Source organism: Urocitellus parryii, chromosome 9 (genome assembly GCF_045843805.1).
Source record: "Urocitellus parryii isolate mUroPar1 chromosome 9, mUroPar1.hap1, whole genome shotgun sequence".
NCBI lineage: Eukaryota > Metazoa > Chordata > Mammalia > Rodentia > Sciuridae > Urocitellus > Urocitellus parryii.
In genome coordinates, this window is record NC_135539.1 from 113162997 (window position 1) to 113307175 (window position 144179).

The following is a 144179-nucleotide window of genomic DNA, read 5'->3' on the forward strand; positions in this document are numbered from 1 at the left end:
CATCACAGGTGGCAATTGTAATGAGTGACAAAATCCTAGAGGAAAGAGAGACTGGAGAGATCCGGTATCAAGTAATTTACCAGCAGCTCAAAACCAGATGGGGTCAAAAAATACAGAGAATCATAGAAATCCCCGGGGTGGGGACAGGGGAGGACACTTGAGCCCACCCAGGCAGATCCCTTCCGGGGAAGGTGGATTGGCCTGGTGTCCAAGTACCCCCAGCAGAGAGGTGCATTCCTACCCCAGGGACCCGGCTCCCTGGATGGGGAGCTGAGGTGGCTGCAGCCACCTGGGCTGGAAGCCAGATTGACTCATGGGCGGCCGGGGGTGAGTGTCTAGGGTGAAGCTTGTTTGTTCTCCCAGCAAACGCTGTTGCAATAACAGCACCAAGGTGTCCTGGCGCTTTGACTGTTCTCTCCCCAGGTTCCTAATGGAGATTGACAGAATCTAGCGTCCCAGGTAATTCTATTGTCAGTTTCTGCCGCCTCCTGCACCTCGTTAGACAAAAGCAGAGAGAAATGAGCAAAGAAGTAATGTCAGCCCCAGAGCCAAGGAGGCCGGTTAGAGCAGGCAGCTTTCCGGAGATGACAAGGTAGGAGGAGATGGTCTGGGCTTTCCAGCCGACCCCACGGGCCCTGGGTAGGAGACGGGGACATCCGTGTGACAACTCTGCTGAACAGAGCGGGGTGAAATGTTTAAGTTCAGCCCCGGGAGGAGACGATGACCGTCTTTGGGGTTGTCCAGCCCTTGGGTTGGGAGCTCTTCCTGGTGGCGGAGAGTGTCTCTGGGTGACTTGGGCAGGAACAGTGGGTGAGCCTAAGCACCCTAGTTTCATGGTCCCCTGTGTAATAGTATTGAAAGATGGTGGTGTCCTACGGCAGCGGCCGGCCCTGAAACTGAGGCAGCCGTGAGGCCCCCTTCAGCCCCAATTCTTGCCATCAGGCCAGAAAGACTTCAGACCTGTGGCTCAGAGTGACAGGCAGGAGTTTATAAGGGACGGAGAAAGGGAGAAGGGGAGACTCTCAGGGGAGAGAATGGGTCCTCTCAGAGACAAGGACCGTGGGCCCCTCCTACCCTCCCGTTGCACTGAGGTCCCAGGGAAGTTTCCAGAGAGCCCTGCTCAGGTCCACCTTTTGACTTCTGATTGACAGCTTAGGGACTGCACTGACCTCCTGGACCACCTTGAAGAGATGGCCTGATGCTTGGAGTTGGAGGTTTTAAGGATGTGATCACGGCTGGGGGAGGTCTTGACACACAGGGCCTTCATCTCCCACGTGCTTGACGGTCAGAGAAGGTTCCCTGGGGTTCAGTGGCCCTTCCCTGTCCTGTCCAGGATCATTCATGACTGACTAGTTTCCTAACAGTTGGACCTTTAGGAGGTGGAGCCCAGTGGGTGGGGATTGGTCAGGGCCTCCCTGGTAAAGCAGGCTAGCTCTTGCAGCAGTGGATTAGTTCCTAGGGGAGTGAATCTGGACACTTCCTGGTCATTTGTTTCCCCTCTTGTGATGGGACCACTCTATCTTGCACATGTGCTCTCCGTGTAATACCATCAGCATGTTGTATTGCAGTCAGAAGGCCCTCACCAGAGGCCAACCAGGTAGAGTCACCACCTGGTTAATGTTCAGCCTTGAAAATTATGAGCTTAATAAATCTCTTTGCTTTTTAAAGTACTCAGCCTCAAGTATTTTGTAATAGCAACACAAATGGACTGAGATCATGGTCAAAGCTTTATTGGATTTAGAAACCTTTAGGATTTCATTCTAGATGAACACATTGTAACAATTGAAAGAAAAGAGAATCCTGGGCCTGCAGGACAATAGGAATCCATCATTGTCCTACAATAGTATCCTGTCCCCAATCCTGACCAGACCTGCAGATAGATTCACATAAGCACACAGAGCACACTTGTCTTAGTTCATTTTCTGCTGTAACAAACACCCTTGGTCTGGAGACTGGGAAGTCCAAGATGAAGGTACCAGCAGGTTCAGGGTCTGTTCTATGCTTAAAAATGGCACCTTCTTGCTGCATCCACACAGGACAGAAGGGGCAAAGCAGCTTCCTTCAACCTTTTATAAGGGCACTGATCTAATCCCAGAAGGCCCCTTCTCTTAATAGAACACACTGGGGGTTAGATTCCAAAGTATGAATTTGGGGGTTGGAGGGTACCAACATTTAGACATAGCAACACCCAACACTTCTGTACGAGCTCATGCCCAGCTCAAGTGCCCCCTTACCTACTTAAACAGGGGACACTGGCCGGGGCTGTCTGCCAGTCATGCACACAAGCCACGCACACAGGATCTGCAAGTATTTGTCTGTGCATCTTCCGCCTGCGGCTCATGACTCCAGCCTGTTTGCTTTCTGTTTACATCGAGGATGTATACAGCTCACACACACATTCACACCCACCCACCACTCTCCAAACACACGGCACGCGCTCAGACACCCAAGCTACAAACACGCTCACACAAACCCACCCGAAGGCACTTCCCGGAACATCCCGCTTCTCCCACTTGCCCAGGCATGAGGTTCCAGACCGGACACGGTCATCGGATGTCCACCCCTGCTCCATCCGTGTCCTCCTGTGTCCTCACACTGTCTCTCTGGCAGGCTCGCAGCAGGCCGCGCCGGTGTCCGCCTGGACTAGCCGGGCAGAGTGACTTCCACCCCCGTCCTGGGGGTGATGTGCAGCATCTGTCCCGTCTTCCATCCATGGCACTTTGGCTTTGGCGGGGTGACTGCCAGCGTCTGTCTGGCACAGAGCCCAGAGCAGCAGCCCGGAAGCCACTGTCCTGCTGGAACCAGCCTCCAGGAGCCCAGTACGGGTATGTGCCAAGGCCGGAGGGGACAGCAAGAAGGGAGCCTCCGTAGTGACCGAGCCCCTCCCCGGTGCTCCCGAGAGCCATGGGATGAGGCGGACCCAGCATCCCCTTTACCTCCTTTCTTCTCAAAACTCTGGACGGTTTGGGGCTTGCGGGTCTTTCCCAGACTCTAAGAACAAACGAGGCCTAGAAGACGGACCAGCTCAGGGGACCCAGAGGCAGAGTCTAACTTTTAGTTCTATGGTTTGGATGTGGCTTGTCCCCCAGGGTTCGTGTGCTGGAGGCGGGGTCTCTAGTGTGGCTCTGGTGGGAGGTGGAAGCCCCTTTAAGACGTGGGTCCCTACTGAGAGGTCCTTAGGTCACCAGGGGCACTGCCCTCAGATGGTCTTAGGAGCCATCCTGCCCTGGATTGGTCTCTGCTTCCTGATGTGACCTCCTCCTCTTGCATGCATTCTTGTTGCCGTGATGCCATCCACCAGCAGGTCCTCAGCAGACCCTGTGCCCCGAGTCTCCAGAACTGTGAGCTAACTAAACCTCTTTTCTTTATTAAGTTAGCCTGCCTCAGGTATTTTGTTATATTAAATCAAAACAAACTAATACAATCAGTATAGGCTCATAAGCTAGAATATGTCGGGAACAGTAAATCTTAACTAAATAAATACGAGTGCATGTTAGCCTATGAAACAGAACTAACATTGCTCTGTCTCTCAGGAAGGTCTATGAATTATAAAGAACAATGTAAATATGAGGATTTTTTTTCCATTATCATGACCAACAGCAAGTAGAGAAGTCATTATATTCCATTATATTGCTTTCTGTTTATATCTAGGGGAATTATATTCCCCTAATTCACATGTTTCTGGCCCTACCTACCCCCTATATCTTGCTCTGTCTCTCACCAAGAGACAGTTAAGCATTTGTGGTGGACCAGGTGCTCCTACGGACTCTACAGACATCTCTTTAATCCTCACATCTATCTGTGACTAATGAATATCACCATCTGCAATTTATAGTCATTTGAGATGTTGAGAAGCTGAGCAGCTTGTCCAAGGTCATACAGCCAATTAATAGTAGAGGCAGGATTTGAACCCAGGTCTTTGTTTCTCAAGACCATGCCTTCCTCAACATGCTCTGCTCACAGGTAGCATCACCAGTCGCAAATTCCATCCATCTACCCATCTGTCCACTGTCTCAGCCTAGCCCTGTCCTCTGCCCATCTCTCAGTTTTAAATTGTAAGTCAGACTAGAGACTGAATCAACTCTGCTTATTGCATTCATTTCATAATGTTCAGCACAATTCCAGGAATATATATAATAGATTACTTTTTTAAAGGAGTCATGGTTCCATAAACTTCAAATTGTACCTGAAGTCAAGAGACCAAATTCTATTTCTGCTCTTAGAAAAGAACAAACTTCCAGGAGATCTGGTCTGAATAAAAAAAAGTTACTGGCCTGGTGTGGTGGCACTCGCCTATAACGCCAGGGGCTCCAGAGGCTGAGGCAGGAGGATTGAGAGTTCAAAGCCAGCCTCAGCAACAGCACGGGGCTAAGCCACTCAGTGAGACCCTGTCTCTAAACAAAATTCAAACTAGGGCTGGGGATGTGGCTCAGTGGTCGAGTGCCCCTGAGTTCAATCCCCAGTACCCCCTCAAAATTTTTTCTTTAAAAATTACTTCTGGGCTGGGGATGTGGCTCAAGTGGTAGCGCGCTCGCCTGGCATGCGCAGGGCGCTGGGTTCGATCCTCAGCACCACATAAAATAAAATAAAGATGTTGTGTCCACCGAAAACTAAAAAATAAATATTAAAAAATTCTCTCTCTCTCTCTCTTAAAAAAAAAAAATTACTTCTTATCACTGCATCTTCTGTGACCAGATGTGTGGGGTTTTCTCCCCCACCCCATACCGACTAATTCTCCAAAAGAAATATTGGGGTGTCCTGTAACTCCATTCCATTCTGACACTGAGAGCGTCAGATCCCACAGTCTGCCCTCACTTCAGATGCCAGTCTCAAGGCCCACACTGTGACCTGTGCTCTGACCTACCAGCTCTAAGATTGGGGCTCCCACTATCTGTTTGGGGGTTTGATTAATTTACTATTGTGACTCCCAGAACTCAGGGATACACCTTACATATATTTGCTGATTTAAAAAAAAAAAATGTTTATTTTTCAGTTGTGGTTGGACACAATACCTTTATTTTACTTAATCATTTTTATGTGGTGCTGAGGATGGAACCCAGGGCCTTGTATATGCAAGGCAAGCGCTCTGCCATTGAGCTACATACAATCCCAGCCCTGGTTTTTTTTTTTCCTTTAAGTAAGGAATATTACCAAGGATGTGGGTAGAGAGAGGCAAAGGGTGAGGTAAGTGGGAAGGAGCGTCCGTGCCCTCCCTCTCTGGGCACCCCCTCCAGCTCACCCACATGTCCAGTCATTCAGAGGTTGTCTGAACCCAGTCCTCGGGGGGTTATGAAGGCTTCACTAATCGCCATGATTGATGATTGCATTGACCGTGGAGATCAACTTCACCTTCAATCTACTCTTCTTCCTAGAAGATGCGGCTGAAAGTCCCAACACTCTAATCATGACTCGGTCTTTCTGGTGACCAGCCTCCATGTGGAAGCTCTCTAGGGGACTCCAGCCACTAGTCATCTCATTAGCACACAGAAATCAATCTCATCATTTAGTGATACAGGGTTTGGGGAGCTGTGTGCCAGGAAGTGGGGCCAGAGACCAAATGCATATATATTTCTTTTTTCTTTAATGTTTTGGTTGTAGATGGACACCTTTATTTATTTATCTTTATGTGGTGCTGAGGACCAAACCCAGTGCCTCACCCATGCTAGGTGAGTGCTCTCCCACTGAGCCACAACCCCAGCTGCCAAATACGTCTTTCTTACTCTATTAAATAGCGCACTAAATCTGAACCCAACACCGTCACTTTCTAGCAAGGTTACTCTTTTCTCATTATTTCCTCCTGGCCTCAGTTTCCTCATTGGTACAATGAAGTTCTGGGTGTGAGGGTCTCTTAGGTTTCTTCCAGACATGACTTTCCAAGAGTCCACTGTTTTACAGAGTCCCAAGTGGGAGCCATGGCCTCAAGCCATTCCCTGAGCTTAGCGGGTGGACCTCCTCCAGAAGGCCACCTCCTGCTTCCTGGCACGAGCCTTCTCTGAAGCACTGTGCCTGAAGGAGCCCACAAAGTCAAGCTGCAAAGTCCCCTCTTTGAAGAACAAAGACACTTTGACAGCTTGTCTCCAAGACAGCCATCTGGAGCTTCCCAGAGCTGTGCTCAGTCACTCCACAAATGTGCCAAACACTTTATGTGCTGAACACTCCCTAGGCACTTAAAGAGCCTGTTTTTAGAAAAAGAAAAGTCCAGAGAGATTATTGAAGGGCTGGAGAAAGAGGGACGATGAGCAACCGGGGGTGGGGGGTCAGACTCTCCTGGATGGCGAAGTCTGCAGACACCTGCTCACAGGAGGGAGGGGGACAGGTGCCCACTGCTGGGAAGACAGCAGCAATGCAGGTCCACCTCCTCTCCTTGGCAGGTGCTTGGCAACACAGCATCACTGTCCTGGACAGAGCCAGTCTGGGAGAAGCAGTCAGGACACTGGCCCTGGCACTGAGATGCTGCTTGACTCCAGGCAAGTCCTTCACCTCCCCCAGCCTTGTGTCCCCAACTCTATGCCACCTTGGTATTTGGCTGTCATAGTTTTTTCCCTTTCGGTGCTGGGGATGGAACCCAGGGCCTCATGCATGCTAGGCACGCGCTCTACCATGAAGCTACAGTCCCAGCAGACCTCCGCTTTTGGGAGGTGTGACCAAAAGCTGTGACTGTGGAAATGGTGGCAGACACTTAGGCCCTTGGTTTCCCCAGGAAAACTACGGGGTCTTTAGTCCCCAAATACTCCTCTCTAAAGTCTTCTTGGTACCAAAGTGCCCTTGACCCTTCTGAATCTCCTGGAAATGGAATCCCTGGTCCTGGCATGGTGCTGCTATATGTTTATCAACCAGCTCTGAGGTGGGAGGGATACCTGATTTGCAGGGTTTGCCCATTGCCCAGGTGTAAACACTCCCACCATGAGGAATTGCAAGATACCAACTATGACATCATTGAGCAGAGCCGGGAGGAGGCTTACAGTCACACAGCACTGCATGGTATTTTCACCACACAGATACAACAGACATCAATGACCTCAAGAACACAGAGAGTAGAGGCAAAGAATCAGGAAACCATGGAATTTTAGTATTTATTACCTTTGCTTTTAATATATTGAATAATAAGTTTATGTCATTTACTTTTTTTTTTGTACTAGGGTTTGAACTCAGGGGTGCTTCACTACTGAGCCACACCTCCAGATCCTTTTATTTTTTGAGACTGGGTCTGGCTAAGTTGCGTAGGTCTCACTAAGTTACTGGTGCTGGCCTCAAAATTGTGATCCTCCTGACTCAGCCTCCCGTGTTGCTGGGAGAACGGGTGTCCACCACCACACCTGGCTTCTTTACTTCTTAATAATCGTGTGTTTTAACAATGGGCTCACTAGATTACTAAAATTAAAAAAAAAATGCTTGGTTCTCCCCTCTCCTGCTTTCCAGAGCTGTCCTTCCCAACATTTGCCAAGTGTGTGGTTAAGGCCTTTGCCATGGGGAAGCCTTGGGGGTATAATAGGGGCATCTATTTCTGCATACCCAATTCGCCTCCCTTTGTTAATTTTCTCTGTCCTATGACAATCCTCCCAGGTTCTGTCTCCTTTGGGACTGAGAGAATTCTGATCCGGCAGGAGAGACACCTTGCAGTTCACGAAGCCCCGTTCTCATATTATTCTTGCAGCAGTCGTGAGGAGAGCCCATCCCACGGCGTCCACACCCACCCTCCCTTGCACACCTCCCAGCTCCAGGGAGCCAGGCGGAGCAGTGAAGTTGTGGTTGAACCTTGTCACAGCAAGTTGGCCAACATTTTCCAGAAAGGGCTGGAGAGTAAATATTTTGGACTTTGCAGGCCACGGGGCTGTCGCCATCCCAGGTCTGCACTGGGGAGGGTTGGACGCTGCCACCAACAACAGATAAGAAAGGAACGTGGTTACGTTCCCACAGACTTTACTGATGGACACCGAAGTTGGAATTATATATGATTTTCATGTGTCACCAAGTGTTAATCTTTAATCTTTTTCAACCTTTTAAAAATATAAAAACCATGCTTAACTCATAGGCTATATAAAACAAGCCCCAGGGGATGTGGGGTGGTGGCTCAGTGTAGAGCACTTGCCTAGCAAGTGTGAGGTACTGGGTTCGATTCTCAGCACCGCATTTAAATAAATAAAAATAAAGGTCCATTGACAACTAATATATAGATATAGATATATAGATATAAACAAGCCCCAGATATATATTTATATAGATATATAGAGATATATAGATATACAAGCCCCAGGTAGAATTCAGCTTGCAGATGATAGTTCAGCAACCTTAACAGAGAGGAGGTTGAGTTTCTAAGAAAACAGTGACTTGTTCAAGCTGACCTAGACTGGCAGAGTTGAGACTGACCTGATTCCTAGTACGCTGACCCCAACCCACCCCGAAGGAGTCAGATCTGTTCTTCAACCCCCCTTCAGGGACCTGCAGGTGACTGTCCACTACCGGATCTCCAGTCACCTGCCAGGTGCAGCCTCCCCTACTCCCCACTTCTGTCTCTTTCCTGTAATGGGCCTTTCTACCTCATCAAAGTCATGCAGAAGAGGTTTGGGGACAATATATAGTCACAGGAATTCACACCCCTCCTTCTCATCCATTAGACCAGAAAATAAATAGCTGGCTTTACTGACATTAATTTGATGATCCCGTCCTATTTTCTCCCAATATCCTAAATTCCCCCAAAGCGGGGACTGCCTACCTGCTTGTTAATTCTGTGTCGTCGAGTGTCTGGTCGAGAGCTCTTCCGAAAGGGGCTTGGGAAAGAACTCAGTGACGGATGATGAAACTCCCTCAAGCCAGGATGGCGTGCAACATGAGATGGGTGTGACTCCCTGGGTGATTTATTTCCCTCAATATGTTATTATGAAAAATAGAAACATTCAGAAGAGTTTTTAAAAATGACACAGCAAACACCCATATGCCCATAACCCAGATTCTACAACTCCCATTTTGCTGTATTTGTCTTACCACGAATCTATCTTACCTCCACCAGTCTTTTCTTCTGTTTTTGACACATTCCAGAGTAAGTTGCAGATATCAGTACACTTAACCTCTAAATACGGGATGCAGCAAACCCTCTTCCAGGGTCTGGGTTGCCACAGGTAAGTTGGCATGGAAGATTCATGCTGCGAGCAGCCCTGACCGCCCCACAGCAACCCCATCAGTTCCCCAAGCTTTCTCAATCTGGTGGCCATCCCTGTTAAAGAAAAAGAAAGAAGAAAACACTTGTTAAAGATGGAAAGGCAGACTTCACTTAATGGGGTCTTGCAGTGGGAGAGAGAGATTGGGTTCCGCTCTGACTCCAACAAGAAGTGGGAATTTATAACTAAGGAGCAGGACAGGGGGTTAGTGAGTGGAAAATTATTGATAAAGAAACATCAAGGGCAAAGGTTTTAGCTGGGTATGATGGTGCACACCTGCTACATGGGAGGCTGAGGCAGGAGGATCACAAGTTCAAGGCCAGCTTCAACAACTTAGTGAGACCTCATCTCACAATAAAAAAAAAAAAAATCAATGCAGCTAGGAATAAAGCTCAGTGGTGGAGCTCTTGCCTAGCATGCACCAGGTCATGAGTTCTATCCCCAATATCACAAGGAAAAAAGAAGAGGATAAAGATTTTCTAGCTAAGCTGACTTGGTCATTGCTGAAGGCAGGCCAGGGTGATAAGCTCTTCAGAGTGGTAAGATACCAAGAGTAAGGGGTTTCCCCATAAAGTGAGCAAGCAGGATTCTTGCTCCAACTGGATTCTCCAGGGCCAGAGAGGGAAATCCAAGTTCAGGCCTCATCAAGCAAAGGACTCAGAGGAGGCTGGCTACAATTTTGGTCACAGAAAACAGTCTGTCGTTCTGAACGTTCAAACACCTTGAGGAACGTGTCTCCTCAGCTAGGAGGGCGGGTCTCAGAGGCATACCTCATTTACAAAATTCAGAGTCTCCTTAAAATATGCACATCTTCATTTTTCTTCCAAAATGTCAGTGGCTTGACAATAGGAAATAGTCACATGGTGGAAAGACAGAGTCAGGATGCTGGAAGTCCTGCCCCCTATTGGTAGATTTCAGGCCAGAGACAGACCGGAGAGCCCCTGTCCGACCTGGCCCCCAAGCTCTCACCTCCCACCCTGGGGAGGAAGAGACCAAGGAAGAGCCAATGGAGATGGACAAGGGGTGGGGAAAGCATACCAGGGGTCCCCCCAGCTTCTGCCCCGGAATCACATACAGCTTCTCTGGCTTCCACTTATCTCCCAAGCTACTTTTTCCTGGAGCCTGTCTGCCAGAGAGGAGAACACAAATGAAGCGTGAAAAAAAAATTCAGCAAAATAATTACAGGTTACAACAAATCAATTGGAACTGTGTAAACAGCCTGAGGCAGGTAGTCGGAGTTGGGGTTCTTCAGCTGCACTGAGTCCCAGGGACATGAAACTTGGAGAGAGAGCCCTGACCGTGGAGTCCAAGACCCCGGAGGTGAACCCCAACCCTGTGCTAACCAGCTGTGTGAATTTGGGCAACCAGCCCCCCTCCCCTGGCCTGTTTCATCTCCTCTAACACTGAGATAATAATTATGCTACTTAGTCTGTCTCAAGGGTGGTTGAGGGTCAAAGGAGGTCGTAGATGGGAACGTGCTATGGAAACTATATAGGGCTAGACAAATGGATCAGCATCTTCCTTCCTATTGTGTCTTGAATCCACTCACTTCTCTCCATCTCTGTCACCACTCCTCAGGCCAGTACCTGCCACCTCTCACCTGGTTTGCTGCAGTGGCCTCCTCTGAGTTGGCCCACATTCACTATAGTCCTTTCTGGAGAACTGCCTGCAGCCAGCCTGATCTCTAAAATCCCAAGTCTGATCTCCACCTTGGCTTGTCTAATGCCTGGGACAGGAGGGAGAGTAATTGAGGGCGGAGAGGCTGGAGGAGGCTGGGATGAAGGGAAAGAGGAAGAGCGGGAAAGCAGGCGGGAGCCAGGCTGCACGGATTCCAGAGTCTTCATGGTATGTGCTGAGCTAGTATCTGAGAGGACCCCAGGAGTCCATCAGTGTCCTGCCCTTGTGTTGCTTAACAACTCTGTGGGAAGGCAGCGTCTGCAAACGGAGTGCAATTAAAAGCAAAATTGTGTGCTTCTAATTCTAAAACACTTCCGACTGCTGCAGAAGCCCAGGGACACTCAGGGTGAAGTCCAAGTTCAAAAATGAGATCTTGAAGGGCAAGTTGGATTAGGATGAAGGGAGAAGGCTGGGCTTCAGGTGGGGGATCAGACGGGGCTCAAACTTGGAGGCAGCAGGTCACAGTGAGGGGAGCGTGGGGTGGGGAGAAGGGGCCTGGCATGAAAGCAAGAGGCTGGAGTCGGGTGGAAAGTTGGCGGGGTTGGGGAGTCAGGTAAGGCAGGACTTCAAAGCCTCGCCAGAGGTGATACAGTCTAATTTAGACTCCATGTGAATAATCTGAATAATTGATTGGCTCAGTGAATAATTTCATAGTTCACAAGTGGAGGAGGCAAGGAAGAACCGTACCACTCTGGACTTCACTCTGATCGGCCCCAGAGAATACCTGTTGTCCATAGAGTGACCGGGTCCTTGGAGAAGGTGGCTGTGTCGGCCTGGAGTGGATCACAGCCAATAAGGGCACCTGGGCATGGCGGGCATGAGCACTGAGCTTGAGGAGGGGGCATCATCATGATTAAAAGGTCCTGAGTAAACTGCTGAAAGAAGAATCCTGTGTCGTTTTTTCCCTTGCCTGCGAGGGGTGGCGACAATTGGTGGCCAGAACGGGGAGGAATATTCCTCGAACCCAGGATCCAGAACTTTCAGCAGTCAGGGTGGTGCACCGGTAAGTTCCCAGGGAAAGTGGGAATCCGCAAGCAAATAGTGGGACGCTCCTCTGTAAATAAAGAGAGAGCGGGGAAAAAATAATAAAATAGGACGCTCCTCTGTAAATAAAGAGAGAGCGGGGAAAATAATAAAATACGATGCTCCTCTGTAAATAAAGAGAGAGCGGGGAAAAAAAATAGAATAGGATGCTCCTCTGTAGATAAAGAGAGAGCGGGGCTTTTGTACTTTCATTTTCTTCATAGTTTTGAAAATATTATGGGTGTTACCTCTTCAAGCCCAATTTTTTTGGCCCTGGATGGGCTGCTGCGTTCAAAAGGAGTTAAGGTGGAGCAGAGTACTTTGCGGATGTTTTTAAGAGAAGCTGATATAGCGGCTCCTTGGTTTGTTTTTTCAGGGAGTCTTACGATTCCCATATGGGACAAATTATGGAGAGATCTGGATTTCGCTTATGAGCAAGGTACTTTGGAGAATGGCGTTAAACCACTTTGGAAATTGGTTAGAGAATGTATAGCAGACGGTAAATGCCAGGAAGCTGTGGGTGAGGGTCAGGCCGTTCTTGAACAACTACATGAGGAAAAATCTGAGGGGTCACATAGCGAAGTGGCAGAGAGTATTAAGAGTAAGAGTAGTGAAAGGGCAAAAGAGCCTGAAAACAAAAATAGGAGAAGGCTCTATCTAGACTTGACCGAACTAAAAACACCTGAGGACACAAGCGGCTCAGAGAGTTCAAAAGACCTTTGCCACCTGGCACTGTGGGTTTGTTAATTGGGCGTGCTTCCTCTATTTTACAAGGCCTTCATGTTTTCCCTGGGATTATTAATCCGGATACGGTGGGAACAGTGAAGGTTATGGTGGAAGCTCCAAAAGGCATTGTGTCCATCTCCCCAGGAGACAGGATTGCTCAATTGCTAATTTTACCCAGTTTACATACCCGCTTTCCTGCTGATTCCTTTTTAAGGACAGGTGATGAGATTGGAACCATCGGAGGGAATTGTGTTTACTTGTCCTTAGATATGAATGACCGTCCTACTTTAAAGTTAACTATAGAAGGCAAATCAATTTTAGGATTACTGGATACTGGAGCAGATCGTAGTATAATTGCATTAAAGGACTGGTCAAAGGGGTGGCCGGTGCAACTCTCAGATCAGTCATTAAGAGGTTTAGGATATGCTCAAGCTCCACAAGTCAGCTGTAGGCATTTATCATGGAAAGATTCTGAAGGACATTCTGGCACTTTTCAACCATATGTGCTTGATCTCCCAATCTCCCTATGGGGACGTGATCTTATGAAGGACATGGGGTTTCAACTTAGTAATAAATATTCAGCAGTTGCCCAAAAGATAATGCAAGACATGGGATATAGACCAGGTCTTGGATTAGGAAAAAATTTGCAAGGACGTAGACATCCCTTAGAATCTCAACAAAAACTTGATAAATATGGGCTGGGTTTTTCTTAGGGGCCACTGAGGATCAGATGCCCATTGCTTGGAAATCAGGGGAGCCGGTATGGGTGCCTCAGTGGCCGCTCTCCTCTGAAAAATTGATTGCGGCTCATGCTTTAGCACAAGAACAATTAAAGTTGGGACATGTGAAACCCTCCACTTCTCCATGGAATACACCCATATTTATTGTTAAGAAAAAGTCTGGAAAATGGCGGTTATTGCATGATCTACGGTCCATTAATGCTCAAATGCAGCTCATGGGACCCATTCAGAGAGGTTTGCCTTTGATTTCAACAATCCCTAAAAATTGGCCAGTGATATGTATAGACATTAAAGATTGTTTCTTTTCTATTCCGTTACATTCTCAGGACTCTGAACGTTTTGCTTTTACTCTGCCTTCATGTAATCATGAGGAGCCTGATCAGAGGTTTGAATGGGTGGTTTTGCCTCAAGGCATGGCCAACAGTCCTACAATGTGCCAAATGTTTGTAGGAGCGACCATTGCTCCACTCAGACAAAAGTATCCATTGATAAAATGTATACATTATATGGATGATATATTGCTGGCAGCCAAAACCAAATGTATGTTGGAGGCAGCTTACATTGATTTAGTACATTTACTACAGTCAAAGGGCTTGCTTATTTCACCTGATAAAGTACAGACAGGAGACTCTATTGATTATCTTGGTGCTAGTATCTCTTGTGAAACTATTACACCCCAAAAGGTAACTCTCAGGACTGATAATTTATATACGTTAAATGATTTTCAGAAATTATTGGGTGACATAAATTGGATTAGGGGTTACTTACATATTCCCAATGTTGAATTAAAACCCTTGTATGAAATTCTTAAAGGTGATTCAGATCTTACTTCCCCTCGACATCTTACTGAGGAAGCCAGGTCAGTGTTGCTTAAAGTGGAAAAGGCTATACAACATGCTAGCCTTTGCAGGCTTCAAGAGGATAAGCCTCTTCAATTATGTGTGCTCGCCACTGTACGACAACCTACTGGAGTTTTGTGGCAAGATGGTCCTTTGTTGTGGATACATCCACGTATATCCCCTGGAAAATCCCTTGAGTATTATCCTGATGCAGTTGTTTCTTTAGCTATGTTAGGGATACAACAAAATATACAATTTTTTGGTTTTTCTCCAACGTCTGTAATTGTTCCTTATACATGTCAACAAATTCAAGTTTTGTGTGCTAACCTGGATAATTGGGCTATATTACGATGCTCTTTTTCCAGGAGAGATAGATAATCACTATCTTTCACATCCTCTTATTACATTTGTTAAGGAACATCCTATCATTTTCCCTAAAATCACTTCTTCTAAGCCTATCCCAGGAGCTGCAAATATCTTTACAGATGGATCTAAAACTGGTATTGGAGCCTATGTGGTAAATGATCAACCTCCTATCCAACATCAGTTTGCTCCTGGCAATCCACAATGGGTGGAGCTGCAAATTGTCATAAAAGTATTTGAACAATGTCCGTTTCCTTTTAATTTAATCTCAGATTCTGTTTATGTAGTTCAAGCTTTAAAGGTGTTGGAAGCAGTGGGTCCCATACACACATCAGGAGTAATGTCTTCCCTTTTTCTCCATCTTCAAACATTGATTTGGAATCGCTCTGCCTGTTTTTACCCCTTGCATATTCGAGCCCACACAGGTTTACCGGGTGCTCTTTCTGCTGGCAATGCCCAAGCTGATCTTGCTACTCGTTCTTCTTGGGTGTTCCCTGTTTCCTCCTTGGATCAAGCTAGAAACTTTTATGGTAAGTTTCATGTTAATGCACGAGCACTCCAGAAGCGCTTTACTATCTCCCGTGCTGATGCTCGGCAGATTGTATTGGATTGTCCTAATTGTACCATTTTATATCATCCCTTTTCTGTGGGCGTAAATCCTCGTGGTTTGCGGCCTTTAACTATATGGCAGGTGGATGTCACTCATGTTCCCGACTTTGGCAAGCTTGGATATGTCCATGTGTCTGTGGATGCTTGTTCTGGCATTATCCATGCTTCAGCTTTGTCTGGTGAGAAGGCTGGAAATGTTATCGCGAGTTGCTTGGAAGCCTGGGCAGCCTGGGGATTACCACAGACCATTAAGATGGACAATGGTCCAGCGTATACTGGACAACAATTTTCTTCCTTTTGCAGCCAGATGGGTATCCAGCTTGTCCATGGTTTACCCTACAATCCACAAGGTCAGGGTATTGTAGAGCGCGCTCATAAGACTCTAAAAGAGATGTTAATAAAACAAAAAGGGGGAATTGGCTTAGGCCACACCCCGAAAGAGCGCCTCTCCCTGGCTCTATTCACTATTAATTTTTTGAATCTGGACATCCAAGGGCGCTCTGCTGCGACTAGGCACTGTTCGCCCTCTGCCCCGAACTTTGGGCACGTTAAGTGGAAAGATGTACTTTCTGGACAATGGTATGGGCCTGATCCTGTGCTGGCATGGGCACGAGGTTCTGTCTGTGTTTTCCCACAGGACCGAACGGAACCGTTGTGGGTGCCAGAGCGCCTCATGCAGAAAGTCCCTCAGGCTCTGTCAGGAAGGAAGAATGAAGATGAACAAGATGAGGTGCTTGATGCTTCTCCTGATGGTGATCGGACATGAGGTCATCTGGACTGCAGAACGACTCCTCTGGGCAGTGGTGGAGACGTGGCCATATCCATTGCCCGTTACTTCTCAGGCTGGTGTACTTCCATTTTTCTTCACTACTAATGGCTCTGCTACCATGGATTGGCCGACCTTGCCTATGGATACTGTAGCAGCTATTGATAACTTTTCTACTGTTTCATTATTTGACACATTGTGTTTCTCTGTACATGTTAATTACTCTGATTCCATACCTTGTATTGTGTTAACCAATCAATCTTTGGGCTGGTTTGATAGTGATGGTTCCCGGGGCTCAAATGGTAATGCTACTGTAATCAATGGTGTTCAATTATTCATCTCCTTTACTCAATTGTTCTAACCAGACGTGTAGACTTATACAATGCTGGAATGCCTCTTTGGAGGACTCTGTTATGGTAGTTCGTGTGCCCTCCTACTTGCCTTTACCTGTGTCTATTGATGATGATAATTTGCCTGTGTTATTGCGAAGAAACAAAAGAGACTTTGGTATAACTGCAGCCATTGTGGCAGCCGTTGCAGCTTCTGCTGTTGCGGCGGCCACTGCCGCCCCGGCTCTCGCTACTGCTGTGCTTACTGCTGATGCTGTGAACAAGCTTGCGGGTACTGCTGCAACAGCCATGGAGACTCAGACTATGATGAATTAACATCTACATCGTGGCATTGTGCTTCTAAACCAGCGGGTAGATCTGCTGCAAGACCAAGTGGACATTTTGGGTCGGGTGCTCACTCATGGGTGTTTATTGCCCATGGATGGACTACAAGAAATTGTTAGAGTGAATAAGACGCGAGTCCATATTGCTCCCGTGAAAGATGTAATATCATGGTTGTTTAAGTCTTTTAGTTTCTTGAAGCAATGGGCAGGCATTGGGTGCGCTGGCTGTGGTCCTGGTACTTGCCATTGGATTACGCCTGTGGTGTCTGGTTCGTATGCGCAAGCGGCAGCGGGTGCAGAATCTTATGCTCATACAAGCCTTTGCCGCTTTAGAGGTAGGACAGTCCTCTCAAGCATGGCTCGCCATGCTCAAGTGATCGACACAGCACAGGGTGCGAGGCAAGGCACTGCACTTGGGAGCTCTAGGTTTGAGTCCCAAGAAAAGCATGTCCTATTGCATGTGGGTTTGATGTCGACGCCCCACCTCCATGAAAAAGGCATCGGTCGGAATGGTGACTCGCCTGGGGAGGCGCCCCTCAGGAGTGTGCCATTATTTACGGCCACTTTTGCACAATGGAGATAGGACCTCTACTTTTACCTGTTGCTTGTAAAACAGAAAGGGGGAACTGTTGGGAGCCGGTGACCGCACCCTGAAAATGGCGCTGGCTTCCTGCTTCTGATGGTTGGGCTGTGGGCTGGGCTCTGGCCTGCTTCCGCTGCGCTGTACCTATTAGACTCCTCCACGTAGTGCTGGTTCATTGGCAAGGCTGGGTACTTAAGCTAGGGCAGACCGACCGCTCGCGCGCGCGCGCGCGCTTTCTTCTCTTGTTCCTGTTTTCTCATCATGATTCAAAGGTCCTGAGTAAACTGCTGAAAGAAGAATCCTGTGTCGTTTTTTTCCCTTGCGGGCGAGGGGTAGCGACACAATAAATATGATAAACAAGTAAATTAGAGAAACATGCGGTGAAGGCTGGCGTGGCAAGTGCGGGCTGAGCGGGGGAGGCCGGCAGGAGGAGAGCAGGATCCTGCGCTCCATCCCCAAAGAAGCCCTGCCCAGCGCCCTCTGCTCCCCTTCTCTCTCTCATCGTCTTCGTTACTCTCACCCCCTCCGGCCTGTTATGTATGCAGTGTTGCTGTCCAAGCTTCAGGAAGGCAGGCCCTTTGCCTTGGCCCACCGCTCTGTCCCCATCCTGCATGCAGTAGGGCTCCCTCAGTCTGTGCCCAATCAAAACAGCCAGTACAAAGGCAAAGAGGCAGGGTGCCCTCCGAGCTGGAAGCTGCTGGATCCCTGGGCTGCAGAAGCCCCTTTGGACCCATGATGATTCCTGTCACCTGAGGGGTGACATGTCACAGGGTGTTTTCATTGGCTTTGATTCGAGGGCAGGGATGCGCTGTGCAGGCAGAGTTCTCTGGAAGGGAACTTGGATCTTTCTCTCAGGCACGCAGCTATTTAGCTCTCACGTGTTTGACTTACATGCTTGGCAAGTATGAGGCACCCAGTACAGAGCGTTTCCAACTTGGGTTGGGTACAGGAGGCAGGGGGAGTTGGGATGATGCCACCCTGGCCCGATCCAGGAACCCCGGGGCCAGGCTTCATAGTGCAAATGGGTAGCATCTGCAGGTGGATGCTGGGCCCTGGGCATGCAAAGATGAAGGGCCTGGTACCTGCACTCAGTCACGCTGCTGGCCTTGCAGTAGGTGTGAGAGCATGAAGACGGATATCTGACAATCCACTGTGCCAAGCACAATGACCATGTGTGCGCAGGGGGGACACGGGGAGTGGGGAGGAGAGGTCTCACAAGCCCTGGAAGGGGTAAGCTCTGTTCCATCCAGCCACCAGCTGACCACCGGCTGGACTTCAAGCTCCAACTAGGTAAGCCTGTGCACACAGGAGCCTGAGCACAGACTAACCCTGGGAACATATGGCCACCACCAGACTTCCACCCAAGCTCAGGCTAGGCCAAGGAATGACTCCACCCACAGACAAGACACCCTCCACAACTCCACACAAAGGACCACACTGCCCCCCTGTCCTGGCCCTCCTGCCCTGGCCTCACTGCACCTGTGAGGGCACCCCTGAGGCAGGGCCTAGGGCAACAGGGTCCACCCCACACATTGTGGCAAGCCCTCGGCAGCCCCACCCCCTCATGGTCCTGCTCTCCTGGGCTCAGAAGCCCACATGCTCTGATGATCCACGTGCTCCAGTGGGATGGTGGTTGATCTGTATTGTCGGCCAACTGCCCAGCGTGTGGCGGCGCTGAGCAGGCTGAACTGTGACTTGGAACTCCCTTCGGCTTGGACATGGTATAGTCCTGGTCTGAGATTCCCAGTTCAGAAGCTGGGCCTTGTGTTAGGTACCATTGTCTGCCCTGGGTCTCTACTGACCACCTGTCTGTGGTGCAGCAGTGCAGCCCTCCTCTCCATGCCTTTGGGGACATTTGGGGACTCAGCGCTAGACCACCAGGGCCATGCTGCAGGACACGGTACCTGCAGAGGCTTCAGAATCCCCACACTGAGTTCCAGGTAGGAAAGGTGCCCATGTGGGCAAGGTGGGGTGAGGTTGGCCCTGGAGGTCAGGCCTGGGGAACCAGGAAGGGTGCTGTGTGGCTAGCTGGCCCCCACTCATTGTGATCAGAGCTTGTGCAGAGGTGAAGGGCATATGGAGAAGTAGGGCCACCTCTCCAGTGCAACCCAGCACAGGGCAGAACCTCTACAGCTCCAGGCATCCCTAGCCAAGTCACCAAGGGAGTCACAGGTGGGCTGAGCCCAGGGCAGCTTGAACAGTACCTGATCATGTAATCTGGTTAAAGTCTCTGGTTACTTTGTCACATCATCTGTCCAGTGTTTGACACTGTACCTGGTCAGAAATATATGGCTAATGTCTGTGTTTACTGTACCTGGCCATGGTATCTAATTATTGTCTCTGTTTACTCTACCTTGTCATAGCAATTGCCTAATGTGAAATTTGGTTACTGTACCTGGTCACAGTATCTGGGTAATGTCTCTTATTATAATAGATCCCAGTATATAGGCACTATCTTTGTTTATTGTACCTGGTCATGATATCTGGCTAATGTCTCTGATTACTATATCTGATCACAGTATCTGGATATTGTTCCTTTTACATGGTCACAGTATCAAGTGTCTCTTGTTAGTGAATCTGGTCACAATATGTGGCCAATGCCAATTGTAACAATATCTGGTCATTTCTCTGGGTATTGTCTCTAGTACTCTATTTGGTTATGACATCTGGCTGGTGTTTCAGTTTGCTGTACCTGGTCCAGTATCTGCAAACAAGACTCTGGTTATAGTATCTAGTCACAGTATATGGGTAGTATTTTGTTCATTTTATTTGGTCACAGTATTTGACTAGTGTCTCAGGTCATTGTACCTTGTCCCTGTGTCTAAATATTGTCTCTGTTTACTGTATATGGCTACAGTATCTGGTTTTTTAATTGGTCATAATATTTGACTAAACATTTCTGATTACCTACTGTTCCTCGTCATGGTATCTGGGTATTTTCTCTGTTTACTGTGTCTGGTCAGAGTACCTGGCTGTTTCTGGTTATTGTACCTGGACCTTAAGTGGCTAAGGTCTGTAGTTATTGTACTGGGTTATGGTATGTGACTCATGACTCTGGTTACTGTACCTGCTCAGGTATCAGGGTCTCTGCCTGATGTACCTGTCATGGGATCTGGCCAATGTCTCAGGTTTCTGGACCTCATGACCATACTTGGGTATTGTCTCAGTTTACTGTACCTGGTCACAATATCTGGCTTAATTCTCTGGTTATTGTATCTTGTCATAGTAGTTGGTAATGTCTCTGATTTCTCTGTTTGGTCACGGTATCTGGGTAATGACACTTTTTACTGGTCTGGTCTTGGTATCTGGCCAATGTCCTGGTTACTGTACTGTATCATGGTATCTTGGTATTATCTCGGTATACTCTACTTAGCCTTGGTATCTGGTTAATGTATCTAGTTACTGGTCACAGTATCTGGCTAATGTCTGTGGTTCATGTACCTGGTCACAGCGGTTTATATACTTGGTCATTGAATCTGGCTAAATAGTTTCTGGTTACCATACCTCTCACAGGAGTTGCTAATGGCTCTGATTTCTATACTTTTGCTGTATCTGGCTAATGTCTTTGGTTCCTGTATCTGGTCATCTTATATGTGGTATGACTCTGGTTACTATACCTAGTCATGGTATTTGCCTAATGACTCTGCTTATTGTGACTGGTCACAATATCTATTTTTTTCTCCCTCTGTTTATTGAACCTGGTCATGGTTTTTGGCTCATATCTTTTGTTATTGAACCTGGTTATGGTAACTAGCTAATTTTTCTGCTTCCTGTACCTGGTCATGGTAAGTTTCTAATTTCTCTGGTTATAGTACCTGGGCCACTGTATCTAACTAATGTCTCTGGTTACTATAACTGATCACAATGTCTGAGAAATGTCTCTTGATTACTGTACCCAAGTCATAGTATTTGAATATTTTCTCTGGTTACTGTATCTGACCACAGTGTCTGGCTTATATCTCCTGTTATTCTTCTACCCAGTCATGGCTCTGGGTAATGTCTCTAGTTAGTATATCTTGTCAAAGTATATGATTAATGTCTGGTGTGTGTGTCTAATCATAGTAACTAGATATTTTTCCATATGCTGTACTTATTCAAGATGTCTGACCCATTTCTCTGCATACTATACCTGGTTATGGTATCTGGCCAACATCTCTGGTGACAGTAGCTGTACATTGTATCTGTATACTGTATCTGTCTGTGTTTACTGTGCCTGGTCAAAGGTTCTAGCTAATGTTTCTGGTTAATGACTCTGCTTATTGTAACAGGTTGAGGTACGAGGTATTGTCTCTACTTACTGTTCCTACTGACAGAATCTGTTTACTGTACCCAGTAACAGTTTCTGTCTCTAGTTACTATATCTGGTCACCATACCTTGCTAATGTTTCAGATTACTATACCTGGTCATGATATCCGGCTAATGTCTCTGTCGGCTGGACCTTTTCATGGTGTCTGGCTAATGACACTGGTTACTCTACTTGGATACACTGTCTGGGTAATTACTGTTTACTGGTTCTTCATGTCTTCCTAAAGTCTCAGTTATTGAACCTGGTCACAGTATTTTGCTAATGTCTCTGGATAATATATCTATTCATGGCATCTTATTAAATTTCTGCCTATTGTAACTCTACATGTAATCTAGTTATCATCACTAGTTACTGTACCTGGCCATGGTATCTGGCGAATGCCTCTTCTTATTGTAACAGGTGGAGGTGTGAGTTATTGTCTCTTCTTACTGTTCCTGGCCACAGAATCTTCATCTACTTTACCATGTTAGAGCATCAGGTTGTCGTGTCTATTTAGAGCACCTGTATCTGGTATTAGGGTGAAGTGTCTGTTTACAGTATCTGGTCACAATATTAGGCTTATGCCTTTGGTTATTGTGCTGGGCCATGGTATCTGAATATTATCTCTGGTTACTCAACCTGGTCATAGTATCTGGCTGATGTATCTGGTTACAATGCCTGGACAAGATACTTGGCTAGTGTCTCTGGATGGGGGGCATGGTATCTGGGTATTGTCTCTGTTTAGTGTACCTGGGCAATGTGTCTCCATATTATCTCTGTCATGGTTATTGAATCTGGTTAATGTTTCTAGTTGTGATGCTTGGTCATGTTATCTAAGTAATGTCTCTGATTATTGTATCTTGTCACAGTATATGGCTAATGACTCATCATGGTATTGTTCTGTGTACTATACTTGACCAAAATGTCTGAATTCTGTTTCTGTACCTGGTCACTGTACCTAGCTAATGACTCTGATTACTGTCCTTAATCATGGTATTTGCTTAATGTCTATGGTTATTGTCCCTGGTCACAATCTCTGGTTAATGCCTTTGATTATTGTAACTCATTGAGGTATTTTATACTTTCTTTTAATTCTATTTCTGCAGAAGTTGATGTTAAGAAGTTTATATTAATAATAGAGAAGAAAAAAAGTATTTTAAAATTTTGGTAGAATTAAGTTAGTGAAATAATTTCCTTGGATATCACTATGTTTTGCATCCATCCTCAACACCCATTTGAAGCTACAAGTGACTACTTATTGGAAAGTGCTGTTACCAATCTTAAGTAGAAATTTATATTATTATACTCTAAACTCCCCAATCCAAGTCTTATTACATGTAGACGTATTTTCAGAGTTGAAAGTGCAAGATTCTCAGGTATTACTAATATATATCTAAATACAGAAAGTGGATATATGAGAGTGGTTAAATGAACACAAACTTTTTAAATAAATTCTAAGTAACTTGAAAACCTACATTTCAATTTTTTATGAGTTGATCAAAAGGAAAGGATCCTGTTTTTATATAAAATATGAATGTCAAATATTGGTAACTACTGAAAAACAGTAATCATCATTATATTTTTCTCTGAATTTTTTGAATTGCATTGTATATATTTAAAGGGTCTTTGGCACCAATATCTACGTCAGTTGCTAATTTTATTGCTTTATTCACAAAAATCGATTTAGTATAACTGACAGTGTTAAATGCACACAATTATCTAGATTATTTTTAGAAAAATAAATGTTAAATCATTTTTACAGATATTGCATATGTGAGGGTAATTCCATTATACAACTAAATAGTAAAAAAGGGAAAAAAAGTTTATTCATTTTAATGGCACTCAAAATATCTTAAAAGCATATTTATTAACCTGAACTTGCAAACTTAGAAAAAATAATCCATGATAAATGGCTACTATGCAAAACAATATATAATTTATTTTGAGAGATAAAGTTTGTCCCATATGCCAATGGAAAACCCCTTCCCTTAATTTTACTGCATACAGTAATATATTTTGCAGCCTATAATAAGTAAAATTGCACATACTTCAAAAGCTATTCAAATATTTTCCCTATTTTACAAATACCTCTTAAGTTGTTAATTGACTTGTACTCTTTGTTCAAATCCTTTTATGGTTTAATCCTAATGGACTTACTTGCATTACTTTTAAATGCTGCCTATAAAACCTGAGAGATATACTTAAAATTACTGAAGTTGAAACCATTGACCTGACTTTCAAAAATGAGAATGGTCTTAATTAAATAAATGGCCTACTCTTTTAAAAGTACAGGTGAGAATCATCCATTAACAGTAATTGGAATTGCACTTCATGTGAATAAACTTTCACAATTCCAATTACTGTTAACCCTAACTAAGAAAAATACTAGAGGAGTTGAATCAATAGACAACTCTCAACATTGATAAGAGAGTCCATCAAGATTATTTGGCCAAGGTAAACTTACAAAATCAATAGCTTTTCTGAACAAAGGACACCCAGTTAAAGTTAACAGATCAATGACACATTGAGAAAAGCTGATATTTACAATATCTAAAATCAACAAGGGACTAATTTAGAATGTATAAGCAATATACCCCATGATAAATTTCTGAATATCAACCACACTAACAGTCAAAAGTTATGATTTCTCACAAAAAAAAAACCAGAAAAGAATATGAATAGAAATTTGGCAGAAAAGGAAACAAAAATGGCTAACAAATATATGAAGTATAGAAAAATACTTATACACATTAGTAACTAGAGATATAAAAATTAAAACATTAGTGATATATAAGGATATACACACAATATCCTTTCTTTAGAAACTGTATTCTAATATATATTATATTCTTATAGATTATAAAAAATTTTGCCTAATATGTAGGAATATAGACAGATTTAGCCACTTTGGAGAAAAATCTATTAGTATAAAATCATATTTGCTGTATATAAACTATTTGGGCCAGGAATACAGCTCCAAAAATGTACCTAGAAATATCTTAATAGTCATCCATTAAGACACATGTGAAAAGGAATGTATTGCATCATTTTGAGGTAACAAGAAGTTGGAACAATTTCAATGACTATCCATTAGGGGATAGACAAGTTACCTAAGACATGTACATTTTGGAAATATATTACAGAGAAAAAGGAAATCTCTACACTATTAAGAAAGTTCCCAGGTAGTTAAAAGTTTGCTCCTTTAGTTTATTGAAACTATGGTGTGGGTTTATTCTCAAACAACAACATTTCTATAAAATTAAATTTTTGCAAAATATTTTAAAATTGTTTTTGAGAATGAATATGTGAATAATTTTAATTCCCTTAGACTATCTAATATAGTTTCAGAAGACTTTTTGTTGAATTGCTTGTATATTTAATAGGGATATTATTACTAGCATGATGTGCTGGATTTCTGTTCTCATGATTAAAAGGCTCAGGGGTTACTCCAGTTGAACTGGGCTAACTGGGCTGCACAAAATAACCATGCAAGAGACACAAATACCTTTTTCATTGGGGTCACTGTGACTGCTCCTCTGACCTTAAGGGTACGCAGGAAGAGAGAGAGCAAGAGCATGGGCTGACCCTTTTTATTGAGGAGAAGCTATTCCAATGAGGCAAGGGGTCAGGTTTCAGGGAGCTGAGTCTATCTTCATGATGTCCACTGTCAGCAGGTTGACTGACATCTGCGTAGGCCACACCCAAGGGCACAGTAAGAGAAGGGGACACACACAAGGCACTTCCAAGGAAGATTCTATCCTAAACAGGGCAAGGGGTAATATTACAAAGGAACAGGTGAGCATAGCTTCACCTATGGGGCTGTAGCAAGACACACCCATGAACTAGACACTGACCCTCGAACCCAAGAAGGGTAGGGAAAGCTCTGTCACATTTTTGTGACTGAATGCCTCAGCACCAGCCTAGGAGTGTGACTCAGTCACGTGCAAGGTTGGTCTCCCACAGTGATGCTTAACTATTAATAAATAAATAGGATCCTTAATAGAATGAATACTGTAACAATGGAACTAAAAGTAACCATTTCAATGCCATATTGATACAATTTACATCTAATCTCCTGGTCATGTACCCAGTGTGACATGTACCTGTATTTTTTGCTTATTGATTTAAAAATTAATTAGAGAAAGATGGATAGATTTTTCTTTATTCATAGGAGAAAATACAACTAAAAGAATACATGTTAAAATTTAAATGGATGGGAATTAAAAAAAAATTAGTTGTAGATGGACAATGCTTGGAGTCTGAAAGGTGGTAGATGGACACAATATCTTTGTTTTATTTATTTATTTTTTAATGTGGAGGCTGAGGATTGAACCCAGTGCCTCACACATGCGAGGCAAGTACTCAACCAGTAAGCTACAACCCCAGCCCAAATGGATGTGAATTTTAAGGAATTATTTTGAATTTCAATTTCATTTGAACAATGACATATAAACTAACATAAGTGGTTACCAAAACTCAATAGTCAACAATTTTACTTTCAGTCACTATGTAATTACACATCATGGAAAGGCATTTGGTTTTTCCCATTAAATGTTTACTTCTATCAGATATGTTGCTGTACACAATTCATTAAATAATGTGTATTCTTGTGAATAACATACAGTATGTAATTATATTCTAATAAAATAGTATCATTACACAAGTACAAAATTGTGTCTCAATGAGTTTTCATTAGAGAATGGAAAAGACCAGCTTTAAGAGTGTCTTCTTATTTGAGAATAATACATGCTTGGAGTCTGAAAGGTGGTAAGCCTAATGTTTAAATGTTCAACTGTGGAATCAGAGAGCCTGGTTAAGATCTCAAGTTCCCTGCTGATTTAAGCAATCACTTAAACCTCTCTGCATATCAGCTTCTCTGTGCAGAGAAGGGGAATTATAAAACTATCTTACAAGGTTTTAAAGATTGAAAACTGTGCCATTCTGCAGAATGTTGTGCACTGGGATAAATGCCTCACTCAGCCAGGGAAGAGGTACTAGAAGCAGAACCTAGTATAGGGAAAGGTAGGGGACCAATTTTCTCTGAAGTTTTGTGAAACTTTTTGCATAAAATCCAGCACAACGGGGAAAGTTATTAGGAAAATAATATTTTTTTCCTTCAGATGGTCAAATTATTTGAAGAGCTACCAATCTAGTCTTAGAAATGGAGCTGATTAAATAAGTGCAATAAATATGACTGGAGACATTGTATGTTTTCATTTCTTAACAAGAATGAAAGAAAATCCAAAGTCATTATTCTTCACCTCTGTGCAATTGGATGGTGTTTGTAGTGTGTCCACTTGGAAATAAGTAAAAACATAGTCTTCTAATGAGCAGAAAAGAGAATTCAAGAATGTTCAATGAATGAAAGAGTTACCCTAAAATAAATCAGAAAGATGACCTCTATCTTAGGCCATGCTGATATTGTGTGTGTATTGGATATTATTTTTCTTGTGATCAAAAAAGGAGAACTAGGGAGTAGTTATCCTACTACTAAGAGGAAGGCAACAAAGAAATTGATGATATTATAAGCTCTTTTTATCATAAGGGGAAGATGATCATCTGAGTCAGTAAGTGGAAGAATATTTGGCCTAAAATCAGAAAATGACAAGTTGTTCACTGAATTACAGAAAGGATAATGAGCTTAAAGGATAATGGACATGATTCTTTTGCTTTTGCAGCTTTAATTCATACTGTGCATTAATTTGTATGAACATTGTTCCCAAAGTTGGCTGTGTCCAGGTATAGACAGAAAGCCCAAAGCATGGCAACTAGAAAACAAATTGAATAATAAATGACAGAATCTTTATATGTAAATAATACCACTTATATCTTTGATGCTCAAGAAGTGAGTCAAATTGGTTTACCCATCAGAGGTAACTACTAGTTTTATTATTAATAATTTATGATGTTTAATATCCTACACTTTTGAATATATATTAGGATCAGCATATAGAATATGATGCTCTATTTTCTATCCCTTTCTGGGCACAAGGGCCACTGATTTTAGACCATCATATCAGTTAGCTCATCATATCAAACTTGAGGAATGATGGGCATGCTCTATATTTGTGCTGTTTATTATAATAATCCCTATCTATTTTTATACATAGGGTCCTTGATGTGACTGGTGAAACAGAAGAATTGATTTTAAGACATTTAAAATTTTTTATTGATGTCTCATTAGCATACAGTAAGCAATGTAGCAACAATTTCCATTTTCAATGCTCTGTGTTGCTTGGAGTAGTTCTATATTTTTGAGTAGTATCATTTTTCTTCTGCCTGAATTCTTTCTGTATCAGTTTTTATAGTGTGGATCTAGTGCTCAAATGAATTCCTTCAGCTTTTGTATATCTAAAAAGTCTTTAAAGTTTATTTTTATACACTATTTTTTAACTGAATATAGAATTCTAAGTTGACAGTGCTTTGTTTTCTGCACTTTGAAAGAGCTTGAGAGAGAAATAACTTTCTGAGGAAAACAAAAGCTAGGAAATTTCATCATCATGAGTCTTGTCATGCAGGAATTATTAAGCAAGATTTTGAAGTTTAAACAAAAGGCTGATAATTATTAACTTAAAACATATGAAGTACAAAGCTGGATGGTATTCTTATATTTATTATTTAATGTGTATCCATGTTCATAACCCTCCAGTAATGTAATGGTGTTGTGTAGAGCTAATTTCATCTCTAACATAAATGTTAAAAGTCAAAACTATTGAGAGCAACCATCACTACAATAAATGTTAAAGTATACAAACAGGTGTAACTTCTGACATCAAAACCATATAATGTGTTCGGGGAGGGAGGTGAGGTATGGACAAAAATATAGTGTTCTTGCATGTGATTAAAGTGAAGTTCTTACAAGCTTAAAATAGCCTGTGTAAGTATGTTTTATGTAATTGTTGTGTTACCCAATAGTTTCAAAAACCTGGAAGGAAAGAATTCAAAACATACTACTATCATCAACCTACAAAAGAGGACACCAAGAGAAGAAGGCAAAAACAAATGATCTACAAAACAACCAGAAAACAAAGTTAGAATGGTAGCAGCAAGTCCTCATCAATTAATAATTACCTCGAATGTAAGAGGATTAAATTCTACAATCACAAACATAGAGTGGCTTAATGGATAAGAAAAGGGACACAACTGTATGCCTTATACAAGACACTTCACATTTAAGAGTACATATAGATTGAAAGTAAAGGAATGAAAATAGGTATTCCATACCAATGAAAACCAAAGGATACAGGGAGTATTCATATGGTATAAAATAGACTGTCAAAAAGATGAAGAACATTATTTATGGTTAAGGGGTCAATTCATCAAGAGGATATAACAATTGTAAGCATACACCCACCTAAGATCTGAGCACCTAAGTATATAATGCAATTATTGAATGACCAGAATGGAGAGATAAACTGTAAGAATGTAATAGTAGAGAATATCAAGATCCCACTCTCAATAATGAATGTGTTATCTGGACAGAAAACAAATAAGGAGAAAATTGGACTTGAATTCCTTTGCAGCTCAAATAGGTCTAACTGCCAAGTGCCAAAAATTACATCCAAAGCAACAGAATTCACTTTATTCTCAAGTACATTAAAAACATTCTCTAGGATAGATCATATTTTAGGTCACAAAACAAATATTAAGAGGATTTAAAATATAACAGTTATCTTTTAAAAAGAAAATGGCATGAGGCTAGACATCAATAACAAGAAAAATCATTGAAAATTCACATATATGTGGAAATAAAACATTCTCAGAAATAATTATGAGTTAGAGAAATTTTAAAAAAATACTTTGGCATATTACCTTTTTGTGTTTCTTTTTTGTCTCAACTTTTGTTGTATAGCAAAAGTGGTTCTAAGAGGGAAGATCATGGCAAAATATGCCTGTATTTTTTTAAAGAGCTCAGAATCTTATATTTCACCTCAAGAAACTAGGGGGAAAAAAGACAGAGTCCAAACTTAGTATAAGGAAGGAGACAAATGCAGAGAAACATTTGATAAAATACAGTATCCCTTTATGTTCAAAACACTAGAAAAACTAGGGATATCAGGAACATACCTCACCATTGTAAAGGCTATCTATATTAAGCTCCAGGCCAACATCATGCTAAATGGAGAAAAATTGAAAGCATTCCCTCTAAAAACTGGAACAAGACAGGAATCCTCTCTGTCACGACGTCTACTTAACTTATTTCTCGAAACTCTAGCCAGAGCAATCAGACAGATAAAAGAAGTTAAAGGGATATATAGGAAAAAAAGAACTCAAATTATGACTATTTGCAGACAATATGATTCTATAACTAGAAGACCCAAAACATTACACAAGAAATCTCCTAGAACTAATAAATGAATTCAGCAAAGTAGCTGGATATAAAATCAACACCCATAAATCAAAGGCATTTCTGTACATCAGTGACAAATCCTCTGAAACAGAAACTAGGAAAAACATCCATTTGAAATAGCCTCAATAAAATAAAATACTTCGGAATATACTTAACAAAAGAGGTGAAAGACTTTTACAATGTAAACTACAAAATGCTAAAGAAAGAAATTAAAGAAGACCTTAGAAGATGGAAAGACCTACTTTGTTCTTGCATAGGCAAAATTAATATTGTCAAAATAACCATACTATCAAAAGCACACTACATAGATTCAATGCAATCCCAATCAAAATCCCAACGACATTCCTCATAGAAATAGAAAAAGCAATCATGAAATTCATCTGGAAAAATAAGAGACCCAGAACAGCCAAAGCAATCCTTAGCAAGAAGAGTGAAGCTGGTGGCATTACAATTCCAGTCCTTAAGTGTACTACAGAGCAATAGTAACAAAAACAGCATGGTATTGGCATCAAAAACAACCTGTAGACCAATGGTACAGAATAGAGGAAACAGAGACTAACCCACATAACTACAGTAAATTTTTATTAGACAAAGGTGTCAAAAATTACATTGGAGAAAAGATAGCCTCTTCAACAAATGGTGTGGGGAAAACTGTAAATCCATATGCAACAAAATGAAATTAAACCTCTTTCTCTCACCATGCACAAAACTCAACTCAAAGTGGATCAAGGAACTAGAAATAAACCAGAGACTTTGTGCCTAATGGAAGAAAAAGTAGGTCCAAATCTCCATGATGTCGGATTAGGTGCTAACTTCTTTAATAAAACTCCTATAGCACAAGAATTAATATCTAGAATCAATAAATGAGATGGATTCAAACTAAAGAGCTTCTTCCCAGAATAAGAAACAATCAGTGAGGTGAATAGAGAGCCTTCAGAATGGGAGCAAATCTTTACCACAAGCACATCAGAAAGAGCACTAATCTCTAGGATATATAAAGCACTCAAAAACCTTAACACTGAAAAAACAAGTAACCCAGCCAATAAATGGGGCAAGGAACTGAACAGACATGTCTCAGAAGAGGATATACAATCCATCAACAAACATATGAAAAAATGTTTAACATCTCTAGCAATTAGAGAAATGCAAATCAAAAGTACTCTAAGATTTCATCTCACATTCTCCAGTCAGAATGGCAGCTATTAAGAATACAAACAACAATAAATGTTGGCAAGGATGTGGGAAGAAAGGCACACTCATACATTGCTGATGGGACTGCAAATTTATTGAGCCAATATGGAAAGCAGTGTGGGAAATACTTGTAAAACTGGGAATGGAACCACCATTTGACCCAGCTATTCCTCTCCTCAGTCTATACCCAAAGGACTTTAAAAAAGCATACTACAGGGACACATCCACATCAATGTTTATAGCAGCAGAATTCACAATAGATAAATTGTGGAACCAACCCAGATGCCCTTCAATAGATGAATGGATAAAAAAGTGGCATATATACACAATGGTATATTATTCAGCAATAAAAGAGAATAAAATCATGGCATTTGCAGGTAAATGGATGGAGTTAGAGAATATAATGCTAACTAAAGTAAGCCAATCCCAGAAAACCAAAGGCAGGATGTTTTCTTTGATATGAGGATGCTGACTCATTTTGGCAATAGGGTGGGGAGTATGGGAGGAATGGAGGACCTTTAGATAGGGCAAAGAAGAGGGAGGGGAAAGAAGGGGGCAAGGAGGTAGGAATGATGGTGGAATGAGCTAGACATCCTTACCCTAAGTATATGTATAAAGACAAAAATGATGTAAAAATACTTTGTGGACAGTGACTTAAAAAACTGTAATCTATGTTTAATATGAAATGCCTTGCATTTTGTCATTAGTATAACAAATTAAAACAAATAATTTAATTTAAAAAGTGTGGAATAAATGACAATAGATATGTAAAACAATAGAAAGATTATAAAAAGATAAACAATTAACAATGATTAACCAGGCAGTGAAACAGAAAAGACTCAAGTTTTCTTCAAAGTCAGATATGAAAAGGGGGAATTACAACTGATTACAGAGAAATATAAAAGGTTATAGGAGGTTATAAGTGCAATTACATATCCAACAGTTTGGATAACCTAAGCCATGGTTATATCTCCAAACACACACAACCTACCAAAACTGAATCATTAAGGAAAATCTGAATAGATCAGAAGTGACTAGGAGATGGAATCAATAATTTAAAAAGTATCCCACTAAAAAAAAATTCTGATGGATTCACAGCTGAATTTTACTAAGTGTCTAAAGAAGAATACTAATTCTTCTCAAACTCCAAGCAATTGAAGAAAAGGAGAATTTAAAAAGTCATTTTCCAAGGCCAACATGACCCTGATACTAAAACCATACAGAAACTCTAAGATCATATGCCAGAATCACTGATGAACATATATACATCTATGTAAATCTTCAGTGAAATACTACCAAACTGAATTCAACAACACATTAAAAAAATTATTCACCATGATTATGTATGGTTAATCATGGGAATCAAGGATGGTATAGTACATGCAAAACAAGAATGTGATATATCACATTAATCAAATAAAGGCCAAAATATTACATTAACATCTTAAAAGAGGCAGAAAGTTTTTGACAAAATTCATTATTCTTTCATAATAAAATCTTTTAATACATTAGGAATAGAAGGAATTTATGGGACAAACTTACAGTTTGCACCATGCTAAATTGAGGAAAAGTTGAAAACTTTTTCTCCAAGAGCAGTGACAAAGAAAAGCACATTAATTTGCACCATTTGTTTTCTACATAGTGATGGAGGGTCTTGATGGAGCAAGAAAGAAATAAAAGGCATCCCTATTGGAAAGGAAGAAGTGAAATTGTCTCTTGCTGACATGTGTGGGAGACTAACCTCACAAGTGACTGAGTTAACTCCCCTGCTGGGCGATGCAGCATCAGGCACACATGCTGCTAGACTGCCCTGCTCTTCTAGGGTTCCAGTGACTGTGTCTTCCCATCTGTCTTCCTATAGCCCCATGGGTGGAGCTATGCTCACCTGTTCCTTTGTAATATTACCCCTTGCCCTGTTTAGGATAGAATGGTCCATGGAAGTGCTTTGTGTGTGTCTCCTTCTCTTTACTGTGCCCTTGGGTGTAGCCTACCTAGATGTCAGTCAACCTGCTGACAGTGGACATCATGAAGATAGACTCAGCCCCCTGAAACCTGAATCCTTGCCTCATTTGAATAAATTCTCCTCAATAAAAGTGGTCAGTGTGTGTGCTCTGTATCTCTTCCTGCTGACCCTTAAGGTCAGAGAAGCCTTCACAGTGACTCTAAAGAAAAAAGTATTTGTGTCTCTTGTATGGTTATTTTGCATATGGAAGAAAATGTTTGCCAACCATTTGTAAAAGGGTTTGCATCCAAAATACATATTTTGTCAGTTTTTCAGTGGTTTTTAGTTGTCTCAAGTAGAATGGTGAACCTAGTCCCTATGTTCAATGTTGGCAAGAAGTAAAAAACTGGATTTTTCATTAAATGTTATTGTAGTTAATTTATATTTAAATCGTAATAAGTGGTTTGACACTGTCATTATGGACACTAATTCAGAAGTGAGAGCTACCAATTGCCCATCTCAAACTAATAGAAAAAATATTTCTATGTAGTGATTAGTTTCAGGAGGCACCAGAGGCATAGAATATTTTCCTTCAAAATATGTCTTTAGGACTTTTTATAAAGAGTCTTACGTACTGAAAATTTCAAAGTATCTGTTACTTTTAGTACTATGCTGTAATTGGGGAAGATCAGGAGATTTTTATATGCAATATACAATTTGGAAAGACCTCCTAAGACTACAATTTGGACAAAAATAGGTATGAAAATAAATATTTGTATTAAAGAGTTGACAAACAGAAAAGACATTATAAAAATAGGAAACATGATATGCATTTTAATTATACAATAAATTCTATGATACTTTTAATTTTTATATTGATTGACTGAATGCCCAAGCATTTCTTCATATAACCCAATTTTACAAATTTTTCAATGTAGATAAAATAAAAAAATTATCCAGACTTTCCTCTAGCATGTTTCATTAAAATTTTGTTACTTTTTATTGTAATATTGTAAAAATCACTACAGATTAACCACTCATGATTTACAATGTCAATAAATTTTTAGGATTGTTGTCAAATTTTAGAAAAAAATTCTGGCAAGTGTCCTTGATATAATGGATAGCAAAATTTTAGGGCTTTGAAAGAGTTCTTGTGATATGGTTAATGTAATTCCCTTGGATTTTGAGACATTTAAACTAGTTTGTTGTCAATGTTCTCATTTTGAAGACATGAGTTTATGGTAACTTCATTGATACCAATATGTTATTCATGACAGGAATAAACTTCCATTCTTACTAGGAATCAATTAAAATGAATGATCCTCTTAAAATCCTCTTAAAATTTTAAAATCCAGTGAGATTTAAAAAATCATATTCATCCTTCAATACCCATAAATACCTTGTGCCAGGCAATTTGGAATATTCATATATTCTACATCTTTAGACCTTATTTATATCTATGCATCATAACATCAACTGATTTGGCTCAGGCATAGTAGAAGTATTCCTAGAAGTTGTTCTATGTTAAAATCATAGAGAATTGTTGCTTTATGGTCACTAAAAAGGCTAAAATTACAAAGATTGAATGAAGGTAATGCCAGTTGGTATAACCAGTTTGGAAAACTGTCTGATATTATCTACCACACCTAAACATAAGTTGTGGCCTAATGGTCCACTCCTAACTAGGTACTCTCTGGAAATGTGGACACAATTTTACCAAAACCCACATAATTTAATGTTCATAACAACACTATTTGTGTTAGCTCCAAACTAGAATCTAGCCACAGACCCATTAACAAACATACCGATAAATTAAAAATGGTGAATATTTCAAACAATGGATATTGTATAGAATTAATAATCTGTATCTATATCCAAAAATGTAGTTGACTATCCCAAACATTGTGAAAGACTAAACACAAGAGCAAATAGCTTATTTTCCGTTTATATAAAGTACTAAAACCAGGTAAATATATCCCATGTTCTTAGAGATCCTGATAGTGTTCATCCCACATGGAGGACCAGGAGGACAGAGGGCAAGGGGCACTGACTGAAAGGCAGTATTGAAGTTTTCGGGAGATAGTGAAGTTCAGTGATTTGACCTTGATGGCGGTTTTGTGTTTTCACATTAATATTCAGCAAATCATTTGCTCTTATTCTCTTTATGCACATTACACTTCACTATCAAGGTTTTTAAAAAACAACATTTCAATTTTTCTTGAATGATTAAACTCATTTATGTCAGAGTGAACCAGTTGCTTCACGCATGCATATTAAAAAGTCTTTAAAGACTGATTTCACAAATTGCTGGTAAAGCAAGCTCCCCTTATCAGACAGGACTACCTTGTTTGCTTATGTTGTCTGGGAGTTGATTGAGAAACCGCTGCCTCAACTGAAGTTCTGTAAATGGTTTTAAAAAGACATTATTACATTACTTCCTGTTCCTTGATTTACATGCAATAGAACTGAACAGAGTTGGATTACTGGAGAGTTTATGAAATCCCAGGAGGTGATAACCCACTGCTGCTTCTACATTCCAGGAGACCTGAGCTTGTTCCTATAGAGAACATGCCTTCCTTTTCCAGAACAAATCAAAGAAAGTTCACAGCATTAGCATTCAGTGGGAGTGCAGTAAGAATCCTGACCAAGTTCTGGTGATGCTAGGATTAGTAGGTTTTTTTTTTTTCTTCTCCTCCTTTGCTTTGCGAAAGTTTCTGGTGGGTGGAGCATCTAGTAATCCCTATTTCCCAAGCTCTTTCAACTTCCTTTAGAAGGTACTTTCCTGTACTGATTGCGATTTTTAGCAGAGGTGAACTGGACCCTGTGAGCACTCTCAGCTAATAAATGTGCCCTTAAAAGATTCGAAACATGAGATTGCCTGCAAAGATTATTTGGTTGATATTGTGGACTGTTTGTACAGCAGAAGGTAAGATGAAAACAAAAAAGCTTTTTCCTCATAAGTGTCTTAGGAAACATTTGCTGATGTTGTTTTCACATAATTAAAATTTAGTCTAGAAAATGTGATTTAATTAGTAGTTGTAGCTCAGTGTTTGGCTTTTAACATTTTATACATTAAAAATGTAATTACTTGGGCTGGGGCTGTAGCTCAGTGGTAAAGTGCTTGCCTCTCATGTGTGAGGCACTGGGTTCAATCCTCAGCACCACATAAAAACAAATAAAGATATTGTGTGTTCATCTACAACTAAAATAAATATTTTTTAAAAATGTAATTACCTTATTTGAATGGCATACTTGACTATTCATAATTCTATTTCATGTATAATTTAAGAAACTGTTTCAATAAGTGTTTCTGAAAACTAATTTGGTATGATCATTTCCCATGTAATTAACATAAGATACAATCTACTCTTTTTGTTTACAAGCTTCATCAAAATGCTTTATGTGAAAGTAGTAAGAGATATGTACATATACATAATCAAAGAAAGCCTTCAAATCAATAATGATTGGATTTATTTCAGATATCATTTTAACTCTTCCTAAAAAATAATAATTTACAAATCATTTTACCATGGCCTTAAAAGTTTTGTAGAAAAGGATTACTTGTATTATTAGAATGAGAAGACCATATCAGTTTGAAACACAATTGAATATACAATATTTGTCACATTTAACTTTTTCATTTGGTTTCTTTTTTCCTATGGTTTTCTATAAGGCATATTCTCTGTGAGAACTCTTTTGGATTAGTAACTGTGAGTACTAGGATTTTTTTTTATAATAGTAAAACAAATTCTGAATTTATAATTAAATTTTTTAAAATTCTTTTTAGTTGTAGATGGACACAATATCTTTATTTGTTTATTTTTATGTAGTGCTGAGAATTGAACCCATTGCCTCATCCATGCAAAGCAAGTGCTTACCACTGAGACACAGCCCCAGCCCCTATAATTAAATTTAATTCTACCTATAATTACCAATAGATTAAATTTTTATCCTCAGAGGAAGTTTGCTTTCCTAATTCATGATAGGTAATTAGATTATGTGACAGGTATTTGAGCAACATTACAATGTCAATTGAATAACATATCATTCATAATTTCCCCAACTTTTTATTTATCTAAAACATTTTGATTGAGTGCCTACAATATAGTATCTAGCCCCTGAAGAGTATTAGCAAATGTTACAGAAATATTCTCCTTTGAGGTTTTTCCAATCTAGAAAATAAATGCAGATTTTTTTTCAGTTATGTTCTTTAGGAATTTTTTTTAAAAAGTTAATATGTTTTGGATTATTGTAACCTTTTTTTTTAAGTTATATTCTCTAATATGTTATTGCTTCTTAGCTCATAAACCTAATATCCAGCAACTTTTTTCCCCCCCTCAGTACTGGGAATTAAACTTAAGGCCTTTCATGCAGTGGAAGGAAAGTTCTCTATCAGAGTTATATCCTTACCCATATCTAGTGACTTAAAAAAAACACTTTATGTATTTATGTGCTTATTTATTTATTTAATGTTTTCATTAGTGATTCATTGTGGTATATTCATACAAGTATACAGCATAATTTGGCTACTTTTAGAACCAGGCAGATATAATTTTCTTGCACATATAAATACAATAATTTGAATTTGAAAATAAAGTGTTATTGTATCTGCAAATGTTCTAAAAGAATGTGAATATTACCAATCATAGCAAACTTTCTTTTCCCTTAAATAAATATTTTTGTCTTTTCTTATTTTATGGGAATACTTTTAATGTTTTACATTACATACTGTTTGCTGAAGTTTTATGTAGATATCATTTAACATGTAAAGAAGATTTATTTTATTTTTTATAACTAATTTTTCAAAATAAAGAATTAAGGCCAAGTTAAATTGAACTGTTTAAATGATTACAAAGTGAAATTTGAAATATTATTAAAATGGAGTGCAGCACAGTATCCATGATTATTCAATAATAGTGATTTAAATTCTTCATTTGCATAATCAATTCCAGCTGGCTTGTTTCACTTGTATTTTACTTTTCTTCAATGTTGTTTAAATGTGATATCAGTTCCTGGTGGTGAATTGAGCAATAGCACATCCATGTTGTAGTAGAAACAACTCTACTGGTTTCAGGTGTAAGATATTTTAAAACTTGAGTTAACCCTAATGTCAAAAAAAATTATATATCATATAAAAACTAAATACACATCAATAAAATTACTCTTGATAAAGATAAACATATAAGTGTTATATGTCATTTTCTTATCCAAAAAAAGTGATAGTATATTATCTCAAATGGTGTGACAAATAAAATCCCCCATTCACCCAAACTCCACATAATCAGAGATAGGTATATGGGTTTTTACCTGTATGACTAGAACACAAAGTGGAATCCCATGCAATATCTCAGTTGTCTTTAATATCTTCTCTTCTGAAATTCTTTGCAAGTTGATGTTGTCATAAATTCAACCAATCTGTAGTTTACATGGAATGACAGACACTCTGAATCAATACTTTAATTATCCTCCATAATTTCCTGTGAATTATTATAACCTGGCAATGTTATTACCATTTTAGTGGGGGAAGGTAGAAATGGATGGTAACAAGAATAAGAAAAGGACAGAGTAATTCTCGAACACCAAGTGCTCCCATGTAGAGGAGAGGGATGAGAGTGACCAGGGGTACAGACACCATCCTCAGAGATGGTGGGAAAGTGAGAGGTGTACTAAGGCAGGTCTTGTTCACTGTAAATTTAGGCATATTCTGGCAAAGCATATACTGCCCTTCCTGCATACAATTTTAAACTGAAACTAAATATTTACACATTGCAAACTGACATCATTCTAAGGGAGAAGTAAGTTTCTACATGTAAGTTCAAAAACAGATTAGTAAACAGTTTTCATTTTTGGCCTTTGGTTACTAAGGTTTGATCCAAAGTTGAAATTGATCTGTTTTTATCCACTAAGTCTCTGTTTTTTTTCAGTCTACCACTTTTTCCTTCTTTGCAGTTATGCCTCCTCCCCCCATACCATCCCCCCACATGCCTAGGTCTTTGAGATTCTGCCAACCAATCTGTCTTGTGCTCAGTTAACTTTAACTGAGTGCACTTTAACTCAGTGCACTTTATCCATTTCTTAACTTTAATAAATCTCAGAACCTTGACCCTAAAAAGGGCATGAGGTAATTGGGAAAATGTGTTACACTTTTGCTTAAAATTATATAAAGAAGCATTGCAAAAAATAACTCAGAGAAAATGAAGTAATGGAACAGATGGGGAAAAAAATACCCAACATGAAATAATAAAAGAAAAAGAACATAAAGATTTGACAGAGCACTTTTATTTGTTTTGACATTTTAACTTAGAAAGCCAACTTTCTCATAAACCTTGTTAACTGGAAATGTAATAGATAGTAAAGTGATTATAGAATGTTCCTTCAAAGGTTCCTGAATTTTTTTTTCTTTTTTAAGCTAAATTAAAGTGATTCCTTGCTTTAAAACTGTGTCATAAATTCAGACTTGGGACACATAGATCAGATGCACAATGGAATTACACAAATTGAAGTTTCTGGGTTCATGGAACAGCTTTTAGGTGCACTAAACATTGTTTCCTCATTGTCTTTTGTATTTTTACATTTGCTGCTGTCTAATATGCCCTTTTCCTATGGGCCAAAACCTATAGATCAAATGGGAAATCTCCTAGATAGTTTCATTTTCTTTTTTTCATTCATTCATTCATTCATTCATTCATTCATTCAGTGATCACTTTGTGACTTCTAAATACTAGGCAGTATGACAAGTATTTTCTAAAGGAGATAGCTTAGAGGAAAAATAAACAAAAAATGAATATTTTAGTATAGTAATACATTGTATTTTATCATAAACTATCATGACAGATATAAACAAAAGATACTATAGGACTATGTAAGTAAAGCAGGAAAATAAATTGGGAGATATGGATAGGGTAGGGTACAGTTGGGAAGTTGGTTTTTAAAAGATGGAACAAAGAGAGAAGTATGTTAAGATATTTATGGTATCCAGGATAGGATTTAGAATATATATAAATACACACACACACACACACACACACACACACACACACATATGGACATTTATTTATTTATTTATTATTTTTATGTGATGCTGAGGATTGAACCCAGTTCATCACACACGCTAGACGAGTGCTATACAGCTGAACTTACAACCCCAGCTTCCCAAGATAGGTTTTGAAGATTGAGTAGGAGTTAGCCAGAAAAGGTAGTCAAAGAAGACATTAAAGACGGAGGAACATCAAATGTACAAACCTGTCTCCATGTATCTATTTGCTCCATCAGTTTTTAACTTCCACAGCTGCTAGCAATAGAATTTTGTACAATATGTTTCTCTCTCTCTCTCTCCTTTTTTTTTTTTTTTTTTTTTTTTTTTTTTGGTACCAGGAATTGGACTCTGGGGAACTCAACCACTGAGCCACATCCCCAACCTTTTTTTATATTTTATTTAGAGACAGGGTCTCATTGAGTTGCTTAGCACCTTGCTTTTTGCTGAGGCTGGTTTTGAACTCATAATCCTCCTGCCTCAGCCTCATGAGCCTCTGGGATTCAGCGCCCGGCTTCCTTTCTCTTTTAATATTTATCCCCAAAATTTGCTGATAATTACTCAGATGCTAAATTATTCCTACTGCAGGGTACTCAGGGTCTCATTTTAACGTTGCCCTGCGGCTAAGCTGCTTTTTGTGGCAGCCAGTCAAGCGTCATGAAAACTCATTCCATATATACTAACAATTTATTTTAATGCTGAAATAATGATGGGCAGTAGGAAATAGCTACTCAGACACTATATGTTTCAAGAGATTTGATCTCAGTGGAATCTCAAGCTGTTTTCTGATAATAATGTACTTCAACCTAATTATGGCATACCTGTTATTTTACCCAGTTTCTTATGGTTGTTACCTGTTTTTCCATTATCTTTTTATGATGCTGGAATAATTTTTTAATATATAATTTGTTTTAAGTTGTAGATGGACACAATACCTTTATTTTATTTATTTATTTCTATGTGATGCTGAGGATTGAACACAGAGCCTCACACACATAAGGCAATCACTTCACCACTGAGCTATAACTCCAGCCCCAGCCTGGAATAATCATCATACTATTTCACTATTAAAAAAAATTACACAGAAATTGCACAATCACCTCTTAAAATATAAAAAATATATAATTTTATTTTTTGAAAGCTTATTAAGTGCAACATAAACTCTATTCCTTTTTTAGAGTTTTTTTTTTAAACTTCCTTACTGCCACTGATATTTTCTTTACACCACTTTTCCCAATTACCTTTCTTCTCATGATACTTCTAATTTGAATAATATTTTTAGAAGCTATTTGGATCATACCATATATATACATATGAAGTATACTCATGAATATCCATGAGAAGATAGGAAAGAAATTTGATGCAAAATATCTGCTTTTTTCCATTTTCATTTTGTTCACTTGCTTTACTTTTTTCTAAATTGATTCTGTAGTTTGGGTTTTTAGTATATGTACTATAATCTACCTTAAGAATTAGCCTATTTAAAAGTACCTCCTACTCTACTTTTTTTTCTCCAAAAAATTGATTTTAGAAAAATAGAGCAAATCTACAAAAAAAGTAAAAATTTAAGTAAAGTTTTCTGAATCCCACTATTATCTATAATCATAATGGAACAATAAAAAATTTCAAAGCTACAAAGAAAATAATACCATTCTCTTAAATTTGAAAGTAAAAAACAAAGGTAAATGATGATTAAATGACTATAAATACATAGGATGAAACATTTGTTGTTTAAATCCAGATAAATACTTGGATATAAGAACAGTGACTTTACTTATTAATCTGTAATTGGAAGCATAACATGGAAATTTTTAAAAGTTTTAAGATAAATCAAACATGAAAAAATATTTTCACACTTTGAAAAATATTTTTGTGCTGCCTATTTAATAAGTCTCTGCTCAATTTTCTTTAAAAACTGCCAATTTAATTCAAGAAAATTTTGTACATACATGTTGATCATTTGATTATTTGGAGCAAAATAACTTATCGCTTACTTAGACATTTTTGAGAATGTTTTTAATTAAGCTTGAACCTGTAGTTTTTTTGTTGATTCAGGCACATAAACATCCTAACATAAGAAATGCTTAACTATTGTTATAACTCAATATGGTGAATTATTACTTGAACTATTTTTGCTATGACATAAGTTGGTAATAAAAATTCCATGTATTGGGGATTACAGCAAAAATAGTAAAGATGTATTTGAAGAGAGAAGACATTAAATATTATTGAAAATTATTCTACCATACAAACAGAGTCAGTCCTCAATTTCAGTTAGCTTATACTTTGAGAGTGATAGACTGAATTATAAACTAAGATATGGGGCTGGGGATGTGGCTCAAGTGGTAGCACACTCGCCTGGCATGCGCAAGGCAATGGGTTTGATCCTCAACACCATATAAAGACAAAATAAAGATATTGTGTCCACCTAAAACTAAAAAATAATATTAAAAAAAACAAGATATGAAGGAAACAAGGGCCAAAGGAAAGGACTTGGGGTGGAACTGTGTTGCGACATTAGATGAGCTAGATTTGGGAATCGACTAGTAAAAACTGGATGGCTTTGAGCAAGCAGCATTTGAATAGAGATCTGAAAAATGAAGCAAAGCCAGTCATCAAAAATCTCTAGTACAAATATTCTAGAGGAAGAAACAACTAGAGAAAAAAATCTTTAAAAAAAGAAAGAAAACTAAAAAGAGATAAATTTTGAAATGCTTAACAAATTATAAACAAACCAGGGTAGAGCTGCCCCAGTTAATAAATGGGACACATATGAGAAGAAATTGGAGAAAATGGCAAGATCTGGATTATATGTTTCCATCCAGGTGGAGGTAAGGAATGAAGACTCCTTAGTAAAAAGTAGATGTCTTAGAAGAATTTTAATCACAGGAGTGATGTGATTAGATTTGCAAAAATCACTTGTGGTTTTGTAAAGAATGGCCTGAAGAATAGAAGAGCTGAGGCCTAGAGTCAAGTTAGGCTGGTCAGTAACAAAATATGGGGAAATGGAGAAGGATGATGATTTCTTTTCTTACAAAATACAGTGATGCCACTTAAAATTGTGAAAGAAAGAACTGGAGTGTTAAAAATTATTTGTGGTTAAAAAAAAAGAAAGAAAAGGTAATCGTATGAGACTGATAAATACCTATACACAAAGTAAGATTGTGAGGAGCTGGTAGGAAGAGATATGGTCTTATACTTTATTAATTGTTAAAAGTAACTAAATTTGAAAGATCAAGAATTAGAAGTATAAACATATTTTTTGAAATTGGAATAGTAAGCAGACAAAAATTATTGGGTCAAACTCTTTGCAGATGAACTACATTTTGGGTAGAGGTATTCCTTTAATAAAAGTGATTTTAATAAAGTAAATTGATAGGAAACTTTGCATCTCTTTGTCCCATTAACTTAATAAAGGCAAAGGAACAGGATTTATCAAAATTTTAAGGTCGTGGAAAGTAGTCTCTACTTACAATGTTGGGAACTACATTTGATATTTAACTAATGTATTTTCCTAGTAACAGGAACACCACAAAATTGATCTGAATTTTGAAAGTTAAAGATGCACAGTCCAACCTATAACTAAAGAGAAATTCTCCATGTAGCAACCTAGACATAAAATTTCAATATCAAAACAAAAACATCAGGCTTTTTGGTAGTGGTGAAAGGTGGAGAGTGGTGGTGTTTTGTAACAGGATATTAGCACCACATAGTGGAGAAGATTTTGTTTAAATTATGAAAATCAAAGCTCTAATGAGGAAGCTCAAGTTAACCAACTTCACTTATACTAATGTTAAAATATTTTGCAAAATCTTCAGTGGAAAATCAATGAATTATACAGCCTACAGAGATATTTTATTTTTTCACAAAATTCAATTCCACAGGAGTGTCTTTGTTTGTTTTTATGAAATGTAAAACTTTTTTTGCTGAATATGTAGGACTTGTCTCAGTTATGTTAGTTTTTCTCTTACTTTAAAAAAATATTTTTAGTTATAGATGAACACAATACCTTTATTTTATTTATTTATTTATTTATTTTTATGTGGTGCTGAGGATTGAACCCAGTGCCTTACACCAGGCAAGTGCTCTACCACTGAGCCCCAACCCTAGCCACTTTCCCCATATTTTGTAAAAAGAAATTCCAGAACAGAATGCTAAATAATTACCAGTATTATAAAACCAAGTAATAAAAGAATTTTGACAATTTAAATAATAATCTAATTAATATGTGTGATTATAAATAACTTAAAATTTATCATTTTTTAAAACTAAGATGCAATCTTTCTAATATCACTGTTATTGTATCTTAGTTAAACAGCACACAGTCTTAAAAGCATTAACAATTAAAATTAATAACCAGCATATTTATTTTTTCATTTTATTTTATTTTCTTTTGTTTGTTCTATTTAGCTATACATGACAGTAGAATGCACCCTTACACATCACACTTAGAAGAAATAAAATTTCTCATCCTTCTAGTTGTACATGATGTAAAATTCTACTGGTCATATAGTCATATGTGTACATAGGGCAATAATGTCTGATTCATTCTACTATCCTTCCTACCCCCATGCCCCTGTATTTATTAATTTTGTTTTTATTTTTATATAATATAATTAATAATACAAATAAGAATAATATGTAGATTTTTCTTTCATATTTTATTGTAAAATATAATACATATAAGTAAATAAAACATGAACATAATCTATTGCAAATAATTCTAATCATCTGTTTTATTCCTAATGATGATTATTTGTGCCCCCTCCCTTTACTCTTGATTAGTCTTGTCAGGATTGCATTAATTTTGTTTTGTCCCCAAACTAGCTTTTAGTTTCTTTAATGCTTTATATATTGTGTATTTTTTCATTTTATTATTTCTGCTCTTTTTACTATTATTTACTAATTTCTTTCTACACAGCTATTTTTCTAGCTTTTTGAGAATTCTCACTTCCTTAAGTTTTACCTCCTTTCTTATTTTCATTTATTTTTACTAAATGTTTGTATACAACTTTGGTTATTATTCACTTCAAAATATTTTCTAATTCTCATTGATTTTCTCATTGACCTATAGAAGACTTTATGTATTTGTTAACCAATTTTTGTTTATTGCGATTTTCTTGTTTGTTTTTTTTCTTATAACATGGGGGAACAAGAATATATTCTGATTTTGATAGTTTGAAATTTATCAGAACTTGCATTATTATCATCTAATGTAATTTATTTTCATAAATATTTTATGTTCTTTTAAAAAAACATTGTTGGGTACAGTGTTCTTTGTATATAAAGTAAGTCTTTTGTTTTGTAAGTTTTTCAAAATAACCTTAAGAATTTGTCTTGCTTTATTCTCTTCAATTATTCAAGAGGTACACACTGTCTCCAACAGTAATTTTGAAACATATATATACTTTTTACTAGGTGCTTCACATTTTATTTTAGACTTTTTTTTTTATACTGGGGACTGATACTGGGGGCATTTAACCACTGAACCACATCCCCAGCCCATTTTTATATTTTTATATAGAGGCAGGGTCTTGCTGAGTTGCTTAGGGCTTTGCTAAATTGCTGAGGCTGGTTTTGAACTTGAGATTCTCCTGTCTCAGTCTCCTGAGGTCTGGGATTTTAGGCATGCACCACTGCTCCCAGCATTATTAGTATTCTTGATGACTGCCATTCTGACTGGTGTAGATGAAATCTCAGTGTAGTTTTGATTTCCATTTCCTTGATTGTTAATAATGTGGAATATTTTTTTCATATGTATTTGTATTTCTTCTTTGAGAAATTTGTGTTTAATTTGTTTGCCCTTTTAGTAATTGGGTTATTTGATTTTTTTGGTGTGAAGTTTTTTGAGTTCTTTATATATCCTAGATATTAACCTATGTCAGAAGAGTCACTAGTAAAGATTTTCTCTCATTCTGTAGGTTCTCTCTTCACATTTTTAATTGTTTCCTTTGCTGTGCAGAAGATTTTTAATTTCATACTATCCCATTTATGAACTGTTGCCATTATTGCCTGAGTGTTAGGTAGCCTGTTGAGTTGGAGTGATAATCCTACATTTTCTTCTAGGAGTTGCACAGTTTCTGGTCTAATCCCTAGGTCTTTGATCCATTTTGAGTTGATTTTTGTGCAGGGTGAGAGATAAAAGTATAGTTTCATCCTTCTTCATATGGATAGCCAGTTTCCCCATTTAACTGGAACATTCAATCCATTTCTGTGTCATAAAAGTACTGATGTGTTGCAGTTAAAAATCTAACCCTTTAGCTTAATCCCTTTTACTGTATGTGATTCTCTTTAGGATCTTGCTGCCTTATGAATTTGTTAATTTTCATGATTTAATCTTTCCCTTCAAGTAGGTTAAAAATTTCATCTAAATTCTGCTTCTATAACTTTGGCAATTATTCTAGGAATTAAAACTAGTTGTCTTAATTCATTTGGACTGCTATAGCACACCATCATTAACTGGGCAGTTTATAAAAACATCAGATGTTTATTTTTGACAGTTCTGAAGGCTCGGATGTGTGAGAAGGTGCCAGCAGAGGATCAACTGAGGGCACCTTCTGGTTCATAGACAGCACCTTCTACTTGTGTCCTCACACAGTGGAATGGACAGGGCAGTCTCCTTTGTAAAACCACTCTAAAGCTTCTTTTAACATAGCTCTAATCCCCTTCATGAGAGCTCCACCTTCATAATCTAATTACCTCCCCAAACCCCACGTCCTAATACCAACACATTGGTGATTAGGTTTAAACATGAATGTTGGGGAAGCAACAAACATGGATATCATAGCACGAGCCTTCTTAACAATGTCTGATGCTAATTTATCACTCAGACTTCAGAAGAAAAGTCTAATCAGCAGAAGATTATATAAATGTCAATCAGTTGATAAATATACCCATTTATCTATCTTGCTCTTAAAAATGATTCTTTCTAGTTGCTTAGGAAACCTACATGGTGGGAAGTCAGAAAGAGAAGGTCACAAACAGACTGGAACTCTCAGGGAAGGCAACTGCTGTCCACAGGAAAATTCCTTCCAGAATTTTTACCTTGAATAATCACCTGGAGTAAAGTCAATAGATTTATTGCATGCCTTCCTAGCAGCACATAGATTAGTGTTTGATGTAATACCAAAAGATGGAGGCCCAGCCACTTTCATCTATCAATTATTATGCCTATGTATGAGTATGAGTGCACAAATGGTGTAACCCTACATCATGTACAACCAGAGAAATGAAAGTTGTGCTCCATTTGTGTAAAACATAAAATACAAGTTATTAAAATAAAAAAGAAAACTATCACAGCTAGTTAACACCTTTCCACTCTTCTCAACACTGAGAGCTTATAAGACATCAATTCTCTTTTCTCAGTTTATACACCATTGTCATGTAGTTTATATATATGTGTGTGTGCACACTTGCATATTTAAACAGGATAAGATTCCATATATACATACATTATATATATTTGTTTTGTAGTCAATGTTAATTTAGATTTACTCCTGTGTATATCATTTTCTTGGCTCTTCATTTCTCTCTATCATAGACCCTATATCCAGGGGCATTTTCCTTTTTCTGAAGTATATCTTTTAGTTCATTTGTTTTTATTTTCTTCCTGTGAATTTAAGGAGGCAATTTTTCTCAAATTTTATTGATCAAATTTTCAGTCTTGAAAAATTATTTGTTTATGTAGATTTCTAGATTGGTAATTACAGCTTTCTCCAAATTAAAAAGATCTTTTAATATCTTCTAGCTTGTTACTGCTATTGAGAAGTCTGCTGTAAGTCTAACCATTAACTGCCATTAAATGAATCTGACTTTTTCTTTGGCCAGGTTAAGATTTCACTCTTTTCTTTGGTTTTCTGCGTATTCTTTAAAATGAAGTGAGGCATTCATACCAGTGATACCACCAGTTACCCGAGAGGAATCCTGCTTCCTCACACATTGAAGTATAACATTAGAGAAGCACACCAAGGCAAGCATATAAAGCAGGGTTTATTTAGAAAGGGGTAACACAGACTTCTCCCAGGAGGAAGAAGGAGGCCATGGCTGGTATCCTGGTATCTTAAGAAGTGAGGGCATTCTGCCTTTTTTTTTTTTAATGTCTTAGGCTCCCTTTGTTCTCCTGCTCTCTTCCCCTTATCTCTCTCCTTTCTGTGTATGTGACTAGGCCCAGGAGATGCTCAGGTGGAATGACCAAAAGGTGAGAAGCAGATGGACAGGGGGATTGGCCAGATGAAGCAGCCCAGGACACATTAATTAACAGCTTTTACAACTCCCTGTAGGGAAGGACAATTCCTGGGGCAGATTACCTTAGCAACAGGTTGGAACAGGGCAGGTTATCATGATAAGGGTGGAGGAAGGGCTCTGAAGTCCCTGGGAGGCAGACTCCAACTTTCGGGACTTACTCAAATTGGCCTCCTTGATCCAACCTGACTCGATTTACCTATCTATGTTGACTGCCTGGCTAATTCTGGCTTCACCAGCGTGAACCCATTCAGGGTCCCAAATTGGACTTTTATTACTTTTGCCTAATAAACCTAACAAGTAATGGTCATGTTTATGACTGTTCTTAAGATAATAAATTTTTTTTTCATTTTAACATTTGAATTTTGGTAGTATTAGTGCTTTTCTTACTGGAAAGAAGAATATAATTTTTCAGTTGTTTAATTTTGCATAGGTTTTTTTTATTTTAAAATACTTTAATATATATGTTGTTTTTGAAATTTGTTTTATTCACTAAACTTTATATTTTTATATTTAATCATAGTGTTTAAAAACATTAAGTTTTCATTGTATATAGGGTAAATATCAATTATGATACTGTACTGTGTATTTCAAGAGCTGGAGAAAGGATTTTGAATGTTCTAACTACAAAGAAATAAATGTTTAAAGAGAAAGATATTTGCCCTGATTTGGACATTGTGCAAAGTATATATGCATTAAAACATCATAAAGACCCCATAAATATGTGCAAATAATTATCAATTAAAAAGATGTTTTCACCATGAAGAAATGATTGATCATTGAGAAGATAGATGTTTAGTTTGACTTAAACATTACACAGACTATACAAACAGGGATATACCACATAGTAAACTGTTATTAGGTGTAATTTTTGTTTTAATCTATTATTTTTTTTCAAAAAATTAATGAAAATATTGATAAAATAAGTAAATATGATAGTAGAATAATGGAATAAAAATAATAGTGAGTTAACTGACAGAGTGTCAAATATAGTGGATGGTTAAAGAAGATTTAAGAGAATATGTGTTCTCTTACATAGATTGTGGTGAGCTGTGAATCCCTTTTTCTGTGGCTCCACCCCTTTGGCCTTGTGCACTGCATCTAACATGGCTTCTCTCTTGGATAGCTCTGCCCACTGCTTCCTACAGTTTTCCTTGGCAGATGTTCCATGTTACTAGAATCTCTTAATTCCTGAGGTCTCCACTGCAGCTTTAGTTTCATTCTCACATTTTTATGCATTTCTGTCTCAGGGGCTACCTGAAGGGATTCTGACCCTCTTGCACTTTGCTTGGCCTCCCAGGACTTCCTTTGAAACCTCAGTGGAGGCCTCCATGATCCCCAACTCCAGAATCCTACATTCTTGAACAACTGGCACCACATGGATGATGCCAACTCCTGCTGCCAGCTCAAGGAATAGCTGGGCTCCTTGACTATGGTTGCAGGGGCCCTTAAGTCTAGACAACTGAACATTATTTAAGGACCCATGAGGAAGGAACTTCATGGGTCCCTCTTATGGAGGCAGGGTGCTCCTATGATCTCTTTTCAAATGAATTTTTATTTTATACCCTTTAGACTTCTATGGGTGTAGTTTTCTAAGATGCCCTCAAGGAATCTTTCCTTGTATCTCTGTATAAAATACTTAGCTTCTCTTTAGTGGTGGTAATCATTTCAGCAACCACATCTTCTTGGCCCCAATTTAGATCTACTTCTTTGGCCAACTGAAAGCTTTTCCAATCTTTCCTGTTTTTTTGTTTTGTTTTGTTTTGTTTTTTTGCTTCTCATTATCACAGTAAATTTGAATAAAAAACCACCAGCAATACCCATGCAACTTTCTGAATTTGTGCTGCCTTGAAATTTCCTCCCCCAGATTAATTAGTCCATCAACTATAGATTGAAACTATAGTTTCAGGTCATGGGCAAATTGCAGACAAGTTATTTGCTGTCATGTGACTGTATCTAATGTGACTTGTTTCTTGTCCAATTCCAAAGAGTCTTCATTACATTCTGAAACCCCATAAGCATAGTCTTTTTACTGTTTATATTGTTATCAACATTCTGGTCTTCTCAGCTCCCATCAGAATTACCTAAAAAGCTTTGCTTTTAACAGTCTAAGTTTACTCCAGCCTGCATCTCCAAACTTATCCAAACTCCTGCCACAAACCAGTTCAAAAGTCTTCTGAACCACATGGTCAGGTTACTCACAACAACAACCTTAGTTTTCAGTATCAATTTGTATGTTAGTCAGCTTTTCATTGCTGTGACCAAAGTACCTGACAACAGTTACTTAGCCAAGAAATAATTTATTCTCATTCATAGTTTTAAGGATTAAACCTCTGAGTTGGTGAGCTCAAAATAAATTTTTCTTTACGAATTCTCAGTTGACATATAATTTTAAGCACCTGACTAATTTTAGAAATGAAATTTTAAGCACCTAACTAATTTTAGAAATGAAATTTTAAGCACCTAATTTTAGAAATGTAAGACAACGATTTCATGCTTCAACATTTACTATTATAGACTCAGTTGTTATTTTATTGTTATCAAAATAAAAATTTTTTTTTCTGTATGTGTTTAAGGCTTTTAACTTTTGTTTTTTATGTGTGTGTTTTAGCAGAGCCTGAATATAGGTTTCCTTTGTGTATATACTCAGGGATTTTGCCAAGATTTACATTTGTGTTTTGATTTCTCTAAGCGATTTTAGGTTCCTTTGAGCTATTAATTTTTCAGTTATTACTTCTGTCAATTTTCCCTCCTTTGAAACTCCAGTTATTCATATGTTGTGTTACTTGACACTGCATGACACTTTTTTATTACTCTGTTTGATTTGTTCTTGTTTATGCACTTTAGCCTTTCTGTATTTCACTTGTGGCATTTCTACATTAGACTTTCTTCAAGCTTAATATATTTCCCTCTGTGTCCATATGACTCATAAGGCATTATTTCACATATTTATTCTGTACTTTCAGAATAGCACATGATTTTTATAGTCATTTTGTTTTGGGTATCTTTTTATTTTTATTCATTTACATCTTCTTTATATAGTTTCTTTAACATACTTAAAAGAGTTATTCTAAAGGTATTGATAGCATTGTAGCTTCAGGAGCTAAGTGTCTGCTATTTACTAACTTTATTTTCTCTTCCTGGACATACTTTTTCTCCTTTCATGTGTGCTTTAATTTTCATTTGAGTCCATACATTTTGTATGAGATGGAATGTTATAACTTAAGTATATGTAATTACTCCCACCAATGAGAGTGTTTGCTTTCTTTTGATATAATTAAACTTATTTGGGCCTGGGTTAGATTTTAGTTTGAGTCAGTCCACTTCTGGTATGAAAAGATGCAAAGAGAGGAGTGTGTGTGTGTGTGTGTGTGTGCACGCATGCACACTCATATGTTTTCAATTGAGAACCTGGTTAGAATCTTGTTCCTCTATCCCAAAAGACTGATAAATTTACCTGCTTCTTTGATGCTTTGACTGCCGTTTTAAAATTTGATCCTGAGTGATTTTCAAATATAGCAAATATGTTTAATAAAGATACTAACTGTTTACTTAAAGCAGGCCACTTCTCCTGTTCGGACATTTTGTCTGAGAATATGGGAAATTTCAGTCCAAAACCTCTGCAGGGAACTTTGATTCTAAACAAGTTTTAGAAAATTTTATGCTAGACATAATCTCTCAAAGTTCATCTGGTTCTTCCTTTCTTCACTACCATTCCGCTATTTATTCAAATTTGGATCTTCAATCCATATCCACAGCTGGCAGTCATAACCAGGTAAGAAATAGCCAAAGACCATATGTTTGCATGAAATAGGGCTTTCTCACTTGGATTTAATTAATTTAATCCTCTCAATCCCACAATTTATTTTTAAACACACACACACTATTTTACATGCACACTGTTCTAGTCAGCTTTCTGTTGCTGTGATTAAAAGATCTGACCAGAACAATTGTAGAGGAGGAAAAGTTTATCTGAGGGCTCACAATTTCAGAACTCTCAGTTCATAGATAGGCAGCTCCATTCCTCAGGGTCTGAAGTGAGGCGAAACAGCAGGGAAGAGTGTGGCAGAGTGAAGCTGCTCACATGATGATCAGGAGGCAGAGAGACAGAGAGAGACTCCACTGGCCAGATACAAAATGACCAAATACTCTAATGACCCATCTCTTCCAGCCACACCCTACTCACCTTTATTTACCACTCTGTTAACCCCCATCCCCCCATCAATAGATACATTCATTGGTTGGGTTAAAGCTCTCATAACCCATTCAATTCTCTTCTAAACCTTCTTGCATTATCTTATAAGTGAGCTTTTTGGGACACATCGAAACCAACCCATGACACTCATTCCCACAAGGGATGGATCAGTAATCACATAGGTATTTTTAAAAGCAAAGCCAACCCCAACATATCATATGTTTGCTTTTATTATCTGCAGATTGCCAAGGACCTCCTCCAATAGGAGATACAGAAATTCTGTTAGGTTCCTGGCCTGACCAGCCTTATACAGAGGGTACTCAGGCTACCTACAAATGCCACCCTGGCTATAGGACCCTGGGCACCATCAAAAGGGCATGCAGAAATGGAGAATGGGTGGCTCTTAATCCAGGCAGGATATGTCAGAGTAAGTACTTCACTTTTTAAAATAATATTTATTCTTAAGTTTTAGGTGGACACAATATCTTTACTTTACATTTATGTGGTGCTGAGGATTGAACCCAGTGCCTCTACCACTGAGCCACAACCCCGAGTTCTTCACTTTTTTTTGGAAACTTATGAAATCTTTTAGTTTTGAAAATGCTTAATACTTGATATTGTAACAATACTGGTTGAATTATATCATTCTTATCATTTTAATACAAAGCAATACATGATTATTTTTAAAAAGAGGACAGTAATTCAACAAAATTCAAAAATATATTCAATTATAAAATAATAGCTTTGCTCTTTTCAATTTTCCTTATATTCAATGTTGTCCTCTAATTAAATGCCAAATATCTTTGTCCACCAACTCCTACATAAAATGTGTTCTCTGCATAACATACATATATATATGTGTGTGTATATATATGTGTGTGTGTGTGTGTATATATATATTTTTTTTAATTTTTTTTTATTTTAGAAAAGCCCTGTGGACATCCTGGGGATACTCCATTTGGTTCTTTTCATCTTGAAGTAGGAAATAAATTTGAATATGGCGCAAAAGTTGTTTATAAATGTGAGGAGGGGTATGTAGTCAATATTGAAAAGGTTTATAACTCAAATACTAAAGAGGAACTGTACTAATTTATATACACAAATAACTTGAAAATTAAGGTACAATATAAAGTATTATATGTGTATATCATACTGTTTTCTTAACATTAAGAAATTCAAGCTGTGATTACTCTGATTTAGTATTTTTATAAGTATATGGAAAAACAGTTGGCAGTAAGTGTTCACCCAAGGCATCTTTTCTACATTGTACTATTTGCAGGGTATTTTGGGTTATTTATGTTGGGAATAATTGGACATATAATAAAATTATAAATTTATAAAATTTAGGAAGAAGCAATTTTTTGGTTGCAAGTTTTACTTATAAATGCTATAATATAAATTTCCATGTTATACAAATTCTTTTTATCATTCATATCAAAAATGCTACTCTTTCAGAATCATTGATTTTATACCTTCTAACCAGCCAGTCAGGTTTCCTGACTGATCTCATCACAGTACCTCCTTAGTCTTTGTTCTTCTCTATTATTCCTCTCTAGGTCAAAAACTTATTTTGCAGAAAATTTTATACGTTAGGAAGCCATGATTAGATCACTGTAATTTTATACTAAACAATATGAATCAAGAGATTATAAATTGAATCATTGTTCTCCCCTCATACATTTCTTGATTTGGAGCAAGAAAATGTAATAGTTTAAGTTCAGGCTTGATACTAAACCCATGTACCAAACCTTCAAATCTCAGTATCTGTGTGTATAAATAGGTCTTCACTTGGTATTTTGCTTTCTTTTTAAAGTGAACACATATCATGTGCATAATGGGATTAGTGAGAGAAAGAAATAAGACCCATACTTGAAGCCCTTAAAAGAGACCCTGGAATATTGCAAATGCCTGATAAGTATTAGTTATTAATAGTTTGGCCTCTTCAGAGGAAGTTTTTCAAACACATTTTCAATCCAACTCTCAGTCTTTACTACTGTCTTCTTCATATGTAACCAAGTAGGTTAAGCCAATCTGGGCCTGAACTTTTTGATTTGCTCTACCTCTGAAATCTCCCTTTATTTCTAGAGAAGTCTTCCCTTTAGGTTCCAACAATGACTTGGAAAGGAATCAAAATCCATAAATTTCTTTTACTTGATTTCCTCAGTTGTAAAAATGCATATTTACAACTTGTTGAAGAAAGTAGCTACAGACTTGCCTCTGATTCTGGCTCTCTTTACCTCACCCTGTGTCCACTAGGGGTAACTCTGCTATAGCCTCACTATGAGAGTTCCTGCTATTCTCAGTCTCCAACAGAACTTTGACAGTGAAATCGCTGATATTTATCAGTGAAATGAAGTGTTGAGATCATCCAGCAAACTAAAGTAATTTATGTTATTTTAAAATTGTTTTATTTTTTAACTTCTCTACTAGCTAGAATGTAGGGGATATAAATCTTTTGACCGGGTTGTAGATGGTGAAGTAGATTTGATTTTTAATTTTTTTTGTATTTGTAGATGGACAGCATGCCTTTATTTTATTTGTTTATTTTTATGCAGTGCTGAGGATTGAACCCAGTGCCTCACATGTGCAAGGCAAGCACTTTTCCACTGAGCTACAGCCCTAGCCCAGTGAAGTAGATTTTTACCCCTTGGTTTCTGTCAGTCAACTAACCCTTTTTGATCTTTTGTCTTTAGTTATTTCCCTTGCTGAATACTAACCATTTAACTGAATATTCAGTGCAGATATCCTACAGGAATTATGAAAATTTTGAGAAGTTTTGAAAAACCTTAAGTTTTTTTTAAAATTATTATTCTGCTTGTCTGGGTTTGAGTATTGTCAGCTACTGTTTTTTGCCAATCACTGTCAAATAGGCAACTTCTCTCTTTTTCCTCACCTCCTTCCTCCAAATATTTGGGCCATGGGAGGCTTTTGCAGAATGTTGCAGAATATCTGAAACATCTTTGGGAAACAAATGGATCTCTGGTGCAGGTGGAAAAAAATAACCAGAAAATCTGCTTTCTCTGTTAAGAGGGTATATTCTAGCTAGTAGAGAAGTTACAGGATTGCCTTAGTAGTCAATTATTTTGTTTCCTTTACATGAATGATACATAGAATAAATGCTTGGCTCTGTGACTAAAACTTGGTTTATGAAAATGTTTTCTTTCCTTACAGAATTAGTCACAAATCAAAGCATTTTCCTTTTTTTTTTTTTGAGGGAGAACATTTATTTTACTTGTACAATGAGCAGAACAATCCTTATTTGCAAATGAAGAAAACAAAGGCCCATGAAAATTATTTAATGAGTCTACAGGTCTTTCAAAGGAAAAAAAAAAACAGAGGGAGAGAAAGACATTTAAGACAGGAAGGAAGGAAGAAAGGAAGGAAAGAACAAATGATGGTAGGAAGGGAGAAAGGATAGTAGGGAAGGTAAAATAAAGGAAGAGAAAAAGAAGGAAGGAAATGTATAAGTTGCTAATTTTCCATAAAAAGGAGTTTTTGAAAGACATTCAGAATAGGATTAAGCTAAAAACTGCATGCAAATACGTAATCTCTTGCCAGTCTGTTATTTTTGTGTTTTCAGGTATCGAATGTTAAGCGAGAATAATTTCCGTGAATGTAAAGCAGAAGGATGGACAAATGATATTCCTATATGTAAAGGTAATATAAAATAAGTTTACAATCTGTCAAGATAGCTAAACTATTTAAGCTTTTTCAAAGTGTTTGGCATCAAAACATCCTTAAGTTTATAATTAAATTTTTTTATTTAAATTATTTTTCTGGTTTATAATACAGTGCAGTTCCTTCCCTTGCTGAATACTAACCAGTTAACTGGATATCCAATGTGGATATCTAGTTTTATTATCCTACAGGTAGGTGGCTTTAAGAAACTTTTGAAAAATCTGAAAAAGTTGTTCTTTCTGCATTCTGCTTGTCCAGTGCAGCAATGTATCTAGTCATTTTCTTTTATTTTTTATTTTTAAATTTATTTTTGGTACCAGGGAATGAACTCAGGGGTGCTTAATCACTAAGCCACATTTTCAGTCTTTTTTGGATTTTATTAAGAGACAGGGTCTTGCAAAATTGCTTGAGGCCTCACTAAATTTCTAAGGCTGGCTTTGAATTTGTGATCCTCCTGCCTCAAGCCACCAAGTCATTGGGATTACAGATGTGTAACAAACATGCCTGACAAGTTCTTTTATTACTACATATTTTGTGTTTTGATATATCAAATATAGGAGTTGAAGTTATAGCTCAGTGGTAGTGTGTTTATTAGGCATGCATGAGGACCTGAGTTTTATTTCCAGTACACATAAATAAATAAATAGATAAATATGAGAGAGAGAGAGAGAGAGAGAGAGAGAGAGAGAGAGAGAATAAATAAAGAGATAAATCAAAATTCCTTCGGATCCTTGTTAAAACTGAGATTTGGGTTACTAAAAAAAGACCTATTGAATCAGTATTTTTGGAGTGAAAGAGAAACACTCCTATTATTTTTATAATAACAAGAATCCAGGGTCCTTCTACAGTAAAAAGGTTTGACTTCCATAACCTTGGATATTTGAAAATATTAAGTAAAATTAAAATAAGTACTCAAGTTATTTTGAACACTGAGGTGGAAGAGGAAGGAAATTTAAGAACAATTTTTCTATTGAAGTAAATACTATGAAGTTTACTTTTATATCTTTTAGAATGCTGGTTTATATTATTTCAGGGCATACATGGAAATTTTGTATTTAGTCATTCTAAACTTATATTTCTTAATAATTTGAGCTACTTGTCACCATGAAATTGCAAACTACGATTCAAAGTAGTAGTTGTTTGTTCACTTCCACAGAAAAGAATCAGAGATAAACAGTAATTTTAATTTTACCTAGATTTATCTTTTGCAAACAGGTGTATCAAATGCTTCTAAAAATATTTAAGTAATTTCCTCTATTTTATCTTGCTGATGATTTTACACACACACACACACACACAATTTCATTACAAAGTTTTCAAATTCTACTAGAAAAAATTATTTTTGTTTTTTCAGTTGTTACATGTTTGCCAGTGACAGAACCAGAGAATGGGAGAATTATCAGTAGTGCGATAGAACCAGATGAGGAATATTATTTTGGACAAGTCGTGCAGTTTGAGTGTAATTCAGGCTTCAAACATGAAGGTCACAAAGAAATATATTGTTCAGTAAATGGTCATTGGAGTAATGAAAAACCAAGATGTGTGGGTAAGATGCACTTAACTGCTTGCTTAATTGTTCTTAGTTTTTCTTATGAAAATATATATTTGAAAATGTGGTACACAATAATGAATATAAATAGTTCTTAAAAAGCTAATGTTTATTAAGCATGTACAATATTCCTGTAGTTGATCTTAATTTTCTGTATAAGTCATCTTATTTTCTACCTACAAAACAGTTTTATGATTTATGTACTAGTATCATCTCTATGATTGAAGAAATTTTGGTGCAAAATTGTTTTAGTCAGCTACTTGGCTGCTTGATTAAAAAAACTAACAAGAACAATTAGAGGAGGAAAAGTTTATTTGAGGTCTCTCAGTTTCAGAGGTCTCGGTCCATGGATAGCCAGCTCCATTCCCTGGGGCTCAAGGGACATGATGGTGAAATAATAAAGCAACGGAAAGTGACTTAGAACATGATGATCAGGAATGAGAGAGAGAGAGAGAGATGAGAGAGAGAGAGAGAGAGAGAGAGAGAGAGAGAGAGAGAGAGGAGAGAGAGGAGAGAGAGAGAGAGAGAGAGAGAGAGAGAGAGAGAGAGAGAGACTCTCCTCACAACATACAAAATATATACCTCAAAGGTACACCCTTGATGACCCACCTCTTCCAGCCACACCCTACCTACTTTCAGTTACCACTCAGTCAATTTCTATCAGAGGATTAACTGGGTTAAGGCTCTCATAACCCAATCATTTCACCTCTAAATCTTGGTGGATTGTCTCACATATGAGCTTTTGGGTGTTACTTCCCTGTTAACAAAAATCAAATCATGCAGCCTAGATTACCACAGCATAGGGAGTCTAGATTTAAACCTAGGTTATTATCTGACATCAGCATCCATACTCTAACCACAAACATATTGTTGTTGGCTCTTTTTTCAGGGTGATGAGTTCCAGGGATTAAACTCAGGAGCACTCAACTCTAGCCATTTTTTTATTTATTTAGAGACAGGGTTTAAGTTGCTTAGTTTCATTGAGTTGCTTAATGTCTTGCTGTTCCTGAGTCTGGCTTTGAACTTGAAATTCTGCCTCAGCCTATGCTGCTGGGATTACAGCATGTAACACCACTACTGGCTGTACTTGGCTCTTACAAGTTGAAAGAGAATGTTCAGCCTTTCTGTGCTGATCTCCAAAAAAGTCTATTTTTAATTCTGGATGCCAAATATTTATTATTTGTTTCCACTGATGCATCATGATGGCATTATATTTTTAAATAACTCATCTTTGATAACTTATTTCTAGGAAATAATTCTCTTTCATATTTGTGCTGAAAGTTAACTATGAACTGTCACATTTTTTTTAATCTAGTCTACCTTACAGTAAAAAAAAAATAAACAAAAATTTCTTAAGAATTCTAACAGAAATAGTGCTTTGTGATAATAATGTTAAGTTAAATACTTTAGAGGTTCATACATGGGATTTCTATGATCACAGCTAGATGTCATGGCTAGCAGAACCTTCCTGAAATTGCAGATGCCTAAGGAAAGTCTTACAGGAAGAGAGGGCTATTTTTAGGTGACCATGAAGAAGGCAAAAGCATGCCAGTTCTAGGAATGTCAGAAGAGGAACATAGAAAGGCAGTGAGGCTTCAATAAGTGTGAAGTCCTATTGTTCCTTGTCCACTATCCACAGGGGCCTCCCATAGGAAGATGATAAGTCAGTGATGAACTGAAGATAGGCCAGTACAAGGTACTGAGAAGCTAATGCACCATTCTTAAGAACTTAGCTTTAATGCAGACTGATTTGGGAACTGGTGAAAGATTTGAAGTGGAGGAATAAAGTGACCATTTGGAAGTTTTTGTAGTTAAACCCAAGAAAAAGAGATTAGGAAGATGGAAGAAGAAGATTTGGAAAAACAGTTATCATTGTCACTATCTCAGGGAAAAGTATTTGAGAGAAGTGGTGTCAAAGATGATGGGCAGTTTTCTGTTGTTATTGTTTAGGTGTTTGTTTTGCTGTGTTTTTGTTTTTGACAGAAAACCTGTATAGACAGTGAAGACACAAAAGCAGAATCTCAGTTACTTCCAAAGATGTAATGAAAAATGAGTTGAATAAATTTCTTCGAGAAAGATTCTGTTGAATCAATAACGAGAAAATGTTTTATTTTTACAGGTCACTTGGAGAAAATACTTATCACAGTAAATCTATATTCAATATCACATATGCATTTGATGAGTATTACTATCAATTACTGCCAAAGGACTAATTTACCCTTAAACTAAAGTTGAAATATAATTTTTCTCATAATTTTAGCTTCTGGCAAAAATGAAGAGCAACAGATGATGTTAAGAATAACAGATAAAACAGACAGTCAAGCCAAAAGACAACTTTTGTTTGGTTGGCTGATTTACCTAATGGAAACAAATTTTCTATTTTTATATAAACACAACTTGGTTATAGTCCTTTAGTTCATAATAAACATTTCAGAATTTAATCTCTTGTATTTAGAAATTTCCTGCACATCGCCAGAAATTAGAAATGGGTATTCTGTATCTCCAAAGAAAATTTATAAGGAGAATGAAATATTTCAATATAAATGTAATCAAGGTTTTGAAAACAGTGAAAGAGGCAATGCTACATGCACTAGTTCAGGATGGAGTCCAAGTCCCTCATGTGAAGGTAAGGTTATTTTTATTTTCTGTTTCTTTTGTTAAAAATTTTATCAGGCCTGGTGCGCTGGTGCAGGTCTGTAATCCCAGGGCTTGGGAGGTTGAGGCAAGTGCATCACAAATTCAAAGTCAGCCTCAGTGACAGCAAAGTACTAAGGAACTCAGTGAGACGCTGTATCTAAATAAAATACAAAAGGCGTCTGGGGATGTGGCTCAGTGGTCAAGTGTCCTTGAGTTCAATCCTTGGTACCCCACTCCAAAAGAATTTTATTGGATATTTATTTATTTATTATTTATTTTTAAATAGAACCAGAGGATTAAATATACTATTAAGTAGCTAGTTCATGGTGATAAAACATTCCAGGAGCAGAGCCAGGACTGTCATAGGCTTTCCAATTTCAATAATCTGCAATTCTCAAATACATAGATTGCTCTTCTAAAGCCTAGAATTTGGCTGTAAAGAGTAAATTATATTAATATCAGATGAGGTAAATCTCCATTCACAATGGAATTAAAGGGATCCAGAAAGTGGAGATTTTCATGAGCAATGGGTCTAATTTGGAACAACAGTAATGATGGTGCTGAAAAAGAAATCCTAACTCCAAGCTTCTTCATGGAAGGATGTCATGCAGAGAGGCAGAGCACTTTTCCCCACAAGAACTATATCTGAATATTGTGTTCTTTTTTTCCTACCTCCTGTTAAAATGATGTCTTCCAATGATCATGACCTAGAAGAGAGAATATAGATGATTGAAGAGTTTAAGAAATCATAACCATAAAAAGAATAGCAAGAAGACATAGCTATATTGTCGTAATTCCTGTCCTCAGATATTTTCAGGCATTTCTGAAAAGAAGTGAGGTAGCTTTTTGATGAGAACTGTTGCAGTGAGGGAAACAAGGACCATTGATAGGTCCAGTGATTTTCACAGATTTTACCATACTGTGAGGTAAGGAGAGTTAACTCCTAGGAACCCTCGGAACTTTACATCTGTGATATGTAATTACATGCTTAAATTTTGTTTTAGTTATATTTTATAAAAGTATAGTTAATTTTGAATTGATTTTATAATTAAACATTTTATTTTGCTTCAGTTTACAAACAGTTCCATGGAAAATGTATCTTTCCTCACAATAGAGTGATCTCTATTTTTAGGCATCATTAACAAAATATTTTAGAAAATAATTAATGAATATAAGACAATGATAATCCACTTAATTCCATGTTAAAAGGGATTTGGCTGATCACAAGGTATTTTATTAAACTTTGATAACAATAGAGATTTACTCCAAATTGGATAAGCATGTACGCTGTCTCAAAATGTGTTTCATTTTATTTTAATATACTTTACATTGACTAGATGTAGAAGAGTTTCTTGTTAATAAAAGCACTCTACCATCTCTACCTCAGCTAATATATTACAAACACTTCTCTTTGTTTTCCTGGCACAATGAAAAAATTGACCTGCTGACATATGATGAATTCCTGACCCAGAAGTCTTAATTTCTCTAAAATTGTGTAACTCAAAGCTCAGAAATTAGTAATAAAGCAAAATTTAAAATGATTGAGGAGAAAATAATTGAATTGCTTTCCATCTCATCCATGGCATATAGATGCCAAGGGTTTTGACAGAGTTGTCAAAAACTTTGGTTTTCTCTGTCCAATAGAAGACAGCCTACAAGAAATCATTTACAGGAATAATTAAACATGCCAAGATGAATTGATTAAAAGTCATTTTTGATCCAATTCCATCTATTTTCCTCATAAACTTTAAAAAATTGATTTACAACATATGGTGCTAATCAAGCAGTATTATTCTTACTTCAAATGTATCTATCCGGTAGTGGGAAAAAGGGACCACATTCATTTGGATAGTCTTGAATATTATTATTTTAGACAGCAATAGATAGTAAGGCAATTTTAAAATTGTTTATTTTAAGAAAGATTACAAAGGCAGGAATTAAGCTTCATCAATGAATTCATGTCTACAGTTTGAGATTAATCTTCAGAAGTGTTTAGATTCTCGATTGTTTTAACAAAATTACCCAATACACTTTAGTCATTCTCTTAAACTTTTGGTTTTGTAACTTGTATCTTTGGATTAAAAAAATGGTATTAAGTTTAGTTATATCATGAAGTAAAACCCAAGTAAAGAAATGTAAACTAAAGTTCAAAGACTCATTATTTGTTGATAAAAGAGCAATTGGTTTAGGTGGCTTGAAGAAAGTGTAATAACAATGAGTCACTTATATTGGAAAATGAAATAAGAGGTAAATTATGAGCATATAAAAGATCATAAGTAATTATGAATGTCTACCACATGTTTTTAGGTCAGACTAAAATATGGCATCAATACAGATATTTATATAACTGTTCTACTGTACTTAAAATATATACTACTTTATAAGAAAAAGAATATTGTAAATTGATCCATTATTGGGATATAGCAGAGTTGATGGAAGGAATAAGAAAGAGCTTTATATGTGAGAAGAGATATCAAAGGAAGGCAAACTTGCTCACAGGTCAAATCACAGGTAAAGAAAGTTGTATTGAAACACAATAATGTCCATTTATTTATGTATTGGGTATGGTTACTTTTATATTACATTGCCAAACCTAAGTAGTTGCAAAAGAGACCCTTTACAAAAAAGGTTTTCCAAAAATAGATTGCAGTATATCAATATCTTAACAAACTACACTTTGTTTCTTGTTTGTGCTCACTTCTAATACATTTCACAAGGGTCTCTGCACAGTATTTCACTGAAAAATCATTGCAGACTTTATATCTTTTTTTCTTTTTTTTGCCCAAAAGTGAAGTGCTATTAAATGTTTCACATATGAAACATTTTTTAAAAAAAAAATTGTGCAGGCATTACTTGAAATTCTTCATTACTAAACTGTCTTGGTGCAAGATTAGAATACATGGAATACTCATGAACATATGTTAATGCAGTGGTATGGTAGGGACTTTCTCAGAACAAAGGAAAATTAACATGGCACCATCAAATTCACCATGCACATTCCACAACTCTATTGTAACACTGTTGCAAATCTATAGTACAGAAATATAATGCTCAATTAGAATGTATATTACCTTATATGGGATACAAAATGCTAGAAAATAAAGAGGAGCTAACAAGATGTATATAAGGCAACACCTCCTGCTTTGAGGCCTCAGCCTTTGGATACAAATCTGCTGGACCAGTGCCAACACTAATATGCTCTGCTTCCTGCTGAATGCCCTGGTTCCTGGTCTCTCTGTGGAAGAATCCTGTAACAGTGGCAATAATAATGCAGTGAAATATGGTAAACTAGTTCTAAGATCAGGTGAGACAGGCATCATCTTTCCAATGTTCTTCTTCAGTTAATGCAGATGTGGGAATGAGAACATGAAAATTCACACAATGTCTTTTAAAACTCCCTTCTGTTTTATTTTCATTACATTGAACTATCTTATGTCATATGGCCACATTTAATTCAAAGAATGGATGTAATTTCCTACCAGTTGTGTGGAAAGAAGAGTCTATGTATATTTTTGTAAACAATCCTTATGAGAGCAAAAGTAGAAAAAAAGAAATATTTGAAGTTATACATAATCATGATGAAGTCATTGCCAGACATGGAGTATCATGAAGTATGTGATAGCTTTGGGCAAAGAGGGATTTAGAGTTCAGGGAACACAAATATATTGGTGAAAACCACAGTAAGTTAAACAGGAGTGATATACGAGGATATATAGAGAGAGATATGTGAGGATATATTTATTTTAATGTCATTTTGTGCTCCTCTAGGGACAAATAAATATTACCTATAGTCTTACTTTCTTATACTTAATTTTAATGAGTACTTATTTCCACACTATTCACACATCCTAATTTTTTTCCCAGAAGTAACATGTAATCCTCCTTATATTCCAAATGGTGTTTACTCACCTCAAAGGATTAAACACAGAACTGAAGATGAAATCAGATATGAATGTAAAAGTGATTTTTATCCTGCAACCAGAGGAAATACTGCAAAATGTACAAGTAGTGGCTGGATACCTCTTCCAAGATGTAGCTGTAAGTTTCATTTATATCTTGAGCTACTTTGGAATTCTGAATTGATTTTTCTACTAAACACACACACACACACACACACACACACACACAAACACACACACACACACACACAGTGACAAGACCAAATAGTTGTCTATGTTTATGTACATAGTATGTACATAGAGCCTTTAAAAGCATTATTTACTTTTCTTAGTATGAAAATCACATCTTAGTAAACTAAAAACAGTTTCTTGCAATTCAAAAAATGTATGTGTGTGTGTATATATATATATATATATATATATATATATATATATAAATGTATTTCTCTAATTAATAAAATTCTTCCAATATGTGAAAAAACATTGGGTAAAAAAATACTACCTTCTAACAGATAATATGTTATTTGTTTCATTAAAACAAATATCCCCCAAACATATTTGTTTAATACCAAACATTTGCTGTCTCACAGTGTCTGTGGGTGAGAAATTTGGGAATGACTTCCCTGGGTAGTTCTGAGTCAGTTTCTTCTTGTGGTGCAGTCAGTACATCGGAGTAATAGACTGTTCTGCAGGATCAGCTTCCCACATGGTTCACTCACATAGATTTTGGCAGGAGGCCTCAGCTCCTGACCACATGGGCCTCTCCTTAGGTTACCTGAATGACAGCTAACTTTCTCCAGAGCTACTGATGAGTGGAGGCCTGAATACCACTTAGGATCTACTCACACACTCTTGCTACTACCACATCTAGTCTTCAGAAATGAGACACTAAGTCCAACATGCCCCCAAAAGGAGAAAAATAAAGCTCCCCTATTGTGATGGAGGAGTGCTGAAGGACTTATGTAGTTTCCTACAAATCTTACATGTGGCAAAATTCCACTCAGGTCAAGACTATTTTATATATGGAATGCTTTCTTGGCCCTCTTCAAGTTTTAGTGTGTCTCCACAGTCATATTCCTTTTCTTTCTATCTAGCAGTACATTTTAAAGGTGTATCACACTTAAACAAAAATGTGATGATGCAAATGATTGGTCAATGAGTTCAATGTTAGTTCTAGGCAAAATTCCAGTAACTAACAGAGAAAGCTTTTATAACTGTGAAACAAATTTCAATGTGCATTAAGAACTATAAGGTCAATGTTTAGTGATTTTATAGTTGACTTTGACAATATGGATTGGCTCAAATATATCTGAACCTGCCTTTCACAGGTTCTTATGGATAAGACAATGAAATTGACCAGTTAGATGGTTTATCTCTTTGCAATTTCATTAAATAATCTTATCTGATAATCAAGCAAGAGGACTTTCTTCTCAGGACAACTCCATTACTCATTGGTGACATCAAATTATTTAATGGCTCAGGGAAAATGTAGTATAAATTCACAACTTGAATGACACAAAGGATGATGTTAGTGAATCTACACTAGGACATATCATTCAAAGAAAATTGTACATGTCAAATTGAATCAAATAGGATAAATTTCTGCAATGGTAAATCTAAAATCCTGGGCTTGAGTCAAAGAAATAAGCTTCCCTGAAAACAAGCTAGAGTAGCCATTCTTCATATCTGACAAAGCAGATTTCAAGTAAGAATTAATCAGAAGAGAAAAAGAGAGCCATTACATCCTAGTAAAGGAAACAACCCAACAAGAAGAAATAATAATAGTTAATATATATGCCCCAAATGTCAACATAATACATTAAAAAAATACTTCTTAAGGGGCTGTGGCTGTGGCTCAGCAGTAGTGCATTTGCCTGTGAGGTTCTGGGTTCGATTCTCAACACCTCATATAAATAAATAAAATAAAGGTCTATCAACAACTAAAAAATAAAAAATAAAAAAAAAATACTTCCTGACATTAAATCCCAGATAGATCCCAATACAGTAATACTGGAAGATTTCAATACATGTTTATCACTAATAGACAGGTCATCAACACATAAAATAAATAATGATGTATCCAATCTGAATGTATTCAAACTCAATTTATCTTTTTCTAAGCAATTCATGGAACCTTCTCCAAAACAGACCATGTTCCAGGTCAAAATGTAAGTCTAAGCAAATACAAAAATAAAATTGATATAATCCCATGCATCCTATGAGAACATACTGAAATGAAACTAGAAATCAAAAGCAAGAAAAATAACAGAAACCACATAAATATGTGGCGTTTAAACAATATCCTTTTAAGAAGGATGGATCAAAGAATAATTGATGGAAGAAGTAAAAAATATTTAGAAACAAATGAAACCAAAGATATATTAAATCTCTGAGATAGTATAAGAGCAGTACTAAGGCTAAAATTTATTTCATTGAGTATCTACATTAAAAATATAGAGAGAGACCAAATAAATAAGCTTATGTTACACTTCAAGGCCTTAATTACAAAATCAGTAGAAGGTTGGAAATAATAAAGATCAGAGCCAAAATTAGAAGAAAACATAAAATCAACATTCCATCATATCGGTGCAAGCACTGACTTTCTGAATGAGACCCCTAAAGCTCACAAAATTAAACTAAGAATCAGTAAGCAGGATGCCATTAAATTAAAAAAAGATCCTGCTCAGCAAAGAAAATGATGAAGAGAGTTGAAGAGAGAGCCTCTGGAATGGGAGAAAATATTTGTCAGTTACTCCTCTGACAAGAGACTAATATCCAGAATATATAAAGAACTAAAAAAAAAAAACTCAATGCCAAAAGCAAACAAACAAACAGACTCAAAGAAGCAAACAAATAGAAATAGGCCAATCAATAAATGGCCAAAAGAACTAAACAGAAACTTCTCAAAAGAAGAAACCCATCATGCTAAGTGAAATAAGCCAATCCCCCAAAACAGGGGCTGAATATGTTCTCTGATAAGTGCATGCTGATCCATAATGGGGTGGCAGATGGGATGAGTAGAGGAACTTTGAAATGGGCCAAGGGAAGGGGGGGAGGGGAAATAGGGGTAGAAAAGATGGTGGAATGAGACACACATTATTACCCTAGATACATACATATATGAATGGTATGACTGTACGTCATGTACAATCAGAGAAGTGAAAAATTCTGCTCCATTTATGTACAAGGAATAAAAAAGCTTTCTGCTGTCATGTATAACTGATTACAACTAATAAAAATGAATAACAAAAAAGAAACACAAATGGTCAACAAATATATGGAAAAATGTTCAGCATCTCTAGCAATTAGAGAAATGCAAATCAAAACTATACCAAGAGATATGGACTGTACACCAAGAAAGTACAGTTGAAAGGAATCAATAATTATCAATCTCATGAATAATAATAAATGCTGGTAAGGATTTTGAGGAAAAGGTGCAGTTCTGCATTGTTGATGGGACTGCAAATTAGAAAAATCACTCTGGAAACCATGGGGAGATTCCTCAAAAAAAAACCTAGGATTTAAACTGCCATATGATCCAGCTATCCCACTCTCAATGTTTTTCCAAAAGGCCTAAAAATGAGCATCCTATTGTGATACAGCCACATCAGTATTTACAGCAGCATAATTCCCAAATTATGGTTTCTACCCAGAAGCCCATCAATAGAGATTAGAAATGAATTAGGAAAATGTGGTACAGGGGCTGGGGATGTGGCTGAAGCGGTAGTGCGCTCGCCTGGCATGCGTGCGGCCCGGGTTCGATCCTCAGCACCACGTACCAACAAAGATGTTGTGTTTGCCGAGAACTAAAAAATAAATATTAAAAATTCTCTCTCTCTCTCCTCTCTCACTCTCTCTTTAAAAAAAAGAAAGAAAAGAAAAGAAAATGTGGTACATACATACAAAAGAGTTAACTCAGCCGTAAGAGTGAAATAATGACATTTGCTGATGAATGGATGGAAATGGAGAAAAATCATGCTAAATGAAATAAGCCAGACTTAGAAAATCAAAGATTGAAAGTTTTCTCTCATATGAGGAAGTTATAGTAAATTTAGGGAAATAAGGCAGTGGGGGTGGGGATCAGATATCATAAAGATATAGGGAAGATCAGTGGTAGTAGCTATTGGAGAATGAGAGGGAAGAAGGAAGAGAAAGAGGAAGATAAATGGCATGAATTTAACCAAATCATGTCATATTCATATATAAACATCCCAAAGGAAATTTCCCTTTTGCATGTGTAGAAGAAAGAAATTTTAATAAAGAAGAGGAGGGAATATAGGGAGAGAAGAAGGGAGGAAAAGGATGGATGGGGCTTGAAATAATATTCCTTGCATATTTGATCCTGTCAAAATGAAACCAATATTTATAATGTTCTAATACAAAAGATGAGCAAAAATTCAAAACGTATAAAGCAAATTATCATTTTTAAGAGTAGAAACGTCTTAAAAATGGTCTGTAATCAAACATAAAGGAAAGTGGAAATATTAATTAGAAGCTGTAGAATATTTATTGTATGTGTGTATACATGAAGGCGATGGGGGCGATTCTTTATAACATCACACAAGATTTCTTGAAACAGAATCATATTGCATGGAAAAAATTAATGCTATTTGGATATTAAAAGGACTAGGTTTTCTCTAAACAATCTCACGAAAGAGTACTTTTTCAAGAAAATAAAAATAAACCTGACAATAAAATAAATAACAGCACTTAAATTTGTGTTAAATTATTTAATACATAAGAATAAGTCACTAAAATATAATTATATTATACCTTATTGGAAAACATTTTAGCACATTAAAAACATCTCATTTCCCAACTGAAGTTAGGAGAAAACTATTGTTTATTATAATCTTAACTATTTTGATATTAACAATATTTCTAGTTGATTTCTCTGGTGACTGAAAAGATATCATTTGACTTCACTAGCAAAGACCTCACAGAGCATAATCATCTAATTTCTATGACTTTTCTTGTCCTGGAAACCTTATAATTATGTTAATAATAACACATAATCTATTACTTAAATGGTTTATTTCTGATATGTTTCTCAATAAAATAAAATATTATTTATCCTATTTTTTTATCACAAGTGAAACCTTGTGATTTTCCAGAAATAAAACATGGACGTCTATTCCATAAAGAAAGATATAGACCATACATTCCAGTACCTATAGGACAACAATATCTCTATGCATGTGATTACAATTTTGTGTCTCCTTCAAAATCATACTGGGGTTTCATTCGTTGCACAAAAGAAGGGTGGCTGCCAGAAGTACCATGCATCAGTAAGTAAATGTCTTTACAATGATACATGTATCTTTCAATGAGGGAAGAAAGAAGCTCATAAGTATTTACATCTGTCTTGCATGACAAATTAGGGCCAAGGGAAGAATTGTGTGTGCAAAAAGACCCAATTAGTTTTTATTTTTATAAGAAGCTCTTCATAAAAAATCACATGAAAAACAAAGATACAAGAAAACCTGTATCATTTATACATATTTTAGTTACAAAACTAAAGATGAATTCAATGTTATTGATTTTTATTTTTTAGCAAACATCTGGTATAGTAGTTTTAGGTTTTTCTTAATTGCACAGTTTGGGGTGCTTATGCATTCTCTAAATATTATAAAGGTAATTTTTAGTCCAGTATTTTGTTCAAATTAATGTTTTCACTTTTTATCACTTTATGCTCCTTAGGACAATGCATTTTCAATTTTGTGGAAAACGGACATTACTCAGGTGAAACAAGACATTTACTGCATGAATCTGTTAAAGTTGACTGTTATCCTGGCTATAGTCTTTCAAATGGTCAAAACACAGTTACATGTACAGAGAATGGCTGGTCCCCTCCTCTCAAATGCATTCGGATTAGTAAGTAAAATGCTCTGATATCTATACTCATGATTTTTTAAAGGCCCATCTACATTAAACTGGGGAAAATATTTATAATAATTTGTTTCCATGTTTCAAGTGTGTAAAAGTGGAAATCAAAATTTATTGTTAAGTATGTAGCAAAATAAGTGCACCTTAGTAAACAGTATACAAGAATATAGTAAAGAATTTGAATACAGGTGCTGGGGCTGTTACTCAGTGGTGGAACACCTGCCTTGCATGTGTGAAGCCCTGGATTCCATCCCAAGCACCAGATAAAGAATAATAAATAAAGGTATTGTGTCCATCTAAAACTAAAAAAAAAAAAATTAAAAAAAAGAATTTGAATACAATATTTTTGGTTTAATTAAGCCATATGCATATACATTGAAATTAATCATTTGACTCAAAATTATTATAAAATTATGATATAAATAAAAATAAATACAATGAGAGTAAAAGATGTCAGTCAAGAAGTGATGGGACATTTTTGCAGTTCTGCCCTTTGTCTCTGAGTATTTCTGGGACATTTAACAGAAAGGGGTCTTCTGGGACATTGTACATATTTTGTTTTAGGTTTTCTGTAGTGCTTGTATTAATATACATTCTGGTCAATGCTGCATTCTTGCTCTATGTTCTTGATAATGATTAAGTGATGTTGTATCTTAATATTTACTAGATAAATGGCAATAAAGTGGTAAAACACTGAAATGTTGATATGTGCTTCTTCTATTAATAATTGGGTTTAGCATACATTGTTATGGGCAAATGGGTAGTTCATTTTTTAATCTGTAAAATGCAGATTGATAGTTTTTTTCAATTATCTTTTTGGAATCTGGTGTTTGTTGGATTCTTAGTAATTCTAAATATCATTTTTCTTTCAATTATATGTATTACATATGTGTTCTTAATTTATGTGGCTTTTATTTTTTCTTTAGTGTTTACTATGAATAGTATTGTTCCTTTCACTATAAGATTATCAGTGGATTTTATTGCATATTCGATTGTGTCAAAATGAAACCAATATTTATAATGTTCTAATACAAAAGATGAGCAAAAATTAAAAATGTATAATGCAAATTAACATTTTTAAGAGTAGAAACTTCTTGAAAACGATCTGTAATCAAACATAAAGAAAAGTGGAAAAATTAATTAGAAGTTGTAGAATTCTCCAGAAAGTAGACATACTTTTTATTCTAAAAGTTATATTTTGTCTTCATACTATTAATTCATTTTCAGGTGATTTTTCTGCATGATAATGACACTATTTCCTTTGAAAACAATATGGGAAAATTCAACATTTCCCCAGTAATCTATATTGTACCTTTTCATATATCATAAAAATGAGTACTGACTATTTATACTCTGTACTCTATTTTGCAATATTAGCAAATAATGTTTTAGTAATCTTCTACCTTAATCACTATAGATTCATAATAAGTATCGCTATCTAATCATGACTTTTCACTCCAATCTTTTTTTTATCAGTTTTCTTGGGAGATGACACTTTGATCTTCTAAAAACTTTTAAATTTAGGTTACCATGTTACTTTAATTACCCTGTTTAGATTTTGTTTGCATTTCTCTTGGGTCTGCAGAATAATTTACAAAGAATTCATAGCTTAATGATATTGACCTTTCTCTTTTAGAAATGAAGTATATTTCTATGTATATATTTCCACATATATATTCTGTATTTCATATCTAGGTCTTTTGATACACATATTTGCTCATGAAAAGCTTTGAGCTTTTCTGAACTTTATTCTTTGTAGGTAACAGGTCTATCCATTACTGTTTAATCTCTAAGAATGTTCTTTTATCTTTGGCAATTTTAAATTTTACAAGATTTATATTATTAATTTGCTTAAAATTTGTGTTGAGCTTTTACTTGATAGTTTTTAACTTTCTCTTCAGAACTATTTTTTGCTTATATTCTTATTTTTCCTGTATTTTTTCTATCCGAAGTGTTTGTTATTTGGGTTAATCTGCTTTGAACGTATAACAATTTTTTATATCTCTGGTTGTATATAAAGTATGTTGACACCAATTTGTGTCTTCATACATGTACTTTGGATAATGATGTCTATCACATTCCACCATCCTTGCTAACCCCCTGCCGTGTCCCTTCCCCTCCCTCTCCTCTGCCCTATCTAGAGTTCCTCTATTCTTCCCATGCTCTCCCTCCCTACCTCACTATGAATCAGCCTCCTTATATCAGAGAAAACATTCGGCATTTGTTTTAATACTCCTGTTTCTTTTACCATGTTTAGTTGCCATCTACACATCTTGGGTGAAGACTCTGAAAAGCTTTTGCCTACTTTTCTTTGGGTTGTTTTTTATATATATATATATATTAATATATTCTGGATACCCTTTTATTGGGTAGACATGCTGCAAATATTTAAGTCCCATCTGTAGCTTTGTTGTTCACTTTGTTAACTGTGTAGTTCATAGAGCAAAGTGTTTAATATTTAATTTCATTCAAAGTATCAAATTTTTCATTTGTGGAACATGTCTTTTTGTGAGTATAATTCACAATCTCTTTGCTGAAACCAAGGTCATATACTTTTGTCAAAATTCACCTCTTACCTTTAGTAGATGATTCAATTTTTGTATGAGGCTTATGTGGAGACTTGTTATTGTCCTTTTGAATGCCTGATTGTTCTAGAATCTTTTGTTGAAAAGACAATGTATCCTCCACTGATTTGATTGTGCTTTTGGTCCTTTGTTAAATAGCAATTGACCATGATATAAATCCAGTTCTGGACTACACATTCTCTTTCATTACTCTATAATTTTGCAATATCTCTGTTTTAATTACTGTTGCATCATATAAGACAAAATATTCTGTATAAGTCCTCTAGCTTCTTTTTTTCCTTTTAAAATTTTGGATACATAAAAGCATAGAAATTGTGCATATTAATGGGGTAATGTGAGAGTTCCATACATATTTAAATTGATTAAACGTCCATTTCCTCAAACATTTTTAAGAATTATTTTGATATTGTAGCCTCTTTGCCTTTTCATGTAACTTTTAGAACCAGCTTTTTCAGAAATATGAGCAGACACAGTGGTTCATGCCTATAATCCTAGTGGCTTAGGAGGCTGAGGCAGGAGGATTCCAAGTTCAAAGCCAGCCTCAGCTACAGCAAAGTACTAAGTAATTCAGTGATATCCAGTCTCTAAATAAAATATAAAAAGGGCTGAGGGGTGTAGTTCAGTGGTTGAATGCCCTTAAGTTCAATCACTAGTATCCACCCACTAAAAAAAGAAATATGAAATACTGCTTGGTTCTTTATTGAGATTGAGATATACACACATACAATGTATGTATGTATATACATATATATGTGTATATGTAATACATATATATATAGGTTATCAATATAATATTATTGGGTTTCAATTCATAAATATATATCTGTATTTAGTTATACTTTCTTTGAAAACTTACACCTTGGTTTTGTGGGTTTCAGCATAAAGATCCTATCTGTAATTTGTTAGACATATAACTCATATTTTTAATGTCATTTATTTTTTCTTGAGTGAGCTGTGGTCGTCTGTGGCTTTCAATGACTTAGTTAATTCACCTAAGTTGTTATATTCATTGACATAAATCAAATATTCCTTTTGTGGTCTTTTAATATACATAAAAACTAGTGAGGCCATTCCTAGCATTGCTATTATTGGCAACTTGCATGTTCTCTGTTTTTCTTTTTTCCTTTTATTATTTCCTGACAAATCTGTTTAAAAGTTTAATCAATTTTAGGGACTTTCTAAAATAACAAACTTCTAATTTTTATGTGTGTGTATGTGTATATGTATGTGTATATTCTATATATCATGTATATTCATTTAATAAATATATATTATGTGTATATGTTACATATTAAATATATCATATATTAATATATAGTATTTGTGTGTACATAACATAATATGTAATGTGTATTCTATATTACATGTAATATTTCTTTTTTCTGCTCTATTATTTTAGTTCAAATTTTTGTTGTTTCCTTTTGTCTGCACACTTCATATTCAATTTTTTCTTCTTTTGCTAATGTATTAAGATAGAGGCTAAAGTAATTTTTTAAAAAATATTTTTTAGTTGTTGATGGACCTTTAATTTATTTATTTGTATGTGGTGCTGAGAATGGAGCCCAGTGCATCACGCATGGGTGGCAAGCACATTACTACTGAGCAACAACAACAGCCCCACCCCCCAGGCTAAAGTAATTGATGTGAAACCCTAATCCTTTCTGTACAGATACTTAGTGTCATCAATTCTTTCCATATTGCTTCAGTGGCACTCCAGAATTTTGATACACAGTTTGTACATTGATGTGTGGTTGGAGAAGAGTGAACATTACCCAAATAGTTTTGTTTTGTGTGTATGTGGCGTGGGAGGTAGATATTGACAAAACTGTGTTTTCTTTCACTTTCCTTCTATCTTCTGACTGAAGAAACAGGCTTTTCTTTGTCATTACTTCTTGGTGTTTGGGATTGGAGACCTGGACAGTTATCTGTTTTTTGTTTTTATTCTTTGCAGTACTGGGGATTGAACCTAGGGCCTCACAAATGTTAGGCAAATGCTACATCCCCATCCTGGATCACCTGTTTTGAATTTTGTTTTGAAAAACTAAGTTTGTTTGAACATTTTTTTTATCTATTTTAGTGTTATTAACACTGGTTCAGGGAGCTTTTACTCCGGGACTAGTTTATTCAGAATATTAATAAGGCGACTTTACTAAATGATCTAATCCAAGGCTCTTTCTACTCTTACCATTCAAAATTGAATTTCTCCCAATGTGTGAGTGCTCTGGAATCTTTGACCTTATTCTCCAGTGGTTTTCTTCCCTCTGGTAGTTATTCTTTGTTGCCCAGTGTCATGGAATTTTGTCCTACAACATGTCAGCATTCAGCTAAAGGATTTAGGGGATTGCTATGCAGATTTGTAGTTCTTTCACTCTATGATTTCTTCCTCTTTGGTTTTCTATCCTAAAAATTCTTGTGACCTCAATCTCCTTTAAAACACTGATTATTGTTTCCTTTGCTTATCAAAACTGCTATCTTTTGCTTGGATTCTTCCTGTATGCTGTTTTCAGGAGAACTCCTCCTATTTTATCTCTGAGATTGTCCTCAGGTGGTGCTGCTTGTATTCCAGTCTGCAACAAAAATGATTTTCGACTATTAGTTCAGTTTCTTCATTATTTGTGGCTGGAACTCTGTTTCCAATTATTATTCTTGCTTGGTCTTCATCAGTTTTATTTCTGTACAAAATCACTCTTGCTTGTTTACTTTGTCTCATTTGTTTTCCAATTGATTTCTGCTATTTGATTTCCCCAGAATTGATAATCATGTTGGCTTTTGTTTGCTTCTTTCTAATTTCTTAAAGTGAACAAATTATTGATTTTTATTCTTTAATAATTTAATTATAGCTATTTAATGCTAAATTTCCCTTTCAGCACTAATTGTCAGTTTATGTTTTATTTAATGTTTTCATTATCATTCAGTCAAACATATTTAATGTTTTTTTTGTTTCCTTTTTAATCTATATACACATGAAGCTTTATTATGGAAAGAAACCTAATAACTGACAGATGTCAACTTTTAGTTTCATGTTAAGTTATATGTAATTTGAGGAATCATCATTTTAGCCTGAGAACATCAAGAAATATGTTGGTCTTTGTCATTTTCTTTGAACTCTATGCATCCATTATGTTTTTTTTTATTGTTGGTAGTTCAAAACATTACACAGTTCTTAATATATCATATTTCACAGTTTGATTCAAGTGGGTTATGAACTCCCATTTTTACCCCGTATACAGATTGCTGTATCACATCAGTTTCCCTTCCATTGATTTACATATTGCCATTCAAGTGTCTGATGTATTCAGCTGTCTATCATATTCTCTACTACTCCCCTCCCCTCCCCTCCCCTCCCCTCCCCTCTTCTCTCTCTACCCCCTCTACTGTAAATCATTTCTTCCACTTGTATTATTCTTCTCTTACCCCTCCTTTCCTCTTATATGTAATTTTGTATAACCCTGAGGATCAACTTCCATTTTCATGCAATTTCCCTTCTCTCTCCCTTTCCCTCCCACCTCTCATCCCTGTTTAATGTTAATCTTCTTCTCTAGCTCTTCGTCCCTACCCTGTCCTTAGTTACTCCCCTTATATCAATGAAGTCATTTGGCATTTGTTTTTTAAGGATTGGCTAGCTTCACTTAGCATAATCTGCTCCAATGCCATCCATTTCCCTCCAAATTCTATGATTTTGTCGTTTCTTAATGCAGAGTAATACTCCATTGTGTATAAATGCCACATTTTTTTTATCCATTCATCTATTGAAGGGCATCTAGGCTGGTTCCACAATCTTGCTATCATGAATTGTGCTGCTATGAACATCGATGTAGCAGTGTCCCTGTAACATGCTCTTATTAGGTCTTTAGGGAATAGACCGAGAAGGGGAATAGCTGTGTCAAATGGTGGTTCCATTCCCAACTTTCCAAGAAATCTCCATACTGCTTTCCAAATTGGCTGCACCAATTTGCAGTCCCACCAACAATGAACAAGTGTACCCTTTTCCCCACATCCTCTCCAGCACTTGTTGTTGTTGGACTTCCTAATGGCTGCCAATCTTACTGGAGTGAGATGGTATCTTAGGGTGGTTTTGATTTGCATTTCTCTGACTGCTAGCGATGGTGAGCATTTTTTCATGTACTTGTTGATTGATTGTATGTCCTCCTCTGAGAAGTGTCTGTTCAGGTCCTTAGCCCATTTGTTGATTGGGTTATTTGTTATCTTATTGTCTAATTTTTTGAGTTCTTTGTATACTCTGGATATTAGGGCTCTATCTGAAGTGTGAGGAGTAAAGATTTGTTCCCAGGATGTAGGCTCCCTATTTACCTCTCTTATTGTTTCTTTTGCTGAGAAAAAACTTTTTAGTTTGAGTAAGTCCCATTTGTTGATTCTAGTTGTTAACTCTTGCGCTATGGGTGTTCTATTGAGGAATTTGGAGCCTGACCCCACAGTATGTAGATCATAGCCAACTTTTTCTTCTATCAGATGCCACGTCTCTGATTTAATATCAAGCTCCTTGATCCATTTTGAGTTAACTTTTGTGCATGGTGAGAGAAAGGGATTCAATTTCATTTTGTTGCATATGGATTTCCAGTTTTCCGAGCACCATTTGTTGAAGATGCTATCCTTCCTCCATTGCATGCTTTTAGCCCCTTTATCAAATATAAGATAGTTATAGTTTTGTGGATTGGTTTCTGTGTCCTCTATTCTGTACCATTGGTCCACCCACCTGTTTTGGTACCAGTACCATGCTGTTTTTGTTACTATTGCTCTATAGTATAGTTTGAAGTCTGGTATCACTATCCCGCCTGATTCACACTTCCTGCTTAGCATTGTTTTTGCTATTCTGGGTCTTTTATTTCTCCATATGAATTTCATGATTGTTTTATCTATTTCTACAAGAAATGCCATTGGGATTTTGATTGGCATTGCATTGAACTTATAGAGAACTTTTGGTAATATCGCCATTTTGATGATGTTAGTTCTGCCTATCCATGAACAGGGTATATTTTTCCATCTTCTAAGGTCTTCTTCTATATCTCTCTTTAGGGTTCTGTAGTTTTCATTGAATAAGTCTTTCACCTCTTTTGTTAGGTTGATTCCCAAGTATTTTATTTTTTTTGAGGATATTGTGAATGGAGTGGTTGTCCTCATTTCCATTTCAGAGGATTTGTCTCTGATATACAGGAATGCCTTTGATTTATGCGTATTGATTTTATATCCTGCCACTTTGCTGAATTCATTTATTAGCTCTAATAGTTTCTTTGTAGACCCTTTTGGGTCTGCTAGGTATAGAATCATGTCATCTGCAAATAGTGATAATTTAAGTTCTTCTTTTCCTATTTTTATGCCTTTAATTTCTTTCGTCTCTCTAATTGCTCTGGCCAGTGTTTCGAGAACTATGTTGAACAGAAGTGGTGAGAGAGGGCATCCCTGTCTTGTTCCAGATTTTAGAGGGAATGCCTTCAATTTTTCTCCATTCAGAATGATGCTAGCCTGAGACTTAGCATAGATTGCTTTCACAATGTTGAGGTAGACTCCTGTTATCACTAGTTTTTCGAGAGTTTTGAACATAAAGGGATGCTGTACTTTGTAAAATGCTTTTTCCGCATCTATCGAGATGATCATATGGTTCTTATTTTGAAGTCTATTGATGTGGTGAATAACATTTATTGATTTCCGTATATTGAACCAGCCTTGCATACCAGGGATGAATCCTACTTGATCATGGTGCACAATTTTTTTGATATGTATTTGAATCCGATTCGCCAGAATTTTATTGAGGATTTTTGCATCTAGGTTCATTAGAGATATTGGTCTGTAGTTTTCTTTCTTTGAAGTGTCTTTGTCTGGTTTCGGAATCAGGGTGATGTTGGCCTCGTAGAATGAATTTGGAAGTTCTCCCTCTTTTTCTATTTCCTGGAATAGCTTGAAAATATTGGTATTAGTTCCTCTTTAAAGGTTTTGTAAAACTCTGCTGTATACCCATCTGGTCCTGGGCTTTTCTTAGATGGTAATCTTTTGATGGTTTCTTCTATTTCCTCAATTGATATTGGTCTGTTAGGTTGTCTATATCCTCCTGACTCAATCTGGGCAGATTATATGACTTAAGAAATTACTTCTTTTGCTGTTGTTTTGCTCTTCTTTTTCTAGGATTTTGAGATGAAGTATGAGATCATTTATTTGTTGGTTTTTTTCTTTTTTTAAGGAATGAACTCCAAGCAATGAATTTTTCTCTTAGAACTGCTTTCAGTGTGTCCCATAGATTCCAATATGTTGTGTCTGTGTTTTCATTTAACTCTAAGAATTTTTTAATTTACTCCTTGATGTCTTCTAAAACCCTTTGATCATTCAGTAACCTATTGTTCATTCTCCAAGTGATGCCTGATTTTTCCTTCCTTCTTTTATCGTTGATTTTCAGTTTCATTCCATTATGATCAGACAAGATGCATGGTATTATCTCTACTCCTTTATATTGTCTAAGAGTTGCCCTGTGACATAATATATGATCTATTTTTGAGAAGGATCCATGTGCTGCTGAGAAAAAAGTGTAACTGCTTGATGTTGGGTGGTATATTCTATATATGTCAATTAAGTCTAGGTTGTTAATTGTGTTATTGAGTTCTATAGTTTCCTTATTCAACTTTTGTTTGGAAGATCTGTCCAGTAGTGAGAGAGGTGTGTTGAAGTCTCCCATGATTATTGTATGGTGGTCTATTAGACTCTTGAACTTGAGAAGAGTTTGCTTGATGAACATAGCAGCACCGTTGTTTGGGGCAAATATATTTATGATTGTTATGTATTGTTGGTGTATGGGTCCCTTGAGCAGTATGTAGTGTCCCTCTTTTTCCCTTTTGATTAACTTTGGCTTGAAATCTATTTTATTGGATATGAGTATGGACACTCCTGCTTGTTTCCGCAGTCCATATGAGTGATATGATTTTTCCCAACCTTTCACCTTCAGTCAATGTATATATTTTCCTATCAAATGCATCTCCTGTAGGCAGCATATTGTTGGGTCTTGTTTTGTGATCCATTCAACTAGCCTGTGTCTCTTACTTGGTGAGTTTAAGCCATTAACATTTAGGGTTATTATTGAGATATGGTTTGTTCTTCCAGCCATATTTGTTTATTAATGTTACTAAACCTGATTTGTTTTCCTCTTTGATTATTTTCCCCCTTTACTGTCCTACCTCCCACTGTTGGTTTTCATTATTATTTTCCATTTCCTCTTCCTGTAATGTTTTGCCAAGGATTTTTTGAAGAGATGGTTTTCTAGCTGCAAATTCTTTTAACTTTTGTTTATCGTTGAAGGTTTTAATTTCATCTTCCATCCTGAAGCTTAATTTCGCTGGATACACGATTCTTGGTTGGAACCCATTTTCTTTCAGTGTTTGAAATATGTTATTCCAGGATCTTGTAGCTTTCAGAGTCTGTGTTGAAAGATCAGCTGTTATCCTGATTGGTTTACCCCTAAATGTAATCTGCTTCCTTTCTCTTTTAGCTTTTAAAATTCTCTCCTTATTCTGTATGTTGGGCATCTTCATTATAATGTGTCTAGGTGTGGATCTCTTATGGTTTTGCACGTTCGGCATCCTGTAGGCTTCTAGGATTTGGGATTCTGTCTCATTCTTCAAGTCTGGGAAGTTTTCTCGTATTATTTCATTGAATAGATTGTTTATTCCTTTGGTTTGGAGCTCTGTGCCTTCCTGTATCCCAATGACTCTTAAGTTTGGTCTTTTAATATTATCCCATAATTCTTGGATGTTCTGCTCATGGTTTCTTAGCAGACTTGCTGAGCTGTCTATGTTCTTTTCAAGTTGAAATACTTTGTCTTCATTGTCTGATGTTCTATCTTCTATGTGATCTACTCTGCTGGTAGTATTCTCAATTGAGTTTTTAAGTTGGTTTATTGCTTCCTGCATTTCTAGGATTTCTATTTGTTTGTTTTTTATTACCTCTAACTCCCTGTGAAATTGATCTTTTACTTCCTGGATTTGTTTATGTAGTTCCTTGTCAAAGTGATCTTTCATTGTCTGATTTTGCTGTCCCATGTCTTCCTTGAGACTCCAGATCATCTGAAGCATGTATATCCTGAATTCTTTGTCTGACATTCCATCTGTTGCAGCTATTACCTCTTCTAGAGTTGAGTTGACCTGCATTGCTTGTGGTCCTTTCTTTGTCTTTTCATACTGCTCGCGTTTTTTTCTGCGTGGTGAAACTGTTGTGTTTTTGAAATTTTCCCTCTATTTATTTATATTGCTCTTGTATAGTTGAAAAAATTCCCTTGCAGGGCAGGTAGTGGCTGTGATCCTCCTCCAATTATGGTGATCTGTCTAACAGGCTGGTAGGCCGCTAGGTCTGCTCTACTGGTCGGTCACAGGTCCACCTACCCTGCAGGCACGTGGGGCAGCTCTGTCACTCCGCAGGTTGCTGGGCCTGACCTGCCGGTGGGTCGCAGGTCCGCCTACCTCACAGGTGTGGGGGGAGGGGGCGGCTCCGCCCCTCAGCAGGCCGCTGGGCCTGATGTGCTGGTAGTCAGAGTTCAGCCTGACTAGCAGGCAGGGGGGGGAGGCGGGCCTGCCCCTCAGCAGGCTGCTGGGCCTGATGTGCCCGGTGGTCAGAGTTCCACCTAACTTGCAGGCATGGAGGGAGGGGGCGGGCCTGCCCCTCAGCAGGCCACTGGGCCTGATATCCATCCTTTATATTTTAAGCACACAATTATGATGACATTTCAAATTCTTGGAGCCAGTAGTAACTGTGCTGACAATTTCTTTAAGATCATTTCCTGATCTCAGGAACCCCAATTGGCTAGATGAGGTTTGGATGCCTAAGGAACCCAAATTATTTTCAGATGTGAAGCAAGTCCTAAGGGAAAATAAACACATTGTCTATGGAGTTAGGCATTTTGTCAGATCCTGGATTCATTGTTTCAGAAATTTCGTTTTTTTGTTTTCAATATAAAAAAATAAATCTGCATGTGTTTAATTTTTAGAAATTTGAATTACCTAGAGATACTTTTAAAGAAAAACATGAAATCATGATGTTCCTTCTGATTTAACAAACTGGGAGGAAAGAGTATTTTCAATATTAAAGATAATAATCTATTTTTAAAGCAGTGAGTTAAATTAATGCCTCTTGTAGCCGTATACAAAGGATTGTTTTGTTTAATAGGCTAAATAGTCAATGTAATTTTTTTTTGCCATATTTCTGTCATGTAATGTAGCCAAGGAAATCTAATTACATAATTGTAATTAATTGTACTGAAATTTCTTATAATTTCTCAGAAGGGATTATGAATGTTTAATTCTAACCTTGTTACCCCCCCCCAAATAAAAGAGATAAAAAAGCATTTCATTAAGGAGCTTTATTTAATATTTCTGGAAAGTCATTGCTTAATTTCTCTAGCACAATAACCTGGGTGATTAATAATTATTCCAGAAATTTAGATGTAAATGACTCATTATTTTTGCACTGTCATATTATTAGAGTCTTTATATAATTATTACATGTGCTTTTCTTTTCCTTATCCTGTTCCCTTCTAGAAATATGTTCAAAAGATGATATAGAAATTAAGAGTGGGTTTCTTTCTGAATCCGATTTTATATATAATCTAAATAAAAGAGCACAATATAAATGCAAACCAAGTTATGCAATTGAAGTTGGTAATACATCAGATAGATTACCTGCCTCCAAGATGGATGGTCAGCTCAACCACCTGTGTTAGAAAGTGGTTTATTATATTAGTATCATTATCCTGATGATATACTAAAGTTTAACTTTATTCTTTCTCATTGTGACTATGTGGTTTCATTTCAACAGGCAAACAAAAACATTTGATGAAAAGTATATGTCATCATTTTTTTTTCTCAGAATTTCTAGTATGGTAGAACATAAGTACATCTTTCCTCCCCTGACACACATTTTAAAGAATACTACGATTTAGAAGTGACTCAGGGAGCTTCATGTGTATTCTTGTGCTAACTCATTTATTTTAGCTGAGATCTTCGTCACTGTTAGGTATAACTGTGTTTTAGGTGGTCAACCTCTTATATCAAAGACTTTGCTCCCAGACATAAAAGTAATGTTCTTAGTGAAAATATGGGGCCTTGGTATATAACCTCAGAATATTTTAACCTTTATAACTTATATGTTTGACATTGTAAAATAGGTCTACTTCTGAAAAACCTCCCCCTTAAACATCTGCATAAACATCTAGGTATTGGAAAGGAGGAAGTGTTTCAAGATGGTACCAGTTTTTGCTATGCTGAAAGATTTTCCTGCTATAATACCCAAGGTTAATGAAGATTTTCTAGGAATGATTATTTCTATTTATCTTTGTGTTTAATAAACACAAAAGCTATTCAGTAATATTTTGGAAGCAATATTTAACATACTTTAAATGACATGACTAAGATAGTCATTCTTCTTAATTTCTATTGCTTATTTTACAATTTCTATGCTTACAGCATCTAGCTAAAAAATGATACAAATTGCTGCCTTATAAAATCATCATATGCTAAATTCTGATAAATAACCCATTATGAAACTTTCTCATTAAGAAATAGAAAATCTTAGTTAAAATACATTAATATTTTGTTAATTAATCCATCTTTCTTCTATTATGTCGCAACTACTAATAAGTCAGACATCTTAATTCTCAAAATGCCATTACAGTCTTCTAAAACAAGTAATACATATTTATTTTATTACTAGCATTTATTACTATTTTAATACTAGCATCAGATAAATGCTTAAATAAAATAGAATTTTAAAAAGTTTTTAAATTTTTTTTAAACTTTCAAAGTTTTTAAACTTTTCAGAGAGTTTAAGCAATCAAAAAAGGTTATGTAGGAACATATTTTTTATTTATAGTAACCTTCAGAAAAAATGATTTATCACTGGTCTTAAGCTATTTTTGTATAGTACTTAATTCTAATCACATATTTACTTATAAAGTCTGTGTTCTTGGGGTGAGATTTACTAGTATTGTCATTTAAATTACAATAGAAATAAAATCCTCAATTTCATTATGCATTAGAATCTTGTGATATGCCAGCATTTGAGAATGCTAAAACCAAAAGTAATGCCACCTGGTTTAAACTCAATGACAAGTTGGACTATGAATGTAATGTTGGGTTTGAAAACAGATTCAGGCGTGCCAAAGGATCCATAGTATGTCAGGATGATGGATGGTCACATAAACCCACATGTTATGGTAAGTACTGTTTGAGAAATTTGTTTTCTATATAAAAAATAAACCTGAATGTGTTTAATTTTTAGAAATTTGAATTACCTAGAGATATTTCTAAAGAACAACATGAAATCAAGATGTTCCTTCTAATTTAACAAACTGGGAGGAAAGGGTATTTTCAACATTAAAGATAATAATCTATTTTTAAAGCAATGAGTTAAATTAATGCCTCTTGTAGGCCATATAAAAAGGATTGTTTTGGTTAGTAGGCTAAATAGTCCAAGTAACCTTTTTTTTGCCATATTTCTGTCATGTAATGCAGCCAAGGAAATCTACTTACATTATTATTGTAGTTTCTTTGATATGTCCAATTAGAAGACTATAAAATTGTGGTAGATTTTGGCAATATGGGGCTCCTGTTATAAATACTGGTACTGGTTGCCAACAAGACCACCCAATTTTGTAACAGGAGGAAGTAAAGAACAAGGGTGTGTAAATCTAATGCTGGAAAGAATCAGAAACTGATGATTCTATTGTATTTTGAAGTAAGAGACAAGGGCATTGAGGTTGAGTAGTGCATGAGGGAAAGAGGATGAGGAACACCGTGTAATGTTCAAAGGCTTAAATTTAAATGGTAGTAGAAGATACCACACCTTGAGACTTGATTGGCAGCATTGAGCATCCACTAAAATTTAATCCATTTAAATTAAAGCAATTCCGTTTGTAAGATAGGGGAAAATGATTAAAAAAAAAAAACCCCACAAACCCAGGTTTGCTTTCTGGATTTTTCATTGCAGTATCAGAGAATCAATCCAAAATCCAATGAATTAAGGCACATAAGAAACCAATTAATAAAAATAGTTCTAGTATGTGATTATAAACAGATACATGCTGTGTGCAGCCAGAAGCTTTTACAATACTAAGTGTCCATCTTCAAAACATGGCTAGGGCATTAGCTTAGTGGTAGAGTGCTTGCCCAGCCCAAGGCCCTGGATTCAATCTCCAGCACTGAATGAGACTTATGAATATATGATTCTCATTGCTTTTCCACTGTCACTAGACATGGAAAATGTGAAGATGTGCAGAAGAGGAGAGCAAGTAAGAGTGACAGAGATATAGCAATAGAAACGAGTTCAGTCAAAGTAGCTTTTAATTGCCAATTATATGAAGACTAATAACCACATTTCCAGGAGATGTAAGTCTCCATATATTGAATGAATAAATGACAGCTTAGTATTTTTGCCTCAGCCGTGTAGCAGAAAACAGCACACAGATTGACAGATATACAACATTTTTCAAATGTCCTGGGAGTTCTTTTCTATGGGGACATGTTTACATTATTATCTTAAACCACTTAAGCAAAACAGACTTATAGAAATCTTAAAGTAGTAAACACCTTAGAGTAAAAACATCTATACTAACATTTATGTTCATCAGCACTAAGATATATGATTTGGACATTTAGACAAAGACAAGTATGTCTCATCCAGTGTTTGTTCACTCACACTTCTCTTTAAATCACACATTTAGTTACTATCTCTGTATAGATATAGCAGTTCGATAGTACTCAACAGTCAAAATCATTTTTTCTTGTTAAGGGCAGTGCTTTCTATAATATGATGAAATAGAGAATTTATATAAAACAGCATAAAATAAATATACACACACAAAAGAACTTTTAAGTTTGTGAAATTTTCTAATATTATTGCATTGAAGAGATTGTGCATTCCTTTGGTTTATATCTGAGCTTTCATCTATCCCAATAAATTGTAAATTTTCAAGTTATCTCATATTTCTTGGAAGTTATGTTCATGGTATCTTAACATCTTTTCGCCACAGAAATATAATCTCCAAGATTATATATGTTGTCTTCATTGCCTGAAACTCTGTCTTCCAAGTGGTCTAGAATGCTCATGGTGGTTTCCATTGAATTTTTAATTTGGTTTATTGATTCCTTCATTTAGAGGATTTCTGCTTGATTTTTTTCAGAATCTCTCTTTTTTGAAGTGATCTTTTACTTCCTGTATTTTCTTTCTGATTTTACTTCTTATATTGTCTTTACTTTGCAGATCAGTTTAACTATGTACATTCTAAATTCCTTCTCTGACATTTCTTCCACTTTGGTGTTAATGGATTCTATTATTGAAATATCTTGGTTTGTTTGGGGCGATATGTTCCCCTTGATTTTTCATGTTGTTTATGTGTCTACCCATGTAACTATATGGCTCTGAGGCAGCAGAGTTTCTGCCTTGTGGACTTGTAGTGTCCCTGAAGATTTCCAGTACTTCACTGTTTAAGTGGGAACAAATAATCACAATAACCAATACAAACAATATATAGCTTTAAACCAGACAGTTCCTATTATGACATCTGCAATGCTAAATGTCACAATAAACAGAAATTACATGATCAATTATTGCCCACAGTAAAAACAGTATGTTTGGAAAAGGGTTTACAATTTCAAATAATAGACTGGAAAGAACAAAAGTGATGTGGGATATAATGATTATGAGGGAGGAGGAGAGAAGATAGAAGTAAAAAATTAAAGGAAGAGTGGAAGGTAGAACAATGGAGACTGTCTGTTAGCAGAAGAGAGAAAGAAAATCAAGAGAAACAGATAAGTGAGAGGAAAAAATACATATATAAGTTAAAAGTTTTTAAAATTGAAAATAAAAATAAAAGAATAGAAAACAAAACTGAGATATAGTAATCAAACATCCTAGTTTTCAAAATACTGATCCATGAAAAATAACTGGTTTCAAAAATGCTATAAATGAGGAAAAAACAACAAATATGAATATGTATAAATGTCCATGAATAACTCAAGGTCACAATTTAACAGAGAAAAAAAAAGATCTTGATGAAAAATGAACATTGTGTTTACTGGAGTTCAAAAGATTCTTAGCTTCCCTTCTCAGCAGTGTTAGGTGGAATTGCTGGGGAGAGAGAGGTAATCCCATAGGTAGAATTCCTGAAGGCAGACTTTAGACTTAGGTGGGCTCTAGGTTCTTCACTGAATGCCAACTGGTCTGGAGACTTTAAATCATGTAGGGATCAGCAATCGTCAGTCCATGTTGGAAGACTGCACCCCAGGGATCTCCCCTGGGTTCCACTTATGTGGGCGAGAAGCCAATATTAAGTCCCCTACATCACCTGTTGATTCCATGCTTCCTGGGGGGTTCAGTCTCCAAACCCAATCTCTCCCACCCCACCCTTTTTGAATTCCCAGCTAGGCAAGTTTCTTCTAGCTGGTTCTGCAAGAAGTATGTTTAGAGGGAGAGGGGGAGAGCAAAGGGGGTTTCCACCACCACTTCTCCTCTGTGTAAACCTCTCTCCACATTTGATTTTCTCCAGGTTACTTAGACACACTTTATGTAATGAGTGTGGGTTTTCCAGGCCTTTATTTTGGGCCAAACTTGGGTTTTGCAGGAATCAGCTCTCCTGGGTACTGGCCACCACACCATGGCTGCAAAATGGTTCTTTCCTCTGTCCTCTGCATAAAGTCTGGGAGATGGCAGCTTCTTTCCCACACAAGAATACTTGAAGTACACCATTCAGTTTAGTTGGGCAGTGTCTTTGATCTCTAAACTTTTTATATCTAGACAAACCTCAAGTCTACCCCAAGTGTGGGCTCCTCTAATTCCCTTATCACTCCACTTTGGTCATGGTGGGACTGCTGTGGCTGGTGCTTCCAGCTATGGTAGTGGCTGTGGAGCTCGGGATTTCCTCCTTATTTTATTTTATACAACCTCCTGAGTTCCTGATCTGCTTTGAATGTCCAGCATTAAATTCCAATAAAGCACACCCACAGTTTTTGTTTTCTTTTTTTGTACACCCACCTTGCTAAGAAGCTACCTGTCTGCTTTCTTGTTTTCATGCCTTGGGCAGCCACAAGAGTGACTTCTCTAGTCCGCCATCTTGAAACCCCCTCCAAAGACAAAATGACTTTAATGTAGAGGATTGTAATAGAATTCAAGGAGCGGAATCCCAGTGACTCTCACTCAAGTGTAGTTTTTTTCTCAAGTAATCTGCAATACTCAAAAAGAATTACAAAATTAATTGGGGTTCTGGGGATTGATTCAGAGCCTCACACCTGCTAAGCATGAGCTTCATCACCAGCCCCACAGAAAAAACTTGTAGTTTTTGGAGCATTATTCTTAAGAATAGTTTTTAGTGTACATTTAATTTTATTAATGTTTTAGTACTTGAATTTTGATAGTAACCATTTTCTCTCTACCATGGTTCTAATTTTTTAATTATAGCCTTAATTTTATGAATTTGTAAGGAAGAGGTATTCCAAATAAGAAAAATAATTTTTCAATGTTATTTGCTAATGTTACCTACTTTTTAAAAATTAAAAAAAAATGTGAGAATTTTATACAGTATTCCACATTTGAATTAAAATAATTAATAATCATTAATAAAAATTATAATAAAATAGTTGAATATTAAATCAAGGATTCAAGACACCTATGAGTTTGACTTTGAACTATTTCTTAGTTTGTTTTCTTTATTTGTAATATATTAATTATATGATTTTTAATGTTCCTCTAACTAAAAATACATTAGAAATGATTTTAATATAATCTATTTTCTAAATTATATTAAACAGAAAAGCCAGTTTTTAAAAAAATTTACAATTAAAAATTTATACAAAGCAGGTTGATTTAATATGAGAATAATTCTGTGTTTTAAGGGTACAAAAAATATAACATTAAATTTTACATTTAAATTTAACATTAAATTTATTTTTCATTAAGAATTTTACAATGAATCATATGAAAAATAATCAATTTTACAAATATCAATAGTAAGCCAGATTCAGTGAAAACTAATCCTGAATTTGCAAGTTAAATTACAGGACAGATATAATGCCATTCAATATCACTATATTTCTCAGAGTTCTAGATGAGAAAATTTAGGCAGTGAATAAAACTAATCCATAACATTTTTTCCAGGAAGAGGATTTGTTTGATACTGTCCTGTATATGCATCACTGAACACCTACCTCATTTTAAAATGACATGTAAAATGTAATTTGTCAAAGATTAATTATATATTCTTATTAAATTATTTTATTTTTTATTTTAGAAAGGGAATGCAGGATTCCCAAAATGGGAAAATTCTTAATGGCTGATCCCAAGAAAGATAAATATAAAGTTGGAGATTTGTTGAAATTTTCCTGCCGATCAGGACTTACAAGAGTTGGACCAGATTCAGTACAATGCTACCATTTTGGATGGTCCCCAGATATCCCAATATGTAAAGGTGAATATTTATCTTTCTGTTGTAAATATAATGATTAGAATTTTGAATATAAACCTTTTTTCTTTCTTCTATTAATTTTGTATTGGCTTCCACTGTATCTGTAATCTAATTAATGAAGTTGTTGATATGTGCTATGTGGCAGAAAGCACAACTAGTTTATTTAAGAATTGAATCACCAGTTATTTCTTGAAATGTGTAGTAGAAGTATTCATACATATAAATATGGTGGCTGAGACTAGAGAGATTTACTTTGTTACTTTCCACTTTTCCTACACTGCTACCATTAATACTGGGCATATATACAGGACTTCTTTCAAGTTTCATAAAGTATATCTAAACAATATTTAAGCAGTTTATAGTTAACTCAGTGGAGTGTATTAGAAAATCAGTTAAAGATGTTGATCAAGTGCTTGTCTTATTGATGATACTTTCTCAAAAAGTTATGATAAAATGTTACTATAGAATGAAAAATTAATATAATTTACACAACCACATTTGCTATAAGTCTGTATGTATCTTCAAAATATCTACATCATTGAAAATATTCAAAGCTTTAAAATATTTCCAATGCTACTATAAAAGAAGTAATCCAACATGGAAATATGAATACAATGTAAAAATTTATTTTTCATTAAGAATTTTACAATGAATCATATGAAAAATAATCAATTAAAAAAAGAAATCTCTCCATTTCTCTGGATTTTTTAAGTGCAAGATGGGACAATTTAACCATTAACCATTGTTTCTTCTATAGATCAAGTACAGTCATGTCATCCACCTCCTCCACTATTCAATGGGGAAGTTAAAGAAACAAAGAAAGAAGAATATGAACACAATGAAGTGGTAGTATATAATTGCAATCCTAGATTTTTGATGAAGGGACCTAATAAAATTCAATGTGTTGATGGAACATGGACATCCTTGCCAAAATGTATTGGTAATATATTAAAAATATTAAATTTAAACTGAAACATTTTTGTATTTATTTAAGCATACATACTGTGTCTTCATTATCAACATGTATTTGTGGAATTTACATAGAGGAGAAGAGAACATGTGGAGCTATACCTGAACTTGACCATGGCTTTGCCCAGCCTTCTGATCCTCCTTATCACCATGGGGATTCAGTGGAGTTCCATTGTACAGAAACCTTTACAATGATTGGAGACAGATCAATTACATGTATTAGTGGAATGTGGACCCAACTTCCTCTGTGTGTTGGTAAGACTACCCTCCTCAAATTCACACTTAATGAAGTTTAAGTTTTATGGAAAATATATTTGCAATCTACTCATAAAATTAGAGATATTCTTGAAAAAGTCTAGTCTTTACTATAATGAATTTTATTGCTCAGCATTTAATATGAGTTTCCAGAAGAAATAAATAAAAGTAGTAACAGAATTTATTAAAGTTTATATCCCTGTTAATATTATTTACCTTATAAGTGTAAAGCTAGATTTTACTTAATCACATGATTAAAATGTGAATATTCCTTTCCAAGAAAATATAACTATTTTATATAGATATTGTAAAAACAATATGTTGTTGTTCTATATGGTGCTCTGTCTTTCAAGCCCTGGAAAACAAATAAAGCCCATAACATACCCACTTGTTACTATCTTTTCCTATAAGAATCTTTCTCTGTCAGAGATTCTGACAAGGATAAATTCTCAGTTTCAAAGTTAGCAAGCTGAAGCACATGAGCCGCAGCACAGGTGTTAGTAGTAACTTAGCAACATTACACATCTGGTGTTGGGTCAGGAAACAAATATCACTGATTGATTTCACACTTGCCCTGTTGGTGATCAAGTCTTTGATGACCAAAGGAAAGAGTCTTCACTTTTCTCTTAGACTGAGTTCTTTCCTAGAGTTTCCCTGGGTCCTTCATTTTAAGTCTGTCCTGGGTAGCCAGTCTTACTTATTCATCGGATTTCTAGACATTAATTAATCTCAGAACAAGGTAGTGTTCCTCCAGAACAGGACTTACCTTTGTTTTGTTCTCATTACATGAAGATGGATTGACATACAGAAGCATTTATTAAGTTTTTGTCAAATGAATCAATAAATCATGCTGATTATTAACCCTTACATTTTTTGCTAAACACATTTCTGTGAATAAAAGTGTCTTCAATCCTTTTGAATCTCACTTCATCCTTATCCTTTTTCCTACACAAATGGTTTTATCTGATTTCATATGGGAGGGAAACTAATATTAGGCACGAGAACTCTGAACTTTTCATTCTAACTTATACTCAAACTTCTGCTACAATTATTATTTCTTCTGATCTCAGAGTTTTTCATCCTGTGAGTCATCTTCTGCTTACTGCCTATAGTCTGCTTCATATAAGTCCTTCCAGCTCTCATAGTTTGGTTTATAATTCTACCCTTTCAATATTCATTTTGTACTTTCCACCACTCTAGCTTTTCGTGCTTCTCAATGTATTTATTTACTCACCAAAATGAAAGAAATCCTTTCAGAAACTGATAAAATCCAGGGCACAGTCACAGTTTCCCTTGACCAAAGATCTTCCTTTAGTTACTACCTCTTATTTTTCCTTTTCAACACAGTGGACTAGCCCCAAGGATAAGACTAATTCTCAAGTGTTTCCCATTTCATTGTGGATTATTTTTTAAAGATTGGTTTACAATCTTACTGTGCTTTGCTAGTTACTGATTTATCTTTGCTCTGTTCATCCTCACTTGACTCTGCTTTTCAAATTGTTAATAACAAATATTTGATAAAATGTCTGTACTGGTCTCTGATAATATTTGTTATCAAATTCAGAAAGAACTCTCATCTTACCTGAGTTATTGAAATATATGGTACATTGAAAGCTTCTGTAGTACTTATTGAACTCATAACAGAGTCAGCAAAATTTTGTTGTTATGGTATTATAATATTATTTGATTATAGTATGATCTGATATATATAATAGTTTCTCAAAGACTCTAAGAATGGAAAAAGGGACATTATGATTTTAAAGCACCTGGTTTCTTTTTTACTTTTTCTTTTTATGAGGTAGGGATTGAACTTAGAGCCTGGAAATGACAGGCCAGCCTCTACCACCAAGCTACACTTCTAATGAAAGCACACAATTTCTTATTCCAAGTATTTTCTCTCTCTCTCTCTCTCTCTCTCTCTCTCTCTCTCTCTCTCTCTCTCTCTCATCATATAACAAATCTGCTTAACTATTCATGTCCTATAAAATATATTTTAAATAGATTTTATTATATTATGTTAGCACTCTCAAAAAATCTATTTAAATGAACAATTTATTATATTATGTTTCCATAGAGGATGTTTTTATTTTAATATTTAAGGATTCTGGATTATACATAAGGTGGTAGTTGCAATCAGGAAAACAAATGAGTATGAATCTTTTGCACATATTTAAAATATGGAACCAAATCTAGTCTTTTAAATTTTTTTTTTCAAATCTAGTCCTTTGATAACTATTTACTATGCAGATCTTCTGAGAAAATGAGTCTCTTGTGCTCTTTCAGTTACCAAAGTACAAGATATCTTTATTTCAGATATGATCATTCAAAGATAGGACATAAAGGCCCATCTCATGCAGTGGTGACCAGGAATAAATTGGTTGATAGAATTTAAAGGCATAAATCAAAATTTCATTTGATGTTGACTGTACAGCTACTTTACATTGACTTGATTCTTATAATTGGTCTTTTCATGAAAATATTTTCATTTTATAGCGACAGATCAACTTAAGAAGTGTCAAGCACCAAGACTAACTGCAAATGAAGCAAATCAATCAGATAAAAATGAATATAATCATAATTTTAACTTCAGTTACCCATGTAGGGGAAAGTTGGAGCAGAAACATTCAATCTGTGTCAATGGACGATGGGACCCTGAACCAACCTGCACAAGTAAGTTCTTGTGTACAATGTTTTCGAAAATTTATTATATTTTTCTTCACTTATTAAAGTAATATTTTGTATTTTTTAAAATTTAGCCATGTGTTGAAATAAATTCTTTTTAAGTTGGAAGGTAATTTTTGTCTCTATCTGCCTTGAAAATTCTGGGTTGTACTGACACTTGCAATTCCAGTTGAATAGCAAAGAGCATTCTAGTCTTTCAGTTTTTATCTGTGTTTTTCTCTATAATTATAAGGACTAGGTTCAATAGTTTTGACAGTCTGCCATACCAATATATAGGAAGTACTGCCATATCAATTAAAAAAACAAATCTATGACATATATTTTAACATGATAATTTTCTTTATAAAAGGAAACAATTTACATGCAGTGAAGTACACACATTCTTCTACATTTTTCTTCCTGAAGCTTTATAGTATTAGAATTTAGTTTTATCACCTTATATTAATTTTGAATATAGGATTAAGTAGCGGTTGATTTTTTTCTCTGTATGCATAGCCAGTTATTCAAGCAATATGTATGAAAAAGAATCAATTACTATGAAAGTATTGATTTATTTCAGCACTCTTCATTCAATATTTTACCATAAGTGTCATGTTATTTTGGGATTTCCATAGGTGCTGTTTATCAAATTGAGGGGGTTTCTTTCTGTTCCTAGTTAGCTAAGAAATTTTGATCATTGGGGCATGTTGAATAATGTTAAATACATTTTCTTTATTTAAAATACAGTGAATTTTACATGTTGATGTGCACACATACATATAAAGAATCCTAAATCCTTCATTCTTTTTAAAAAAGATTTATATTTTTAGTTGTAGATAGACACGATATTTTATTTTTATGTGGTGCTAAGGATTGAACCTGGTCCCTTACGCATGCTAGGAGAGTGCTCTACCTCTGAGCCACAACTGCAGCCCTTAGATCTTCCATTCTTGAGGAAAAACTCTACTGGTACATGATGTGATGTAATTCTCAGTTCTACTGTGCTGAATTCTATAAGTTTGGGCAAGTTATATTTTCATTTCCATGTGTCTCAAGATACTTTCTCAATTTTCTTTTGATTTCTTCTTTGGCTTATTGGTTGTTTTTATGTTTTAGATAAGTTGTCCCCCAAAATCTCATGTGTATGAAATGCAGGAATGTTCAGAGGTGATATGATTAGGTAATGAGAGCTGTAACCTAATCAGTGGAGTAATCCATTTGATGGATTATTAATATGAAAAGACTACTGACCAAAAGTACTGTACTGTACTTCCAGCTTAAAAAGAATTTATATAGGCAGGTGACTAAAAACAGGTAAGATATGACTGGAGGAGGCACATCACTGGGGGCATGTCTTTGAGCATTTGAAGTATATTCCATTGCATCATGACTTTGAGACAATTGACACAAAATTTCAGAGAATTCAGAGCATTAACACAAGCTCCAATCTTCCTTTCTTTGCCCAATAAAAGTCTGGAAATGGACTTTATTATCAATTGTGTAGCTTTGTGCTGGGGGAGAGGATATGGAAAGACATGAATTTTCCTACTGGCTTTGATGCATTTGTTTAGGACTCACCTGGCATTAAGTACCTTTCAACCACTTTGTAGATTTCTCTCAAACAGAATTGGTTCATGTATTGTTGACCAGTGTGTCTATGGGGAAAAGGAGGATTGAGGATTCCTGCTCTGTCACTCCTTTGTTACATTCTTGATATGTTGTCCTCTATCGTGATTCTTTATCATTTTTCTGTTAGTCAGCTTTTCATTGCTGTGATGAAAATACCCAAGAACAGCTTAGGGAAGGAAAAGTTTATTTGGGGCTCACAGTTTCAGAGGTTCAGTTCATGGTTGACCATATCCATTGCTCTGAGCCTGAGATGAGGCAGGGTATCATAGCAGAAGAGCATGGCAGAGAAGTATTGCTTAAATCATGATAGCTTGGTGAACATCCCTTTAGGGCATATTCCTAATGACACACCTCCCCCACCTTTTTGCAGTTACCATGTAGTCCACTCAAACTGGAATGGTTTGATTAAGATAAAGCTGTCACAAATCATTTCACCTCTAAACATTTCTGCACCAACACAGGAAGTTTGGGGCCAAATCATAACAGTTTTCTCCAATTTTATTAATAATTTTAGTAACCAATAACACCCTATTTTTTTCATTTTCTCTCATTCAGATTTGGATTTTTAAAGTTTTAATTTCTAGCTTTGCTAACTTTCTGTCTTCTCACTTTTTAATTTTGTCATTTTTTTAACTATATGGTTTTCTTCCTTCTAAAGACTTTGAGTTTAATTTTACTATTACCATTCACCTTTATTTTATTCATTTTTTTCTGTGCATGGTATGGGAGATAAAATCCAGGGCCTTGCACCTCCATTACTAGACAAGCATTCCAAGACTGAGCTATATCCCTAGCCCACTGCTACCATTTTAAGTTAGAAATTAGTGTGTGTATTTAAATCATCATACATTTGAAATAAAAACTTCAAATTTCCACTTTTTACAGACCTGCCCTAGCTGTGTCCCACAGTTAGATATATAAATATGTATATGAATATCTAACTATGTATTTTATAAATAAAATGTATATTTATTTAAAAATGTATTTATTGATAAAGTTAAATTATGTATACATATTATATATAATTTATATTTAATTGGTATTCCATGTGAAATGTATTATGATTTTCCTTGTGATTTGTCCTTTAGCCCAACAATTATTATTTTGACGTGTGCTCTTTCATTTTCAAATATTTATTTTTTGTAGATAACTTATTCTTACCAGACTGTGTAGTTATTTAATTCTGTTCTCAGGAAACTATGCAATACTTCAATACTATGATTTTTTTAAAAAAGTTCCACTCTATGTTTCTATCTTATTTATAGCCCCATTTTCACATAAAAATATGCATATATGGGACTGGGGTTGTGGCTCAGCAGTAGAGCACTCCCCTCACATGTGTGAGGCCCTGGGTTCAATGCTCACCATCACATAAAAATAAATAAATAAAATAAAGATATTGTGTTCAACTACAACTAAAAAATAATTTTTTAAAAAAATATGCATATATTCTAGTAGTAATATAAGGTTAAAGTGAATAGTGGTTTTCAAATTTATCCATATTGTTTCAAATCTTTTACCTATTTGTTCAGTAAGTCAATATTGATATGTAGGACTAGGGATTTGCCTTTTTCTTATTTATTTCTGTCTATTTTTTATGTATTTTGATATTTTTAGACATGTATTCAACATTTGTTCTTGTGAAGTAACCATTTTTATAGTTGTAAAATATTTTTCCAAGTTTTTAAACACTTATCCTAATTTTATACTATCTAATTTTAAGGTAGCCAGGTCATTAAAAACTGATCATATCTGTGTGATAAAGGAAATCTAGATAAATTTTAAATAATCAACTTCCTAAAGTATTTTCTCTAAACTAAAAATTAAAGTAATGAAAAGTGCTAACTACATATCTTAAATGCTCATCTTGCAAATTTGAAAAATAGGAAAACAAATAACTTCCTTATCAGTTGCTTACTACCAAAAATTACTGTAAATTAAATTACAGTAATTGTAGTATAAACTGAAATCTATGGAACAGATTTAATGCAGAGATACTTATAGCATTAAAATATACATTAGAATACAAAGAACAAAATAAAAGCAATATATAAAACAATCTAGAAGCCAAATTAGAACACACTTAAGGAAAATAGGAAGAATAATTAAATATTATTAATAATTGAGGAAAATAAATGTATGAAATTATGAAAATATATAATGAAAGCATTGAGAAATATGTCAAAATATTTAAGAATAGAAATTAGAAAACATTATTGATAAAATATGATTCATATTGCCTTAAACAGAAACAGAAACCTTGGAGTAAATAATAATCATGAATCAAGTTTATTCAGTAAAATATCTCCAAGAGATATTAACAGCATAACAAACACTTGAAAAGATTTACAGTATTTCCCAGTGTACACTTGCATAAGGCTTTTAATGAACTAAAAAATACAGTAAAATAGGAGAAAGCAAGCTCAAGAAATCAGAGGTCCAATTGCTTTCAGATTCATCCAGAGCCCTCTCCCAGTCAAAAGGGACATACTTCATCTTCACATTATATAAACAAACCATCAAGATACATCTGAGGAATTTAGCTTTATGAGAACTGAGATATAAGTTTGCAGAGGGGTATTTTATACCCTACTAATTGTGTAACTACAGTTAAACTGTGTAGTCATTAAACTGAATAAATACCCTGAATTTATATACCCCTAGGCAATGTAAGTGTACTTCTAAATGGTAGGTTCAGAAGGGTTGAAACTTCAAATGGCACACTGTAAATTATTTGCAATTATGGTTAATGGTCTAGAAGCAATACAAATTGTTAACTGACTTCAAACTTTTACTCTAGGTAATCAGCTTCTGTTGGTAGATTTCAAAAGGGTTTTAATACAGTCCCAATACATTTGTTCATGTATATTTCTAAAAACACCTTCATTGCATACTTTATTTAATACTTGTGATTAAAAATGTATTAATCAGTTAAGATTATCTAAAGATTACAAATAATAAGTTTCTTGTAAATAAAGAAATTTGCTTTAAAAAGAAGAAATGGGAGGACCATCAAAATAGGTAATATTAAACTGCCATCCAAATTGAAAAGTATAACATATATAAACATGGAACATAAATACATCATCACTTGTGATACATAGTTATTGAATGTTATATTTTTTGAAAAGTATTTTAATATACTTAAATTACTATTTTTTATTCAAGAAATCTAATTTTAATATTTTCTAGAAGTGGAGATAAACTTCTGCCCACCTCCACCTCAGATTCCCAATGCTGAAGATATGAAAACCACAGTGAAATATCAGGATGGACAAAAAGTATCTGTTCTTTGCAAAGAAAATTATCTGATTAAGGAAGCAGAAGAAATTGTGTGCAGAAATGGAAGATGGCAGTCAATACCACACTGTATTGGTCAGTACTGTGCAACTTGCTTTATAACATGCTTTCAATTGAAGTTAATAATCCCCTCTGCTTTATGTAAATGAAAAAGATGAGGACCTTTTCTCTAACTCTATCTATTACACTTGATCCTAAAACTCTAAGTTATGATCTAGGTACATAAACCAGTCACCATTTTTCATTTCTGTCAACAAAATTGGACAACTCTTTGGGATATTATGTAACCAGCAGACAAATTCCTCCTCTTTATGAATATTTTTCATATAATAAAATAGACACAAATCAAGGGAGATATTGGGCAAGAGGATAGCATAGATATTTTGATGACAGGCTTAAATAGTATTTGATTTCAGTTTTAATTTAAACATTTTATTTATGTCTGACCCTTTGATTTCTGTTTTTCATACAGAAAAACTTTCATGTTCTCAACCACCTGACATAGACCATGGAAGAATTAGTCCATCTAGATCTTCAGAAGAAAGGAAAGAAGCAATTGAATCCAGACAGTATGCACATGGCACTAAACTGAATTATATTTGTGAAGATGGTTTCACAGCCTCTGAGGAAGATGAGATAACATGCTACATGGGCAAATGGAGTCCTCCACCTCGGTGTGTAGGTGAGGACTGCATGAAAACTCAAATTCTGATTTGAGAATACAAATACTTAAATAATTGAGAGTACAAATAATTGAATATAATATGCTTTTGTCAAAGTCAGGGTATAGAATAATATAGATTATCATATGTATTTAATCATTTAAATACTTTACCATTAAAATACTATTGCATTATTGAATCAATCCTATTTCTATTAATTTTTTATTTATATTAATTAATTTCATTATAGGTCACTTTTTAATTTGGCATTTCTTTTTCAAAGAATAAAACATGTAGTGAATTTAAATTTATGTAAGTTTTAGTATCTGCTTGGCAAACAAGTTTATAAATATTTAAAAAATATTTTCCTTACTGTGTTCCTTCTGATGTCTTAAAATACTTGGTAAATCCATCTCATCAATTTATTCAATGTTATTCATTCTGAGTATGTTTCTGTTTATCACTCATGATTGATTAGAGAATCTCTGGTGGTGTCTTAAAAGCATCAACATGTTTTTAATTTCAATTTCTTGCACATGTTTTTACAGTTTGAGAGGTGGACATACATGAGAAAGGTGGACTTAAGAAGCCTTTATGCACATTCTCTGTGACTTTATAATAGCTTATTTATTATTATTTCTCTTCAAAAACTGTGAAATATCAAAATTGACCTATAAAATTGAATTTCGGAGTTGTGAAACATGGATTCATTCTTTCATTATTTTATTTTTTAGGACTTCCTTGTGAAGGAATTTTCTATTTTTTGAATTTTCTATGTTTTGAAAAGTATTGCATTCCTAATGGTGTCCTGTCTCATGAGTTAGACAGTTACCCATAAGGACAAGAAGTTATTTATAATTGTTCAGAAGGTTTAGGAATTGATGGACCTGCATTTATAAAATGTTTAGGAGGAAAATGGTCTTCCCCACCAGAATGCATAAGTACATTGTATTTAATTTTATAATATGTGTGATAGATTCCCTCATTCAAAGTATAAATGATACAAATAAGAAAGTAAGCTGTAATTCTAGAATTTTACAAGGTACCTGAAGTTTCTTGAATCTGGCAGAGAATTATAGCCTAATAATTAAAAAAAGTTTGACACTGTGAGCCAAATTGTTTCACTTTCACATCATTTTGTGTGAACATTTAGCATCCTCTAATATCCATTCTCAGAATTCTTATCTCTCTCTGTTCCAAGAGAAACTGGCCCCTACTCATCCATCTCATGCTCAGTTCATCACCAATCTCACTACAAAATACATATTTCATAAAACTTTGAAATAATTATTGTAAGTAGTTCACATTTGCAGAAGCCAAAAGTAGAAATACATAATACATTTGGCAAGTGTGGGCAAAAAATAATTTGAATGTAAAAATCTGATCTAATGCATTAGAACTGCTAATATTTCTTCAAGCATTATTCCTATCTTATACATTTGATAAATTTAGAACAGTTCAATTGAAGTCAAAACATCATATTTTGCCAAGTTGTCAGAAGTATATTATTCATTATTCATTGGATCTATAGGTAGCTAAGTATTATTTAGAATATTATTACATATTTTATAATTTAGTGAACAAATACATATTTTTTTCTTTCAGGAACAGATTGTTTTAATTTACCCATCTTTGATGGTGCCACACTTTTAGGAGAGAGGAAAGAATCATATAAGTCAGGAGATCAAGTGACTTACAGATGTCCAAAATTTTACCAAGTGGATGGGTCCAACACTATAACATGTATTAATGGCAAATGGATAGGAAAGCCAATGTGCAAAAGTACTTTGATGGCAATATAAATTTATGTATAGTGTCTTATGAAATATTAAATTTTCTATACCATTCTTAAAAATGAGTATAGATTAATTTTCAGGCCAAGACAAAGTAAGTTTAAGATTAGAAATGAAAGGTGCTAATTAAATATACAGTGGTTAATCTCACAGCCCAATGGTTCTCAGAGTGTGGTCCCTAGATCACCAGCATCAAATTTTTGAACAGATTTTTATGAATTCAAATGAAAATTCCTGAGCTCATCTTAGGCCTACTGGGGAAAAAAAAGGATTTTACATACTCCAAAATTTGGGAACCATTGCTATAGCCTGTTATTACTATCCATGAACCTAAAACTCTCTGAGGAATTACACATAGTTCATCATAGTATCCAAAAGCACTTATAAATAAATTTTAAAACCTATGTTTCTATAAATATAGGTGTACTTTTCTGTTACTTTCTCACATCTTTAGTTTTTTAATTGATAATCTTCCTCTTTTTTAACTTTAACTATTTTTTTGCTTTTATAGGTGCATTATAGTTGTACATAACATTTTTGAACTGTGTTTTAAGAATAAAAAAAATATTCTTCAAACTGTGTTCTTAATTCTTGACTTATTCTCTAAAGAGATGCCTCTTTCAGTTTTTATTTTAACAGGCTAAAAAGTTAATTATTGAGCAAAATAATTGTATACCAAAGAGTGATGTAATATAATCTTATTACTCTTTTTTTGCATTTTAAAATTCATGTTGCACTTATGGAACTTATAATATTTGTTGTACTCAAACCAAGTGGAAATATTCAGGAAATTTCATTCTCAATGTCTTTCAAGGGGATAAAATATCTATCAGTGTTCTAGCAAAGGATAGAGAAGAGATTTAAAGGCATGAAAGATTAGCTCTGACAAAAAAATATTGCTATATCTTCTTTTCCTTGTGTTACATGTGAATTCATTAAAATCAGAAAAGTTCTTCATGACAAAGAAGAACTACTTCAATCCTATTTAAAATGTATTTGGAATTTTATTCATTGATTAGCTACTCAAAATTAACACTAGGTGAAGACACTTTCTTTTCTTTCTAATCAGATATTTCCTGTGTGAATCCATCCAGAGTGGAAAATGCTAACATAATATCAAACCAGATGCTTAAGTATCCATCTGGTGACAGAGTAGGTTATGAATGTATCAAACCTTTTGAAATGTTTGGGGAAGTAGAAGTGATGTGTCTAAATGGAACTTAGAGTCACCTCAGTGCGAAGGTAGAAGATCATATTTTCTAATTTTTCTTTGCTTGAGGACATAATGATTTTGCTAAAGATTTATTTTCTGGAAAAAATGAACTAAGAAATATGGATCTAGCGATATTTTTTTTTGTCAGAGCTAACCTTTCATGCCTTTAAATCTCTTCTCTATCCTTTTCTAGAACACTGATAGATATTTTATCCCCTTGAAAGCCACGGAGAATGAAAGTTCCTATCTTGCCCTATTTGCTCTTTCCCCTAGTATATTTAGATCATTTATACTTAAAATAAATATAAAATTTAAATATATGTTGATAAAAATAAAGTCATTCTCATGGATTATATTTTTCAAATGTAAATAATATGATTTTGCTAAAGATTTATATTCTGCAAAATGAACTAAGAAATATGGTATATTATTTTCAAGATACATTTAACCAAATTAATAGAACAGTTACAATCTGAGAAAATTCCTCATCTTAAACATTGAGACAGTCAGTACATTTTGACAACTCCAAGAGATATCCACTTTGAGAAACAGAAAATAGGTCATTGAAGATTGATCATAGAATATGATATACATTTGGGCATCTTCAGTATATAGAGTATATTTGAAAATATGTGACTGAGGCCAGCCAGGGAATCACTATATTTATAAAAATAAGTCTGGATATTTGGTCATCAGCATTCTAATTTTTAGAATTCAGGAAATGAATAATGAAGATATTACATCATCCATTTCTATTTTTAAAAAATATTTTTCCTAATTTATTTTCTCTTACTTTACTTTGATTCTACCTTTTGCTAATGGTGAAGTCAGTCTTACGTAAACCACAGAATAGGTTTACAAATCTATCTTGCCCTACTTGCACTTTCACCTAGAATATTTAGATCATTTATATTTAAAATAAATATTGGGCTTTTTGTTTCTTGTTTTATTTATTTTCTCTATTTCTCATTCTTGTTTCTGATCTCTTCCATTCTTTACAGGGAACATTTTAAAAGATTTCATTTTGATTATCTTTCTGTTTTTGAGTGTATCTCTATGATAGCTTCCCCCACCACCTTTCTTTTTAAAATTGTTGCTTTAGGAATTACAATATATACATAATGTATTTGCAACTTACCATTCTACTAGTAACGGCATTTTATTTTCGATCAAAATATGGGAAACTTACTTCCATTTAAATCCATTTACCCTTTAGTGTTTCCTGTTCATACATTGAACATTGTTACCAAATGATATAAACTTTTTTCAAACATCAAACATAAATGAACAAACTGAGGAGGGAACAGTGTATTATGTTATATAGTCTTCCTTTTAGCAATTACAGGAGAGAGAAAATGGCAATGTAATTGATAAAAGAAAGAATATATAATATAATAGACTTTTTCCTCCTTAGTTTGTTCATTTGTTTGATAACTCAATTATCCTTTCTTCCCTCTTTCTGGGCCTCCAGCATTTTCTTTTCCTCTAATGTTCTCTGAAGTTTGATTGATTCATTGACTTATTTTTTTCAGTCTATTTTCACACTAGGTAATGTATGTTGTTATATCTTGAAGTGCATGGATTTATTCTTCTGCAGCCTCAAACTCTTCAGTCTGTCCAGGGAGACATTTTGTTTTGTTTTTAATTTGTTATATTTACCTGTTCTAAATCCTACTGAGCTTTTAAGAAACATTGACTATCAATATCTTTATCACATCAGTATTCTCTTTTATTATCTTTTTTGTTTTTAAATGTTTCTGATCCTTAATATGATGAATAATTTTTAATTTTACACTTGATATTTTAGGTATTACATTTGAGACCACCCCCTATTTTATTTAAATTTCCTGTTCAGTGCTTCTCCCTTACAGCCATGCTGGATTTAAGTCCAGATTTCTCATTCAGCCTCTACAGACATACAGGATCTGTTCTGCCACCCCTATATGTGGGTGGTCTCTGGTCATTATGTTTTTATTATTTTCTCTAGATTAGGTCATGTATTGTTTTAAAGATCTCTTAGTCTTGCAAGGCTGCTCTCTTCCTGGTCCTTAAATTAAAGGGATGAGACTCTGCATGAGCTTTTTTATTTATCTCTACCTGATATCATTCTTGAGATTATCAGCCTTCTTCAGTGCTCCATCTAGAACACACAGGAGCCCCAAAGTGAACTCATATAGCAACCTATTTGCCATTCCTTGAGTCCTGAATAGCCAGAGTGAATTCTCTGTACCTTCTAGAGTCTTTTTATATTGGCATTTAAAAATTACTATGTCCAAGATTATAAATTATACTTAGCAAAAGGGGAAGGGAGGGGTCTTGGGGAGAGGAAAGACAGTGGAATGAGATGGACATTATTACCCTAAGTACTTGTATGAAGACAAGAATGGTGTGACTCTACTTTGTGTACAGAGATATAAAAAATTATTCTCTATATGCATCATATGAATTGTAATGCACTCTGCTGTCATACATAAAAAAATTAAAAATTTAAAAAACTCAACATACAAAACCTGAAAAAAAAAGAATAGGTAACAATGATTTTTACTCATCTTGTCCAAATTAGGAAGACAATATTTCCCTATTATTCTCTACAAATTTACTTCCTTTGGACTTTTTTCAAGGAGTTTTTGTTTCTTTTGTAATAAAAAGGAAAATTAAAAAGAAGTCAGTAGGAACACAATAAATACTGAGTAATGTCATATATAATAACAAGAAACTTTCTTAGTTTGTCCTCACTGTCTACCTGTTCAGGATTTATATATTAAGACACATTTTTTAGTATTGTATCACTACGAAGCAGACACATTTGTCGATGGTTTATATGCGCCTTCAGTGAGATGAAAAGAAGAGCTTAAAATGTAACTCTCATTTTCTATGATTAAGATTTCTGTGAGCAATCATTTGTTACCAGAAATCATAAAATCTTAATGCTATCTAGAATGATGTGTTTGTCCTGGCTTTAATTTTATCCTATATTTTGATTTGTTCTCTCCATAAATGAAATGGTATTTTTCCAGATTCCACAGGAAAATGTGGACCTCCTCCACCTATTGACAATGGAGACCTCACTTCATTCCCATTACCAGTATATCCTATGGGTTCATCAGTTGAATATCAGTGCCAATCCTTATATCAACTTGAGGGTAGCAAGACAGTAATATGTAGAAATGGAAAGTGGTCAAACCCACCAAAATGTTTACGTAAGTACTTCAGTAATCTCATGGGACCTGGGAAAATCAACACCTTGAGTATGGTACTTTTCTGTGTAAAATAGCAATAATTCACATATTAAAAAAGAAATATTGTGTGGAATGCTTCTCTACCAAGTATTCATATGTGAGGAACTAAAGATTAATAAGTTATTTTTTATTTTAAAATAATTAATAAATACAATTATATATTTTTTAAAATTTTTATTAGCATGTAATAGTTGCCCTTATTAATGCATATATTTCCATATATGCATACACTCAGCATGATCACATCCAACCTCTATTTACTCACCCTACATCCATTCTCAATCTCTATTGGTCACTATTCTACATTCAGGTCACCCTTTTTAATATTCCGTATATGAGAGAGAATGTATGGGACTTATCTTTCTGTGTCTGGCCTACTTTGCTTAACATTTTTTCCAGTTTGCTGTGAATGACAAGAGCCAATTTTTCTTTGTAGCTGAATAATATTCCCTTGTGTAAATATACTACATTGTCTTTATCTCCTCATCTATTGATAAACACATGTTCTCATTCAATATCTTAGCTACTGTGAATAACACTGCATGGGCATGCAGATATCCGTTTGGTATGCTGATTTCTTTTCCTGTGATATGTACCCAGAAGCAGAATAGCTGGGTCATAGGGCAGATCTAATTTAAGTTTTTGAGAAAACTTCTGCTCTCCATAATGATCTTACCAATTTAAATTCCCACCAAGAGAGTGTAAGTGTTCTTTTTTTCTCACATAGTCACCGACATTTATTAATTTTAGGGTTTATTAGTAATAATAGACCTTCTAACTGGGATGATATGGTATCTCATTGTAGTTTTCATCTTCATTTCCCTGATGGCTAATGATATTGACTGGGTTTTTTTTTAATGTATTTTTGACTGTTTGTACTTATTTGAGATATGTATATTCACAAATCATTTGCCCAATGTTTAATTGGATTACTTGTTTTTAGTTTTTTTTTGAGGTCATTATACATTCTAGATATTAACCCTTTGTGAGATGCATAGCTGGCAAGTTTTTTCCCATTCCATGGCTCGTCTCATTCTGTTGACTGTTTCTTTAGCTGTGCAGAAGGTTTTCAATTTAATATATCAACTTTGTCAATTTTTGCTTTTGTTTCTTGTGCTTTTGTGGTTCTATCCAGAAAATTGTTGCTTGAACCAGTTTCTTATTTCTCCATATTTTCTTCTAGTAGTTTTAGAGTTTTCAGGTTTTACATTTAAGCCTGTGTACATTTTGAATTTAATTTTGTACATGAAAAGAGAAGTCAAGATTCAATCATCTGTATGTGGATATCCATTTTTAGCATCATTTATTGAAGAGGTGATACTTTATCCAATGTTTTCTTTTTTGGAAACTTTGTTAGGAATCAGCAGATATAGAGGCATGGATATATCTATATGTATGTATGTATGTATCTATCTATCTATCTATCTATCTATCTATAAATACACATATATGGAGAGAGAGAGAGAGAGAGAGAGAGAGAGAGAGAGAGAGAGAGAGAGAGAAGGAGAGTGTCTGTATTCTGTACCATTGGTGATTGCATCTGTTCTTATGCAAATACTATGCTATTTTGGTTGCTATGGTACTGTAGTATGTCTTGAAATAAGTTATTGTGATGCTTACAGCCTTTGTGTATTTATTTTTTTCCTCAAGATTTCATTAGCTCTTCAGGGTCTTTTGTGTTTCCATATGAATTTTAGAATTTTCTTCTCTAGTTCTGTGAGGAATATCATTCATATTTTAATGGGAATGGCTTTTAATCTGTAAATTGCTTAAGGTATTATTGCTGAAGGAATATATGTTTAAAGTATTATTACCAACACTAATTCTTCCAATCCATGAGCATGGGGAGTTTCTTATTTATTTTGTATCTTCTTCAATTTCTTTAATCAGTGTGTGGTAGATGTCTTTTGTTCTTTGCTGTTTTGTTTGCTTGTTTTAAAGATTCGTGAATGGGATTGCTTTTAGTATTTGGTTCTCAGCACATTCATTATTGGTGTATTACAAATCTCACTGATTTTTGCATATTGATTTTCTATCTTGCTACCTTAATGACTTTATCCATTCTAATAGTCTTTTGGTGGAGTCTTTGGGTTTTTCTATATATTTAAACATATCATCTGCAGACACAAATAATTTGATTTCTCTCCTTTCAATTTGTATGCCCTTTATTTCTCTTATTTCGCTGTTCTGACTAAAATTTCTGGTACTATACTGAATAAGAGCAGGGAGAATAGATACCCTTGTTCCTGATATTAGAAGAAATGTTTTCAACTTTTCTCATTTCAGTATATTGCCTGTGGCTATGTCTTGTATGGCCTTTATTATTCTGAGGTATGATCTTCCCAAACCTTATTTGCTCAGGACTTTTATCAGGAAGTGATGCTGAAATTTTTCAAATGCATTTTCCATATCTATTAATCGCATGATTTTTATCCTTCATTCTGTTAATGGGATGTATTATGTTTATTGATCTGAATATATTGAACCAACCTTGCATCTCTGGGATGGAACCAATTTGATTGTGGTGAATAATCTTTATGATTCTCTGTTGAAGCACATTCAGATTTGCTCATATTTTATTGAGAAATTTTACATCTATGTCCATCAGGGTTACTAGTCTACAGTTTCTTTTATCTTGTGTTCTTGTTGCTATGGTACTAGGGTAATGTTAGACTTAGATAATGGGTTGGGAATGATTCTCTCTCTTTAAAATCTTTTCAATAAATTTAAAAGAAATGGAATTAATTCTTCTTTAAAGATTTTGAAAAATTAATCAGTAAAAGCCTCTAGTCATGGGCTTTCCTCAACTTATTATCGATTCAATCTCATTCAATCTCTTCTGGATTGCATGTTTTCATGGTTTAATTTTGGCAGAACCTATGTGTCTAATAATTTATAAATTTCTTCTAGGTTCTCTAATTTGTTACCATACATTTTCTCATAGTAATCCCTAATGATTCTTTGTATTTCTGAGGTATTGGTTGTAATGTCTTTTTTTTTTTCATCTCTTATTTTGTTTGGGTCATCTTTTTCTCGGTTAGTCTTATTAAAGGTGTGTTCATTGTTCTTACCTTTTATGATAACCAACTTGTCTTTTCTACTGCTTATGTATGTGACACCCTCTCTATCTTATACATTTTGTAACTGAAAATTTATAGCGTTTGACCAATATTTCTTTTCTCTCTCTCTCTCTCTCTCTCTCTCTCTCTCTCTCTCTCTCTCTTTGTGAGTCTGGAGGTGGAAACCAGGGCTTGTGCATGCAGGGCAAGAACTCTACCAACTGAGCTATATCCCTAGCCTTTTGACCAATATTTTAATTAAAGAAAAACCAGCCAGTCATGGTAGTTCACTCTTGTAATCCCAGAAACATGGGATCCTGAGGCAGGATAATCACAGGTTTAAGGCAAGTCTCAATAATTTAGTGAGACCTTGTCCCAAAATAATAATAATAAAAGAAAGGAATGTGGATGTAATTCAGGGATAAAGTACCCCTGGTTTCAATCTCCAGTCCAAAAAAGAAAAACAAGATCAGCCATGATACCATAATGGTTTTACACTCTAAAATGCTAAGGTCTTAATATGATAAAAGATCTTAAGAATTGGTAATAAAATATAATTATCACACATTAGCCACCTAATTCTTACATCATTTACAATTTTAACTTTATTTTAATCTATCTGTTATTCATACAGAATTTGTTCAGGAAGAGTTTTCAGGAAGAATTTCTGAAATATTAAAACCATTCTACTTGAAAACCCCAAAGTCTTGGTAAAAGACTCATTTCTAACTTAATATTATACTCATTTATTTCTTTCAGATGCATGTGTAATAGCAAAAGAAATCATGGAAAGATACCACATTACCTTCAGGTGGAAAGAACAGCAAAAGCTTTATGCTTCATCAGGGGACACAGTTGAATTTGTGTGTAAATATGGATATTCTCCATCAACTCGAAGTCAATCATTTCGTACAAGGTGTATTGATGGTCACCTGGAATATCCCCTTTGTATTAAGAGATACTCTTAATCTCATTAAAATGTGCACTTACATTCAGAATTTTAATTATTAATCTAGTTTTCGATTTTATTGTTTAACTCATTTTTACTCATAAATTAGAATTTGTGTTGAAACGTGCTAATGTGTTTAGAATCTGAGAGGCTAGAGCCCCACATCTTAAAAGCACTGCATTCAAATTTGGCAAACCAAAGTGCCATGCATCCTATTCATAAAACATCTGTGGCAAGAAATTAGATGCAATTACTTCATGCTTGTCTGTATCCATCATTCTCCAAACTGAAAGTTTTCTACATAACTTTTGGGACTCTCTGAGACTCTGTTCCACAGTGCATGAAAAGATAGACTCTCCATCTTCAAAATTATAAAATTCAGAAAGATCTAAATACCAAACTAAGTCATGACTTATATTAGTCAAAAATATAATCAATTACTGATTATTACTTATCCATAAGCAAATGTAAAAAGATGACATGTAAGCTTCTAAAATATATGAATCTAGTACATTTAACTATGTAAATAAATCATAAAAAGGAATAGAAGCTTAATTGGATATATAACTGTAAAACTATCATAACTGTTACTATATAACTATAGAAAAAATGATTGGCAGAAAATGCAATAAAATCTGTAAAAACTATATTTGTGCTTAGAGGTAAGAGGATTGACTTGTTTAATTCTTTTAAAGAGACAGTCTCTAAATTATGGTGATTTAATTTGTAATTTTTTTTTTACTGTACAGTAGTATGAAAGTGATATGTATTCAGTAAAAATTGTACTGTTTCTGTGACTAGAAATACATGGTAGACAACTTTTATGGTATTGTGTAACAGCAGTTAACAGCATCCAACTGGCCTTGTGATCAAAAAAGTGAGCAATCACTATACTACAGGTTACTGTTCTGCTAAGCTATGATATATGATAGGTTGGTATATTAAATGCATGTTCAACTTAAAAAAATTTTGATTTATCATGAGTTAATCAGGATGTAACATTCTAAATTGAGTATCAACATTTATATTATATTGTACAATTTTTAAACCTTTATATACTCAGTTTTGAACTTTGAGAATACGTCGTTTTAAGACAATAATGCCTAAAAACCAAGGTGATCGTGTGGAGAAATATAAACACCTTATTGGTAATGATCTCAGGGTCAAATAATGCTTTAATGAATTTTTTGTTGCAGAATTTTTTTTTCTGTTTTTAAAGTTTCAGTAGCAAGATCTTGAAGGGTAATTTTATATTTTTGCATTTCAGACAGCACTATTTAGTTAAAATTACTTTGTCTAGAAACATTTTTATTTTTAAAAAGCTATAATCTTAGGATGAAAATAAAGATAAAGATAAAAATGTACAAAACTTTAGGGTGATAAATTGTTACCACTTATTGCATAAAATCATAAAGCTTATATTAAATGCTTTCCTCTTGTTTGAGATCCTGATTAGATTGAGACAGATTTTTTCAATTTTAATGAAATTGGTTACAACAAGCAAGTAATCCTTGTGTTTAATTTTAACACCTGAATATACTTAACTCAGTCCCATTGGGCCACTATAACAAATATAACTTGTCCATTGTGGCTTATTTTAAAAAGACATATCTTTCAAACAGTTCTTGGAGCTGAGATGTCCAAGACCAAGGCACAGCTAACTTGGTGTCCCAGGAGAGCTTATTCTGTTTTGCAAATGGCATCTTCTCACTAGGTAGAAGCGGCAAGGAAGTGCTCTAGCCTTTCCTTGTTAGGGCACTGTTTCTACTCTTGAGGATGGAACCCCATCTCCTATTCACCTAAAAAGACTTCATCTTCTAATATGCTCACTGTTACAGTGACATTTAGGGGGACACAAACATTCAGGACATAGAAGAGAATAGGGAAAGAAAAAGACAGTCCGTGCCACAGAACCAAAAGGCAGTACTGGTGTTTAGTCTTCTCATTCACAGAGGAATTTCAGCCAAACATTGTAAGACAGAGATAAAAAAAAAAAGGTCATTTTATATGTCTCCAGTGTCCACAACTAGTGGGATGAAAAAAAAGGAAGGTGGTAGTAGGAAAGCTGGGGTAAGGAGGAGGTAGAGTTTACTCCTTCTTTCTCTCCACCTCTTGAGGACAAAGCAAGGAAGCCAAGTGAGGGAGAAGGAAGCTAGTTCTGTGCACACACCAAATCTCCTGGCCACCTGACCTTGGACTCATCAGACCCCGGGAAACCCAGAACTTGAACCCATGGATTTATTGTGATGAGCTAGCCTAAGATGGCAAGGGACGGGAATGTGACAGGGCAAGAACTCTGGGCACACCTGTGTTTCTATGTGCCATGGGGAGAACCCACTTGTGGAGCCTAGGATTGGTGGCCTACAGGTGTGTCCTGGATCGCTTTGCATAGTTGAAATCACTGCCTTGGAGGTTCCAGGGTTCCTGGAGACGGAGGTGTTTCAGAAATTCTGGGGGAAATGTGGACCAAGGCACATTTGCTCTCAGCCCGTTGAAGAAGCTGGACCCGGGTGTCTTAGGGGACAGGGCATTGTGTGAGGGTGCGGTGATGTGAGTGAAGGGCCACCACATTAGGACACCAACCTCCCTGAGGCGGCAGACAAAGGAGGGTGGAGGTGCTATGGGCCGAAGGCCAAAGGAGCTTCGGGCGTTGGGTCCAGACACACCAGGGCCATTGGAGCCCACTACAGGTTTTGGTAGGTGCGCGAGACACTGTGGGTGGGCAGGGCGCACCTATCCTTGAGCTTGTGGACTTTGATCTTCACATCATGACCAGTGCCAGGTCCTGGGGGCCAGAACCCCCAGGGAGAGGAGCACCATGGGCCAGGCAGGGCGCACAGGGCCATTTGTGGCCAGGACCTCACAAGGAGCGATTGTCAGGGCATTCCACAGGGCGTTATAAAAGGCAGGGGCGACAGCTGGGCTTCGTCCATTGTGCAGGAAGCTCGGACTCCCAGCTAGTTAGTGCGTTTGGTGGTTGTGTCTTTGTTCTTTGATTTGGGGTGTTGTTGTGTTGTTTTGTTGTTTTAGTCTTGCTTTGTTTGTTGGGTTTTTTTGTTGTGTTGTTTTAAGGTAGCATCCTCGGGTGGCGTGCCCGCTCCTGATGTGTAGACAGAGTAGTGAGAGTCAGAGTAGGGCGCCCAGGAGCCCCCAGCGGGGCCTGGAGGCCAGCTTGTCCTCGGAGGATGCCCTGAAGGGCCAGTATGAGGTGCTGAGGTGCATCAGGCAGGGCAACTTTGGCTCAGTGAGGCTGGCCCGCCACATCCTGACGGGGGCAGAGGTGGCGGTGAAAACCGTGCGCAAGGGCGAGCTGGACCCAGCCTTCCTTTGGGTCGAGGTGGCCATCATGAAGGCCGTGGAGCACCCCAGCGTGGTGCAGCTGTTCCAGGTGATGGAGACGGCTGACCGCGTGTACCTGGTGATGGAGTACACTGGTTGGGGCCACCTGCTGCAGTACATCCCACAGGGGGTGGGCCTGCCAGAGCGAGAGGCGCAGGGACTGTTAGAGCAGGTGGCCAGCGCCCTGCGCACGTGCCACGCCCAGGGCATCGCGCACAGGGACGTGAAGACGGACGAGGCTTTGTGAAGCTATGCGACTTCTGCCTGGGCTGCCAGTTCAGGCGGGGAGAGCTGCTGGACACGGTGTGCGGCACGGTCACCTACTGGGCCCGGGAGAGGTTCCTCCTGCAGGCGTACCATGGGCCCGCGGCAGACGTGTGGAGCCTGGTAATGACCTCTACTTAATGCTGACCGGGCACCTGCCCTTTGAAGGGGTCATCTTCGAGGAGCTGAGGGACCAGGTGCTGCACTGCTCCTGGGTCTTACCGGCCCACGTGTCCCTCCACGCTCAGGACCTGCTGGCGGAGATGCTGACCGTGGATCCCATGGAGAGACCCAGCATGGCCCAAGTTGCGACACACCAGTGGCTGAAATGGGGTCAGTGCCTTTTGTGATTGCTGCCAGGAAGTCCCGGTGCCGCTTCTGCCCAGATCCCTCCACAGTGAAGGTCATGCTTGACCTGGGTTTCCACCTCACTGACACCTGGACGTCCCTGAAGGGCCAAAAGTTGGTCGAAGCCATGGCGACATACCTCCTGCTCAGGCACCAGCACAAGCAGGGGGTGGGCTTCACGGTCCAGAGGAGGTCTGTGCACTTGGGGCTCCAGCCCAGGTCCTCTGCGGGTTCTCTCCCAGCCACTGTGTTGGGGACAGCACATTCTGGGAACAAGATTAGCAAACAGTTCTTAAGATTTCAACAGTGTTTTGTTAAGCATACAGAAAAACGCAATGACAAGTACCTATTTTATTAACCTTTCACCGTGAAATATTTTATTAAAAACATTTTGTTAAAAATGTGTTTTGAATACTGCCCTGTAATATTATGCTTATTTGGCACAAAGGCATCTGTAGCTATTATCTTATTAAGACATGTTTACCCTTAGGACTATGAAATTCATAACAATAAAACATAGCAGGGCCAATTACCACCTAATACAATTACCAACTCTATAATATTTTTTTCTTTTTATTCCTGAGGATTTTGGTGCTCAGAGGTGTTCTGTCATTGAGTTACATCGCCCACCTTTTTAATACTTTTTATTTTGAGACATGTTGTCACTAAATTGCTGAGGCTGTCCTCAAACTGTGACCCCTCCTGCCTCAGCACTCTGAGTCTCTGTGATTACAGGTAAGCACCATCACACTGGATTTTGTAGGCTCATGTGGAAGCTCAACATTCCTGCAATTACAGCCCACCTCTCTAAAGTTAAGCCTCAGGGACCGGGAAGGCTGAGGCAAGAAGACTGCAAGTTTCAGGCTAGCCTGGGAAATTTAGAATTTTAGCAACACTGTAAGACCCTGTTTCAAAATAAAATAAAAGCTGAGAGAGGTGACCCACTCCTGTAATCCCAGCATCTCAGGAGGCTGAGGCAGGAGGATCAGGAGTTCCAAGCCACCCTCAGCAAAAGTGAGGCACTAAGCAACTCAGTCAGACCCTGTCCATAAATATAAAATAGGGCTGGGATGTGGCTGAGTGTCCCTGAGTTCAATCCCTAGTAACAACAAAAAAAAAAAAAAAAGAAAGAAAGGAAAAAAAGAAAAAAAATGCAGAGAATGTAGCTTAGTGTAAAACACCCATGGGTTCAATCTCCATTACTAAACAAAGAAACAAAAACAAAGCATAAACAAAAAATTTAAAAACCAGCAGCTGGGCCTTCAAAGGAAAGCTTAAAGGCAAGAAGAAATCAAAAATAGCCTGGAGTCATGCTCATATTTAAGGCTGGAAGGAGAAGGAGACTCAAATGGTGGCACTGTCCAATATCATAGCCATTGTCCACATGTAGCCATTTATAGTTACATTTTTTCCATTTCTTAACTTTTAAAAAAATTTTATTTTTTTATTGTCATTTGTTTTATATGACAACAGAATGCATTACAAGTAATATTACATATATAGAGACCAATTTTTCATATCTCTGGCTGTAAACAAAGTATATTCACACCATTCCTGTCTTCATACATGTGCTTTGGATAATCATATCCATCATATTCCACCATTATTTCTAACCCCATGTCCCCTCCTTCCCCTCCCACTCTATCTAGAGTTTGTCTATTTCTCCCCCTTCCTACCTGACTATGAAACAGCTTGATGCTGGTTGTTTTAATGAATCACAATAATAGTCATTATTTATCAGGCTGTTAGTGTGTGCCCAAAACTGTTAAAACACTTCATAAACTAGATTTCTTTTTAAAGTCATGTTTGTTGAGATATAATTTATATATGATACAATTTATCCCATTTAGTTTAGAGTTATATGTATTTTGATAACAAAAATATAAAAAGTGACAATGTGTATATATGGATATATGGTACTACCAGCAAGGTACAGAATGTTACCTTGTTCTCCTTTACTTCGTTTTTTTAAACAAATAGAGAAATTAATTTTAATATATTTCATTTAACCCAATGGATAACCAATATCATTTGCAAAGAAAATAATTGTTAGCAAGATATTTCATGTTCATTTTCTTAGTCCTAGTAATTCTTTGGAATCTAATGTCTATTTAACACAGAGCACACCTCAATTCAGACTACACACACTTCAGATACTCAGTGGCCTCATGTAACCAATGGCTGCCATATTGGCTCCTTTATCCATCTTTCACCTTTGGATGAGACACATGCTGTAGGCTGCATGATAAGTCTCCTTGTTATGTGGTTCCTTGTTGCATTCCATCAGAAAGAAACACCAAGGAGATGAACTTAAAATATACAAGAGTAGAGCAAGGTGTTTTATTCCTTCCTATAAGACTCTATTACAGACTGTGAGTTGGTTTCTACATGCTTTTAGTAGGAATGACTTCAATTAGGTCACCTTCTCCTACAAGTTTTTCATAATGGCTCTCTCTTACTTCACCTCCTACCTCTCCAAGTTTACAGAAGGAAAGGTGCTTCACAAAATTTATTAGTTACCCTCAACCTTGCCCTTACCTTTATAAATACCTTAGTAAACAATTTTTCGTCTGATTCATCTTTTCCATCTTTGAACCTTAAATAATGGCTTTTTAATTATAAGAGAGTAAATTATACCTCATCTCATATCACAGGCAATGTATATACACATACTAGATTAATTATATATTAAAATATAACATAAAATGCTAACATTTTTAAAGAACATATTTATATAACTTTATGAGGAGAAATGGGAAACAAAAATATGAAATAAACAAAAACCTGAAAAATGAGATATTGTTGTTTAAATTTTTATGTGTAAAAATTTATCAAAAAGAGTTGAAAGAGACATGAATTGTATTACAGGTCATTTTCGTTTATTTTTGATATTTAGCTTGACTTGGTTTCTCCTTTGGTTGGCTTTTCCTTTTGTAGTTCTTCCCTTTACAGATTTTTATTATTGTTTTTTATTTCCTCCTCATGGAATATTTTGCCAAGAATGTTCTACAGTGCAGGCTTTCTTGCTGTAAATTCTTTTATTTTTTGTTTTTCATGGAAGGTTTTTATTTCATTGTCAAATTTGAAGCTTAATTTTTCTGGATATAAGATTCTTGGTTGGCATCTATTACCTTTTAGAGCTTGGTATATATTGTTTCAGGATCCCCTGGCTTTGAGACTCTTGGTTGAAAAATCTGCTGAGATCTGAATTGCACTTTCCTTATAGGTAATCTGATTGTTCTCTCTTGCAGCCTTTAAAATTCTATCCTTATTCTGTATGCTAGGCGTTTTCATCATAACATGTCTTGATGTCGATCTGTTGTAATTTTGGACATTTCGTTTCCTATACGCCTCTTGTATTTGATTTTCCAGTTCATTCTTCATGTGTGGGAATTTTTCTGCTATTATTGCATTGAAGAGATTGTACATTCCTTTGTTTTGAATCTCTAAACTATCCTCTATCCCGATAACTCTTAAATTTGGTCTTTCGATGGTATCCTATAATTCTTAGATATTCTGTTCATGGTTCCTTTCTATCTTCTCTGTGAGGTCAACTTTATTTTTAAGATTGTATATTGTATCTTCGTTGTCTGAGGTCCTGAATTGCAAGTGATCTAGTCTGTTAGTGATGCTATGTATTGAGTTTTTAAATTGGCTTATTGTTCCTTTCATTTCAAGGATTTCCCCCCCCCCCCTTTTTTTTTTTCAATATCTATCTCTTTCTTGGAGTAATCTCCTGCAACTTGTATTTGCTCTCTTATCTCTTTGTTGGAGTGATCCGTTTTTGCCTGTTTTTGCTCACATAGGTCATTCTTTAGTTCCCGAATCATTTTAGTTATGTATATTCTGAACTCCTTCTCTGACATTTCACCTACTTCACTATCTATGGATTCTATTGTTGTAGTATCTTGGTTTGTTTGAGGCACTTTCTTCCCTTGTTTTTTCATGATGTCTATGAGTCTTCCTCTCTTGCAGTGTAGACAAGAGGTATGATAGTTTCTGCCCTACTGTCTTATAGTGTTCCTATAGGTTACCAATACCTCACTTTTAAGGGAGAGATCAATATTACAGCACTCAATGTACCCAACATGCAGCCATATATCAGTTAGCTTCTATTTTTACATCTTGCTGTATTTTACTCATCAGAAATGATGAGTTCGGTTATCTTCAACCTTATAGTCAGTAGGTTTGCGTAATGGTTTACTGTTAGGAGCCACAGCAAAAATATTGATACAGGCACCTTTGGATTTTATGACTGCCAGCCAGCAATTCACATTCATATGGTAATTGGACTCATGCTGTCTAGCTGGGCCCATTTTCAGGACTCAGGTTACTCATGTCACTCTTGTAATGGGAGAGTTCCCATTGGTTGGGAAAGGATGGTAGGAGGGTGTTCCGGGGGAAGGGGAAACCCCCCGGCTCAGGTAGAACACACACGTGGCGGACCCACCTGTTAGGGGACGCACACGGCCTCTCTCTAAATAAAACTTTGTCTCAGTTTGACTGGCTTGTGTTCTTGTGCCCAACCGGGTTGCAAGATTGCAAGCCCACATGCACTGACAGCTCAGCAGGGAATCGCTCAGCAGGGGTGCCGCAGGCAGTGTTCGGCAGCAGGAGCGGGACTCATCCGGCCCGGGACCGGGCAGTTTGCGGCATTTTGGTGGCCCTGTACTGGGAACCCCCAAAACTTAAAGGTGAGTAATATCGCTCGCCCCTAAGGAAAGGCGACAGAATGGGTATTTCTGTTTTGATTTATTCTGCTCTTATTTCAGGCTCTCTAGCCTTACAATTTTTTCAGACGAGTTGGGATAAATGGTTAACTCAAGGTTTGAAGTTATTCGGCCTTGAGAGAGAGAAAATTGACATAATCATTTTCCTCCTCTCCGTTTCTGTTTCATTCTGTTTTGGCTTTCTTCTATCCTATCTTATTGGGTTACGTTACCTTTATAGTAGATTAGAATCTAGTAAAAAACAAACCGAAAAACTGTTAAGTAAATTGTTAGAGGTCCAAGCCATGGCAGAAAACATATTAGGTCAAGCAAAACAAAAGGTCTCTCAAGCTAGTCAGATAGAAGAAAATTTGAACAAGGCAAGCTCAGGGAAAAAACACAACAACACCCCAAATCAAAGAACCAAGACACAAACCAGAACCGCCAACCACCAACCACCAAACGCACTAACTAGCTGGGAGTCCGACAGGTCACCACCAAGAGCTTCCTGCACAATGGACGAAGCCCAGCTGTCGCCGCTGCCTTTTATAACGCCCTGTGGAATGCCCTGACAATCGCCCCTTGATAATGTCCGATTTTGGTACCTCTCCATGGTTTATGGCTACTATCTGTGGTTCCTGCACCCAGTTACAGTAACAGGCTTTGGGCTACAGTGGATGTATCTGGATAAATATCAGGCAATTAATTGTCTCTGAATGGTGTACTTATTCGTGGTATGTGACTCATGTCTCTAATTTCTATATCTGGTCACAGTATCTGGATATCGTCACTGGTTACTGAACTTGGTATCTAGCTAAAGTCTTTGGATACTGTACCTACTCAGGGTATCTTGTATTTTCTCTATATACTATACCTGATTATGGTACCTGGTTAATGTATCTCGTTACTGTAGTTGGTCACAGTATCTGCATAATGATTCTGTTAAGTGTACCTAGTCTCAGTATCTTGCTAATGTCTCTGGTTACCATACCTGGCCACAGTAATTGCCCAATTTCTCAGTTTACTGTACCTAGTCACAGTATCTGACTATGCTTCTCCTTTCTGTAATACGTCACAGTAGCATAGTCTCTGCTTACTGTTCCTGGTCAAGTGTCTGGCTAAGGTCTCTGTTCACTGTACATTGTCACAGCATTGGGTTATTATATCTCTTTACTATATCTGGTCCCTGTATTAGAGTATCATTTCTGTTTACTTCATCTGGTCAGAGAACCTGGCTAATGTCTCTTAAGTCTGTGACATTATTTGATTAATGTCTGATTATAGTAACTACTCACAATACTTGGATAATGTCCAGTTGCTGGATCAGGTCATACTGCCTAACATCTGTGATTACTATACCTGATAATGGACCCCGGATTTTGTCTCTGATCACTTAACATATCTGATTTTCTTCTCTGGTTACGATTTCTGGTCATGGTACATACTTGTTTGTGGTTGCTATGCCTAGTCATGGTATCTGGCTGACATCTCTGGTTACTCTACCTGCTATATATCTGGCGTGATGGTTATTCTGAATTTCCACCTTGATGGAATTAAAAGAGATGCCTAGTATTAAAAGCTTCTGGGTGTCTCAGTGAGGTTGTTTCTAGGAATGATTGGCATATGGGATAGCAAGCTAAGGTGGATACCCATTGTAAGCATGGGGATTCAATAGGTTGGGGTCTTGGATGGAATAAAAGTTGGAAGAACAAGGAAGCAGCAGCAGAATCAAGCTCAATTCTTCTTGAATGGGTTCTTGACTACTGCTGTGATCACCTGAGGACATCAGAATCTAGTTCCTTCATTCTTCCAAAGCAGACCCTGACCAGCAACTCTCCAGGGGGTTTCCAGGCCTTTGGTCCAGGACAGGGGTGGTATCATGGTTCCTTTTATTCTGAGACTCCAGTTTCATGGGCTGAGAAGCTACTGATCTCTCCAGCTCTCCAGTCTGCAAATGGCCACTGTAGGACTATCCAGTTTCTGGTTGTGTAAGACAATCTAACACATCCCCTTTTTATAACCATACCTATTTATATCCTGTTGGTTCTGTTCCTCTAGGGAAACCTCACTAATACTCTTTCATTACTGGTCGCAGTATCTCTGTAATGTCTCTGTTTAGTGTACCTGGTCATGGTATCTGGATGATGTCTTTGGATAGTGTATCAGGTCACAGTATCTGGGTATTGTCTGTGTTTTCTGTACCTGATCACAATTTCTCTGTATGTTTCTGATAATTATACAAAGTCACAGTAGAGGACAACATCTCTGGTTACTGTAGCATGTCATAGTATCTGAGTATTATTTCTGTTTATTGTCTATAATCATTTGACCCTATTGGTTTGGGCCTCTGGCAAGATAGAACATGATGACAGAAAGCATGTAGTGGAGCAATGTTGATTACTTCATCGTGGCCAGGAAGCAAAGATTAGGAGGGAGGGAGAAGAGGAGCCTGGGATAAATGACAAAATGTACCCTCAAGGGCCTTCCCCCAATGATCTATATCCTCCAACCTTGAGCACATTCTCAAGTTCTTACCTCCAAATAACCCCTTGAGTGATGGATCCACTAGCATTCTTATAATCTGTTTGTGAGGTCAGAGGCCTTTATGATCCTGTCTTCTGCTCAAGGCCTAATCTCTGAGCTCTCCTGCATTGGGGACCAAGTCTTTAACACATGGGCTTAATGAGGACATGTAAGATCCAAAACATAATATTCTGCCCACAGTTCCCAGAACTGTTGCCTGTGAGACAATGTGAATTGCATTTCCTTAATCTCCAAGAGTTCCTGTAGTCAGTAGTTCCAATATGGCTCAAACATCTAAGTTCAGAGTCTTCTCTCAAGACTCAGGATAAATATTTGATGTGAGCCACTGTAAAAAATCAAACCAACAGTTGCACGTTCCCAAGACACACACACAGGATAAATGTCCCCATTACCAAAGGAAGGAGTAGGAAAATGACAAAGAGGAATAGTTCAAAGCAAGACCAGATCCTCCCAGGGTAAACATCAATTCCTGTAGGTCCATATTCAACATCTATGTCACAGGGTGGTATGATGTGAGCACCAAAAGGCTTGTGCAAAAACTCAACTGAAAGTGGACCAAGGACCTAAGCAATGGACCAGAGACCCTGCCATAACTAGAAGAAAAAGTTGGCCCAACTCTGTATCATCTTGGCTTTAGGAGTCAAGAAGACTCCTGGAGTGTAAGAAGTAAAACCAAGAATCAATACATGGGATGATAGCAGACTAAAAAGCTTCTTCACAACATAGCAAACAAGAGTGTAAAGCGATAGCCTACAGAAGGGGACATCTTTACCACCAGCACCTCAGATAGAGCATTACTCTCCAGTATATATAAAGAACTCAAAAAACTTTAACACCAACAGAACAAAACAAGAACAATCCAGAAAACAACCCACCCAAATAACCCAATCATTAAATGGGAAAAGGAACTGAAAAGGTAGTTCACAGAAGAAGAAATACTATTGTTCAAAAACTGGTAAAAAAAAAAAAAATGTTCAACATCCCTAGCAATTAGAGCAATGTAAATTAAAACTAACTCAGATTTTATCTCACTCTAGTTAGGCAATTATGAAAAATACAAATAACAACACATATTGGCAAGGATGTAGGGAAAAGTTTCACTAAATACATTGCTGGTGGGACTGCAAATTGATGCAAGAACTCTGTATGGAGATTCCTTAGAAAACTTGGAATGGAACCACCATTTGACACAGCGATCCCACACCTTGGTTTATACCCAAAGGACTTAAAATCAGCCTACTACATTGATACAACCACACCAATGTTTAGAGCAGCTCAGTTCACAAAAACTAAGCTATGGAACAAACCTAGGTGCCCTTCAACAGATGTATGGATAAAGAAACTGTGGCATATATACACAATGGACTATTATTCAGCCTTAAGGAAGAAATTATGGCATTTTCTGGTACACTCGGGGAGCAGGCACACTCTAGATAGCTCCCCAATATCACATGTGCCCAATATCACTTGTGCCCATGCATTCACACACACACACACACACACACACACACACAGGCACACGCAGACACAATTATGAAGCCTGGTAAGATGGTGCTCACTTGAAATGCCTTCAAATGTTGAGACTGAGGACTTGGGAGCACCATTTTGAAGTTCATCTGGGGAACAGTGTAGAGCTAAGGGGTCAAGTTCTTGTGTGGTATATTAGTCTCCGGTGTCCACAACTAGAGGGTTAAAAAAAAAATGTAAGGAAGATAGAAAAAAAAGGAAGGTGGTAGTAGGAAAACTGGGGGAAGGAGGAGGTAGAGTTGAGTTTACTCCTTCTTCCTCTCCTCCTCTTGAGGACAAAGCTAGGAAGCTAAGTGAGGGAGAAGGAAGCTAGTTCTGTGCACACACCAAATCTCCTGGCCACCTGACCTTGGACTCATCAGACCCCGGGAAACCCAGAAGTTGAACCCATGGATTTATTGTGATGAGGTAGCCTAGGATGGGCGAGGGGCAGGAGTGTGACAGGGCAAGGCCTCTGGGCACACCTGTGTTTCTCTGTCCCAAGGCAGGACCCATTGGTGGCCTACAAGTGTGTCCTGGATCGCTTTTAGTTGAAACCACTGCCTTGGGGGCTGCAGGGTTCCTAGAGAGGGAAGTGTCTCAGAAATTCTGGGGGAAATGTGGACCAAGGCTCGTTTGCTCTCAGCCCCGTTGGAGTGAAGAAGCTAGACCCGGGTGTCTTAGGGGACAGGGCATTGTGTGAGGGTGCGGTGATGTGAGTGAAGGGCCACCACATTAGGACACCAACCTCCCTGAGGCGGCAGACAAAGGAGGGTGGAGGAGCTGTGGGTGTTGGGGCCAGACACGCCAGGGCCTTGGAGCCCACTACAGGTTTTGGTAGGTGCGCAAGACACTGTGGGTGGGCAGGGCGCACCTATCTGTGAGCTTGTGGACTTTGATCTTCACATCATGACCAGTGCCAAGGTCCTGGGGGCCAGAACCCCCAGGGAGAGGAGCACCATGGGCCAGGCAGGGCGCACAGGGCCATTTGTGGCCGTGACCTCACAAGGGGCGATTGTCAGGGCATTCCACAGGGCGTTATAAAAGGCAGCGGCGACAGCTGGGCTTCGTCCATTGTGCAGGAAGCTCTTGGTGGTGACCTGTCGGACTCCCAGCTAGTTAGTGCGTTTGGTGGTTGGTGGTTGGCGGTTCTGGTTTGTGTCTTGGTTCTTTGATTTGGGGTGTTGTTGTGTTGTTTTGTTGTTTTAGTCTTGCTTTGTTTGTTGGTTTGGTTTGTTGTGTTGTTTTAAGGTAGCGTCCTCGGGTGGCGTGGCCGCTCCTGATGCCTAGAGAGAGTAGAGAGAGTCAGAGTAGGGCGCCCAGGAGCCCCCAGCGGGGCCTGGAGGCCAGCTCGTCCTCGGAGGATGCCCTGACGGGCCAGTATGAGGTGCTGAGGTGCATCGGGCAGGGCGCCTTTGGCACCGTGAGGCTGGCCCGCCACATCCTGACGGGGGCGGAGGTGGCGGTGAAAACCGTGCACAAGGTCGAGGTGGACCCAGCCTTCCTTCGGGCCGAGGTGGCCATCATGAAGGCCGTGGAGCACCCCAGCGTGGTGCAGCTGTTCCAGGTGATGGAGACGGCTGACCGCGTGGACCTGGTGATGGAGTACGCTGGTCGGGGCGACCTGCTGCAGTACATCCCAGAGGGGGTGGGCCTGCCGGAGCGGGAGGCGCAGGGACTGTTCCAGCAGGTGGCCAGCGCCCTGCGCACGTGCCACGCCAAGGGCATCGCGCACAGGGACGTGAAGGCGGAGAACATCCTGCTGGACGCGCGAGGCCACGTCAAGCTGTGCGACTTCGGCCTGAGCGGCCTGTTCAGGCCGGGAGAGCTGCTGGACACGGATTGCGGCACGGTCACCCACTGGGCCCCGGAGAGGTTCCTCTATCAGGCGTACCACGGGCCCGCGGTGGACGTGTGGAGCCTGGGTGTCGTCCTGTACCTCATGCTGACGGGGCACCTGCCCTTTGAAGGCGACACCTTCGAGGAGCTGAGGGACCAGGTGCTGCACCGCTCCTGTGTCTTACCGGACCACCTGTCCTTCAACGCTCAGGACCTGCTGGCGGACATGCTGACCGTGGACCCCAGGGACAGGCCCAGCATGGCCGAAGTCGAGACACACCAGTGGCTGAAATGGGGTCAGTGGCCTTTTGAGCTTGCTGCCAGGAAGTCCCGCCGCCGCTTCTGCCCAGATCCCTCCACAGTGAAGGTCATGCTTGACCTGGGTTTCCACCTCACTGACACCTGGACGTCCCTGAAGGGCCGAAAGTTTGACAAAGCCATGGCTACCTATCTCCTGCTCAGGCACCAGCACTCGCAGGGGGTGGGCCTCACGGTCCAGAGGAGGTCTGTGCACTCGGGGCTCCAGCCCAGGTCCTCTGCGGGTTCTCTCCCAGCCACCCTGCCCCGCCAGAGGAGCGCCAGCAAGCCCACCTCTCCCTCCAGGCGGGTCGTGCCAGCTGTACAGCAGCCGCGTGGGGGGCACCTGCGGCCCGGGCAGAGGGGCAGCAAGGGAGGCAGCCTGCCTGCCCTGGCCCTCCCCAGCCTGCAGGCCCAGAGCCCAGCTGCCCCCGGCAGGGCCCCGCAGCAGGACCTTGCCGCCCTGCCTCCTGGCCCTGGGTCTGGAGGCCACAGGTCACAGGTGGAGGGCAGCAGGAGCCCCCAGGGAGTGTCAAGAGGAGAGCAAGCCCTCCCCAGGCAGCAAGCCCAAGGAGGGACAGCGGGCTCCTCCCAGGAAGGCACCAAGGCCTGGCGGAGGGTGGCCAGGAGGATCCTCGCCTGCCTCACACGAATGTGCTGTTGCTGCGTGGCGGCCCCCAGGACAGGGCCCAGGCAGGAAAACGGGGTGGCTCGGGCCCCAGAAGGGCAGGCACGCAGAAGGCAAAACAAAGTGGTTCCTGAGATGGTGGCCAGTTGAGATGGAGGCGCAGCCAAGCAGGTGGGTGGGTGCAGCCTGATGCGGCCCTTGCGCCATCCCTGATGGCCTTCCCCAGGACATAACCCGCTGTCCCTGGGTGGGTACCGAGAAGGGGGCGTGATGCGCTCAGGCTCAGGCCAGTCCCTGTCTTTCCCCTCAGCCATTTGGCAAGGATCTGATCAGCATGGCGCAGGTGCTCCATAGAGGCGTGCCACCTGCTGGCACCTCCTTCCTATGAGTTCCAGTCCAGAGGGCCTGCTGGGGACAGGATGCCTGGAGACAAGTGCTCTACCACCAACCCCCTCCCTGGTCTGCAAGAAAGACTGGGGAATCCTTTTCCTGGGATGCCCCTCCCCCCGCTGTGCTCTCCTCTGTCCCCTGTTTCTGCCATGGCAGACATGGCTAGTTCCTAATAAATTTCTCTTCCTCACAGATCTCCTTGCTTGGATGCTTTCAGGGGGACCAGGGAGATTTGTCTGGGTTGCATCCTGCTCTGAGTTGGGGCTGGGCCACCATCCATTAGAGCGAAGGGGTGGTTCTGTACTATTGGGAATAGAGCAAGGCAAGAGGGACTCCTGGGTCCTCTGGAGGTCCCCTGGGCAAACAAGGACTCTCAAGTGCTTGGGAAGGTGGGAGGCTCTTGAGCTGCCTGGGGGCCAGCAGTGCAGACCCTGTGGGGCACCTTCTGACCCTGCTGGTCCCTGATGAAGAGAGTGGAGAAGGGGAGGTGCCCTGGACAAAACATGCGCCCAGAGATCATGTCCTCAGTGACCTATCTCCTCCTGCTGGGCCCACGTCCTACTAATATCTCTACCATTTACCCCTAGCCCACCAAGACACACAATCACCAATGTCTCCATCCATTCGTGAACTCAAAGCGCCTTTTACAGCGCCTTTGATCATTCACCTACCCCAGGACCCCAGCAGAGAGTACTGCTCCCCTGAGGTTCAAGCCTTCAAGTTAGGAGCTCTCTGGGGACTGGGAAGATTCAGAGCAGAACAAGAGGGTTGTAGACTGTGCTTTGAATGTGGATTCGAGGCTGACCATGGGGTCAGAAGACTCAATTCAGATCCATTCTCTTCCACTGACCCTTTGAGTTACTATGGACATGTCACAGAACTCTGCAAGCCTTAGAGTTCTTGTTTATTCCAGAGGCCTTATTGAGCGCCTGCTGTGTCCGTGTGTGTGTGTGTGTGTGTGTGTGTGTTTACACATGCTTGTCTTTGGGATTCGTCCCAGGATCCCACCACTCATGAAAGCATATTTGTGCCCTGTGACAAAACAGGACCCACACTTTAGCCTCATGAACAGTGAAGCACATACAGGAGGCGGATCATAGGAGAGAGCGTGACACATCCAAGGGTCTGTGTACATCTCCTCCTGCTTTCCTTCTCCCTGAAAGGAGTCTCCAGATACAGGGTCTGAGGTCCAAGGCCGAGTCTTGAATAGGATCCACTAGTCCTGGTATGTGGAGGGAGCCTAGTTGGTGCCGGAATCTCTAGATTTTGTCAAGCTGCGTTTTGAAATGCCTTTATGTGAGACAGAACTTCTAATATTAAGCAACTGAACTGATTCATTTTTTTTATCTTCTGTAAATCAACTAAGTTTTTTACAGTGTACACAGGCCAAAAGCTAGGGGTTTATAGGGTTGGGGAAGGTCACTTGGCCTAATTTAGTCTTCTATTCATTCTGTATCCTCTGAGATTCCTTTGTTCTAAATGTCTTATTGCTCATTTAAGTTATTTTGTTGTTTTGCACTGTGTGGTGTTTTATTTTGTTTCAGTCTCAGAACATAGTTCCAATTCAGAATCTCTACAGCTGACATATTCACCCAAAGACTTCTTGGGAATCAAACCCATAAGTCATCTTTCTTGCTGGCTTATTGTGAAGTAAGAAGAACATGAATTCTCTGATACTCATCACATCAAGAAGTGGTTGAAAAAGTAACTCTCTTTATCTGGACAGTCTCTTTAACTGTTTTGACCCATAGCATATGGTAGAAGCTGTATCATGTAGATTTCTGGGCCCGGGTATTAAGTTTGTAGCTAACTCCACTTGCTGTCTCTTGGAATACTTACTATGTAAGAAAGTCCAAACATTTCTGTTTAAAAGCCCTCCTGGAGTAGAACTAAAATCCCAGGTCTACAGTCTCAGTCTCCCAGTAACAGGCAGCACCAATGTGCTAACCATCATGTGCTACCCATCAGTCAGCCATCTTGGAAGCAGATATTCCATTTCTAGTCAAGTCCTCTCTAATGAAACTCAGGTGACTAGAGAAGCACCATCCTGTCAATTGCTGACCAGACTGCAATTTTGTCAGCACAATTTTTTTAAGCCAAAAACTTTGCAGCGATTTCTTATATAGAGATAGCATACCGTGAAATATTTTATTAAAAATGTGTATTGAATACTGCCCTGTAATGTTATGCTTATTTGGCAAAAAAGCATCTGTAGCTATTATCTAATTAAGACATGTTTACCCTTAGGACTATGAAATTCATACCAATAAAATTTAGCAGGGCCAATTACCACCTAATACAATTACCAACTCTGTTATTATTATTTTTTTTTAATACTGAGGATTTTGGTGCTCAGAGGTGCTCTATCATTGAGTTACATCGCCCACCTTTTTTATACTTTTTGAGAAAGGTTCTCACTAAATTGCTGAGGCTGGCCTCAAACTGTGACCCCTCCTGCCTCAGCACTCTGAGTCTCTGCGATTACAGGTAAGCACCATCACACTGGATTTTGTAGGCTCATGTGGAAGCTCAACATTCCTGCAATTCCAGCCCACCTCTCTAAAGTTAAGCCCCAGGGACTGGGAAGGCTGAGGCAGGAAGATCGCAAGTTTCAGGCCAGCCTGGGAAATTTAGAATTTTAACAACCCTGTAAGACACTGTTTAAAAATAAAAGCTGAGCGAGGTGACCCACTCCTGTAATCCCAGCATCTCAGGAGGTTGAGGCAGGAGGATCAAGAGTTCCAAGCCATCCTCAGCAAAAGCGAGGCACTAAGCAACTCTGTCAGACCCTTTCCATATATACAAAATAGGGCTGGGATGTGGCTCAGTGGCTGAGTGCCCCTGAGTTCAATCCCTAGTTAAAAAAAAAAAAAAAGAAAAAGAAAAAAGAAAAGAAAAGAAAAAATGCTGAGGATTTAGCTTAGTGTAAAACACCCATGGGTTCATGGGTTCAATCCCCATTACTAAACAAAGAAACAAAAACAAAGCATAAACAAAAAATTTAAAAACCAGCAGCTGGGCCTTCAAAGGAAAGCTTAAAGGCAAGAAGAAATCAAAAATAGCCTGGAGTCATGCTCATATTTAAGGCTGGAAGGAGAAGGAGACTCAAATGGTGGCACTGTCCAATATCATAGCCATTGTCCACATGTAGCCATTTATAGTTACATTTTTTCCATTTCTTAACTTTTAAAAAAATTTTATTTTTTTATTGTCATTTGTTTTATATGACAACAGAATGCATTACAAGTAATATTACATATATAGAGACCAATTTTTCATATCTCTGGCTGTAAACAAAGTATATTCACACCATTCCTGTCTTCATACATGTGCTTTGGATAATCATATCCATCATATTCCACCATTATTTCTAACCCCATGTCCCCTCCTTCCCCTCCCACTCTATCTAGAGTTTGTCTATTTCTCCCCCTTCCTACCTGACTATGAAACAGCTTGATGCTGGTTGTTTTAATGAATCACAATAATAGTCATTATTTATCAGGCTGTTAGTGTGTGCCCAAAACTGTTAAAACACTTCATAAACTAGATTTCTTTTTAAAGTCATGTTTGTTGAGATATAATTTATATATGATACAATTTATCCCATTTAGTTTAGAGTTATATGTATTTTGATAACAAAAATATAAAAAGTGACAATGTGTATATATGGATATATGGTACTACCAGCAAGGTACAGAATGTTACCTTGTTCTCCTTTACTTCGTTTTTTTAAACAAATAGAGAAATTAATTTTAATATATTTCATTTAACCCAATGGATAACCAATATCATTTGCAAAGAAAATAATTGTTAGCAAGATATTTCATGTTCATTTTCTTAGTCCTAGTAATTCTTTGGAATCTAATGTCTATTTAACACAGAGCACACCTCAATTCAGACTACACACACTTCAGATACTCAGTGGCCTCATGTAACCAATGGCTGCCATATTGGCTCCTTTATCCATCTTTCACCTTTGGATGAGACACATGCTGTAGGCTGCATGATAAGTCTCCTTGTTATGTGGTTCCTTGTTGCATTCCATCAGAAAGAAACACCAAGGAGATGAACTTAAAATATACAAGAGTAGAGCAAGGTGTTTTATTCCTTCCTATAAGACTCTATTACAGACTGTGAGTTGGTTTCTACATGCTTTTAGTAGGAATGACTTCAATTAGGTCACCTTCTCCTACAAGTTTTTCATAATGGCTCTCTCTTACTTCACCTCCTACCTCTCCAAGTTTACAGAAGGAAAGGTGCTTCACAAAATTTATTAGTTACCCTCAACCTTGCCCTTACCTTTATAAATACCTTAGTAAACAATTTTTCGTCTGATTCATCTTTTCCATCTTTGAACCTTAAATAATGGCTTTTTAATTATAAGAGAGTAAATTATACCTCATCTCATATCACAGGCAATGTATATACACATACTAGATTAATTATATATTAAAATATAACATAAAATGCTAACATTTTTAAAGAACATATTTATATAACTTTATGAGGAGAAATGGGAAACAAAAATATGAAATAAACAAAAACCTGAAAAATGAGATATTGTTGTTTAAATTTTTATGTGTAAAAATTTATCAAAAAGAGTTGAAAGAGACATGAATTGTATTACAGGTCATTTTCGTTTATTTTTGATATTTAGCTTGACTTGGTTTCTCCTTTGGTTGGCTTTTCCTTTTGTAGTTCTTCCCTTTACAGATTTTTATTATTGTTTTTTATTTCCTCCTCATGGAATATTTTGCCAAGAATGTTCTACAGTGCAGGCTTTCTTGCTGTAAATTCTTTTATTTTTTGTTTTTCATGGAAGGTTTTTATTTCATTGTCAAATTTGAAGCTTAATTTTTCTGGATATAAGATTCTTGGTTGGCATCTATTACCTTTTAGAGCTTGGTATATATTGTTTCAGGATCCCCTGGCTTTGAGACTCTTGGTTGAAAAATCTGCTGAGATCTGAATTGCACTTTCCTTATAGGTAATCTGATTGTTCTCTCTTGCAGCCTTTAAAATTCTATCCTTATTCTGTATGCTAGGCGTTTTCATCATAACATGTCTTGATGTCGATCTGTTGTAATTTTGGACATTTCGTTTCCTATACGCCTCTTGTATTTGATTTTCCAGTTCATTCTTCATGTGTGGGAATTTTTCTGCTATTATTGCATTGAAGAGATTGTACATTCCTTTGTTTTGAATCTCTAAACTATCCTCTATCCCGATAACTCTTAAATTTGGTCTTTCGATGGTATCCTATAATTCTTAGATATTCTGTTCATGGTTCCTTTCTATCTTCTCTGTGAGGTCAACTTTATTTTTAAGATTGTATATTGTATCTTCGTTGTCTGAGGTCCTGAATTGCAAGTGATCTAGTCTGTTAGTGATGCTATGTATTGAGTTTTTAAATTGGCTTATTGTTCCTTTCATTTCAAGGATTTCCCCCCCCCCTTTTTTTTTTTCAATATCTATCTCTTTCTTGGAGTAATCTCCTGCAACTTGTATTTGCTCTCTTATCTCTTTGTTGGAGTGATCCGTTTTTGCCTGTTTTTGCTCACATAGGTCATTCTTTAGTTCCCGAATCATTTTAGTTATGTATATTCTGAACTCCTTCTCTGACATTTCACCTACTTCACTATCTATGGATTCTATTGTTGTAGTATCTTGGTTTGTTTGAGGCACTTTCTTCCCTTGTTTTTTCATGATGTCTATGAGTCTTCCTCTCTTGCAGTGTAGACAAGAGGTATGATAGTTTCTGCCCTACTGTCTTATAGTGTTCCTATAGGTTACCAATACCTCACTTTTAAGGGAGAGATCAATATTACAGCACTCAATGTACCCAACATGCAGCCATATATCAGTTAGCTTCTATTTTTACATCTTGCTGTATTTTACTCATCAGAAATGATGAGTTCGGTTATCTTCAACCTTATAGTCAGTAGGTTTGCGTAATGGTTTACTGTTAGGAGCCACAGCAAAAATATTGATACAGGCACCTTTGGATTTTATGACTGCCAGCCAGCAATTCACATTCATATGGTAATTGGACTCATGCTGTCTAGCTGGGCCCATTTTCAGGACTCAGGTTACTCATGTCACTCTTGTAATGGGAGAGTTCCCATTGGTTGGGAAAGGATGGTAGGAGGGTGTTCCGGGGGAAGGGGAAACCCCCCGGCTCAGGTAGAACACACACGTGGCGGACCCACCTGTTAGGGGACGCACACGGCCTCTCTCTAAATAAAACTTTGTCTCAGTTTGACTGGCTTGTGTTCTTGTGCCCAACCGGGTTGCAAGATTGCAAGCCCACATGCACTGACAGCTCAGCAGGGAATCGCTCAGCAGGGGTGCCGCAGGCAGTGTTCGGCAGCAGGAGCGGGACTCATCCGGCCCGGGACCGGGCAGTTTGCGGCATTTTGGTGGCCCTGTACTGGGAACCCCCAAAACTTAAAGGTGAGTAATATCGCTCGCCCCTAAGGAAAGGCGACAGAATGGGTATTTCTGTTTTGATTTATTCTGCTCTTATTTCAGGCTCTCTAGCCTTACAATTTTTTCAGACGAGTTGGGATAAATGGTTAACTCAAGGTTTGAAGTTATTCGGCCTTGAGAGAGAGAAAATTGACATAATCATTTTCCTCCTCTCCGTTTCTGTTTCATTCTGTTTTGGCTTTCTTCTATCCTATCTTATTGGGTTACGTTACCTTTATAGTAGATTAGAATCTAGTAAAAAACAAACCGAAAAACTGTTAAGTAAATTGTTAGAGGTCCAAGCCATGGCAGAAAACATATTAGGTCAAGCAAAACAAAAGGTCTCTCAAGCTAGTCAGATAGAAGAAAATTTGAACAAGGCAAGCTCAGGGAAAAAACACAACAACACCCCAAATCAAAGAACCAAGACACAAACCAGAACCGCCAACCACCAACCACCAAACGCACTAACTAGCTGGGAGTCCGACAGGTCACCACCAAGAGCTTCCTGCACAATGGACGAAGCCCAGCTGTCGCCGCTGCCTTTTATAACGCCCTGTGGAATGCCCTGACAATCGCCCCTTGATAATGTCCGATTTTGGTACCTCTCCATGGTTTATGGCTACTATCTGTGGTTCCTGCACCCAGTTACAGTAACAGGCTTTGGGCTACAGTGGATGTATCTGGATAAATATCAGGCAATTAATTGTCTCTGAATGGTGTACTTATTCGTGGTATGTGACTCATGTCTCTAATTTCTATATCTGGTCACAGTATCTGGATATCGTCACTGGTTACTGAACTTGGTATCTAGCTAAAGTCTTTGGATACTGTACCTACTCAGGGTATCTTGTATTTTCTCTATATACTATACCTGATTATGGTACCTGGTTAATGTATCTCGTTACTGTAGTTGGTCACAGTATCTGCATAATGATTCTGTTAAGTGTACCTAGTCTCAGTATCTTGCTAATGTCTCTGGTTACCATACCTGGCCACAGTAATTGCCCAATTTCTCAGTTTACTGTACCTAGTCACAGTATCTGACTATGCTTCTCCTTTCTGTAATACGTCACAGTAGCATAGTCTCTGCTTACTGTTCCTGGTCAAGTGTCTGGCTAAGGTCTCTGTTCACTGTACATTGTCACAGCATTGGGTTATTATATCTCTTTACTATATCTGGTCCCTGTATTAGAGTATCATTTCTGTTTACTTCATCTGGTCAGAGAACCTGGCTAATGTCTCTTAAGTCTGTGACATTATTTGATTAATGTCTGATTATAGTAACTACTCACAATACTTGGATAATGTCCAGTTGCTGGATCAGGTCATACTGCCTAACATCTGTGATTACTATACCTGATAATGGACCCCGGATTTTGTCTCTGATCACTTAACATATCTGATTTTCTTCTCTGGTTACGATTTCTGGTCATGGTACATACTTGTTTGTGGTTGCTATGCCTAGTCATGGTATCTGGCTGACATCTCTGGTTACTCTACCTGCTATATATCTGGCGTGATGGTTATTCTGAATTTCCACCTTGATGGAATTAAAAGAGATGCCTAGTATTAAAAGCTTCTGGGTGTCTCAGTGAGGTTGTTTCTAGGAATGATTGGCATATGGGATAGCAAGCTAAGGTGGATACCCATTGTAAGCATGGGGATTCAATAGGTTGGGGTCTTGGATGGAATAAAAGTTGGAAGAACAAGGAAGCAGCAGCAGAATCAAGCTCAATTCTTCTTGAATGGGTTCTTGACTACTGCTGTGATCACCTGAGGACATCAGAATCTAGTTCCTTCATTCTTCCAAAGCAGACCCTGACCAGCAACTCTCCAGGGGGTTTCCAGGCCTTTGGTCCAGGACAGGGGTGGTATCATGGTTCCTTTTATTCTGAGACTCCAGTTTCATGGGCTGAGAAGCTACTGATCTCTCCAGCTCTCCAGTCTGCAAATGGCCACTGTAGGACTATCCAGTTTCTGGTTGTGTAAGACAATCTAACACATCCCCTTTTTATAACCATACCTATTTATATCCTGTTGGTTCTGTTCCTCTAGGGAAACCTCACTAATACTCTTTCATTACTGGTCGCAGTATCTCTGTAATGTCTCTGTTTAGTGTACCTGGTCATGGTATCTGGATGATGTCTTTGGATAGTGTATCAGGTCACAGTATCTGGGTATTGTCTGTGTTTTCTGTACCTGATCACAATTTCTCTGTATGTTTCTGATAATTATACAAAGTCACAGTAGAGGACAACATCTCTGGTTACTGTAGCATGTCATAGTATCTGAGTATTATTTCTGTTTATTGTCTATAATCATTTGACCCTATTGGTTTGGGCCTCTGGCAAGATAGAACATGATGACAGAAAGCATGTAGTGGAGCAATGTTGATTACTTCATCGTGGCCAGGAAGCAAAGATTAGGAGGGAGGGAGAAGAGGAGCCTGGGATAAATGACAAAATGTACCCTCAAGGGCCTTCCCCCAATGATCTATATCCTCCAACCTTGAGCACATTCTCAAGTTCTTACCTCCAAATAACCCCTTGAGTGATGGATCCACTAGCATTCTTATAATCTGTTTGTGAGGTCAGAGGCCTTTATGATCCTGTCTTCTGCTCAAGGCCTAATCTCTGAGCTCTCCTGCATTGGGGACCAAGTCTTTAACACATGGGCTTAATGAGGACATGTAAGATCCAAAACATAATATTCTGCCCACAGTTCCCAGAACTGTTGCCTGTGAGACAATGTGAATTGCATTTCCTTAATCTCCAAGAGTTCCTGTAGTCAGTAGTTCCAATATGGCTCAAACATCTAAGTTCAGAGTCTTCTCTCAAGACTCAGGATAAATATTTGATGTGAGCCACTGTAAAAAATCAAACCAACAGTTGCACGTTCCCAAGACACACACACAGGATAAATGTCCCCATTACCAAAGGAAGGAGTAGGAAAATGACAAAGAGGAATAGTTCAAAGCAAGACCAGATCCTCCCAGGGTAAACATCAATTCCTGTAGGTCCATATTCAACATCTATGTCACAGGGTGGTATGATGTGAGCACCAAAAGGCTTGTGCAAAAACTCAACTGAAAGTGGACCAAGGACCTAAGCAATGGACCAGAGACCCTGCCATAACTAGAAGAAAAAGTTGGCCCAACTCTGTATCATCTTGGCTTTAGGAGTCAAGAAGACTCCTGGAGTGTAAGAAGTAAAACCAAGAATCAATACATGGGATGATAGCAGACTAAAAAGCTTCTTCACAACATAGCAAACAAGAGTGTAAAGCGATAGCCTACAGAAGGGGACATCTTTACCACCAGCACCTCAGATAGAGCATTACTCTCCAGTATATATAAAGAACTCAAAAAACTTTAACACCAACAGAACAAAACAAGAACAATCCAGAAAACAACCCACCCAAATAACCCAATCATTAAATGGGAAAAGGAACTGAAAAGGTAGTTCACAGAAGAAGAAATACTATTGTTCAAAAACTGGTAAAAAAAAAAAAATGTTCAACATCCCTAGCAATTAGAGCAATGTAAATTAAAACTAACTCAGATTTTATCTCACTCTAGTTAGGCAATTATGAAAAATACAAATAACAACACATATTGGCAAGGATGTAGGGAAAAGTTTCACTAAATACATTGCTGGTGGGACTGCAAATTGATGCAAGAACTCTGTATGGAGATTCCTTAGAAAACTTGGAATGGAACCACCATTTGACACAGCGATCCCACACCTTGGTTTATACCCAAAGGACTTAAAATCAGCCTACTACATTGATACAACCACACCAATGTTTAGAGCAGCTCAGTTCACAAAAACTAAGCTATGGAACAAACCTAGGTGCCCTTCAACAGATGTATGGATAAAGAAACTGTGGCATATATACACAATGGACTATTATTCAGCCTTAAGGAAGAAATTATGGCATTTTCTGGTACACTCGGGGAGCAGGCACACTCTAGATAGCTCCCCAATATCACATGTGCCCAATATCACTTGTGCCCATGCATTCACACACACACACACACACACACACACACACAGGCACACGCAGACACAATTATGAAGCCTGGTAAGATGGTGCTCACTTGAAATGCCTTCAAATGTTGAGACTGAGGACTTGGGAGCACCATTTTGAAGTTCATCTGGGGAACAGTGTAGAGCTAAGGGGTCAAGTTCTTGTGTGGTATATTAGTCTCCGGTGTCCACAACTAGAGGGTTAAAAAAAAAATGTAAGGAAGATAGAAAAAAAAGGAAGGTGGTAGTAGGAAAACTGGGGGAAGGAGGAGGTAGAGTTGAGTTTACTCCTTCTTCCTCTCCTCCTCTTGAGGACAAAGCTAGGAAGCTAAGTGAGGGAGAAGGAAGCTAGTTCTGTGCACACACCAAATCTCCTGGCCACCTGACCTTGGACTCATCAGACCCCGGGAAACCCAGAAGTTGAACCCATGGATTTATTGTGATGAGGTAGCCTAGGATGGGCGAGGGGCAGGAGTGTGACAGGGCAAGGCCTCTGGGCACACCTGTGTTTCTCTGTCCCAAGGCAGGACCCATTGGTGGCCTACAAGTGTGTCCTGGATCGCTTTTAGTTGAAACCACTGCCTTGGGGGCTGCAGGGTTCCTAGAGAGGGAAGTGTCTCAGAAATTCTGGGGGAAATGTGGACCAAGGCTCGTTTGCTCTCAGCCCCGTTGGAGTGAAGAAGCTAGACCCGGGTGTCTTAGGGGACAGGGCATTGTGTGAGGGTGCGGTGATGTGAGTGAAGGGCCACCACATTAGGACACCAACCTCCCTGAGGCGGCAGACAAAGGAGGGTGGAGGAGCTGTGGGTGTTGGGGCCAGACACGCCAGGGCCTTGGAGCCCACTACAGGTTTTGGTAGGTGCGCAAGACACTGTGGGTGGGCAGGGCGCACCTATCTGTGAGCTTGTGGACTTTGATCTTCACATCATGACCAGTGCCAAGGTCCTGGGGGCCAGAACCCCCAGGGAGAGGAGCACCATGGGCCAGGCAGGGCGCACAGGGCCATTTGTGGCCGTGACCTCACAAGGGGCGATTGTCAGGGCATTCCACAGGGCGTTATAAAAGGCAGCGGCGACAGCTGGGCTTCGTCCATTGTGCAGGAAGCTCTTGGTGGTGACCTGTCGGACTCCCAGCTAGTTAGTGCGTTTGGTGGTTGGTGGTTGGCGGTTCTGGTTTGTGTCTTGGTTCTTTGATTTGGGGTGTTGTTGTGTTGTTTTGTTGTTTTAGTCTTGCTTTGTTTGTTGGTTTGGTTTGTTGTGTTGTTTTAAGGTAGCGTCCTCGGGTGGCGTGGCCGCTCCTGATGCCTAGAGAGAGTAGAGAGAGTCAGAGTAGGGCGCCCAGGAGCCCCCAGCGGGGCCTGGAGGCCAGCTCGTCCTCGGAGGATGCCCTGACGGGCCAGTATGAGGTGCTGAGGTGCATCGGGCAGGGCGCCTTTGGCACCGTGAGGCTGGCCCGCCACATCCTGACGGGGGCGGAGGTGGCGGTGAAAACCGTGCACAAGGTCGAGGTGGACCCAGCCTTCCTTCGGGCCGAGGTGGCCATCATGAAGGCCGTGGAGCACCCCAGCGTGGTGCAGCTGTTCCAGGTGATGGAGACGGCTGACCGCGTGGACCTGGTGATGGAGTACGCTGGTCGGGGCGACCTGCTGCAGTACATCCCAGAGGGGGTGGGCCTGCCGGAGCGGGAGGCGCAGGGACTGTTCCAGCAGGTGGCCAGCGCCCTGCGCACGTGCCACGCCAAGGGCATCGCGCACAGGGACGTGAAGGCGGAGAACATCCTGCTGGACGCGCGAGGCCACGTCAAGCTGTGCGACTTCGGCCTGAGCGGCCTGTTCAGGCCGGGAGAGCTGCTGGACACGGATTGCGGCACGGTCACCCACTGGGCCCCGGAGAGGTTCCTCTATCAGGCGTACCACGGGCCCGCGGTGGACGTGTGGAGCCTGGGTGTCGTCCTGTACCTCATGCTGACGGGGCACCTGCCCTTTGAAGGCGACACCTTCGAGGAGCTGAGGGACCAGGTGCTGCACCGCTCCTGCGTCTTACCGGACCACCTGTCCTTCAACGCTCAGGACCTGCTGGCGGACATGCTGACCGTGGACCCCAGGGACAGGCCCAGCATGGCCGAAGTCGAGACACACCAGTGGCTGAAATGGGGTCAGTGGCCTTTTGAGCTTGCTGCCAGGAAGTCCCGCCGCCGCTTCTGCCCAGATCCCTCCACAGTGAAGGTCATGCTTGACCTGGGTTTCCACCTCACTGACACCTGGACGTCCCTGAAGGGCCGAAAGTTTGACAAAGCCATGGCTACCTATCTCCTGCTCAGGCACCAGCACTCGCAGGGGGTGGGCCTCACGGTCCAGAGGAGGTCTGTGCACTCGGGGCTCCAGCCCAGGTCCTCTGCGGGTTCTCTCCCAGCCACCCTGCCCCGCCAGAGGAGCGCCAGCAAGCCCACCTCTCCCTCCAGGCGGGTCGTGCCAGCTGTACAGCAGCCGCGTGGGGGGCACCTGCGGCCCGGGCAGAGGGGCAGCAAGGGAGGCAGCCTGCCTGCCCTGGCCCTCCCCAGCCTGCAGGCCCAGAGCCCAGCTGCCCCCGGCAGGGCCCCGCAGCAGGACCTTGCCGCCCTGCCTCCTGGCCCTGGGTCTGGAGGCCACAGGTCACAGGTGGAGGGCAGCAGGAGCCCCCAGGGAGTGTCAAGAGGAGAGCAAGCCCTCCCCAGGCAGCAAGCCCAAGGAGGGACAGCGGGCTCCTCCCAGGAAGGCACCAAGGCCTGGCGGAGGGTGGCCAGGAGGATCCTCGCCTGCCTCACACGAATGTGCTGTTGCTGCGTGGCGGCCCCCAGGACAGGGCCCAGGCAGGAAAACGGGGTGGCTCGGGCCCCAGAAGGGCAGGCACGCAGAAGGCAAAACAAAGTGGTTCCTGAGATGGTGGCCAGTTGAGATGGAGGCGCAGCCAAGCAGGTGGGTGGGTGCAGCCTGATGCGGCCCTTGCGCCATCCCTGATGGCCTTCCCCAGGACATAACCCGCTGTCCCTGGGTGGGTACCGAGAAGGGGGCGTGATGCGCTCAGGCTCAGGCCAGTCCCTGTCTTTCCCCTCAGCCATTTGGCAAGGATCTGATCAGCATGGCGCAGGTGCTCCATAGAGGCGTGCCACCTGCTGGCACCTCCTTCCTATGAGTTCCAGTCCAGAGGGCCTACTGGGGACAGGATGCCTGGAGACAAGTGCTCTACCACCAACCCCCTCCCTGGTCTGCAAGAAAGACTGGGGAATCCTTTTCCTGGGATGCCCCTCCCCCCGCTGTGCTCTCCTCTGTCCCCTGTTTCTGCCATGGCAGACATGGCTAGTTCCTAATAAATTTCTCTTCCTCACAGATCTCCTTGCTTGGATGCTTTCAGGGGGACCAGGGAGATTTGTCTGGGTTGCATCCTGCTCTGAGTTGGGGCTGGGCCACCATCCATTAGAGCGAAGGGGTGGTTCTGTACTATTGGGAATAGAGCAAGGCAAGAGGGACTCCTGGGTCCTCTGGAGGTCCCCTGGGCAAACAAGGACTCTCAAGTGCTTGGGAAGGTGGGAGGCTCTTGAGCTGCCTGGGGGCCAGCAGTGCAGACCCTGTGGGGCACCTTCTGACCCTGCTGGTCCCTGATGAAGAGAGTGGAGAAGGGGAGGTGCCCTGGACAAAACATGCGCCCAGAGATCATGTCCTCAGTGACCTATCTCCTCCTGCTGGGCCCACGTCCTACTAATATCTCTACCATTTACCCCTAGCCCACCAAGACACACAATCACCAATGTCTCCATCCATTCGTGAACTCAAAGCGCCTTTTACAGCGCCTTTGATCATTCACCTACCCCAGGACCCCAGCAGAGAGTACTGCTCCCCTGAGGTTCAAGCCTTCAAGTTAGGAGCTCTCTGGGGACTGGGAAGATTCAGAGCAGAACAAGAGGGTTGTAGACTGTGCTTTGAATGTGGATTCGAGGCTGACCATGGGGTCAGAAGACTCAATTCAGATCCATTCTCTTCCACTGACCCTTTGAGTTACTATGGACATGTCACAGAACTCTGCAAGCCTTAGAGTTCTTGTTTATTCCAGAGGCCTTATTGAGCGCCTGCTGTGTCCGTGTGTGTGTGTGTGTGTGTGTGTGTTTACACATGCTTGTCTTTGGGATTCGTCCCAGGATCCCACCACTCATGAAAGCATATTTGTGCCCTGTGACAAAACAGGACCCACACTTTAGCCTCATGAACAGTGAAGCACATACAGGAGGCGGATCATAGGAGAGAGCGTGACACATCCAAGGGTCTGTGTACATCTCCTCCTGCTTTCCTTCTCCCTGAAAGGAGTCTCCAGATACAGGGTCTGAGGTCCAAGGCCGAGTCTTGAATAGGATCCACTAGTCCTGGTATGTGGAGGGAGCCTAGTTGGTGCCGGAATCTCTAGATTTTGTCAAGCTGCGTTTTGAAATGCCTTTATGTGAGACAGAACTTCTAATATTAAGCAACTGAACTGATTCATTTTTTTTATCTTCTGTAAATCAACTAAGTTTTTTACAGTGTACACAGGCCAAAAGCTAGGGGTTTATAGGGTTGGGGAAGGTCACTTGGCCTAATTTAGTCTTCTATTCATTCTGTATCCTCTGAGATTCCTTTGTTCTAAATGTCTTATTGCTCATTTAAGTTATTTTGTTGTTTTGCACTGTGTGGTGTTTTATTTTGTTTCAGTCTCAGAACATAGTTCCAATTCAGAATCTCTACAGCTGACATATTCACCCAAAGACTTCTTGGGAATCAAACCCATAAGTCATCTTTCTTGCTGGCTTATTGTGAAGTAAGAAGAACATGAATTCTCTGATACTCATCACATCAAGAAGTGGTTGAAAAAGTAACTCTCTTTATCTGGACAGTCTCTTTAACTGTTTTGACCCATAGCATATGGTAGAAGCTGTATCATGTAGATTTCTGGGCCCGGGTATTAAGTTTGTAGCTAACTCCACTTGCTGTCTCTTGGAATACTTACTATGTAAGAAAGTCCAAACATTTCTGTTTAAAAGCCCTCCTGGAGTAGAACTAAAATCCCAGGTCTACAGTCTCAGTCTCCCAGTAACAGGCAGCACCAATGTGCTAACCATCATGTGCTACCCATCAGTCAGCCATCTTGGAAGCAGATATTCCATTTCTAGTCAAGTCCTCTCTAATGAAACTCAGGTGACTAGAGAAGCACCATCCTGTCAATTGCTGACCAGACTGCAATTTTGTCAGCACAATTTTTTTAAGCCAAAAACTTTGCAGCGATTTCTTATATAGAGATAGCATACCGTGAAATATTTTATTAAAAATGTGTATTGAATACTGCCCTGTAATGTTATGCTTATTTGGCAAAAAAGCATCTGTAGCTATTATCTAATTAAGACATGTTTACCCTTAGGACTATGAAATTCATACCAATAAAATTTAGCAGGGCCAATTACCACCTAATACAATTACCAACTCTGTTATTATTATTTTTTTTTAATACTGAGGATTTTGGTGCTCAGAGGTGCTCTATCATTGAGTTACATCGCCCACCTTTTTTATACTTTTTGAGAAAGGTTCTCACTAAATTGCTGAGGCTGGCCTCAAACTGTGACCCCTCCTGCCTCAGCACTCTGAGTCTCTGCGATTACAGGTAAGCACCATCACACTGGATTTTGTAGGCTCATGTGGAAGCTCAACATTCCTGCAATTCCAGCCCACCTCTCTAAAGTTAAGCCCCAGGGACTGGGAAGGCTGAGGCAGGAAGATCGCAAGTTTCAGGCCAGCCTGGGAAATTTAGAATTTTAACAACCCTGTAAGACACTGTTTAAAAATAAAAGCTGAGCGAGGTGACCCACTCCTGTAATCCCAGCATCTCAGGAGGTTGAGGCAGGAGGATCAAGAGTTCCAAGCCATCCTCAGCAAAAGCGAGGCACTAAGCAACTCTGTCAGACCCTTTCCATATATACAAAATAGGGCTGGGATGTGGCTCAGTGGCTGAGTGCCCCTGAGTTCAATCCCTAGTTAAAAAAAAAAAAAAAAAGAAAAAGAAAAAAGAAAAGAAAAGAAAAAATGCTGAGGATTTAGCTTAGTGTAAAACACCCATGGGTTCATGGGTTCAATCCCCATTACTAAACAAAGAAACAAAAACAAAGCATAAACAAAAAATTTAAAAACCAGCAGCTGGGCCTTCAAAGGAAAGCTTAAAGGCAAGAAGAAATCAAAAATAGCCTGGAGTCATGCTCATATTTAAGGCTGGAAGGAGAAGGAGACTCAAATGGTGGCACTGTCCAATATCATAGCCATTGTCCACATGTAGCCATTTATAGTTACATTTTTTCCATTTCTTAACTTTTAAAAAAATTTTATTTTTTTATTGTCATTTGTTTTATATGACAACAGAATGCATTACAAGTAATATTACATATATAGAGACCAATTTTTCATATCTCTGGCTGTAAACAAAGTATATTCACACCATTCCTGTCTTCATACATGTGCTTTGGATAATCATATCCATCATATTCCACCATTATTTCTAACCCCATGTCCCCTCCTTCCCCTCCCACTCTATCTAGAGTTTGTCTATTTCTCCCCCTTCCTACCTGACTATGAAACAGCTTGATGCTGGTTGTTTTAATGAATCACAATAATAGTCATTATTTATCAGGCTGTTAGTGTGTGCCCAAAACTGTTAAAACACTTCATAAACTAGATTTCTTTTTAAAGTCATGTTTGTTGAGATATAATTTATATATGATACAATTTATCCCATTTAGTTTAGAGTTATATGTATTTTGATAACAAAAATATAAAAAGTGACAATGTGTATATATGGATATATGGTACTACCAGCAAGGTACAGAATGTTACCTTGTTCTCCTTTACTTCGTTTTTTTAAACAAATAGAGAAATTAATTTTAATATATTTCATTTAACCCAATGGATAACCAATATCATTTGCAAAGAAAATAATTGTTAGCAAGATATTTCATGTTCATTTTCTTAGTCCTAGTAATTCTTTGGAATCTAATGTCTATTTAACACAGAGCACACCTCAATTCAGACTACACACACTTCAGATACTCAGTGGCCTCATGTAACCAATGGCTGCCATATTGGCTCCTTTATCCATCTTTCACCTTTGGATGAGACACATGCTGTAGGCTGCATGATAAGTCTCCTTGTTATGTGGTTCCTTGTTGCATTCCATCAGAAAGAAACACCAAGGAGATGAACTTAAAATATACAAGAGTAGAGCAAGGTGTTTTATTCCTTCCTATAAGACTCTATTACAGACTGTGAGTTGGTTTCTACATGCTTTTAGTAGGAATGACTTCAATTAGGTCACCTTCTCCTACAAGTTTTTCATAATGGCTCTCTCTTACTTCACCTCCTACCTCTCCAAGTTTACAGAAGGAAAGGTGCTTCACAAAATTTATTAGTTACCCTCAACCTTGCCCTTACCTTTATAAATACCTTAGTAAACAATTTTTCGTCTGATTCATCTTTTCCATCTTTGAACCTTAAATAATGGCTTTTTAATTATAAGAGAGTAAATTATACCTCATCTCATATCACAGGCAATGTATATACACATACTAGATTAATTATATATTAAAATATAACATAAAATGCTAACATTTTTAAAGAACATATTTATATAACTTTATGAGGAGAAATGGGAAACAAAAATATGAAATAAACAAAAACCTGAAAAATGAGATATTGTTGTTTAAATTTTTATGTGTAAAAATTTATCAAAAAGAGTTGAAAGAGACATGAATTGTATTACAGGTCATTTTCGTTTATTTTTGATATTTAGCTTGACTTGGTTTCTCCTTTGGTTGGCTTTTCCTTTTGTAGTTCTTCCCTTTACAGATTTTTATTATTGTTTTTTATTTCCTCCTCATGGAATATTTTGCCAAGAATGTTCTACAGTGCAGGCTTTCTTGCTGTAAATTCTTTTATTTTTTGTTTTTCATGGAAGGTTTTTATTTCATTGTCAAATTTGAAGCTTAATTTTTCTGGATATAAGATTCTTGGTTGGCATCTATTACCTTTTAGAGCTTGGTATATATTGTTTCAGGATCCCCTGGCTTTGAGACTCTTGGTTGAAAAATCTGCTGAGATCTGAATTGCACTTTCCTTATAGGTAATCTGATTGTTCTCTCTTGCAGCCTTTAAAATTCTATCCTTATTCTGTATGCTAGGCGTTTTCATCATAACATGTCTTGATGTCGATCTGTTGTAATTTTGGACATTTCGTTTCCTATACGCCTCTTGTATTTGATTTTCCAGTTCATTCTTCATGTGTGGGAATTTTTCTGCTATTATTGCATTGAAGAGATTGTACATTCCTTTGTTTTGAATCTCTAAACTATCCTCTATCCCGATAACTCTTAAATTTGGTCTTTCGATGGTATCCTATAATTCTTAGATATTCTGTTCATGGTTCCTTTCTATCTTCTCTGTGAGGTCAACTTTATTTTTAAGATTGTATATTGTATCTTCGTTGTCTGAGGTCCTGAATTGCAAGTGATCTAGTCTGTTAGTGATGCTATGTATTGAGTTTTTAAATTGGCTTATTGTTCCTTTCATTTCAAGGATTTCCCCCCCCCCTTTTTTTTTTTCAATATCTATCTCTTTCTTGGAGTAATCTCCTGCAACTTGTATTTGCTCTCTTATCTCTTTGTTGGAGTGATCCGTTTTTGCCTGTTTTTGCTCACATAGGTCATTCTTTAGTTCCCGAATCATTTTAGTTATGTATATTCTGAACTCCTTCTCTGACATTTCACCTACTTCACTATCTATGGATTCTATTGTTGTAGTATCTTGGTTTGTTTGAGGCACTTTCTTCCCTTGTTTTTTCATGATGTCTATGAGTCTTCCTCTCTTGCAGTGTAGACAAGAGGTATGATAGTTTCTGCCCTACTGTCTTATAGTGTTCCTATAGGTTACCAATACCTCACTTTTAAGGGAGAGATCAATATTACAGCACTCAATGTACCCA

At 37.7% G+C, this 144179-nt stretch overlaps 1 protein-coding gene across 2 annotated transcripts; it reads left to right on the forward strand.

The window, feature by feature from the left end:
• The first annotated feature begins 35737 nt into the window (after nucleotides 1-35737).
• On the forward strand, nucleotides 35738-108920 carry LOC113177812 (complement factor H-like). 2 transcript variants are annotated; one of them, XM_077802486.1, is made up of 18 exons: nucleotides 35738-35849; nucleotides 52634-52819; nucleotides 53318-53423; nucleotides 55973-56049; nucleotides 57425-57616; nucleotides 60075-60245; nucleotides 64121-64294; nucleotides 69249-69443; nucleotides 69856-70029; nucleotides 83653-83829; nucleotides 88897-89073; nucleotides 89828-90010; nucleotides 90115-90294; nucleotides 92788-92964; nucleotides 97777-97959; nucleotides 98357-98566; nucleotides 104570-104752; nucleotides 108610-108920. In XM_077802486.1, exons 1-18 carry the CDS (start codon nucleotides 35792-35794, stop codon nucleotides 108816-108818), a joined length of 3012 nt encoding a protein of 1003 aa, XP_077658612.1. In that variant the 5' UTR covers nucleotides 35738-35791; the 3' UTR covers nucleotides 108819-108920. The 2 variants fall into 2 exon arrangements, with proteins under 2 accessions (XP_077658612.1, XP_077658613.1); XM_077802487.1 differs by lacking the exon at nucleotides 64121-64294.
• The last annotated feature ends 35259 nt before the right edge of the window (nucleotides 108921-144179 follow it).

Excerpts from the sequence above, each read along its gene's own strand:
- LOC113177812 (XM_077802486.1), top strand. The coding sequence starts at position 35,792 with ATGAGATTGCCTGCAAAGATTATTTGGTTGATATTGTGGACTGTTTGT. Across the intron at positions 90,295-92,787 it reads CCAACTTCCTCTGTGTGTTG|CGACAGATCAACTTAAGAAG; the intron begins GTAAGACTACCC and ends TTCATTTTATAG. Across the intron at positions 92,965-97,776 it reads CCCTGAACCAACCTGCACAA|AAGTGGAGATAAACTTCTGC; the intron begins GTAAGTTCTTGT and ends AATATTTTCTAG.